A 144,179-nucleotide genomic window follows, 5' to 3' on the forward strand; every position below is an offset into this window, starting at 1 on the left:
AATCCCATTCAATATGATGGGAAGACTTCTCTGCGTCAAGAGAGAGAGAGAGAGAGAGGGATCTCCATCACAAGTGAGTCTGTGGGAGAATATAGAACGTTAAAGAGATGCCTAAGGTTGAGGTGTTTGGTCTAGAGAGATTGTGGAGGGGAGAACCGATTCGATGCAAGTGCTTTAACATCTGCATTAAGGCAGCAAATGGGGCGATAAGAGCTACAGTCATGGTGGTCCTTAGTTTTTCTTTAGACAAAGTGATATTTAAGGTTTATAGTATAGGAATTAAACCCTAATTAACAATCAGCTTAGAGCTTAATAAGGGAGAGAATTTTATAAAACTCTATAGGAAACCCATCCAGACCTAATGATTTACCACTTTGCATCACCCCTTTTACAGAAGCAATTTCATCATTGGTGTGTGGTTTTTTTCAAGCTAGTCTTTGACTGTGGATCAACATTTTCAAAAAAGCATTAATTAGCGTATCATCCTTGGGAGAATCAGAAGTATTAAGAGACAAGTAAAAAATTTAAATTGATTGTTGATCGACAGTAAGCATGCCTGTCAGTACAAATTTTATTGATAGTACAGGAAGCTGCGGACTGATGGAGCTGATGGGCCAAAAGTTCATCGGCTTTGCCACCATGTTCATAGACATGGCAGCATAATTTAGTCAGAACCTGCTCAGCCTGTTTTGTAGAGAGGTGGCTGAATTCTGTCTTCTGTCAGAGCCAATTGCTTTTTGGGGGTGAAACAATATTACTAATCAACCTGCAGAATAAGGTCAAAACCTCTGCAAAACAAATTCAGAGAGCTAGGTAGGAAAATAAAAGAGAAAAACAAAACTGTGGTATTTTCTGGAATACTGCCGGCACCTTGCAAAGGACCATATGGACAGCTGGAAATAATTAATCTAAACGCATGACTGAAGACGTGGTGCGCACGGGAAGGCTTCACCTATCTTGATCACTGGATCACATTCTACACCAAGGACTATCTGTATAAACAGGGTGGACTGCACTTAAATAAAAAGGGAACCAATCTACTTGGAGAAAAGATCCTTGAGCAGGTTCAGAAGCATTTAAACTAGAAAGGAAGGGGGGAGAAATCAACAAAAAAACAGAAGGGAGACCGCATCAAAACAAGGACAACAACTCAGGTAAGACAACCATTAAATGTATTTATCTAAATGCTAGAAGTATCAGAAACAAAAAGACAGGCAGGACAAAAGAGGTGGAGGGGTAGCGCTATACATAAGAAACAGTCTTGAAGCCCAGGTGTTAAACCTGGACAAAGAAAACAAAGCTGAATCAATATGGGTCAGAATAACAGACAAAAATTCAAAAGGCATAATAATAAGAGAAGCCATACTAACTCAACTTCCCCCATATAAAATGGGAAAACACGGTGGGTAGCACGACGGATGAAAATTGAAATGATGGAAATGACAAATGACTGCTTCCTAACACAATTTGTAAAGGCACCGACTAGAGGGGAGGCATGCCTTGATTTAATCTTTTCAAATAACGAAGACAGAATAACTAAAACAGAGGTCAGAGAACCACTAGCAAACTCAGACCACAACATGGTCTCATTTGAGTGCTTTTTAAAACTCCAAAAATAATGACTAAAGCTAAGGTTTACAATTTTAGAAAAGCAAATATGAAGGTATGAAATAGAGACTAACAGAAGTAGATTGGAGTAAAATAGAGAAAGCATCCACAGAAAAAGGATGTCTGTTCTTCAAAAAATGTAGTACTAGAGGCGCAAAACAATTACATCCCTAAAGTAGACAAATCTAAATGTAAAACTAAATTGCCAAAATGGTTTAATAGATCAATTAAAAAAAAATATTCAGTGAAAAAAGGCACTTTACAGAGCGTTAAAAAGGGACCAAAAACAAAGTACACAGAAATAGTACAGAACTGCAAATGCAAGTCAAAAAGGAAGTTAGAAAGGCCAAGTGAGAAATAGAAAAGAACATTGTTAAGGGGACTAAAACCAGTTCCAAAATGTTTTTACAATACTACAACAGCAAGAGAACATTCAAAGAAGAGATTAAATGTCTAAGAGATAAAAATGGCAAAATCATAGATGAAGAAAAAAAAAAAAATAGCAACTATATTAAATGATTACTTTTCACAAGTTTTTACAAAGGAAGATACTGACAACATGCCCCACATGTCATCCAGTTCCTATCCAGTTTTAAATAACTTTAGCATAACTGCGGCAGAAGTGTTAAAGGGACTAGGAGCTCTTAAAATAAACAAATCCCCTGGGCTGGATGAGATCCTCCCAATAATACTAAAAGAAATGAAAGAAGTTATTTACAACCGCTAACCAAGATCATGCAACAGTCTCTTGACACATGGGTTGTACTGACAGATTGGAAAATTGCAAACGTAATACCGATCCACAAAAAGGGAAACAAAACTGAACCAGGTAACTACAGACTAGTAAGCCTGACTTCTATTATATGCAAACTTATGGAAACTATAATAAGATCCAAAATGGAAAATTACCTATATGGTAACAGTATCCTGGGAGACAGTCAACATGGGTTTAGGAAAGGGAGATTGTGTCTAACTAACCTGCTTGATTATTTTGAGGATGCAACATCGATAATGGATAATTGCAAAGCATACGACATGGTTTATTTAGATTTCCAGACAGCTTTTTACAAAATCCCACATAAAAGATTAATTCTCAAACTGAATGCAGTAGGGATTAAAGGAAACACATATACATGTATTAGGGAGTGGTTAACATGTAGAAAACAGAAAGTACTGATTAGAGGAGAAACCTCAGAATGGAGTGTGGTAACCATTGAAGTACCACAGGGATCAGTATTAGGTCCTCTGCTATTCCTAATCTACATTAATGATTTAGATTCTGGTATAGTAAGCAAACTTGTTAAATTTGCAGACGACACAAAAGTAGGAGGAGTGGCAAACACTGTTGCAGCAGCAAAGGTCATTCAAAATGATCTAGACAAGCTTCAGAACTGGGCAGACACATGGCAAATGACATTTAATAGAGAAAAGTGTAAGGTACTGCACGCAGGAAATAAAAATGTACATTATAAATATCATATGGGAGATACTGAAATTGGAGAAGGAATCTATGAAAAAGACCTAGGAGTTTTTGTTGACTCAGAAATGTCTTCATCTAGACAATGTGGGGAAGCTATAAAAAAGGCTAATAAGATGCTCGGATACATTGTGAAAAGTGTTGAATTTAAATCAAGGGAAGTAATGTAAGACCTCATCTTGAATATTGTGTTCAGTTCTGGTCATCTCGCTACAAAAAGGATATTGCTGCTCTTGAGAAAGTGCAAAGAAGAGTGACAATAATTATTCCAGGTTTAAAAAGCATGTCATATGCAGACAGGCTAAAATAATCGAATCTATTCAGTCTTGAACAAAGAGGACTACGCGGCGACCTAATTCAAGCATTCAAAATTCTAAAAGGTATTGACAATGTCAACCCAAAGGACTTTTTCGACCTGAAAAAAGAAACAAGGATCAGGGGTCACAAATGGAGATTAGACAAAGGGGCATTCAGAACAGAAAATAGGAGGCACTTTTTTACACAGAGAATCATGAGGGTCTGGAATCAACTCCCCAGTAATGTTGTTGAAGCTGACACCCTGGGATCTTCAAGAAGCTGCTTGATGAGATTCTGGGATCAATAACTACTAACAACCAAATAAGCAAGATGGGCCGAATGGCTTCCTCTTGGTTGTAAACTTTCTTATCTTCTTATTTTCTTACTTTCTAGGTAATTAGGTGACGAGACAGGTATGTTGCTTTTTAATTTTAGCACTTCAGGGTCTCCCAGTGTGGCAGGTAAAATCCCTGGAGTTGTGTTAATGTAAAGAAATAAAGCGATATGGTTATAAATAAAGCGGTTTTCTTTTTTTCCCTAAAGGAGAAGATGGGTACTACATCAGGCAAAAGCGAGAAAACCTTCTTTAGAAAATCATTATCATCCCAGTTCGGTGCATACACATTCGCCAGGATCAATGGGGTGTTAGAAAGTTTACCACTTACAATAATGTAGCAACCATTTGATGCACGAGAAGGAATAGGTTGTGCTGGGTAGTGCCACTTCTTGGTGCGTTATTAAGCATGAGATGCAGTCGAGAGCCTGCAGCCAACTAAGAAGTTACAATATCCAGCACAGCCCATGCCTTCAAGTGCCTTATTGCTTTTACAAAACTGATTTCTAAACGTTTTTTAAAAATTAAGAAGAAATCTATATAGTTTCTAAAGATTCATTAACATTTTGCAGAATCATCTTCCACAAAAGTCCCTACGAACTAAAAATAATATTCAAGTAAAACATTTTTTTGTTTGTTTCAGTAAAAGCAATACATTTTGTTTAGTAATAACTATAAAAACCTTGCTTAGATGTGTTCTAGTTCATTTGAATGACTTTAAATAACTATCAAAAAAAACTTGCTGTATATCTGTGAGGTGCCTGCCTTCCTGCATAGTCTGTTTGACTTTGTTCTTTGCTGTACAGTAATTCAACAGGGAGGACCCTCTTAACATAAGAAAGAACATAAGAAAGTTTACAAACGAGAGGAGGCCATTCGGCCCATCTTGCTCGTTTGGTTGTTAGTAGCTTATTGATCCCAAAATCTCATCAAGCAGCTTCTTGAAGGATCCCAGGGTGTCAGCTTCAACAACATTACTGGGGAGTTGATTCCAGACCCTCACAATTCTCTGTGTAAAAAAGTGTCTCCTATTTTCTGTTCTGAATGCCCCTTTTTCTAAACTCCATTTGTGACCCCTGGTCCTTGTTTCTTTTTTCAGGCTGAAAAAGTCCCTTGGGTCGACACTGTCAATACCTTTTAGAATTTTGAATGCTTGAATTAGGTCACCACGTAGTCTTGTTTGTTCAAGACTGAACAGATTCAATTCTTTTAGCCTGTCTGCATATGACATGCCTTTTAAGGCCGGAATAATTCTGGTCGCTCTTCTTTGCACTCTTTCTAGAGCAGCAATATCTTTTTTATAGCGAGGTGACCAGAACTGAACACAATATTCAAGATGAGGTCTTACTAGTGCATTGTACAGTTTTAACATTACTTCCCTTGATTTAAATTCAACACTTTTCACAATGTATCCGAATGTATCTCTTCAGACTGAGGCACCTACAAGACCACAGTGGGAGGGAAAGCTAACCGCAGGGGATGTGCTATCTGATTTCACATCCTCAGACAGAAACACCAGCTCCTAGAGACACAGAATACCTTGGAGAAATGCACACAAAACTTGCAGAAAAGTGGTTTGATAAAGACAGTAACTGGGCTGTCAACAAGGCTTGCTTGATACCAGACAGGCAGGCAGCCTGGCTTTGCATGTATCACAGGGATAACACCAGGCATTATGCAAATAGCAAGCAATGTACAGTAAGATGTACAGTTACTGCCTCAGCTTACTAAAGACAGTAACTGGACTGTCAACAAGGACTGCTTGGTACTAGACCTTTGAACTGAGTCTGGACGGTGATTAACCGACCAGTTAAACAGCTGCACAGTGCCTGAGCACTAGTATTGTGCTGTACAATACTTTGCAAGGCATGGTTCAGATGGTTTACATGATGCACTATCGGATTAATTTGAGAAAACAACTGTTCACAGAAAAATGAAGAAACTAAATGAAGAAAGGAGAGCTGCAGCCAGCAGCTTCATTTGACTGAATGATCCAGTCAATGCATTCCAACATTGCAGAATCAACTGAATCAGGCTTTGGAAATGTATTGACCAGATTCTGCAAGAGCTGCCTTCTCTCACCGAATTTTCAAGTTTGTGATTCAAGTCTACAAATTTTTCTGTCCATGTTGAGTTTTCCTGAAATTCAGTCAGTTGCATTTCAAGGTCATCAAGCCCCAGCCACTCAAATTTCTCCAAATTCATGCCATTTCTTTCCACTTCATGAGGTCGGGTCAAGAATTTAAATATGCCATCCATTGTCCAGAATTGCTCAAAACTCACTGCAAAGGTCTCAGTCAGATGCTGCAAGTGCATGCTGAACTTCTCATAATTAGGGTTGAAGTTTGTGTGAGCACCTTGGTCAAAAATTGAATTCAAGCGTGGAAAATATTTTAGTTTTTTCTCACATATATCACTGCCAAAAATTATGTTTTCTCATCCTGACCACGAGTTATTCCATGCATTAGTATTATTGCACATAGCTACTCTCCTAATTGGTCACCAACACAATATCGAGCTACCACTCAGCTTTGCAATGTCGTTAATATCAGTACTTTCGTCAAACTGCAAGTGAAAAATAACTGATCTTTAACATCCTCTGCCATAATATGGTCTTTCACAGTATTGTTAGCAAGTGGCAGTTCCTTTATTCATTGAATGATTTTGTCTTTCTTGGGAAAATCATAAAACATGTTCTCAGCTGCTACCATCGAAGCTCCTTTTAAGTAAGGACCATCAGTAAATAGTTTACCATTTGAACCGCATAAAGTAAAAATGTGTAACTTGATTGTACAAAGCCATTACTAACAATCTTTATTTTTAATATAGTGCCTTTCACAATAAAAATTGCCCCAAAGTGCTTCACATGAATAAAATATTTACAAGAAAAGCAATACAAACAAAAGAAACCCATAGAACAGTAAAACAAGGCAGAGAATAAAAGTAACATCACTTGAGCATAAAAATGCTACATTATAGAAGTGTGTTTTAAAAGCAGTGACTCTTCATGCTTCCCTTACAGAGCTAGGCCGATCATTCCAGAGTTTTAGGGCCCTATAACTGAATGCACTACCATCTGTTTTTTTTTTTTTTTTTTTTTTTTTTAAATTTGTGGGACAGTAAGCAACCTGACATTCTCTGATCTAAACCAAAAAATGTATGATGTTGACATGGTAAACTTGGACACTATTATTGAAGTATCCAGGTAAAAAAATAAAATACATTTTTGCCTTTTAATCAGATGGGAAAACTAAAACACGTACAGTAAGTAGACCAAGATAATGCACCCCAAGGTACGCTACCTTTTCATTATACAGTACATAAGAGCTAAAACATGGGTTCCTATAGACCTGAGGAAGAGGTGCAGCATAGTGTCCTTCCAGAAACTAGAAAAGGATTTGTTTATTTAACTATGGATAAATGCGTTTTGAATTTCTCTTTCTTCAATACATAGTTCAACTGCTTTATGCTATAGACAGATCATACACAATAAGAATATCAAGTGCAAAGAAATATCAATATTACTCAAGTTAAAATAAGGACAGCTTTATTTATTTGAACAAAAAATCCAGTTTTTATTTATTTTACTTTTTTTGTTAATGCAGCAACTGATGCTTGCATCTGAATATTGAGAAATAAAACACAAACTTTTTCATACAATAGTGTGTGTTTGTTTTGTGTTCCGATTTCTTTAATGATGTCCAAGCACACAAAGCAGTTCCCTTGAGAGTACTGCTGAGAAGGGTGGGCTTCATGAATAACTTGATGTCTTGCTTCCTACATCGTCATCCTGGGATCCCATACTCTACAAATAAAACAGAAAAGGACGATTTTTTTTTAAATTGAAAATGCAATACATGGAAAAAGCATGCAGCTAAATTCCTTAATTATCATGATCAGTACTGAAAGCAATAAATGTATTTTTATTATAATAAATCTAGCAAGGAACTTTTCAAACCAGCAATTAGCTGCAACTAAGACATATAAGCTTTATATAATCAAAATGATTTTATTCCTTGCAAAAACTTTTCATTGGCCCTTGTGTTGATGCTAAAAATCAACACAAGTAAATAAAAACACAAAAACAATCTGGACTATTTGAAATACAGACAACACAGGATACAACAAACAAACACTGCAGGGGGTTCTGTAGCACTTTAAACCAAAATTGCTGACACGTTACATCATTTATTTATTTTTTTAAATTTAGATAAAAGGCTCCCATTACGGGTAATTTCTCTGTTCTGTTTTGTAGAAATTGATATAATCAATGCAGTTTCTTCACAAATGAAGCTGGTTGTACCTGGTAGCACCTGTTTTGCATGTGCCTATGGATTAACATGCAGTTTATAGCAACCAACATGTATAATCTTACTTTCTGTACAAACTGTGGGTTTACTGTGATCTCCTGATCCATGGATTTTAGTTTCTCATCCAATTCTATACACTTAAGCATCTGAAAGAAGCAATAGTAGAAATCAGCCTTTACAGCAGCCAAGAGCTGACAAAGAAACATATTGAAGATTACATCACTTAACAGGAAACAAATGAAGGAAAACAATGACATATTTGTAGAACTATATTACAAGAAGAATTCAATTTTTTTTTTTTTTTTAAATTAACTGGCTAGTTAAAGTTTTGGGAATCAGGAGTTACTGACTGTAAAACTGTCACTGCATTACTTACCTCTTGGTCAATGTTGTGGAGCATGGCTGGATTATTGTATTTCTCTGGGTTATCAAGAAAACTGACCATTCCATCTTTCTGGTTAATACTAGCATAAATTTCACAATCTTCAATCTGAAAAAAAACATTATTAGAATATATTATTATTACCATTATCATCAATTATAATTAGGACTTGAAGTTTTCAGGTTTTATTTTTGATCACATGATGGCCTTTAACACTAGAACTTAATATTTTTATTTCTGAACATCATGCACAACATTTTCAGAGCAGAAACACTATTTACATTGAAAATTAATCCTCTTATTTTTTCAAAAAGAGCACTTATAAACATGTAAAACTGTAATAAAATAAACTTTACACAACAAACTTGTGTAAACAGGTGTAGAAAGCTGTATGCACATACAAAATCATAAAACATAAATAAGTAGTTATAAAAATAGCATAAAACAAAAAAATAACTTATGCAATGTGAAAGCTCTTTGAGTGAAACAGAGTTCAAAAGTTCTGTCTGTCTGTTCAGAGTTCTACTACAGCTTTCTAAGTACAATCTATACAGAAAACACGCTTTTCAGCTGTACCAGTGCATTTGCCACAGACTGCCTTTTCACAACGGGCAGAGACATAAAGAGTTCTGTTTTTATTGCATTTGGCAACCTGGCAATGTCTTTTACTCTGTGTGCCAGTGGGTGCAGTGCTGGCTGAAGGTTGAGGGGTATTTGCCAGCCTGCTTTCGTGTCTCTTATCAAAATGTTTCTGTCGTAGCTCCAGGGCTAACTGCAAAATGAAGTCCCTGAGTGATTGTGTTGCCGGTGCACTCCTTGTACAAAAGCACACTTATTAATTTTTTTTTACACATGTGTAGCTATATCACATTGTATTGTGATTCAATGTGTATATTTTGTGACAACTGCCAATAATAATAATAATAATAATAATAATGTGTAGAATGAGTTATCATTAGTGTTTCAGCACTCGACAGGAGTATAGAATACGTTCTTTCACAATGACTAATTTTATTACAAAGCCCAGACTAAATTGTTGGCTTTATTGTATTGATTTAAACATGCTGCATAAACTGCGGGTCTAGCTGTTGAAGAAGCAAGTACTTATAACTTATTCATTTTTACGTTTCTGCAGCTGAAACACCGCATGGGTATTTAATTCAAATATTTAGAAACACATACGCACGAGATATTCACATACGCAGAGATATTTAAATTTGAATCGCAAAAGGCGTTAAAAAAGCAGCTACGGCTGTGCTAGTGTTAAACTTATTTTGAGTCGATTCTGTTTCCTCATTTAACTCAGAAAAAGCTGTTAATTACAAAATGAACTTGCTTTTAACTTTGCAAGATAAATTAAGTGCTCACCACTGATCTTAATTGCATTTCATTATTGCAGTCACCTAGTTTATTGTTGTGCTTTTAGAACATAAGAACATAAGAAAGTTTACAAACGAGAGGAGGCCATTTGGCCCATCTTGCTCGTTTGGTTGTTAGTAGCTTATTGATCCCAAAATCTCATCAAGCAGCTTCTTGAAGGATCCCAGGGTGTCAGCTTCAACAACATTACTGTGGAGTTGATTCCAGACCCTCACAATTCTCTGTGTAAAAAAGTGCCTCCTATTTTCTGTTCTGAATGCCCCTTTGTCTAATCTCCATTTGTGACCCCTGGTCCTTGTTTCTTTTTTCAGGCTGAAAAAGTCCCTTGGGTCGACACTGTCAATACCTTTTAGAATTCTGAATGCTTGAATTAGGTCGTCGTGTAGTCTAAACTGTTCAAGACTGAACGATTCAATTATTTTAGCCTGTCTGCATATGGCATGCCTTTTAAGCCCGGAATAATACTGGTTGCTTTTCTTTGCACTCTTTCTAGAGCAGCAATATCTTTTTTTTATACCGAGGTGACCAGAACTGCACACAATATTCAAGATGAGGTCTTACTAGTACATTGTACAGTTTTAACATTACTTCCCTTGATTTAAATTCAACACTTTTCACAATGTATCCGAGCATCTTGTTAGCCTTTTTTATAGCGTCCCCACATTGTCTAGATGAAGACATTTCTGAGTCAACAAAAACTCCTAGGTCTTTTTCATAGATTCTTTCTCCAATTTCAGTATCTCCCATACGATATTTAAAATGTACATTTTTATTTCCTGCGTGCAGTACCTTACACTTTTCTCTATTAAATGTTATTTGCCATGTGTCTGCCCAGTTCTGAAGCTTGTCTAGATCATTTTGAATGACCTTTGCTGCTGCAACAGTGTTTGCCACTCCTCCTACTTTTGTGTCGTCTGCAAATTTAACAAGTTTGCTTACTATACCAGAATCTAAATCATTAATGTAGATTAGGAATAGCAGAGGACCTAATACTGATCCCTGTGGTACATCACTGGTTACCACACTCCATTCTGAGGTTTTTCCTCTAATCAGTACTTTCTGTTTTCTACATGTTAACCACTCCCTAATCCATGTATATGCGTTTCCTTTAATCCCTACTGCATTCAGATTGAGAATTAATCTTTTATGTGGGATTTTGTAAAAAGCTTTCTGGAAATCTAAATAAACCATGTTGAATGCTTTGCAATTATCCATTATCGATGTTGCATCCTCAAAATAATCAAGCAGGTTAGTGAGACACAATCTCCCTTTCCTAAACCCATGTTGACTGTCTCCCAGGACTCTGTTACCATACAGGTAATTTTCCACTGTGGATCTTATTATAGTTTCCATAAGTTTGCATATAATAGGAGTCAGGCTTACTGGTCTGTAGTTACCTGGTTCATGTTTCCCTTTTTGAGTGCTAAAACATTTCTAAGAACAATAACAAGAACAAGAGCAATAAGCAAACAATATAGAAGGAACTGATGCCTAATTATGCTCAATTAATCCTCAGGTGATGACAAATCTGTCTCACATTCTGGACAACAAAAATAAGGCATGCCTGGGGTGCACTTCTCATATTCCCATTTCTGGCACTGTAGCCAAACTTCCCGTGACTTACTGTTCGCAAAGGGTTCTCCACATACTAGGCAAGGCCACTTCTGCTCTTCAAATCTCTGCTTGTTTTCTTTGCTTTTGCTACTTTCTTTGCCTTGCCTCTTAGGTTGTTTTCACCCTTTTGGGCCCTTTGATTTTTTTTCATGGAAAGCTGTTTTACCTTTGGTTTGTTTGTTTTGGGCACTTGCCAATTGCTTCTTTTTTCCTTTCTTGACAGTTTCTTTCTGTTGTAGTATTTGTTTGTATGGTGAAGACGTCAACAGGGACACAGACTCTGATTTTCTTTTCTTGCCCATGCAGCAGACAGTTTGGGGATTGGGTAAAAAGACCTGATACGTTCCTCAGCTGAACCAGGTTGATTTAGCACTGCTTCCAGATGGCATGGCAATGAGGTTCTTACTAGATGGGTTCTGGCTTGATTGGTCTGCTGCAGGTGAATTAATAGCAGCTGGATCCTGAGCATGAGACTCTCTATCAGGTGACACCTCAGCAGATGGGACTTCAGCAAGGGGTCTGTTTCTGAATGGGCCTTCAGGTTGAGAGTTCACAGCAGATGGCTTTGAGTACACACTTCAACAGGAGTATTCTGGCTAGGTACGTCCATGGTGGGTGGGTTGACAGCAGGTGAGTCTGCAGCAGGTAGAACTTCAGTAGTTTGGTATGGCTCTTCATCGGGTTGATCCTCCTGTGTGACAGATGCTGGTGCAAAATCTTCATCAGTGAAAATGCTTGCATCATATGGCTACAATCCACAGGCCTGAAAACTGTTAACTGCTTTTTCTGCTGCGGCTGAACGTAGGAAAGCCTGGGAAAATATGGCAGCTACATTATGAAGGGTGATACGTCTCCCTGGATTTGACACCATCCAGTTGTCAGCAGCTGCATTGCATGCACTCTTCAAAGACTTGAAGTATGTGAGATACAGTGGTTGCATTTTGTGTGTGCTGTGAGGTGGCAATCTAAGTAGGTGAATGCCATGTTCACAAGCATAGTTTACTGCAGCCAGTGTCTTGCGGCTATGATGACCATCCAAGACAATAATGTGTGGATGCATTTGTGAAATTTACAAAGTGTTGCAACCCCTTCAAAAACAATTCTGCATCAGTCCATCCACTGGGGATTGAATAACCAACAGACTGGGGTGGTGCTCCATGCATTAGTGCTTCTGTCATCCGCTTGCACGGGAAAATAAACATTGATCTCATCGCACAGATCACTGTGATTGTAGTTCCTGTTCACCACTGGTCATTTTTCCTACCTGGCACACCCTTAGACGCGACAATTTTCCTAGGTTTCTGGACTATCGTAATTCCAGTTTCATCTATGTTCCAAACACGGGCAGGTAAGAAGGTAAGTGTTTCTAGTACTTCTTTATATAGGTTAAAAAAACTGTTGCACCTTTGGCCTGTTGAAGGCCACTGCCCGGGATAAGTCTGTTCCCTGTGGTTCTCTAATGTTTAGATCCTGATGATGGGAAAAGCAGCCAGCACACTACAAAAAAAAAAAAAAAAAAATCAATGTTTTCTATGATGGGGCAAAATGCCCACAGTAGGCGTTTTGCTCCTTGTATTATATGGGCATTTTGCCCCATTTGAACTACAGAACAAACATTTCCCATAATGCATGAGGTTGTTATATTATCACTGAAACACTGCCATCACGTTAATCACAAATGATTTAATTGTTAATGACGGTGGAATTCTCTGCTTAGCCTTTGTTCATTAACAATTACAGGAGAAAAAAAGAATGTCGCAGAATTAGTAATTATGGGGTAAAAATAAAAGCAGCTTTATTGAAAACTTACTTTTGCTTCTGTTGCAAATGAATGGGAATGGTGGGGGTCGATATGTAAATTAGCTATGCGTAAAGTACTTGTGCTGTTTTTGAAGATTACTAGTGAAATTTTGTGAAAGAGTGGTTTTCATGTTCACAGAACTGGTACACGAGTGAATCTAAGCTGCTGTAATAAAGCAAAATACACCCTGGGATCCTTCAAGAAGCTGCTTGATGAGATTTTGGGATCAATAAGCTACTAACAACCAAACGAGCAAGATGGGCCGAATGGCCTCCTCTCGTTTGTAAACTTTCTTATGTTCTTATGTTCTTATGCCTGGCTGTTTAATAATGTGTTGTACTGCTCTTGCCCAAATTGTTTTTCAAATTTCATTAGTAGTGAATACTGTTTCAACTAATGGATCTTACGACTCATTAATTAAAAATAAACTCTGCGGTATAAAATATAAAATGAAACTGACCAACACAAATTGCAGATCACCATAGCTGAAAACCGGTGGATCTACTGCGCATACTACCCTGGCTTAGAAGCCCTACCTGTCCAGACTGCTGACAGTTGCTGACAGTTGCTGAGGAAGGGAGGTGGCGGATACTTATGAAAATGGACTGAAGCGCATTAATTCATTCCCAAAATTGCCACGGCCTGCTGTATCATGCACAAACTCTTGTCAACAACAAAATTACAGTGCCTACGGGAAGTATTCACCCCCCCACCTGGACGTTTTCAGTTTGTTGTGTTACAACCTGAAAAGTCTTCATTTTATAAGTGTTCACCCCCTTTGCTATGACACTCCTAAATATGCTCAGAAGCAAACAATTGCCTTCAGAATTCATACAAGTTGGAGTCGATCTGTGTGCAATAAAAGTGGTTCACATGATTTCAGATTAAATACACCTGTCTCTGTAAGGTCCCACAGTTGGGTAGTGCATTCACAGCAAAGATACTACCATGAAGACCAAGGAGCTTTCAAAACAACTCTGGGATAAAGTTGTGGAAAGGCACAGATCAAAGGATGGGCATACAAAGATTTCAAAAGGCACTGAACATCCCTTGGAGCACAGTTGAGTCAATCATTAAGAAGTGGAAGGTATACAGCACCTCCCAGAATCTGTTTAGCGCAGGCCATCCTCCCAAACTGAGCAGCTGGGTAAGAAAGGCATTGGTCAGCGAAGCCACCAAGAGGCCAATGACAACTCTGAAAGACCTACAGCGTTCCATGGCTGAGATGGGAAAAACTGTCCATGTGTCAACAATAGCTGAGGTACTCACAAATCTGGCCTGTATGGAAGAGTAGCAAGATGGAAGCCATTTCTCAAAAAAGCCCATGTAAAACCATGTTTGGAATTTGCAAAAAGGCATGTGGCAGACTCTGAAAAGATGTGGCAAAAGATTTTGTGGTCTGATGAAACAAAAATTTAACTATTTGGCCTAAATGCAAAGCGTTATGTCTGGTGCAAACGCAACACAGCACATCAGCCAGGTAATACCATCCCTACTGTTAAGCATGGTGGTGGCATCATCATGCTATGGGGATGTTTTTCATCGGAAGGGAACGGGAAACTTGTCAGGGTAGAGGGCAAAATGGATGGAGCTAAAAAGTTGAAATCCTTGAGGAAAACCTGCTTCAGTCTGCAAAAGACCTAAGACTAGGCAGAGATTCACCTTTCAGCAGGACAACGTCCCAAAGCACACAGCCATACCAACACTAGAGTGGCTTAAAATCAAGAAAGTGAATGTCCTACAGTGAACCAGTCAAAGCACGGACTTGAATCGATTGAGAATCTGCGGCAAGACTTGAAGATTGCTGTCCACCAACGATCCCCATCCAACTTGACAGAGCTTGAACAAATTTGCTAAGAAGATGGGCGAATATTGTAAGATCCAGATGTGCAAACCTGGTAGAGTCTTACCCCAAAAGACTCACAGCTGTAATTGCTGCCAAAGGTGGTTCTACCAAGTATTGTGAATACTTATCTAATCAAGACATTTATTTTTCATTAACTGTTGTTTCACAATAAAAATTCTCTTGCCTTTCAAAGTGTTGAGTACGTTGCGTAAATCAAAAAAAAAAAAAAAAAAAAAAAAATCAAATTTAAATGCATCAAAATTTCAGGTTGTAACACAACAAACTGTGAAAACGTTCAAGGGGGGGTGAATACTTACTATAGGCACTGTAGGAATCAGAGGCTGCCTGTGAGACAGAAGGGGAAGGTTATAGACTCACGAGGGAAAAAAAAAGCAGTACTGCCTTTCACAACAAGCCCAAAACAAGTACAACCCATGTTAGAGTGGGTGTTTATTCAAATTACAATCCGCGACTCTCAAAAACAAGGCAAATTCTGCTTGTTATAAGCGGACTTGGCAATTGTGAAGGTTACCTCAACCGCCAGTTTCAACTGGACAGCAGCCATCTGAGGAGGCTCGTGCTGTCAGAGATTCTCTCCTTTCTTTTAAGTTGTGTTGGATGTACTGTTGTGTTACATGTTAATGATGCAAACAAATAAAACACAACTACGTTCATTTGCAGTTTTTATTTCATCAGTTCTGAGATAAGGGCAAACAACTTGTTGGATGCTTGCTGCGCTGTTTTGGGCGATCGAGCTGCCTCATGATATCCAGTTCACCAACTATATTTATTAACATGGAGGGCAAACACGCACTGTGTTTGGACATAGCTGGGATGAAAAAAAAAAAAAATTTAATTCGGTTACATTTAAGCAGCTCACTTGCACTTTGTGTTTAACTTTAGCATAGTTTTTACAGCACAGGTATTCTCAAACAGCTGCTTTAATACTATAACAAGGGCATAACGCAGTTCATGCTAAGTGGTTTTATACAGAACTATAAACCCACAGAGATATACAACATGACAGTCCAGACACAGCAAAACACAATAATATGAGAAATGAGATGTACCGTATCCCTCTCTCTGGCCGTTTTTTTCGGCCACAAACCTGATTTACTTGAGTAATTCTCCCTAACGTGCACGCACATCACCATTTCACGTGTAAAACGCACTTTAAATTGGGACTTTAGAAGACTGGAGTGTAGAGTGTACAGAGCTGGATTAACCCATCACTGGGTAATCATACTTGCAGGTCCCCAACCTCTGAACAAACAGTCACACACACATCTATAGTCAAAAGTTTACATATCCCAATGAAAATGCATAATTTCTAGAAATTTCTCAGAAACAAACTCTAGGAAAAATCTTTTGTAGCAAAAGTTTTGCTTTTGTGGATAAGGAACGAAAAGTTATTTAAGCAATTTATTTTCCAAAACTGTAGAAATGCTAATTAAAAATTATTCATACCCTTACAAGGAAAATGAAATTAATAGCTAATTGAGGCACCTTTAGCAATATCCTCTTAAACGATTAGGATATTTGTCAATGAGCTTTTGGCATGATTTTTTAGTGATTTTTGACCATTCTTCAATGCAAAATTGTTCCAGTTCATTCATAAGAACATAAGAACATAAGAAAGTTTACAAACGAGAGGAGGCCATTCGGCCCATCTTGCTCGTTTGGTTGTTAGTAGCTTATTGATCCCAAAATCTCATCAAGCAGCTTCTTGAAGGATCCCAGGGTGTCAGCTTCAACAACATTACTGGGGAGTTGATTCCAGACCCTCACAATTCTCTGTGTAAAAAAGTGTCTCCTATTTTCTGTTCTGAATGCCCCTTTTTCTAAACTCCATTTGTGACCCCTGGTCCTTGTTTCTTTTTTCAGGCTGAAAAAGTCCCTTGGGTCGACACTGTCAATACCTTTTAGAATTTTGAATGCTTGAATTAGGTCGCCACGTAGTCTTCTTTGTTCAAGACTGAACAGATTCAATTCTTTTAGCCTGTCTTCATATGACATGCCTTTTAAGCCCGGAATAATTCTGGTCGCTCTTCTTTGCACTCTTTCTAGAGCAGCAATATCTTTTTTATAGCGAGGTGACCAGAACTGCACATAATATTCAAGATGAGGTCTTACTAGTGCATTGTACAGTTTTAACATTACTTCCCTTGATTTAAATTCAACACTTTTCACAATGTATCCGAGCATCTTGTTAGCCTTTTTTATAGCTTCCCCACATTGTCTAGATGAAGACATTTCTGAGTCAACAAAAACTCCTAGGTCTTTTTCATAGATTCCTTCTCCAATTTCAATATCTCCCATATGATATTTATAATGTACATTTTTATTTCCTGCGTGCAGTACCTTACACTTTTCTCTATTAAATGTCATTTGCCATGTGTCTGCCCAGTTCTGAATCTTGTCTAGATCATTTTGAATGACCTTTGCTGCTGCAACAGTGTTTGCCACTCCTCCTACTTTTGTGTCGTCTGCAAATTTAACAAGTTTGCTTACTATACCAGAATCTAAATCATTAATGTAGATTAGGAATAGCAGAGGACCTAATACTGATCCCTGTGGTACACCGCTGGTTACCACACTCCATTCTGAGGTTTTTCCTCTAATCAGTACTTTCTGTTTTCTACATGTTAACCACTCCCTAATCCATGTACATGTGTTTCCTTGAATCCCAACTGCGTTCAGTTTGAGAATTAATCTTTTGTGCGGGACTTTGTCAAAAGCTTTCTGGAAATCTAAATAAACCATGTCATATGCTTTGCAATTATCCATTATCGATGTTGCATCCTCAAAAAAATCAAGCAAGTTAGTTAGACACGATCTCCCTTTCCTAAAACCATGTTGACTGTCTCCCAGTACCTTGTTACCATATAGGTAATTTTCCATTTTGGATCTTATTATAGTTTCCATAAGTTTGCATATAATAGAAGTCAGGCTTACTGGTCTGTAGTTACCTGGTTCAGTTTTGTTTCCCTTTTTGTGGATCGGTATTACGTTTGCAATTTTCCAGTCTGTCGGTACCACCCCTGTGTCAAGAGACTGCTGCATGATCTTGGTTAGCGGTTTGTAAATAACTTCTTTCATTTCTTTGAGTACTATTGGGAGGATCTCATCCGGCCCAGGGGATTTGTTTATTTTAAGAGCTCCTAGTCCCTTTAACACTTCTGCCTCAGTTATGCTAAAGTTATTTAAAACTGGATAGGAACTGGATGACATGTGGGGCATGTTGTCAGTATCTTCCTTTGTAAAAACTTGTGAAAAGTAATCATTTAACATATTTGCTATTTTTTTTTCTTCCTCTACGATTTTGCCATTTGTATCTCTTAAACATTTAATCTCCTCTTTGAATGTTCTCTTGCTGTTGTAATATTGGAAAAAACATTTTGGAATTGGTTTTAGCTCCCTTAGCAATGTTCATTTCTATTTCTCTCTTGGCCTTTCTAACTTCCTTTTTGACTTGCGTTTGCAGTTCTGTGTACTCTTTCTGCGTACTTTCTTTTTGGTCCTTTTTTAATGCTCTGTAAAGTGCCTTTTTTCGCTGAATATTTTTTTTAATTGATCTATTAAACCATTTTGGCAATTTAGTTTTACATTTAGATTTGTCTACTTTAGGGATGTAATTGTTTTGCGCCTCTAGTACTACATTTTTGAAGAACAACCATCCTTCTTCTGTGGGTGTTTTCTCTATTTTACTCCAATCTACTTCTGTTAGTCTCTGTTTCATACCTTCATAGTTTGCTTTTCTAAAATTGTAAACCTTAGCTTTAGTCTTTACTTTTGGGGATTTAAAAAACACTTCAAATGAGACCATGTTGTGGTCTGAGTTTGCCAGTGGTTCTCTGACCTCTGTTTTAGTTATTCTATCTTCGTTATTTGAAAAGACTAAATCAAGGCATGCCTCCCCTCTAGTGGGTGCCTTCACAAATTGTGTTAGGAAGCAGTCATTTGTCATTTCCACCATTTCTATTTCATCCTTCGCGCTACCCACTGGGTTTTCCCATTTTATTTGGGGGAAGTTGAAATCCCCCATTAGTATGGCTTCTCCTTTGCTACACACATTTCTAATGTCATTGTATAACAGATTATTTTGCTCACCGTCTGAATCTGGCGGTCTATAGCATGCTCCTATTATTATGCCTTTTGAATTTTTGTCTGTTATTCTGACCCATATTGATTCGGTTTTATTTTCTTTGTCCAGGTTTAACACCTGGGCTTCAAGACTGTTTCTTATGTATAGCGCTACCCCTCCTCCTCTTCTGTCCTGCCTGTCTTTCCTATACAGTGTATACCCACAAATATTATATTCGTCCCCATCACTCTCAGATAACCACGTTTCTGTAACACCTATCACATCATAGTTACCTGTTAGTGCAGTAGCTTCAAGTTCTAGAATTTTGTTTCTGATACTTCTAGCATTTAGATAAATACATTTAATGGTTGTCTTACCTGAGTTGTTGTTCTTGTTTTGATGCAGTCTCCCTTCTGTTTTTTTGTTGATTTCTCCCCCCTTCCTTTCTAGTTTAAATGCTTCCGAACCTGCTCGAGGATCTTTTCTCCGAGTAGACTAGTTCCCTTGTTATTTAAATGCAGTCCATCCCGTCTATACAGATAGTCCTCGTTGTAGAATGTGGTCCAATGATAAAGATAGGTGAAGCCTTCCCGTGTGCACCACGTCTTCAGCCATTCGTTTTGATTAATTATTTCCAGCTGTCCATATGGTCCTTTGCAAGGTGCGGGTAGTATACCAGAAAATACCACAGTTTTGGTTTTCTCTTTTAATTTCCTTCCTAGCTCTCTGAATTTGTTTTGCAGGGATTTTGGTCTGTCTCTTCCAATGTTGTTTGTACCGATGTGGACGACTACTACCGGGTCGTCTCCTGTTCGTTCTAGGAGCCTGTCCACGTTTTCAGTGATGTGCTTGACCGAGGCTCCCGGAAAGCAGCACACTGTTGTAGTAAGGGGGTCCAAACTGCGAATTGAACTTTCTGTGTTTCTCAATATGGAGTCCCCAACAATCATGACCTCCCTTCTTTTTGCTGTCTGGTCACCACTGTCAGTAGGGTCCTGGATGTTGTTCCTTTCATTCTCTTGTTGTTGGTTCTGCTCATCAAAATTCTGAAGTGACTCAAATCTGTTGGTTGTTTTGATTTCTTGTGGTTGTGTTTGACAAAGTTTCTTTTTTTCCCTGCTTCTGCCTACCTGAACCCAGCTGTTCTGACCTTCTATCTCCCTGGTGGCTTTCAGTCTGTTAGGGGTGATGCAGACTTCCATGAATTGTGGGTGTGCCAGTTCCTCAAGATCCTGTTGCTGTCTCACTTCTTCCAGCTCCATTTCTAGCATACTTACTAGTTTAGTAGTTAGTAGTAGTAGTTTAATTTTTTGACTAGGAATTCAAATTCCGAGGATTTCACGTGTGATAATCTTTCAACTCATACCAAACATTCTCAAATCGGATTTAGATCGGGACTTTGACTAGCCCATTCCAGAACTTTGATTCTTCTTTAACCATTCTGAAGCAGATTTTGATGTGTGCTTTGTTGTTGTGTTGAAACGTCCAGTTGCGCTTTAAACCAAGTTTTGTAGCAGAGGGTTTCAGATGATTGGCTGATATCTTTTGGTATGCTAGGAATCAATTTTACCATGTATTGGAACTAAATTTCCTGTGCCATTAGAGGAAAAACAGCCCCACAGAAGGCTATTACCATCTCCATACTTGACAGTAGGCATGGTGTTCTTTTCTTTGTACGCCTCGCCAGACTTTTTCCCCCCCAAATGTATCAGCGTGACCAAATGGCTCAATTTTTGTTTCATCATTCCACAACACCTTTGACCAAAACTCATTACCATCATTCAAACGCCGTTTTGCAAACTTTACAAGATTGTCCCTTAGCCTGCGACCATTGAGCCCTTCACCATGCAATACTCGCCCTGTAATCCCCCCTTGAAATGGAAACCCCAGTCACACTTGCAGCCAATTCACTCTGAATATCTTTGGCAGTCAATCTCAGTTTGTTATTATCCTCGCAATTCTTCTACTTGTTCTTGGTGAAAGAACCTTTTTTCTTCCAGACCGAGGGAGGATTGTGACAGTACCAAATTGATAATAGAAACAATAGTTTAAATTTGGATACTCAAATACTTGGAAATCATCTTGTATCCTTCTCCAGCTTTATGACAATAAATAATTTTCCGCATAAGTTCTTCAGGTAGCTCTTTAGTTTTTCCCCAGATTGACTTATTGGTAATCACAGCATCATCCTATGCCTAACCATTTTATAATCTAAGAATGTTCCCCTCATCCAGCATTTTCTAGACTTTTCTAGAAATAGGTTCTGCATCATATTGAAATTTCATTTTTGGAGTTTTGCAAAAAAAAAAAAAAATACTGAAATAATAATTGTAGACCTCTATTTCTTGTAACTTTTTCCTCATCCACAAAAGCAAAACTTTTGCTACAAAAGATTTTCCCTAAAATTTCTTGTTTTAGCAATTTCTCGAAATTATGACTTTCCATTGGGGTATATAAATAAATAAATAGGGCTGTCAAACAATTTAAAAAAATTGAATACAACTTTAATTAAAACTATGTTTCGGAAAAAAAAAAAAAAAAAATCTCCCTTTACAAAAACATTTTGTTTAGAAAGAGTTCATTATGAAGTAAAAACCTCTCAAGAAAGCACCATCCCAGCTCTTCTCCAAGTTTCTCTATTACATTAGAATGTACAGGAAGATTTTTTTTTTTTAACCACTTTAACCACCTATTGGTTTAATAATTGTCTTACTGCACAGCTATGACATCATAGACCAACTTACTTACCTGATCTATTAATAAGAACATAAGAAGATAAGAAAGTTTACAAACGAGGAGGCCATTCGTCCCGTCTTGCTCGTTTGGTTGTCAGTAGCTTATTGATCCTAGAATCTCATCAAGCAGCTTCTTGAGGGATCCCAGGGTGTCAGCTTCAACAACGTTACTGGGGAGTCGATTCCAGACCCTCACGATTTGGTGCTTTTCACTATTTTTTTTTTTTTTTTACTTCCGATTTCTGAACTTTTGAACAATGCAGCGGCAGAAAATGAAGTACGGAAAGTTAAGAGGATCAAAACAGAGGACTGCAATTAACACGCATTAAAAATTTACACATTTTTTTTTTTTTTTTTTTATAGTTAAATCACAGATGTTAACTGCAATTAATTGACAGTGGAAAAAAAGTGAAGCTTGAGTTAAATCCTGCAGCATAGCTCGACAATGACTTTTACTGATTTACTGAATAAAAAGGCAACCGTTCAAACAACCAAGAAACACCATATTAAGTTGAAAAATGTAATATATAGAAGGGTGCTCAAGCTTTTGTTTGCTAACGGCATCTCCACAATAGTCCACAAAAATGGCAGTGCTTGAGAACACAGCAGGGCTCAGAAATATTGTGCTTGCATGTCCAGCAATCTTTGAAAAACTGCATCTGCCCAGGCATGGTATCATGTGGGGATATACAATTGTATGGAGTACAGGAATCTGTGTAACACCTGTCAGAACAATGATTTTGAGTTACATAGCTTAGTTTGAATGGTCAGAGAGTGAAGTTTTTTCCAGTTTAGACGCAAATCTTAGACACATTGTGGACAGTCTTGTTACTAAAACTCAATGTATCGAATCAAAGTTACCAGTCTCTCAATGGTCAAAGAGTCAAGTTTTTGCCAGTTTAGACGCAAATACGCAAATCTGTATTTAAAAAAAAAAAAAAAAAAACCAAAAACCCAGACACCACATACTGTTTTTTTTCATGGTCATCCCGTCTGGTACGGTCAGTGTCAGTTTCTCAGCACGCAGCACAGTAGTCACTCAGTAACGAGGTGCAAACAGGTGATTGATCGATCTGTAGGAACGTTTACCAAGGTGCCTTTGTTTTAAAAATAAATTAAAAAAAAAAAATCTAAATTTATAAGAGTTTATTTTTTAGGAAAATAAAATGTAAGCCTATTTTTAGGCACCCCAAATGTTGTTGTTGATTCCAACGTAGGCACTTCACCTCAGGACTAGCAAGTTTCAAAAAGGTACATAGCCCTTTGGACCAGCACCACAATATTGTTAGTTTCTAACCCTGTAAATTGATGACAATAAAGCTATTCTGTACCATGACAGAACACAGATACACTTACACACCTCAAATCTAAGGAACAGTTTCATATTTCATTCATTATGCATTCTTACCATGTGAAGCATGTACTTCTCAGCCTCCTGAGACCCAGACAACTGAACTCTACTGGCCATGTCTTGTAAGGACAATGTCAAAAAGGTCTGAAAGAAGACAAAAAGGTACTAATAAATCAAGTTTTTTTTTTTACAGCAGTAGTTACATGTATGTGTTCTACAGTTAATACCAACTACTATAACTACAAAGGCCTAAAAAAAGTAAGAATCTGTAATCACACATTCATATTGGCTTACTGCGGTATGCTGGGATACATGTGATGGGCTACTTTTATCATGCATAAGAAGATCAAATGATTTAATGATGGACTATTTAATGACAAATTATTATTATTATTCTTTTCAACAATAAAACACACTTAATCTTTCGGGAAATACACTGAGCTATGTTATGCTATCCCAATACAAATGATTAAACCACTATTACGATACAATATATCATCAAGACTGTACACCCCTAGTACTGGCCCCTGGTACGCTTGAAGACATTTTTCCATATTTAAACATGACTGGATGAAGACTGTATTCCTTACTGCTTCTTGCAGCCTCTCTGGGACTTACGGTGCCGTACATGGAGTCACATATATGCTAGCCCACCTGTACAAGTGGAGGAACTACAATTAAAAAGAGTCAATTAGATAGCGGGCTGCTCGGCCCTAAATTTAAAACCTGATCCGAACCCGACCTGACCATCTCCACAAATATATTCCTAACATACGCTATTGCAACTAAGTACCTTCAATGTAGAGTATTCCTGGTATTCCTCTCAATTAATCTCAGAGGAAGAAAAAAATACTCACTTAATTAAAAACGCCATAATTCCGACAGGCCCGAGCCTGAACAGTAATATACAAACTACACCCGACCCTGACACTTATTTTCGAGTCCTGTTGAGCTAGCAAGTCGGGTAGCAAGGACCTATAATTAGGTCTCAGAGAGAAAGGTTTTCACAAGATCCAGATTATGCAGAAATTGTGCACGTGTTTACATCCAGTACAACTGAAAACAAGCTACAGGAATACCTAAAACAGCAAGACTTTCTCTTACCTTTGTTAGCCTCTGAATGTTCTTTTTGTAGAGAGATGACAAGCACTGTTTGACGAGTCCCATGTTGTTATCTCTTGTAAATGTTTCATTGTGTTTATTTATCAGGTTTCGAAGCTCTGCTGGGTTATTTGTTGAATACACTTGTGCAAGTTCATGGTAGGCATTGCTAAGAGGCTGCAAGACAGGAGTAAATTGCAACTGTAATGTACATTTAAAAATCACATAGTACAGTGTAATCCACAGTAGCAGGATATTAAAAGGATATTACAGCTAGCCAACACAAACTTTGGCACTGTTTAATTACAGGGTAAAGATTATTCAACAAAAACATAGCACACCCCTTTTCTCACAAAATAACTACTGGAAAAACACATGGTCACTATACTGGGTCACCTGAAAATAACATTTGGACATTTTTTCCACTTCTTATGGAATTGAATAAATATTTCATTTAGGCAGTAGTGAGAATGTTAAAGCCATTCTCTCCTATTTATTTTATAGTTATATAGCTAAACAAACGCTGCCTTACCTTAATGAACCTTCCCACTATCTGTGATGTGTACTTGGGAAGCTGCTGAACTTTGCCATGGAGAATCAGGGAGACCAAAATATACTTTTTATACGCCTCCAACATAATGTGACTGACAGCCATAGCTGGAGTGGTTATAGCCTGAATACATATTAAAAAAAAGACATGGAATTATTTTTTTTTTTTAACTGAATGTAGCTAACAAAATACAGGTTCCCTTTCAATTCGAATGACAACCATTACCGTATGGGAAGAGCCTCTCTGACCATCAATCACTGAGCATATATAAAAAAAGCTGCCCTATCAGTGCTCTACTGTGAGGGGGAAGTCCCTCCCACCTCCTGTTGAAGAGGGACGTCCTCACACTAGCACATCACCATTTTCTCTCTCACTTCAATGAGACAGGTCACAGACTGCTTTTGCTTTCTCGTACTGAAATTGGCTGATTTATCATTTTTTTACTGTCAAATTTTATTTTATCCACGGTAGAATCGAGCGTTTTTGAGAGTGCTCCTACCTAATTTTCACGTCAGTTTACTGACTAGCGCTGGTTTCGACCCCTCTTTTGAGATTGGTAAGCGGCCATTACTCTCTTCACTGCATGAGGCTTTGTGTAGTTTTTCAAATACCGTGTGGAGAGCCGGGTATGCGGCATCGTCCTCTACGCTGATTTAACTGGCCACAGCAACCACAAAAAACAAAACACAGCACCGATTGATTCGGCACCGGTGAACCTCTTCTGAGCTGTCTACAGCCCGGCACCGACCGCGCTACTATCGGCACCGAGCGCAGCAGCTTCGCATACGACGCCATGTCAGTACAATCGACTGGGTCCTCCGCTGGGAGCTGCCCAGGCAGGACGAGCATCGGTCCTGCGCCAGATGCTTAGGGCCAGAACATGCGGGCAAAGCACTGGCAGGTGAGATGGACTGCTCTCTGTGTAGGAAGTTCTCTAGAAGAACTAAGCGCTGGAGAGCAGCCTTATCCCCAGCAGAGTCTCTCTCCCAGAGCCATGGGAGAATGAGGTCCATGGTCCAAGGGCCTCTGCAGAGGTCATCTAGGACCCCCCCCTGCTACAGTGACCAGAGAGGTCCCCCGTACACCAGGATCACCCTCCCCTTCCCCACCACCGATAGAGGCATAGACACCTCTCAGGGGAGGCGAGGCGGTACCGCTAGAGGGGATGCTCACCAGGGGACATTCGGTCGCCATGCAGGCACCGCTTCCTTTCCCCATGCAGGCAATCCCCGTTAGAGTCGCCCAAGCTCGGCTGAGTGGCGCTTTGCGGAGCTAGCGGAGACTGTAAGGGCTCAGCAGACCATGCTAGAGACACTACTAAAATCTCAGGGTAGCTTGCCCGATAGCACCGGGCAGCTCCAACCACCCCAGTCCTGATCGCCATCTCCTGCACACAGACCTCCGAGCCTAAGCGAGCTGTCGCTCACAGCCTCAAGGTCGGACATGTCCGAACCCGCCACGTCAGTTACGCAGGCCACAGCGGGAGGCTCTATACCACCCCTTCTGCATGTATCATAGAGGGAGGAGTTCCGGGCCTTGATGCAGTGTGCAGCTGCTGCCATGGACGTTCCCTGGCCAGCAGAGCAGGAGGGAAAGGGGAAACACTTTTTAAAGCAGAAGGGGCATCTACAGCATGCCCTCCCCTTGTGTCAGGAATTTCTGAAGCTGGTGCGCTCATCCTGGAACAACCCAGCGTCCGCCCCCTCAGCCTCTAGGAAAGCAGAGGCCCTGCCACACACAAAACACAGGAGCCCAAGAAGCAGGTCTAGGGACGTTCCCCACCATCAGAGACACAGTCACAGTACCGGTGCAGGGGTCCATCCTTACCAAAGGGGGCAAAGACCCTACCTGCCCTTCCAAGCCATGCAGAACAACAGACACCATGCTGAAAAAAGCATACGTGTCCACGGCACTGTCAGCTACAGCAGCCAATGCAATGGCTATACTGGTCCTTTTCCAGACACAGCTGGCTGAGAAGCTGCTGGAGCGGGCAACTGAGGCAGACACAGGGGAGTTACTGGTGGTAACAACTGCGATCACCGACCTAATGGGGGAGTTAGGTCAGGCATCAGGTAGGTCTCTAGTGGCACTGGTAGCCGCGCACAGACATCTCTGGCTAACACAGGCCAAGGTCACCGTGACTGAGAAGGCAGCACTGCTAGATGCCCCTATTACACCAGGGCAGATGTTCGGAGCGACCACTGATGTGCGCCTTGAAAGGTCCCACAAGGCCACGGAGGTTGCTTCTAAGTTCTCGCGCCTTCCTGCCTTCTGCGCTGTTATTTGGATACGATGGCGTCCTGGAGACATTCTAAGCAGCTGTTTGTCTGCTTTGGGTCCCGCTCTAGAGGTCAGGCCCTATCGAAGCAACATCTAGCGCACTGGATGACACATGCAATACGCTTGGCCTATCAACAGACGGATTCCCCGTTACCGGGGGGCATAACGGCCCACTCTACCAGGGGCCAGGCAACTTCGTGGGCTTTCCTTCATGGCGCCTCCTTAGATGACTTATGCAATGCTGCTACATGGACAGGTAGGCAGACATTTGTGCGTTTTTACCGCCTTGATGTTGCAAACCGAGCAAAACCCTCTCTGGGCTCTAGAGTGTTGCAGGCGGCATGCCCTTAGGGGTCATGTGGGCTCTGATGCTATCGCCGTGGGGCTGTACTGTCAGTAATCTGGAGCCACGACGGCTTTGGTACAGCTTTCATTCGGTAATGGTTGTCATTCGAATTGAAAGGGAACGTTAGGTTATTACCATAACCCTGGTTCCCTGAAAGAGAACGTTGTGTACTTCCATTTGTTACACAAGTCTCAAGTGTCCACTTTTGAAACAAATGCATGTTACAGTAAAAACGTGATATTTGGTATTAAACTGGTTTAAAAAAAATCTGTTTGGAGCCAAGCCTTCAGTTAGTGTTGCACCTGCTTGGCCACCTGACCCACATGATTTCAGCCAGTAACATACTTTGACCTAGAAGACACTGTTGAGGTGAAATGACCCAGAATAAGGCATAGAAATTGAGAGCTTTGTTTACCTACAGTAGTACTAGACAAGTCTGAAACAGAACATCAGAGTTGTAATGACTCGAGTTGAGTCGCAATTTTTGATGACTCGACTCATTTTCATCAAATGACTCAACTTGAGTCCCTGCAAGAAAAGACTCGACTCAATGCTCAAAAGACGTGACTCGACTCGAGTCTCACACAAAAGTCTCCATCTGACTCGAGTCATTGTCTGTGATAAAATACATTTTAAAAATCAAAACGTACGCTGCGGCAGCCCCTCTCTACAAGCAGTCTCTTGTAGCATAAACAGAACAGGCTCGTGCAGTGAATGTCAAGACCGTTGCTAAGGAAACACTTTTCTAGCCTAGCACCATTCTATGATCAAAACGTCATAAGAAGAAAGCCGGAATCAAACGTAATATGAGGTGGGAAGAAGACATCGTGTAAATTAATTGTATATTCGACAATACGGAAAGCAGCACACTTGAAAGTACCTGCGGTGGTGGAGTTCTCTTTCAAAGATTACACTATTGACCGGGAGAAGAACAAGCAGGCTGCACCTCGTCTGCACTGTAAAGCAAAAAGCGAAAAACTTTGAACATCGTCTAACTTCACCCAACATTTGAAGACTAAGCACCCTGACCGTTAAGTAATTTTACTCCAGTTAATATTAACATAACAGTATATATATAAAAAAATGTGTCTGTACAATGACAAGTCTCTCATTTTGACCAGTTTTTTGGACCAGTCAGGGAGAGAATATTTAGGACCAAGGTACAGTAATTATTAATACTAGTATGTCAGAGCGCAATGGACATACAGTACATTACCACACCGCTATATACCCATCATGCTATATACTACAACAAACCCGTATCCCAACTACAGCACGTAAAGTTTTTTTTTAATTTTTATTTTTTTTAAATCAAGTTTCATATAGTAAATTACGTTGGCGCTGAAACCAAAATGCCACAAAATTGGTGTTGATGTTAGCTCGTACAAACCACTGGCGGTTGGTTACCAGTGTTCGCATATTCGCTGAACCCCCAGCATTCTTGTAAATGAATTGCGCTTCTCATAGTCTGGGTGACGTGCGTTTCATTTCCCCCACTCACGTGACACTGGCACATCAATCCTATCTGTTTAATAGTCTGAAGACAGGCTGTGCTTGCTCAGAAATGCGAGCGCCTAAAAACGCTTTGCACATGCGCAGTAGCAACCAGCCGTCAGCCAGGACTGGTTATGATTGGTTTAAAAAGGTCTGGATGGAGCGCAGCCTGGTAGCGAACACGGCGATCAGTGCGCATGTGTCAAGATAACCAAGGCTAAATACAAGCCGCACAAAACTTTATCTCTCAGTCTTGCACTGTTGCTTTGCAAAACGAAAGAACACGTTTAACCTGTTTCCATATTGATATTCGATATCCATATTAACTATTCTAAAAAATAGTCGAATTATTCTTGTCTCTCTTCGTCTATCTATTTTCACATTTGATTTCACATTCCGCATATTGTTGTTTTCATAGTTTTAATATGTCTTTATTTTGCGCTATTTATCCTGTTTTCTCTCGATGCTGCTGCTTTAAGCAGTGCTTGTTGCTGCATTCGGCAGTTTTGTTGTTAATTTTTCGAGTACTGACCACTACCTGTTTAGGATAATCAGTTATTAAATATAGCGTACAGTATATGTGTATTTATAATATTTTATATATTTTTTAAATCCTGTTTTTCCGTGTCAGGTCTTTTTTCTTTATTTTTCTAGATTAGATCATCAGTCTTCTCTGCCACTTCTGCCTGTTTGAGTAAATCGGTTAATAAAGAAATATTAAATCCTGTCTGTTTGAGTCAGGTCATTTGTCTTTATTTTTAACTATTAGATCAGTCTTCTGCCACTACTGGCTGCTTAAGAAAATCGGTTAATAAATAAATATAAAATCCTGTTGATCCATGTCAGGTTTCTTTCTTCTTCTTAATTGTATACCGTTTCCTGAAAATACATTTTTTAAATCCACTTGTTGATTACATTTTTTGTTTCATTCATTGGCCTTAATTAGGACTTCCATTTAAGATTTTATTGTTTCCTGTTCTTGAGTTGGATTGTATTAAATTTAAGTCATTAAGTATTTAAATAATACAATTATTATTATTATTATTATTTATTTATTATTATTATTATTATTATATATTCATAAGTTTTCCTGAATTTGGATTTAGAGACACCTTAAACGAGTACATTTCATGTTTTTTTTTTTTTAAATATATACATATTGCAAGGTTTTAATATTCTAAAGACATGAATACAGCAGAATTTCTGTTAGCAAATAATTTTGCTACACTGGAGGAAGTGCAGAAACTCCAAATCAAAAGGTTGGGACTCTGCAGACCTCCCATAAAATTAGTGCATGTAAACAGTGTGACAGAGGACAAGCATATACTCGAACATTTAACAAGTCAAGGCCATGGGGTTGTGCAAGTGAAAGCCACAATGCACTGTTTTGGTTTCCTTGTCTCCTTTTTGCTAAGGCTCGGGGTGACACGGATGCAGAATGGCCAAGAACTGGAGTTACAGACCTACAACATCTGTCCTTCAAATCAAAGCATGTGGTTTCTAAAGTTCATAAAACATGTGAAATGCATCTCGGTATGACAGGTAGAGTGAATATTGCTGTCCAACTTAACAGTGCTTACCGAAACACCATAAAGAAGCACAATGAAGAAGTGTCTAAAAACCAACACATACTTGCACGCATCACTGAGTGCATAAAGTTCAGCATTTGAATTGGCCCTATGAGGTCATGATGAAACATCACCATCTAATCCTGGTGTGTTTCTTGGATTTTGTTTCAAAGATTGACCAGGTCATGGAAACACACTTGAAGATGGCAACAGTCTTTAAAGGCACCTCAAAGACTGTTCAAAATGAACTTCTAGGCTGCATGTTACAGGTTTGCAGGGAAAATATTGTTAAAGAACTGAAAAGGACAGATTATGTTGCTATTTAAGTGGATGAAACCAGTGACATTACAAATGTTTCCCAAAGTGTACTAGTTTTTAGGTGCATTGTTCCCAGAAGTGGATGTGTTGAGCGTTTTTTTGGGTTCACCGAGTTGAAACATGGAAATGTGAAGCTATTTCCACTGCCGTTATGCAACAGCTAGATGCCATATTCACAGAAGAACGTGAAAAGGCTAAAATAATTGTAGAGCTATGACGGAGCTAGTGTAATGCGTGGCGAGACTGGTGGGGTCCAGAAGCTTGTAAGGTACAAATATCCAAATGCACATTATGTCCATTGCATGCCCATCAACTAAATCTAATAATGGGTCAAGCACCAAGTCAAGTTTCAGAGGCTCGAATTTTTTTCAGACCCTCTCTAGTTTTTCAACATATGGAACCAAGGCTTAAATTAACATCAAAACAAAACTGAAACTTGGCTGATGTGCTTTTAAATGTTTAATTACCGATCATGGTCTGGTATGGGGGTGGGGGCTACTGTAATAGCCTAATAATAAAAAAAGAATAGAAACAGGTCTGATTAATTTATCCAAGTCGACTTCAGAAAAATCTTGGACCCCAACAGGTTCTTATATCGAGGCTGTACTATACTATCTTTTTACTGTATGCCTTAAAATTGGATTGAATCAAGCTGTCTTGAACTGTTGGAACTAATGACTCGAAGTGACTCAAGCTAGATAGGTGACTCGACTCTCTTTACACCTAAATGACTCGACTCCCAATTTTAGTGACTTGGTTACAACTCTGCAGAACATATATGTGTGCTATGACACGAGTTTCTTTCATCACTGAAACACTTTTGAGACATATTTAGCTAATGGAGAAAAGGTATGATTCATGAACTACTACTTTAAAATACATTAACAGTTAGTTTTCCAGACAATTATTTTTTAAATAAAAAATTACCTGTTCATAGAAATAGAGAGCCCTTTCAAAGTTTTTTAGTCCTGTGTAGATCATGCCACCGTAATAGTAATAACATAAAAAGTGCTTTGCATCGAACGCGCCATTTTCTTTACAAATATCCATCATATCCAGCTCAAGGTACTGAAGGACAGGCTTGAAGAACTTTGATAACAAGCACAACTGTGGATACAAATGTAAAAAGAAGAGTGTCAATTTAACAAACAAGATAAAACATCAACATCATCACAACATATGAACACTATTTTAATGATATGAGCTTGTGTAACATTTATTTGTCAATAATACAAGACCAAAAGCACCTAAACAACACTGTAGTTCACCAAGTGGTTTTCAAATAAACGTGTTTCTATAGTTGGTATGAATACATGTTCTCCCTAAGATTTAATTAATGTCCTTTTACAAAATGGTCCATCTTTAAAATTAACATTTTATCTTATTATGCCTCATACAAATATCCCATCAGAACCACCACATGTATCGTGATACATATTGTATCTCAACATGAATATCTTGATACATATCATATTGTGACATTAGTATAGTTTCACCCCTTCTTATATATATATTACCAACCTGTAACTAAAAGATCTGCTTTTACGTAACTTTTCTGCGTTTTCTAGGGGTGTACTCTTATCGCGTATCGATGTGATACTTTCTTTACATGATATATTGTATCGTAACAGAGGTATCTAACTTGTATCATAATATAAGACCAAAAGCACAACATAGCTCATTATAATACACCAAGTGGTTCTTGAACGAAGAATCAACACGATAGGATATGAATACATACTTCCTAACTTATTTATTTGTCTTTTAACAAAACAGTCCATCATTAAAGGTGGGGTGCAATGACATAAAGTAATTGTTGAGTGCAGCTAAACTTTCTATACATGTTCTGAAAGTTTCATTCACATTTGATACTTATAGTGGGACTAAAAAGCAAATTTGTGGTTAGACCATTTTCAAAATCCTTCGAGACCTCGACCCGGAACAGCGTGCATGCGTGACGTCACACCAGGACATTCACTGATGTAAACTAATGCAGTAGATGGAGGACAGAAGTGAAAGCGATGTTACCAGTTCAGGTGTTTTTCGTGTGGAAGTTTTGAGGTGGATGATGATTTACCCCCACAGTCCTCAACATTAGATACAGGAGAGAAGGAGAATATAAGAACATAAGAAAGTTTACAAACGAGAGGAGGCCATTCGGCCCATCTTGCTCGTTTGGTTGTTAGTAGCTTATTGATCCCAAAATCTCATCAAGCAGCTTCTTGAAGGATCCCAGGGTGTCAGCTTCAACAACATTACTGGGGAGTTGATTCCAGACCCTCACAATTCTCTGTGTAAAAAAGTGCCTCCTAGTTTCTGTGACCCCTGGTCCTTGTTTCTTTTTTCAAGACTGAACAGATTCAATTCTTTTAGCCTGTCTGCATATGACATGCCTTTTAAGCCCGGAATAATTCTGGTCGCTCTTCTTTGCACTCTTTCTAGAGCAGCAATATCTTTTTTATAGCGAGGTGACCAGAACTGCACACAATATTCAAGATGAGGTCTTACTAGTGCATTGTACAGTTTTAACATTACTTCACTTGATTTAAATTCAACACTTTTCACAATGTATCAGTGCATCTTGTTAGCCTTTTTTATAGCTTCCCCACATTGTCTAGATGAAGACATTTCTGAGTCAACAAAAACTCCTAGGTCTTTTTCATAGATTCCTTCTCCAATTTCAGTATCTCCCATATGATATTTATAATGTACATTTTTATTTCCTGCGTGCAGTACCTTCTCTCTATTTAATGTCATTTGCCATGTGTCTGCCCAGTTCTGAATCTTGTCTAGATCATTTTGAATGACCTTTGCTGCTGCAACAGTGTTTTCCACTCCTCCTACTTTTGTGTCATCTGCAAATTTAACAAGTTTGCTTACTATACCAGAATCTAAATCATTAATGTAGATTAGGAATAGCACAGGACCTAATGCTGATCCCTGTGGTACACCACTGGTTACCACACTCCATTCTGAGGTTTTTCCTCTAATCAGTACTTTCTGTTTTCTACATGTTAACCACTCCCTAATCCATGTATATGCGTTTCCTTGAATCCCAATTGCGTTCAGTTTGAGAATTAATCTTTTGTGCGGGACTTTGTCAAAAGCTTTCTGGAAATCTAAATAAACCATGTCATATGCTTTGCAATTATCCATTGTCGATGTTGCATCCTCAAAAAAATCAAGCAAGTTCGTTAGACACGATCTCCCCCTCCTAATACCATGTTGACTGTCTCTCAGGACCCTGTTACCATATAGGTAATTTTCCATTTTGGATCTTATTATAGTTTCCATAAGTTTGCATATAATAGAAGTCAGGCTTAGTGGCTTTTTGTGGATCGGTATTACGTTTGCAATTTACCAGTCTGTCGGTACCACCCCTGTGTCAACAGACTGCTGCATGATCTTGGTTAGCGGTTTGTAAATAACTTCTTTCATTTCTTTGAGTACAACTGGGAGGATCTCATCCAGCCCAGGGGATTTGTTTATTTTAAGAGCTCCTAGTCCCTTTAACACTTCTGCCTCAGTTATGCTAAAGTTATTTAAAACTGGATAGGAACTGGATGACATGTGGGGCATGTTGTCAGTATCTTTGTTGCAGCAGCAAAGGTCATTCAAAATGATCTAGACAAGATTCAGAACTGGGCAGATACATGGCAAATGACATTTAATAGAGAAAAGTGTAAGGTACTGCACGCAGGAAATAAAAATGTACATTATAAATATCATATGGGAGATATTGAAATTGGAGAAGGAATCTATGAAAAAGACCTAGGAGTTTTTGTTGACTCAGAAATGTCTTCATCTAGGCAATGTGGGGAAGCTATAAAAAAGGCTAACAAGATACTCGGATACATTGTGAAAAGTGTTGAATTTAAATCAAGGGAAGTAATGTTAAAACTGTACAATGCACTTGTAAGACCTCATCTTGAATATTGTGTGCAGTTCTGGTCACCTCGCTATAAAAAAGATATTGCTGCTCTAGAAAGAGTGCAAAGAAGAGCGACCAGAATTATTCCGGGCTTAAAAGGCATGTCATATGCAGACAGGCTAAAAGAATTGAATCTGTTCAGTCTTGAACAAAGAAGACTACGTGGCGACCTAATTCAAGCATTCAAAATTCTAAAAGGTATTGACAGTGTCGACGCAAGGGACTTTTTCAGCCTGAAAAAAGAAACAAGGACCAGGGGTCACAAATGGAGTTTAGACAAAAGGGGCATTCAGAACAGAAAATCGGAGACACTTTTTTACACAGAGAATTGTGAGGGTCTGGAATCAACTCCCCAGTAATGTTGTTGAAGCTGACACCCTGGGATCCTTCAAGAAGCTGCTTGATGAGATTTTGGGATCAATAAGCTACTAACAACCAAACGAGCAAGATGGGCCGAATGGCCTCCTCTCGTTTGTAAACTTTCTTATGTTCTTATGTTCTTATGTTCTTAAGAAGCTGCTTGATGAGATTTTGGGATCAATAAGCTACTAACAACCAAACGAGCAGAGATAAGAAAGTTTACAAACGAAGGGCCATTCGGCCCATCTTGCTCGTTTGTTGTTAGTAGCTTATTGATCCCAAAATCTCATCAAGCAGCTTCTTGAAGGATCCCAGGGTGTCAGCTTCAACAACATTACTGGGGAGTTGATTCCAGACCCTCACAATTCTCTGTGTAAAAAAGTGCTCCTATTTTCTGTTCTGAATGCCCCTTTTTCTAAACTCCATTTGCTAACACCTCTACACAGGTATACATATGCTGTCAGATTCCTGTGCTGAAGCTACTTTGAGCCACGAGTCTTCTTTGTAGAGACCGAACCGACTTGGCAGTGATCGAAATAGACAGAGGTCCTCACATGACCCGGCCAGAGATGGATGTGGAGGTGGAAGACGTGCGTGCCCCACGCAAAGAAATTAATGCTTCTAAGTTTAATTTGCATGTATGTTTATGCATTCAATATATTGAATATGCTATTAATTTGTTAAATTAGCTCAATACCATTGCTATTTTATCCTACACAGTACAGACTAGCCTGCATATAGGCAAACATGTTATAAGAAATGGAAACTTTATTTAGAAATGTATTTATTGTGTGTGTGCATGTATGTGGATTACTTGTAAAATTAAAGCTGCTTCGAATAACTTAACTTAGTCAAGAGAAATTAGTCTTCTATAGCTTTGGGGGGTCAAAAAAGGGAGGCAGGCTCGAATTTTCCTCACGAAACTTTACCCATTGTCAGCATTGTACCGGCTCTTTAGGAAACTCGTGGAGAGATACCAATGGCCCTGCTGTGTTGGAGCAACCATATATTACACACCTTTTTACTATGGTATCTCTCCCCTGGGTGTGTTGTGTTTTGGCGGGTGAGCAGCAGGCGGGATGGCGAGCTTGTCCAGGTGTGACATCACGCATAAATTAGCTGCAGCTTCGAGTGAGCTGGACTACAGGGTTGTTTTTTAAACACTTAGCGTTAAAAGCTATACATTAAAAACTACACAGATACTTTTATTGACCAAACTGCCATTATTGCACTTTAATTTTTTTTTTATTTTTTTTTTTAAACTAGAATAAAGAAGCTAAATAGTGTTATTGCATCACTCATACAAATGCATTACACAATCACACAATGTAAAATGAATAAGAGACTGCATTTAATATTTTCCTGGCACCCCCATTATTGCAGCGGTCGATTGTAAGTGGCAAATCATGTCTGAGCAGCTCATGGTTTTTAAAATTGCAATTATTTAATAAACATGTTGGCTTAAAGTGAATAAGGTGTTTGGCAGAATTTTAAATTGTTTCTGATGAGGAAACACTTCCAATTTAAAATTGCACTGACATTTATATAATCAAAAAACTGCAAAAAAGAAACAAAGTTCTCATTTAGCATCAGGGTTCTCCCCAGAAATTCTGAATAGCCGGCAGAACATTATAGCCGGGAGCACTTTTAACGGAAAAATAAACTTGCTTTACCTTAAATATATAATACGACAAAGATTCTGAATAATGTGTTGTCTTTCACTGACTGTATGTAGTTGCGATTTTCTTTTCATTACTGTTTTTTATTGTTGTAAATTACTGTGCTTACTTTGGCACTACGATTTGACTGGGGAAAGATAATGCAGGGCTATTCGAGTTCACAAAAAAGGGTAACCTTTTCACTTCCTTTTTAGCTAATTATTGAGTTTATTGCTTCATTAAACTCTTCTTTATGTTAAGTTTTCAGGACATTTCGTGAAATCACGTCTACTTTGTTTTTCGCTATTCTGCATATATTTAATGCAACTGTTCATTAACATTTTTTTTTTTAACACAACAGTACTCACACATGTTTGGTCACCATCATAACTTGCATGAAACCGCAGTGTAATAATTCAGCACCTCTGCACTTAAGCATTTGTATGTCAGCTGACAACAGCTGATATCCCATCACGCCTTTCTTCTTAAGGGCATACAGACTCTATAAATGAACCCCCAATCTCTTGCTTATGTATAGCTATTATGTACTATACATCACCTTACAGTGAAATAATACGACAAAAGATGGACTGAATGATAATACCCGAAAATAATTAAGATTTTTTTTTAATAAAGTAGCCAGTGCAAATATAGTATTAGGCAGTGGATTGCGATGATCGCCTGCATTCATTGTTACTATTTTTACTTTGAAAATAATTTGTTATTTTTTTAGCAGTCATTTTTAACATTTTACCCTCTAAATTGCTTAACACAGAAAACCTGCCCCTTCAACTGATTGGTTGGTTGGTTAACTGTTGTGTCAAGACGTAACACAGCGGTCATGTGGTTCCAAGATTTTATTCACCCAGCAACCCGCAACTGATCTAGTCTGCTAGAAGCACAACCAGTCCTTATTGTTAAAAGCACATATTGTAGCATCTGCAAAACAGGTGGATTGGGTTTTTTCAGATGGGTGGCGACAGCCACTCTGCCGACTTGAAAAGGCCTGGGGAGAACCCTCTATGCTGGTTTATTGTAGCCTGTTACTATAATACATGACTAATTTAAAGCAGCTTCCAGATTGCTCTATAGTATCCGTTTTGTTTGTTTTGCAGGTTCACTCAGTTTACTTTTTTTTTTTTTTTTTTTTTTTTTTTTTTTTTTTTAACTCAAACTTCTGGCTTTAGCTTTACACTTGTTCGGAGGCTTTTTTTTTTTTAAATAAAAGGTTTAGTTTAGGGCACACCAGCTGAGTGTTTGCGTATTCCTGCTAGTACTAGCACCAGCACCTTTCATCAACAAACCTAAAACGAAAACAGCATAATACCCACACTAAATGAGATGAGATCCTCCCAGTAGTACTCAAAGAAATGAAAGAAGTAATTTACAAACCGCTAACCAAGATCATGCAGCAGTCTCTTGACACAGGGGTGGTACCGACAGACTGGAAAATTGCAAACGTAATACCGATCCACAAAAAGGGAAACAAAACTGAACCAGGTAACTACAGACCAGTAAGCCTGACTTCTATTATATGCAAACTTATGGAAACTATAATAAGATCCAAAATGGAAAATTACCTATATGGTAACAGGGTCCTGGGAGACAGTCAACATGGTTTTAGGAAAGGGAGATCGTGCCTAACTAACTTGCTTGATTTTTTTGAGGATGCAACATCGATAATGGATAATTGCAAAGCATATGATATGGTTTATTTAGATTTCCAGAAAGCTTTTGACAAAGTCCCGCACAAAAGATTAATTCTCAAACTGAACGCAGTTGGGATTCAAGGAAACACATGTACATGGATTAGGGAGTGGTTAACATGTAGAAAACAGAAAGTACTGATTAGAGGAAAAACCTCAGAATGGAGTGTGGTAACCAGCGGTGTACCACAGGGATCAGTATTAGGTCCTCTGCTATTCCTAATCTACATTAATGATTTAGATTCTGGTATAGTAAGCAAACTTGTTAAATTTGCAGACGACACAAAAGTAGGAGGAGTGGCAAACACTGTTGCAGCAGCAAAGGTCATTCAAAATGATCTAGACAAGATTCAGAACTGGGCAGATACATGGCAAATGACATTTAATAGAGAAAAGTGTAAGGTACTGCACGCAGGAAATAAAAATGTACATTATAAATATCATATGGGAGATATTGAAATTGGAGAAGGAATCTATGAAAAAGACCTAGGAGTTTTTGTTGACTCAGAAATGTCTTCATCTAGGCAATGTGGGGAAGCTATAAAAAAGGCTAACAAGATACTCGGATACATTGTGAAAAGTGTTGAATTTAAATCAAGGGAAGTAATGTTAAAACTGTACAATGCACTTGTAAGACCTCATCTTGAATATTGTGTGCAGTTCTGGTCACCTCGCTATAAAAAAGATATTGCTGCTCTAGAAAGAGTGCAAAGAAGAGCGACCAGAATTATTCCGGGCTTAAAAGGCATGTCATATGCAGACAGGCTAAAAGAATTGAATCTGTTCAGTCTTGAACAAAGAAGACTACGTGGCGACCTAATTCAAGCATTCAAAATTCTAAAAGGTATTGACAGTGTCGACACAAGGGACTTTTTCAGCCTGAAAAAAGAAACAAGGACCAGGGGTCACAAATGGAGTTTAGAAAAAGGGGCATTCAGAACAGAAAATAGGAGACACTTTTTTACACAGAGAATTGTGAGGGTCTGGAATCAACTCCCCAGTAATGTTGTTGAAGCTGACACCCTGGGATCCTTCAAGAAGCTGCTTGATGAGATTTTGGGATCAATAAGCTACTAACAACCAAACGAGCAAGATGGGCCGAATGGCCTCCTCTCGTTTGTAAACTTTCTTATGTTCTTATGTTCTTAAATATGAAGACACGGTTATCCCTACTGAGGGCAATCAGGTAAGTCTCATCATAAACCAAAAATTATCTTACAATATTGAAATGAATAAGGTATGTTAATATGAAGGGTCTACATGAGGTATGACCCAGGCCCAGTTTGATTGGTCCATGTCTGTCACATGAATATGTTGTCACACAAGTGGAAAAGCTTGCAGGCATTTTTAACATTGCGATCAGAGATCGATCTGATTTCCACAACCTTTCAATTAAAATATAACGTGGTATTTTGCTGTACTAATCATTTGCGCAATATTTGATTTTAATATCAAATATATACACTATTGCAGTTTTGTTACAGGATACATTCGTTTATCTGTAATGTAATCACAGTTTTAAATATAGACTGCCCGTTTTCATTTATGTTCCAAATTTGGTTTGGATAACGTCCCAAATTCAGGGCCGATTTGGTTTGCCAATAACATCCCAAATTCTGGGGCGCTATAATTATCAGGTAACGTTCCAAATCCCGGGCCACTCTATAACGTCGCAAATTCCAGACTGCTCTGCTTTTTAGATAACGTCCCAAATTCTGCGTTTTTGAATTGAGCCCAGTTTTGGGGATATTATGCTTCGCTGACAGTCGAGTTTCTAAGTCATGGATGCACAGTTTACCATAAACTGGATCGTGAATTCATTTGAGAGTAACCCTTAGTACAGTGGCCCTCAAAGAAATTTTGGCACAGGCATAAATTGATCTTGCTTGGCTGTTTGCGGGCACGCTGACTATTGCATACGATCTTATCTTACACACTGCCTTCTCGCGACATACATACACTTAAGCACAGCATAAGCAAACTGCACTGTCAACAGTCTACTTTGGCGCTTTTGTTGGAAAACGTGTTTAAAGCTTTCTTTATTTTCCCACGCTACGACCCGCCAGAAATGTATTCACGACCCATAATTTAAGAACAGCTGCTGCGGGCACGATGGCCTGGCTTCGACTTTGAGGACCACTGCCTTAGTACATGAATCAAAATGAATGTACGTTTTACTCTTCCAAGAAAACTTTTTTTCTGTGAAAAAACAAATAAAATGTGAATGTTACAAAAAAACATTCCTTTTACAATGAAGAAACCTGAAATAAATATATGAAAATTAATTAAAGCAGTCGTTTTCCTTTGTTAAGCTAATATAAAAACAGTTCTGAGAAGGAACATGGTATCCCCCCCCCAAAAAAAGGACATTTCATTTGCTTATGCCCTTCAACAACTTCAAATAAATCTTACTGTACTGTGTTAGTCAACAGTTGCCTTATCTATTCCTGATAGTTTATACTGTAGGCCAGGGGTGTTCAATTTTATTTATTTATTTAATAAATAACTTATGTCTCACAACAGTTTGGGTGACAAACTGCTGGTTTAGTACAGAATAACAAACAGTAGCCTTAATTCTTAAAACTTTTAATTACAAGTATTTTGATGTACAGAATTAAAGAGCTAAGTATTTGGTAATCTCTTTGGAAACAGTTGTATTTGCTTTCTATACGGCAAAGTTAGTATAAATAATACAAAATAGTGTGCACTGTAAATTATTATTATTATTTTTTTTAAGTTAACATTTACTTCCGATCTCCACATAATTGTGTGACATTTATAATGTTTACCTCAAGATAAAACCTCAAGATTGCGATCACAAAACACTTCGAATGGACTTAAATCATCTTTTGCATAAATACACTACAAAATGTGCAAGTTTCAGGTCTTACATATAACATGTAAGACATTTTTTGTTCGGGGGGAGCCTCCTGTCGTATCCCATATGTCCACAAATCCTGGGCCAATGAACTCAGTAGCACTCTCTTTAGATGTATAACAGTCTTAGCTAAAGAAATTGACCCACGACCGCCATTTGCCAAGCCTTATCCCGATGGTGTTTTTATAATGGGATTTGCCATAGGGAGGGGGTTGTCTCTTATCGTACCTCGTATCTCCATGACCCCTGGGGCAAGGAACTAGGGAGCACTCTCTTCATGTGCACATGACTGTCAGCTAAAGAAAATCACCAGTCACGGGTTTGTACGCCACTCCGCCGCCAACCTGGAGCTCAAAAGCTATGGAAATCCAACCTGACATGCCACCATGCTGAAAATGTGAAAATCAATTGAAAATGTAGCATTTGAAAATGAACGGCTCCCTGTGAAAGAGGGGCCCCAGACATGACCCTAGGAAGTTCAACCTGTATTCTAGGCCCTGGGGTCATTGAGATATGACCCCGAGAAGGGTCGTTTTTGGCCATTTTTGACTGGGCATATCACAGGATTTTTTTTGCTGTGGGCCTCATGGGGCCCCTGTACAAGGAGTCACCATTTTGACGGTTCTAGGTGGCTTGGCAAAGTTTTTAAGTGAACCACTGCGCCGTTTTAGGAGGTGGTTTGGGGCACTCTCCTGAGTCTATATCACTTTCAGTGGTGGTTCTACGTGCTCGAGTTCGAGAGATATGCATGAAAATGCGTTTTCAACCCAGCCATCGACATGAATGAGGCTGAACACCCTAAAAATATTTTTTGCAAAGAATTGCTAGAAATTCATGGCATGTTACATTCAGGCTGGTCCCCTGAGTCAAGAACCCTTCGAACGGTGGTTGTAGGTGCTCTGGGTTGAGAGATATGACTGAAAATGTGTTTAACACTGCCATAGAGATGAATGGGCTGAAAACCCTGAATTTTTTTTTGCAAAGAATTTCTACAAAACTGTTACATTCAGGCTGGTCCCCAGAGTCTAGAAACATTTGAATGGTGGTTCTAGGTGCTTCTGTTCCAGAAATATGCACTAAAAGTGATGGCTTTAAGGATAAGGCAATAGTGTGATTTCAGCCATCTAGGGACAGGTGCTTCTGGATTCATTATCTGCATGTACTACAGGTGCTCTGTAGCAATTTTCAGCCTAGCGCATGCGTTTGTTACATAAGTATTTTAGGGTACAGTTAGAACAAAAACCAGGAGGGACACCTAGAAGATTCATTGCTCCATATCACCAGATTTATATTGCGCCCTTTTTAATTAAAACACCTAATGAATCTCCCTATTGGTTCTTGCTAATTCTGCATTTGTTATGTGCTTCTCCAGGCAGAATGTATGTATTTTATGAAACAAGTGGTGTGTAGTGACTACATCTTCTTTACAGTGAGTGTAAGCGATCAGTTTTGTTCAAGGAATGTATAGCTAAGTGTGTGCGTGCAGGGTTTGCTTAGTGGTGTGTAGTGTGCAAGGGCTGCATGGTGGTGTATTTGTGCAAGGGTTGCATGGTGGTGTGCGTGTGCAGGGCTTGCATGGTGGGTGTATATGTGCAGGGGTTGTGATTTGCGTGCAGAGGTTGCATGGCGGTGTGTGCGTGCACAGGTTGCATGGCGGTGTGTGCGTGCAGAGGCTGCATGGCGGTGTGTGCGTGCAGAGGCTGCATGGCGGTGTGTGCGTGCAGAGGCTGCATGGCGGTGTGTGCGTGCAGAGGCTGCATGGCGGTGTGTGCGTGCAGAGGTTGCATGGTGGGTGTGTGCGTGCAGAGGTTGCATGGTGGGTGTGTGCGTGCAGAGGTTGCATGGTGGGTGTGTGCGTGCAGAGGTTGCATGGTGGGTGTGTGCGTGCAGAGGTTGCATGGTGGGTGTGTGCGTGCAGAGGTTGCATGAACATAAGAACATAAAAAAGTTTACAAATGAGAGGAAGCCATTCGGCCCATCTTGCTCGTTTGGTTGTTAGTAGCTTATTGATCCCAGAATCTTATCAAGCAGCTTCTTGAAGGATTCCAGGGTGTCAGCTTCAACAACATTACTGGGGAGTTGATTCCAGACCCTCACGATTCTCTGTGTAAAAATGTGCCTCCTATTTTCTGTACTGAATGCCCCTTTGTCTAATCACCATTTGTGACCCCTGGTCCTTGTTTCTTTTTTTCAGGTCGAAAAAGTCCCTTTGGTCGACATTGTCAATACCTTTTAGACTTTTGAATGCTTGAATTAGGTCGCCGCGTAGTCTTTTTGTTCAAGACTGAACAGATTCAATTCTTTTAGCCTGTCTGCATATGACATGCCTTTTAAGCCCGGAATAATTCTGGTCGCTCTTCTTTGCACTCTTTCTAGAGCAGCAATATCTTTTTTATAGCGAGGTGACCAGAACTGAACATAATATTCAAGATAAGGTCTTACTAATGCATTGTACAGTTTTAACATTACTTCCCTTGATTTAAATTCAACACCTTTCACAATGTATCAGAGCATCTTGTTAGCCTTTTTTATAGCTTCCCCACATAGTCTAGATGAAGACATTTCTGAGTCAACAAAAACTCCTAGGTCTTTTTCATAGATTTCTTCTCCAATTTCAGTATCTCCCATATGATATTTATAATGTACATTTTTATTTCCTGCGTGCAGTACCTTCTCTCTATTAAATGTCATTTGCCATGTGTCTGCCCAGTTCTGAATCTTGTCCAGATCATTTTGAATGACCTTTGCTGCTGCAACAGTGTTTGCCACTCCTCCTATTTTTGTGTCGTCTGCAAATTTAACAAGTTTGCTTACTATACCAGAATCTAAATCATTAATGTAGATCAGGAATAGCACAGGACCTAATACTGATCCCTGTGGTACACCACTAGTTAACCACACTCCATTCTGAGGTTTTTCCTCTAATCAGTACTTTCTGTTTTCTACATGTTAACCACTCCCTAATCCACATAAATGTGTTTCCTTGAATCCCTACTGCGTTCAGTTTGAGAATTAATCTTTTGTGCGGGACTTTGTCAAAAGCTTTCTGGAAATCTAAATAAACCATTTCATATGCTTTGCAATTATCCATTATCGATGCTGCATCCTCAAGAAATCAAGCAGGTTAGTTAGACACAATCTCCCTTTCCTAAAACCATGTTGACTGTCTCCCAGGACCCTGTTACCATATAGGTAATTTTCCATTTTGTTTGCATATATAGAAGTCAGGCTTACTGGTCTGTAGTTACCTGGTTCAGTTTTGTTTCCCTTTTTGTGGATCGGTATTATGTTTGCAATTTTCCAGTCTGTCGGTACCACCCTTGTGTCAAGAGACAGCTGCATGATCTTGGTTAGCGGTTTGTAAATAACTTTTCATTTCTTTGAGTACTATTGGGAGGATCTCATCCGGCCCAGGGGATTTGTTTATTTTAAGAGCTCCTAGTCCCTTTAACACTTCTGCCTCGGTTATGCTAAAGTTATTTAAAACTGGATAGGAACTGGATAACATGTGGGGCATGTTGTCCGTATCTTCCTTTGTAAAAACTTGTGAAAAGCATGGTGGTGTGTGCGTGCAAGGGTTACATGGTGGTGTGTGCATGCAAGGGTTACATGGTGGTGTATGCGTGCAGGGGTTACACTGTGGGTGTATGCGTGCAGGGTTTCCATGGTGGTGTGAGTGTGCAGGGGTTGCATGGTGGGTGTGAGCACGCAGGGGTTGCATGGTGGGTGTGTGTGGGGGGTGCAGGTTTGGCGCAAAAGAGGGGGTGGGGGCATATAAGGGGGTGCAGGGAAAAGACTGGAAAGGCTAGGGTAAAAGAAAAACTACTACAATCATTTATTTTCACTTTTGACTCCCAGTCCCCTTTGCTCACTTTATGATTTTATTTTGTGATTATTTAATTAATCATTCTCAAAAATGTGTTTTAATAAAGGAAAACGACTGTATTAATTAATTTTCATGTATCTATTTCAGTGCAATGTAGTTTCTTCATTGTAATAAGAAACACGTTTTTAACATTTACATTTTGTTTCAGTTTTTTCATAAAAAAATGTTCTCTGGGGAGAGTAAAAAATACATTAACTGATTCATGTACTAAGGGTTACTTTTAAATTAATTCACAATCCAGTTTATGGTAAACTGTGCATGCATGACTTAGAAACTCGGCTGTCAGCTGAGTCCCAAAAACTTGGCTGAATTCGAAAATGATCTAAAAACCAAAGCAGCCGAGAATTTGGGACGTTATCTGAAAAGCAAAGCGGCTCAGAATTTGGGACGTTACCTGCAAACCAAAATCGGACCAGAATTTGAGACGTAAATGAAAACAGGGGCAGTCTATATGTAAAACTGTGACAACATTAGAGATAAACTAAGGTTGTGGAAACCAGATCTCTCACTCTCTCTGATTGCAATGTTAAAAATGCCTGCAAGCTTTTCCACTTGTGTGACGACATATTCATGTAACAGACATGGACCAATCAAAATGCTTGACTGTTATGTGGTTCCATTCCGAACACTGGGCCTGGGTCATACCTTGTCTACATGCAACAATGTGTGCAGTTGGTGCAGTTTTATCTTTTGTCGGTATCATTTGGTTTGGAATTTTATGCTAATGTCAGTTTCAGTTTGTGGAAAATCATATCTGTTGCATCCTGCATATCACAGTGCATACAATGTCGTGACAGTAGTGTGTCGTTACACCTTAGCTTTTATACAGTTAGAGCAAGAGCTCAAGAACAAAATGTTTGAGAAGGATTGTTCATTCAGTTCATTAAAAAATAAAATGTGAACAGAGTGAAAAACCACCACCTCTCCCTCACTCCCGGTAGTAAGACAACAATGTTTTAAAGGCAAATGTATGCAGATCATTCTTTTGTATGAAACGCTATACAAAGCCATCATGTTTATGATGTACACAACCGACAACACACAAAATAGTGTACTCACTTGACAGAGGTCTGCATGAATTGAGGTAAGCTGGTTTGTATTCATCTGCATTTTATCAATGGCTTGCTGTAGAATGCCGACACCCCTTAGTGGCTGTTCAAAGACATGCAAAAATATAAATAACTGTTATAAATAGTATGAAGTTACACAGCCGTAATGTTTGCAATGTCCTTAAATGATACTGGCAAGACATGTTTGTCACATATACATAAAATGGTAAGGTTACAGCAATTCATTTTTCTGTAATTAGACAAGATTTTATACTTTTGAACAGCTGAACTCTATTTAAATATCTGTAACACCTTAAACCATCATATTTATTTTTTAAACCCACTCCTGTTTAGACCAATTAACACTGAGGTTACATCAGTTTCCTCACAACCGGCTTGGTTACACATACAGTAATATACAAAGTGAATGTGCCCTTATGTTGCATATTCTGCAAGTTTTAATGATTGTACCCTGAAAAGTAGTGAACCAACTCACTGCAATACTAGACGTGGTACCAGACTTTAACTATTCATATCTAAATTGGTACAGAAAAACAAATAAGCCTATTTTACCTGTTTCCGTTCTACAAGTGAATTTGTCAACTGATGGCAAAGGCCAGCAACTACAAAAAAAAAAAAAAAATAAGGAAAAACTGCATCAACAACATCACCTCAAATAGGTTTTATTTTTTTTTATTTTTTACTGAACCAACTTTTTACTGAACTTCACATTGTGCAGCGCTGAAAACTCACACGTGTCTGTTGTATATCTGATGTGTTCTCCATTACAAGTGCTTATGAAGAGCTGAACCTGGGAGAATAATGTTTCAAAGTTGGGGATGCTTGGCATGGAAAACTTTACAAACCTGCAATGAGTAAGATAAATATTTACAAACCTGCAATGAACACTTTCACATATTTAGTCTAAGAAACAGCCATAGAAAGATCAGGTATCACACATGGTCCTCTACATTCACATTAATGTACATCAATATAAAACACACTTCATTACTTGATTAAGGTCAGCAGTACACTTTCTAATTACACTTACAAGTACTGCTATGTGTTCTGGTTTCACCTTCTGGTCAGTTTGAAAAATAAATGTTGTTTTCTTTGCACAGTTGACCCTGTTTTAGAACCTGTTTTTCTTTATGGTAACGTCTTTGGCTGAATATTGAGACATTGTCAGCTCATCATCTAACGAGGGAATCTGCTGCACAATTAAATCATCCTTAACTTCTCAAGATGCAACAGACAAAACAGATTTGTTCGTGGGACTCACAACTTTATTTAGGCACTCTACGATTTGACTGGCGAAAGAGAACGTTGGTTTATTGGAGTTCAGCTTGCTGCGGTAACCTTTTCACTTCTTTTTTTGTTTAATTACTGAGCTTTTTTGCTGCACTACAGACCTTCGTTAAAATTATTTACTTTATGTTAAGTTTTCAGGGCATTTTGTTAATGGCATGTGTGCAACACAAACCTTAAGGGTTGACTGCACCAACATGGATTTAAAAAAAATTCTGTTTAGTGCTAAACTAGGGCTAGTTGATCTGGGGTTATGTTTTAATTACAGTTACATTGCATCACAAAAATTAAAACCAGGATTAGTAAATATTGGATTGAATCCTAGATTTCTAATTAGCAGTCATTACTTGTATATACCGTATTTAGCAAATGTAAACAAAAACGAGTTCAAGCATAAAAACATTACATTATATAAATTGTATTCATTATTTTCTATTTCTCTGCTCAGATGAGGTTTTAAATTAAATTAATTATGAAAAAGCGACAAAATAAGCCTCACATGGAGCCTGTGGCTTTCCTAGAACCCTTAACCCGACCTCTAGTTATGCCAACCGGGTCTTCCTGTGTTTTGAATATCAATTAACTACAAGAATAGCTTTGTTTTACTTTGCGTAAACCTTAAAATATTTATTTTAGAGTGAAAGTTTTTATAGGCTACCTAAAGTGGCAAATTCTAATATTTTATTGTCCTTGACTATGAGGTTCCAGGCAAAAATGCCACTATGTTATGGAAAGTATTAATTTATTGAAGATGATACATTTGGAGTGAGCATTCATTTAAGGCCACTAAAGTGTGTTAGTTATTGACACCCGTACATGCAAGGGTTAATCTGCAAACAAAAAGGTACTGACTTTAAGGAAGAGGGCTGGCATTTCTTCTACCATATTCCACTGCCAAATTTATAGTAGCTTCCATATATGCTTCAAGTTCAAATGCTTGTGGGTTTCATGCCTTATCGCTGGTATTGGTAGCTGCCTGCTTACCTTTGCCTAGCCCTGTTTTAATATAACCTTCAGGTTTGAACAATACCAGTGGTGGGCCGACTAATCTGATTAACAGGAGCGACAAGCACTAGTTTTTTGGTGTTTCGCATTTGGGTTGTGAAAAAAACAAAAACAAAAAAAAAAATAACAGAATGTTAACTACAGTTGAGTGGATGTTTACAGCCTAAATCTTGTATCAATATAGAACAGTAAGTCATTCAGCTTATCCTGGAAAAAAAACTTGTTTTTGGCTACTTCTGTACGGCGTATGTTAGACATGCCGCATACAATTTTATATTGTTTTTAAAAAATGTTACGTTAACTGTACAACACATATACGGTACATGTTACAACATGTGGTTGTGTGTGTGTATATATATATATATATATATATATATATATATCTATATATATATATATATTATATATACAACACACACACATATACAGTACTGTGCAAAAGTTTTAGGCAGGTGTAAAAAAATGCTGTAAAGTAAGAATGCTTTCAAAAATATACATGTTAATAGATTATACTTATCAATTAACTAAATGCAAAGTGAGTGAACAGAATTAAAATCTACATCAAATCCATATTTGGTGTGACCACCCTTTGCCTTCAAAACAGCATCAATTCTTCTAGGTACACTTGCACACAGTTTTTGAAGGAACTTGGCAGGTAGGTTGGCCCAAACATCTTGCAGAACTAACCACAGTTCTTCTGTGGATTTAGGCTGTCTCAGTTGCTTCTCCCTCTTCATGTAATCCCAGACAGACTCGATGATGTTGAGATCAGGGCTCTGAGGGGTCCCTACCATCACTTCCAGGACTCCTTGTTCTTCTTTACGCTGAAGATAGTTCTTAATGACTTTCGCTGTATGTGTGGGGTCGTTGTCATGCTGCAGAATAAATTTGGGGCCAATCAGATGCCTCCCTGATGGTATTGCATGATGGATAAGTATCTGCCTGTACGTCTCAGCATTGAGGAGACCATTAATTCTGACCAAATCCCCAACTCCATTTGCAGAAATGCAGCCCCAAACTTGCAAGGAACCTCCACCATGCTTCACTGTTGCCTGCAGACACTCAGTTCCTGTGTTTCCGTGCATAGTTGAGTCGCCTGGCCTTGTTTCCACGTCGGAGGTATGGCTTTTTGGCAGCAAGTCTTCCATGAAGGCCACTTCTGACCAGACTTCTCCAGACAGTAGATGGGTGTACCAGGGTCCCACTGTTTTCTGCCAATTCTGAGCTGATGGCATTGCTGAACATCTTCCGATTGCGAAGGGAAGTAAGCACGATGTGTCTTTCATCTGCTGCAGTAAGTTTCCTTGGCCGACCACTGCGTCTACAGTCCTCAACGTTGCCTGTTTCTTTGTGCTTCTTCAAAAGAGCTTGGACAGCACATCTGGAAACCCCTGTCTGCCTGGGAGAGACCTTGCTGATGCAGTGTAACTACCTTGTTTCTTGTTGCTGTGCTCAGTCTTGCAAAGGTGTATGACTTTTGACAGTAAACTGTCTTCAGGAACTTCACCTTGTTAGGTGAGTTTGGCTGTTCCTTGCCAAGTTTTATTCCTCCTACACAGCTGTTTCTGTTTCAGTTAATGATTGTGTTTCAACCTTCATATTGTTTGGTATAGTTGTTTAATTATACACCTGACTAAATACCTACAAAATCCCTGACTGTGCAAGTGTACCTAGAAGAACTGAAGGCAAAGGGTGGTCACACCAAATATGGATTTGATTTAGATTTTTCTTCTGTTCACTCACTTTGCATTTAGTTAATTGATATATATATATATATATATATATATATATATATATATATATATATATATATATATATATATATATCTATTAACATGTCTATTTTTGAAAGCATTCTTACTTTACAGCATTTTTTCACACCTGCCTAAAACTTTTGCACAGTTCTGTATATATATATATATACACACACACACACATATATACATATAGTGCCTATAGAAAGTCTACACCCCCTTTCAAAATTTTCACCTTTTGTTTGTTTGTGAAATTTTCCATTTCCAGGTTCATAAAAAAAAGACATAAAACACAGTTCTCTAGTTGTTTTTTCTCCGGAAAAAGCCAAGAAAACCTTTCAATGGCCGAATGAAGCCGAAAAAAAAGGGCCTATCTGATAACCCCATGCACCACAAAGACAACACGGACATAAACAAAGGAGAGAGCTGCTTCTGCATCCAGCGCTCAAAGAATATCACAGACATTTCAGAGCTTTTTGAGATGTTATAGTAATAACATAATGACATGGATCGCATTATTGAGGAGTTTGGTGATGAAACGAGTGATCAGGAGAGGCTTTATTAGTATGTATGTCTATAAAGAGGAATGTGAAAAATACAGCGAACAAGGGGTGGGGCTTGGCTGGAGATGCAGTACTAAGTGTACTTTTGCGATTCAGTGCCTTTTAAACCAGATTTACTCTGAAAAAAAAAAAATTCAAAACAGTGCGTGTAAAATAAACAGCGCATGTGAAAATAAATTTGACGTGACGTGTCTGACAAGCGCTGAATAAACGGACCGCTAAGGGTAAAATGAAACTGATATCCCATCATGCCTTTTTTCTTTTAAAGTGTACAGCCTCTATATATGAGCTCCCAATATCTCTGACAAGCACCTAGGTACATATTTTTACGATATCACAACAAAAGGAATAGGTTTATTTTTTTTGGTGCATATGTACAGCTATTATGTACCATATATCACCTTACAGTACGATATGACAAAACTGACAATGATGACACCCAAAAATAATCTTAATATTTTTAAATAAAAGTAGCAAATATAGTATTAGGCGGTGGATCCCACTGGTCGCCGGCTTAATTTGAAAACCCTGTTTTTCTGAAATCTTTTGGAAGGAACATATCCTGCAATATTCCTGATGTGAAGTAAAACCACAATATCAAAACAAAGCTGAGTAGTAACAATTTGTTAATCAGTTGCCAGAAAAAAATTCCCTCTGGTTTCGTGGTATTAAGGTATGGTTTCTAAGAATCATACAACAGGCATGGCAGACAGCACATAAAATTCACTTACAGGACTGCAAGAACACCGAGCGAGTGCTCCTGCATGTCCAAAGCCCCCAGCACTGTGTCTAGATGGGACAGATTCTTTGCCAGCAGCTCCCCACTTTTGTTAATCAGCTCACAGAGTTGTGTCATCTGACCTAAAAAAAAAAAAAAAAAAAACACAGTACATATGTAAGCCATAAGACCCGAACACCGAGGGCATTATAGACCATTTGGTAATAACCGATATTGTTTTAAACTTCAATATTACCACAATTCATTATCATTTATTTACCTTGACTGTAGTTCAAATTGTTTCTCAGGTATGTATCCTCCTACATAAGCACTCTAAAATGAACGTTCTGCAAAATACATTTATCCATTATAACACCCTCAAACATTCCATCTCCCTGGAAACTGCTCCCGCCCCCTTAATCCTAATCAGCCAACTGGATCATCCCATCTAGCACTCAATCACACACGCACGCAGTCCCTTCCCTCCTCATCCAATCTACCTAATTGGGCGTGACCAACACCACAACAAACAGGCAACACAGTGGCACAAACAACACTAACGTGACAAACAAGATAACATAGAAGTCTGGAAACAGGCCATGCTGCCCGTGTTGCTACAATATATTTTGTACTTTTATTTGCCATAAAATTACACTGAACAGTGAATTTACAGTAAACTTTTTTTTTAGATTAAATGACATTTGTGAATTGAAAGCAGGCTGATTTCCCACATCTGAGGGACGACTCATGGAACAGCCAAACACTGCACTGCACCGCACTGGCACTCGAGGGAGGGGCGTTGAGTGTTTTTTTGTTTGTTTTTTGTAAGAAATGAGCCTATTCAGGCTTTGTGATCTTCAAAAGAGGCTGACCTATAATTTCTGAGGCTGTTTTCACACCGATGCCCTTAAACGGCATAACAGTCCTACATTGTAAACCAGCATTCGATGTATGCGGACTAATCGTCTTCTGTGTCAGTTTGCGCAGTGCTGCAGTCCTTCCCGTCTGCGGCGAGCACAAGAGAATTCTATGCCGAATCCGAACCTTGTTTATAAGCCCAACGGTTATGTCAGCAGAGAGCAGGAGAGATTTTAATTTTGTTTTAAATATGGTTGTGAAATCGGAGGGTATTGGTGAAATGTACCTGTTGTGTTGAGTTTAAATATTGCATACTCACTAGTCAGTTTTAAGATTTAGTTTAATAAGTGATGCCACTGCTGTATATACAGTACTGTTGGAAAACATGGATTGAGAATTGACTAGCAGTTTGCTATGCATGTGGACTGGCAGAACTATACTGGTGTTCTTTTCTGAAAAGAGACTAATATTGCAGATAGCAGACTGTTTGGTTCAAATTGCATGTACTGCTAACAATTGATAGAGACATTACGTCTACAAGTTTCTTGCCCAGCATTGACTGCAAGCTAAAAAGATAACAATGCTGTGGACCAGAAGGGGCCAGGCTGTAAGACTTTAGAATGCAAAGCACAAAGGGGCTAAAAGGCTCCCAGGGACTGGCGTTGGACCCAGAGGTTCTCAGAGAGATCGAAAGAGATAATGCCACTGGGATCAAAGGGGCAGATTTATGGACCTTTTTTCTCCAGGAGTGTGAAGAATGCACTGAGTTCAGAGGTTGTCACACTAGACTACACACACACACACCAAATTAACAGAATAATGTGTTGTACCTTGACCATTGCTTAAGTGTCAGAGAAAGGGGATGTGGACCATCTATACAGAAGGGTATTTAAAGTCATGCAAACATTGTAATGTTGAGTGTTGTTTGTCCTGTACCTGGGACCAGACTCCCTGCATATTTCAATAAACCTGGCAACTGACTGAAGAAAAGGACTCTGTGCATTTTCTTGAATCTACTTACTCACCATCTATTTTGTTAAGTTACTTCAAGTACATTACACGCTAAGTGAGACTTGCGTGGCGATTTCTCAGATGGCTTTTGAATAATGTTAGTGCTACTGATTGCCTCCGAGTTTTCTTTGTTCTGTTCTCTGACTAAATACCACAGTATATTTGCCATTTTTTAAACAGATTGTTGAGTGATTTAAATGCTGTTTCAGTTGTATGCTGACATTTTTACCTCCAGAAACACTGTTTAGATAATTGTTACTATTAAGGAGTAGTAAGGCGGTCAATACGCCTCACGTGTCAACCTGCTCCTATCCAGTATTAATTAACTTTAGCATAACCGAGGCAGAAGTGTTAAAGAGACTAGGAGCTCTTAAAATAAACAAATCTCCTGGGCCGGATGAGATCCTCCCAATAGTACTCAAAGAAATGAAAGAAGTTATTTACAAACCGCTAACCAAGATCATGCAATTGGAGAAGGAATCTATGAAAAAGACCTAGGAGTTTTTGTTGACTCAGAAATGTCTTCATCTAGGCAATGTGGGGAAGCTATAAAAAAGGCTAACAAGATGCTCGGATACATTGTGAAAAGTGTTGAATTTAAATCAAGGGAAGTAATGTAAGACCTCATCTTGAATATTGTGTTCAGTTCTGGTCATCTCGCTACAAAAAGGATATTGCTGCTCTTGAGAAAGTGCAAAGAAGAGCGACCAGAATTATTCCGGGCTTAAAAGGCATGTCATATGCAGACAGGCTAAAAGAATTGAATCTGTTCAGTCTTGATCAAAGAAGACTACGTGGCACCCTAATTCAAGCATTCAAAATTCTAAAAGGTATTGACAGTGTCGACCCAAGGGACTTTTTCAGCCTGAAAAAAGAAACAAGGACCAGGGGTCACAAATGGAGTTTAGAAAAAGGGGCATTCAGAACAGAAAATAGGAGACACTTTTTTACACAGAGAATTGTGAGGGTCTGGAATCAACTCCCCAGTAATGTTGTTGAAGCTGACACCCTGGGATCCTTCAAGAAGCTGCTTGATGAGATTTTGGGATCAACAAGCTACTAACAACCAAACGAGCAAGATGGGCCGAATGGCCTCCTCTCGTTTGTAAACTTTCTTATGTTCTTCTTATGTTCTTAACAGTCTCGACACAGGGGTTGTACCGACAGACTGGAAAATCACAAAAGTAACACCGATCCACAAAAAGGGAAACAAAACTGAACCAGGTAACTACAGACCAGTAAGCCTGACTTCTATTATATGCAAACTTATGGAAACTATAATAAGATCCAAAATGGAATATTACCTATATGGTAACAGCATCCTGGGAGACACTCAACATGGTTTTAGGAAAGGGAGTTCTTGTCTAACTAACCTGCTCGATTTTTTTGAGGATGCAACATGGATAATGGATAATTGCAAAGCATATGACATGGTTTATTTAGATTTCCAGAAAGCTTTTGACAGAGTCCCGCATAAAAGATTAATTCTCAAACTGAACGCAGTTGGGATGCAAGGAAACACATGTACATGGATTAGGGAGTGGTTAACATGTAGAAAACAGAAAGTACTGATTAGAGGAGAAACCTCAGATTGGAGTGAGGTAACCAGTGGTGTACCAGGTATTAGGTCCTCTGCTATTTCTAATCTACATTAATGATTTAGATTCTGGTATAGTAAGCAAACTTGTTAGATTTACAGACGACACAAATGTAGGAGGCAAAAATAGGAGTGGCAAACACTGTTGCAGCAGCAAAGGTCATTCAAAATGATCTAGACAAGATTCAGATCTGGGCACACACATGGCAAATGGCATTTAATAGAGAAAAGTGTAAGGTACTGCATGCAGGCAATAACAATGTGCATTATAAATATCATATGGAAGATACTGAAATTTAAGGAATCTATGAAAAAGGAGTTTTTGCTGACTCAGAAATGTCTTCATCTGGGGAAGCTATAAAAAAGGCCACCAAGATGCTCGGATATATTGTGAAAAGTGTTGAATTTAAATCAAGGGAAGCAATGTTAAAACAGTACAATACATTAGTAAGACCTCATCTTGAATATTGTGTTCAGTTCTGGTCACCTCGCTACATAAAGGATATTGCTGCTCTAGAAAGAGTGCAAAAAAGAGCAACCAGAAATATTCCGGGTTTAAAGGCATGTCATATGCAGACAGGCTAAAAGAACTGAATCTTCAGTCTTGAACAAAGAGGACTAGGCGGCGACCTAGCATTCAAAATTCTAAAAGGTATTGACAATGTCGACCCAAGGGGCTTTTTCGACCTGAAAAAGAAACAAGGACCAGGGGTCACAAATGGATATTAGACAAAGGGGCATTTAGAACAGAAAATAGGCGGCACTTTTTTTACACAGAGAATCGCGAGGGTCTGCAACCAACTCCCCAGTAATGTTTTTAACAACCAAACGAGCAAGACGGGACGAATGGCCCCCTCTCGTTTGTAAACTTTCTTATCTTATGTTCTTATTAATAGATCCGGTAAGTAAGTTGGTCTATGATGTCACAGCTGTGCGGTAAGACAATTATTACCGCAGGGTCGGCCAATTATAGCGCTTAATTTATCCTAGCCATTTTATAAGTTCCATTACCTTGTTGCTTCCCGAGTCACAACAAAGCGTATATGTATAACCTCCCACTGCTGTAACAGCAGAAGAACACCTTATTTTTGCAGATGCGTGGCAATCAAAGCTTAAACGAGCTATTATAAAATTACGCATGACTGTTTTAGAAGAAAACGTTCTACTTATATAATATATTGTTGTAAAAACACAAGGGCACTACGATAATACTACCTTGTTCTTCCTACATATTTCATAATACATGACATATCAGAGATGCTCCAAATTCGGGTTAGTTATGAGTTATTGTTACACGAAATTGTACTCCTGTTATATGTTACGATAACCAACTGCTTAGGACAAGCCCTATGACAATGCACAATGACTATGTATGATAATACTGGCTAAAATGCAAGTCGGGTTAGCTATGTTTAATTATCAGCAAAACACTGCTATACCCCCACTTGAAAATGAACACAAATTGAATTGCAGTATGAACTGGTGGTACCAACAGTATAACAGGCCTTGGAACGCATTGAAATCGGAACTTCAGTCCTCAATAAAATCGACGAATTCTCTAGCCAATCAAACACCCCCTTGATCTAGTTAAACCAATCCAGAACGTGCTAGGGTGGAACTTCCTGTCCGCATACGCAAATAATCAAAATATTCCCAGTTTAAATAACATTTTACTGCTTTAAAATGTTTATTATTTAACGCAACATGTACTGTTTTCATGCTTAAGGCGACACATTGGAGAATGCGACGTAATGAAAATGGTTACAAAATGAACCGATCAAACGTGTAACATGATAAAGCTGAACAGCAGGCTTAATTAAAAAAAAAAAAAAAAAAGTTTTTTTTTTATTTCAAAGCAACTTTTTAAAATATAGCCTACCGTACCTTGAGCGGAGAGCTGCCGAACATTGTTCACAAACTGCTCCAAGGCAGAAGCCATCCTTTTGTATGTTCAGGGTTGTAAATGTTCAGTTTATTTTCATTCAAATGACATTGACAGCTCGCAGTGAAAAAGGACCACAGAACCGCCAATGTGGGGGAAGTATCGTGAGACTTGAGCTGTGCTCAGAGTTGACGTTTCTTTTTCTTTTGCACCGTAATATGCAGAAGACTCGTGCTTAAATGCACAGAATGCCATTTTGTAAACTTGCAGCAATAATAAAAGCTTTTATTTGCATGTAATTTGATGTCATGAAACACAAAATAAAAACTTACCCTATTAAGAAATTGCATGCAATGTGCATAAACGCATTATGCGGTAATATATATATATATATATAATATATATATATATATATATATATATATATATATATATCTAATATATATATATATATATATATAGTTTATATATATAGTATATATAGTTTTCTGTAAAAATACAGTCATTATTCCCTATTGTTCTGTGAAAATGTAGCTACTGCTGTTGCTTTGGTTCTGTCCTCTCCTAAGCTATAGAAATCTGTGCGCCTATTTTCTGGATTACACGGTAAAACTTGAAAAACAGCAGCGAGTCTAGCAGTAGTGCTACCGGGTTATTGAAAGCAGCTATTGCCTAAAAATAATATGCAGAAGCAAATTCCATTCTGTATTTGTGCTACAAACAGAATTGCTGCAGGCCTAACCCGAGGAGGTATAGCTGCAGACTACAGCGGCAAATGTTTGTAAATAACGCGAATTCTCAAAAATAGTTAGTTTTTGCAGTGACACTGTTGTTTTTGAGCTATTTAAGTTGCAAAGATCAATAATATACTATGACAATTTGGGGCCGACCGGGCAAGTAAGAGTTGTTGTTGTTGTTTTTAAACAGCCTTTCTCGTATTTACCACCGGTACGTACCGTTATTTTTAGGTAGCTGAGTGTTAACGTCACTTGCCAAACAGTTGTGTGCAATACGGTACAGCCCTGGTGCAAGTTGCTTACAAGAGTAAGGTGAAAACACAGCATTCCTGATCTTACAGCCGTCGGAAAATATCATTTAAATGCACCCCATACCTTTAATTTGACACAGGGACATTTGCTATTATTCCAGTCGTGCGTGTGTAGTTTAAGCTGAACACATTATAAAACATGATTTTAATTAACGGATTTTCACATGCACAAAAGGTAGAAAATGCGTTTATATCTGTAATGGTCAGATGGTTTTCTGCAGTAACGAACGATGCGTCAGGAACGAGGCAACGCTGTAGGCTGCGTGTTTTGGTCGACATGGATGGAGTCCTGGCGGATTTTGAGGGAGGGTTTCTAAAGAAATTTCGAGCAAAGTTTCCCAATGATCCTTACATTAGCTTGGAAGATCGCAGGGGATTTTGGGTCTCCACCCAGTATGGACAGTTAAGAAGTGATCTCTGTGTAAGTGTAATGCAGTGTGTATTATCCATTGAAATAATTTGGGTTATTTTAGCTAATGTAATTGGAGAATAACAATGTACTATTAATATGTCGCTATTCCGGGTGGCCACACCTCTGTATCAGGATATGTTTGACAATGCTAAATAAATATGTTAAATCGTTGTATTAATAATAATAATAATAATAATAATAATAATAATAATAATAATAATAATAATGATGATAATAATAATAATAATAATAATAATAATAATAATAATAATAAATAATCCCGCCTAATGAGAAAAAAATACTAATTTATTGTACAGTACAATTACTGTACAATAAATAACCACGTTGGCACAAATATCAAACACAAATGTAATCAAAGACTGCAGTATAAAAATAGTATAATCAGATCCCCAATCTGAGGCAGTTTAAGGGGTGTCCTGTAGTGAACCCCACTCTGACACAGCTTACAGGGGTACCCTAGGATGCTGCAGTGGTCATGGCATGTCCCTCTGTGCTGTAGTTTAATAGCATGGCCCTCACACCACTATAGGACATAATGAAGTAATGAAACATACAGCCCATTTCATGGGTGCAAGCCTCACATTATCATGCGTTGTTTGCAGTATGTTTCTACAGAATGGATGAAGTGGTAATAACCAGCAGTGAAGGCTTCTGTGTAAATAGGTTTACAGCTATTGCATGGAATGCTTACAGTTACAAGCACATTTCTGTCTGAACATAAGACAGCTTACAGCTGTTATATATTAAATGTATTACACAATATACAAGTTAATTTGATATACTGTGTGTTGCCATGCTTTATGTTAATTATAGAGGAACACATTTGCAATATAATTCCTTGTTGTTTTATCACCTCCTGTGATTTGACTGCAGTGATTATTATCTCAATGATTTTCTCCAAAATTCAGTTTTTGTTTCATTAAGATAGATTTCAGCTAAAACGATGCTCTGTGCCCATTCCATAAACTCCTGAGCCGTGACCCTACTGTATACAGTTCAGATACATACAACATTAAAAAATACAATTTGTTAACCAACCGCAATTTGTTTCAGTACACAGATCGCCTCACTCAATTTTCTTTTTTAAATGAGTACTGTAAAAACTGTTAGAAACTAAACAACTGAACAGGTACTTAGGTCTGTAAATACATTGTGTTGCACACACAGTAGCTTGGACAGTGAGCAAGCTAACATGCATAACTTCTGGCTTTTAGGAGAAGGCAATTAGTATTTGGGAGTCGCAGAACTTCTTTATGGAACTCGATCCTCTTCCTGGGGCGGTGGAGGCTGTGCAGCAGATGTCAAGATTTAAAAAGTGAGTTTCACTGTTTCTGTTATTTCTTATGGGTTTAAAGTTAGGACAGTGAGTTTCACTGTGTTATTCCTTACATGTTTTAAAGTTACAGTTGTGAAACCACTGCATGTTTTCCAGTTTGTATGAGTCATGCCTTGATTTTGGTAATTTATTTGATAAAACTAGAAAACAATAATTTTATTTAATAAGTTTATCATGAGGGGAATGCGATGTGTCGTGGGTGTACAGGGGGGACCTTGGAAATCAACCTGCGTACAGTTCAATATAAAATAATGCTTGTTTCATCCAAAAGTACTTTTAATCTATAATTAATAAAGGAGTTGATTGCACAGTAAACATGGGACCAATGTTGGGGAGTGTCAGGATGTGAGTTGTGTGCAAAAGATTGAATGTCCAAAACAGAGGGTATATTTACAAAACCGTCCATGTTTAATAAAGCAAACACCCTCTATACCAGGACTGGTATGAGGGCCTCACTGTGGGTTTACAGTCCCAAACAAAAAGTTTTCACAAATAATAAACAACACTGTATTCCACAAGTGCACAAGTTGAAGGGGTGTGCACGGGGAGGTGCTCCATGATAAGTTACAGGTTGCGGTGGTGGGGCAGTGCAGGTGCAACGGGTCAGTGCTGGCTTGATAGCCTCAGCTCCCAAGAAGGTCTCCGTCTGCCAACAATAAAAACACAGTGCTCCAGCTTATTAATGTTTCAGTGGAAGGGGCCCTACTCACGTAGCTGTTTCCCCTTTGTACTGCCAAACTCCTCCCTGTCCAGTCTCTGCACACACAGCACAGCTCATCCGTAGAATTATAGCTTCGCCCTTTTCCCAAGATGGCCGACTTCAGGTTTTGTCCTACTATTGAGTCGGCCCATCCCTTTCAAGCATACCCCCAACCTTACTTAGCACCCTTACTGATCAGGAGGTAGATTTGCAGCTCAGATTCCTTCTCTCTCATTCACAGTGAGTGACACATGTAACTGTACTGTATTCTGATTACGTCTTTCTGTAACTTGTAACTGTAATGGTTTCTTTTTCAGACGCAAAATGTGGTAACAGATTACATTCTATGTGAAATAATTATGTAATTTTCGACAGCTAATGCATAACATGGTAATCAGAAAAATACTTCAACAGTGCAGGTCAAACCTCACACGTCTTACATGAATGTGCTTTTCATATCATCTTGATAGAAAATGATGTCAGAGGAGGGAACAAGTGAACAAGCTGCAGCCTGATCAAACTGGGGAAAAAAAAAATCTCTGTAAAATGTAAACTGTGCTTGAGAAGTACTGTAACGAGTTGCAATGTTCTTTAAGTAACTTGTAACTGTAACAGATTACTTTTTGATTGTAACTTCCTCAAAAGGAGTCCCACTTAATTGTTAACTTTGTTTTTGATGCGTCACTTATCAGATGAAAGTTTAAAAGTACTTTTGTATGAAGTGAACATTGGTATGTGGCAATTTGGGCCTTGGTTGTACCTGTGCATTCTTGATCCCAAAGTATCCGGGATCTACTGATCAGCTGTAGCAAAAAAATCTTGTTTAATGTAGATTGTATTAGCATGGGACAAGTACTTATGCTATTCTGGCTGTAATCAGGCTTTATGTTGACTGCTCCCCTGTCATACAGGTTAACTTTTTTATATGGGAAAGAACAGATCCTAAGCTAGATGTACTAAAGCTTTGCAGCTTTCGCAAGTCGCAAACTAGTTCAAACGAGTTGAAAGTCTAGTAAGTAGCAGATACTCAGTGCACACTATGAATTAACAAAATATATAAGTCAGCAGTATTAGCAGCTCAATGAAATGTTGGGTGCTGTGGCCTGCTTTGTAATCATCAACATATCACTTCTTATGGCCAATAAAAACAACCGTCGTTAGTAATTTTTTGGAAATACACAACTAAGATACAAGAGTCATACCTGGTACGAGTTCAGAAAATTGCGCCTTCACAAAGACCAAGAAAAGAATGACGAGTACCGGTGCTACAAAGCCCGTTTTTGTTAAGTAGCTTTTCCAAGCTGATTAAAAAATATTACCAATCAAACATATAATATTTTTAAAAACACATACGAGTCAACGCGTATTTGTGTTGCTGTTGGTATTCCTGACTCAGGGAAAGCACACAATATGGTACCGTACTGTACTACTCATGTGTACAAAACTTCACTTTGCAAGCAATGGTAGCGCAATGGACAGAACCCGGCCACGGCAGGTATTGCATCATTCCACCATCATATGTGTGCAAAGCTTAGCAATGGGTATGCTCATTGTATTGGTGATTAAAATGGTCAAATTCTGCGATCGAAGTCAGGCTTACAACACATGTAGTTAAAATGTTTATTGTCTTAAGTATCTGCAGATCACATTATGTGTGCGGACAGTCGTTCTCCGAGGCGAACAGTATTAACATACTTATTTACAGTATAATCGTAAATCTCGAAAAACGACTCACTTCTAAATCTTTTGTAGTCATTTTTGTATTACTTTAGTATAAATACATGTTAATTTGGATTCATATGTTGTTTTTTTCTGACTTTATGTGAACGAAAAGACACACATTTGCCCCTTTTCTATTGGCAATAGTGATATTTTGAAATATCACTGTCCTGGTCACAAAAGCAAAGTTTGTGGGGAATAATAGCCATTTTCTATACTTTTGAGGCATAAGCAATTAGGAAATAACACTTACTACCCAGGAACAAAAATTGTGTTACATAGTGTTATGAGCGAGACCTTTCGCTCAGCTCCACCAAACTCCACCTCTCTCTCTGTTTATTTCCTTGTTCCTGTTTCTGGTCTGACTTCCCCAACTCCGGCCGTCTTTGCGACGCGTGGTGTCAGAACCGGGACTACCAGCGCCTCCTAGACGCAGACCAGAGCAGGACAGGGGGGGGGGGGGGGGGGAGGTTTTTTTTTTTGGGGGGGGGGGGGGGGGGAAGTGGTTTTTGGATTACAAAAAAAAAAATAAAAATAAATATAATAATAAAGAAATGGGAAGAAGCAGGAGAGGAAAGCGGCAGCACCGACTGCAGGAGGAGGAGGAACTAGAGCCCAGGAGGGAGGAAACAGAGCCTTTCCCATCCTCTGAGGAGATGCTAGACCTGGTGTCGGACCCGGAGATGGAGCGGGGAGGACCTCCCACTGGTTGTTGACCTGCTGTGAGCCAGAGATGGAGAACGCTAGGAACAACATTCTAACCAGTGCCCTTCATGAACCCGGCAGCCGTGGTGATTAACTACTTGGCTACCGATATGGGACTGCCCCAGCAGGTTGTGTTCCAAGTGGGAGCAACGCTTCCCTGCATCCTCATTGGGCTGAAGGGAGACTTGCAGTTCCCATCTCCACCAGCAGAGGAAGAATGCCTGCTGGTTTTGCCTCCAGAACCAGAGGGAGAGTAGCCGTTGCTGCCATCTCCAGCGCCAGAGGGAAAGGTCCCACCTCTGTCTCCAGAGCAGGAGGGAGAGCCGCACCAGTCCCCTGCAAGTGAGGGACAGCCGCACCAGTCCCCTGCAAGGCAGGGAGAGCCACACAAGTCCCCTGTAATAAGGGTAGACTACATGGCACTCCCACCTCTGCCACCAGGAGGCTACACGCCTCCGCAACCTCCATCAGCAGGAGCGGAGCAGCAGGAGCTGCCTCGGCCTCCGACACCTTCACTGGCAGGAGACTACATGCCTCCGCCACCTCCACCAGCAGGAGCAGAGCAGCAGGAGCTGCCTCTGCCACCTCCATCGGCAGGAGAAGAGCAGCAGGAGCTGCCTCTGCCACCTCCACCGGCAGGAGCAGAGCAGCAGGAGCTGCCTCTGCCTCCCCCACCTCCACCGGCAGGAGCAGAGCAGCAGGAGCTGCCTCTGCCTCCGCCACCTCCACCGGCAGGAGCAGAGCAGCAGGAGCTGCCTCTGCCTCCGCCACCTCCACCGGCAGGAGCAGAGCAGCAGGAGCTGCCTCTGCCTCCGCCACCTCCACCGGCAGGAGCAGAGCAGCAGGAGCTGCCTCTGCCTCCGCCACCTCCACCGGCAGAGGGTGAATTCCTGCTGGTATCACTTCCCCCACCAGCAGAGGATAAATGCCTGCTGGTATCACTTCCCCCACCATCACGAGGAGAGGAGCTGGAGCTGCCTCTGCCTCCATCACCATCAGGGGGAGAGGCGCAGGAGCTGCCTCTCCCTACAACAGAAGGACCAGGAATAGATGCTGGCGGTCCTCAGCAGCCCTTGCATAGGCTGCTGAGGGAAGCACGGGGAAGAACCGCCCAGCCGCAGGGGCCGAGAAGAGGGCCAACACTCGTACCGCAGCTTGTCCTGACTCTCTGCCTTGCTTCGCCCAAGGATGCCTGTCTCGCTTCGCCCAAGGATGCCTGCCTCGCTTCGCCCAAGGATGCCTGCCTGGCATCGCCTGGGGTTGCCTGTCGCTCCGCATCGCCTGGGGTCGCCTGCTGCTCCGCATTGCCTGGGGTCGGTGGAGCTGCTTCCCCAGGGGTTACAGTCAGCTCTGCTTGGCCGCAGGGGTCAGTGTGGCCGGAGCCCCACCAGAGGGAGCTGCTGGCTATGAAAAAGGGGGGAGAGGTCAGGAGACCACCTTTCCCCGTAGCAATTTTGCTGCAGGAGTTCTGGGGGCTGGAGTCCCCCCAGAGGGATCTGTCAGCTATGAAAAAGGGGGGAGAGGTCAGGAGACCACCTTCCCCTGCAGCAGTTTTGCTGCCGGAGATCTTGGGGGAGGTCTGGAGACCACCAACCCCAGCAGCTTTTCCGCTGCTGGACTTGCCCCGGCTGAAGGAGTCAGTCTGGGAGCTGTCAGCACGTCTGCTGACAGCCGCACCATTGGCAGCATTTCCGCTGCCAGTGGAACAGCGGGAGGAGAGATTCGCCCCACTGTCAGCACGTCTACTGGCAACATTGATGCCCATCAACCCCTAAAGTCACTGTTCTTGGCCCAGGACTTTCAGCAAGACTTTTGGGATTTTAAGGGGGGAGGTGGCCATTGAGGCCATGTGTGTTTTGCACAAGAGGGTATATGTGGCAAAGTGCCCTCCCCTGGCACAAGCCAGTAAACGTCTGATTCAGAAGGGGATCAAGTCTTTCCTGATTTTTACAGCTCTGGTTAAGGTGTTTCATGGGGGGGAAACGCTGGCTATTTAAAACACCTATGGAAGTTGAAGATTTCGCGGTCTCTTTGGAGTCTGCCAGTCCTATTTCGGCAATGGACGCAACTCAGCAAGGGATCTGAACTGTGAAGCGATGTCTGAAGTTAACCGGGACTTAAAGTATGACAGCACTGACGTTACAGATTGCTCATCGCTTATTGACAAATTACTTGTTAATGTGGTTGCATTTGTGCTATACTGTAAAGCGCTTTTTTTTTTTTTTTTCGGGGCTAGGTGTATAAGGTTAAAAAATAATAAGTCTATATACATATTTTTTTTCTTGTGGTTGATTTAGAGATCAGAGCATTACCTTGCTGTGTTGAGGGGTCACGAATCAACAATTAACAATTATTTTTTTAGCAGATGAGAGTAATTTCTACCTCTGCTGACTGCCTTGGGTTTATTGTTAGTATATTGTTAGTAATCTGTTCTTTACAAATCTGTTCTTTACTGTTGGTCTGTTTGTCAGTGCTTGCCTACAATTATATTGTACTGTTTTGCATACCATATCTGTCTGATATCTATTTTAACTGGCATATTATCTTTTCACACAACGTGGTCTTTGCTGCAACTAGTAGAATACACCCTATGTCTCTTAATTTTGTTTGTTTTCCTGAGCTTTTCATTTGTTGATCCACCATGATGATATTAATATGCTATCTTGGAACGTCCGTGGCTTAAATACGCCTGTTAAACGCACAAAGTGTTTAGATTTTTTGAACCGTAAAAGGATATCGATCGCATTAATACAGGAATCTTATCTTAAATCTGAGGACATTCACTGCTTTCAAAATAAACACTTTTGTGTTGCAGCATACTCTTCTGCAACTAATAAAACTAAGAGGGTTCTTATAGGTAAATAGTAAACTAAAATTTTCTGTTGAAGGATCTGGGGGTGACGACTCAGGGCGTTTTGCTTATTTGCCAGGTTCCTTGAACAATGTTAAATTTGCTTTTGTTTCTGTTTATGCCCCTAATGACTATGGTCTTAACTTTCTTTCTTGTATAGCGAGTGCTTGTCTAGATTTTTCCAAGCACCAGTTAATAATAGGTGGAGATTTTAATGCAGTAAGTAATTCGGTTTTAGATCAATCTAATCCCAATTCAGCTGATAATTGTTTGAATTCGTCAGTGGTTTTTAATAATTTTATTAGAGATACTAATTTGCGGGATATTTGGCGTTTGAAGAATGATAATGCAAGACCACACCTTCTTTTCTGCTCAACACAAAACCTATTCTTGGATTGACTATATTCTTACCTCATCTACACTTATTGAATATGTGACAAAAATTGACAGTGCCAATATTAATTTTGGATCATTCCCCTGTACTGTGTAATATATTACCTACAATACGCCCTCCATGTGCACAGAGATGATGTTTTAATACTTCTCTTTTACAAAATTCAGAGTTTATTACACAGCTTAATAATAAACTACAAGAATTTATTAAGTTTAATCTCAGTTCTGCTAAGAATCCTCAGGTTCTTTGGGAAGTCACTAAGTGTTTTCTGAGAGGTAATTGCACTGCATTTTCTTCCCATATACACACCTCTAGAAACAAACAAATTATTAACCTTGAAACCCAAATTCAAATTTTAGAGAAAGGATAGAGCAAGACAATTAAATATTCTCAAAACCGAATTTAAAGCCCTGACGTTGTAGCGAGCAGAATCCCCCAATCATCGCACCAAGTAAAATTATTATTACCACGGGGAAAGATCTAGTAGATTACTGGCTCTGAGACTAAAGCATAATGAATGTTTGGCAGCAATTAGCGTGATTAAAACTGTAAATAATGTATTTGTGTGGCAAAGTGCCCCACCCCTGTGTGTATTTTGTGTTGTATGTTGTGTGTTAATGTTGGTGTACAGTCATTGGTACACGGGATATAAACGGGTCTGTGTAACACGAGTGTTTAAAATGTATGTTTGTATTTGTATTGCACAGCACTTCACGTGCAAGTAAAGCGTAATAATATGTGAGCGCGGGGAATTGCATTTTATTAATTCACGTTCAGTTGTACCGCGACTCCAATTGAATGATTGATTAGCAATCGAGTCTCGGTACAGCTGCATAAAAGCAGCATGTTTTCACTCACTCGAGGTTGTGTGTTTGATGAGTGGAGAACGGGTGTGGAGAGGAGAGAATTAAATGAGAAAAAATAAAAATAAAATAAAAGATATAACCGTTGTTTTGACTCACCATGTTTGTCTGTTAGTCCACTGTTTGTTTAAGTGTTAGTCCGTTTTGTTTCTCTGTTTATTTTGGCCTCACGTGCTGTGTGCTGTTTTTGTTACAACCTTTTTATTTACTGTCTGTTCATTTATTAAGTGCTGAACGCAAGGAAGTACTCAGCTTCCCCAAAACTCCACCTCTTTGTTTATTTCCTGGTTCCTATTTCTGGTCTGATGTCTGCCACTCCAGCCGTCTTTGTGATAATTGCTTACAAAACCTAAAGAAATTAATAAAACATTTCAAGAATACTATTCCAAATTATATACATCAGAGACCAGTACAGATCACACAGGTTGTAAAACATTTCTAAGCAAACTAAATCTACCTAAACTGGATCCTGATCAAAGTAAACTTCTTGATGCACCTATTACCTTAGAAGAATTAAAACGGGGAATTAAATGTATGCAAAAGCATAAGTCTCCGGGCTTAGGTGGCCTTCCCCTGAGTTCTTGCTAGCAATATGGGATATAGCTGGTCCTCTTATATTGAACTCTATAAACTATGCTGTTGAAACAGGCTGTTTTCATAGGGACCAAAATCCAGCCTTAATCTCACTATTATTGAAAAAAAATAAAGATCCAAATGAATGTTCCAGTTATCATCCAATTTCCCTTATGTGCACGGATGCAAAGCTTTACGCTAAGGTCATGGCTTCTAGATTAGAACAATATATGGGTATTTTGATCCACTTTGATCAAACAGGCTTCATGAGAGGGCGTCTAGCTTCTGACAATATTCGTAGATTACTACATGTCATTTGTGATGCTGCCTCCCACTCTGAGTCTTGTGCAGTTTTTTCCCTGGATGCGGAAAAGGCATTTGATTGAATTGAGTGGCACTACCTCTGGTTGGTCTTGGAATGTTTTGTATTTGGTCCAGCTTTTATTCATATGGTGCAAGTACTATATAACAATTCTTTGGCATCTGTGATGACTGGTAGCTGTCAATCCTCCCCTTTTAAACTTCAACGGGTAACACGTCAAGGATGTCCTCTCTCCCCATTGCTATTTGCTCTATCGTTGGAACCGCTAGCTCAAGCTGTTAGACAAAGTACAGATATCTCTCCAATAACAACCGCAGGCTCAAAACATTACATTTCTCTTTACGCAGATGACATTCTTTTATATCTTTCAGATATTTCAGAATCAACTCCTGTCTAGCACTATTTACTAAATTTGGCAGTATATCTGGTTATAAAATTAATTGGGCTAAATCAATTTTAATGCCTCTAAATCTAGCTGCAAAGAATGCAGTACTCTTTATTACAGTCCCAACTAATAATACATTTACATATTTGGGAATTCAGATTCACCCCTCTGTGCAACTTTTAAAGCTAATTACACTACATTATTTGACATAATTAAACAAGACCTGCAGAAACGGTCTCCTTGCATTTATCTTTACAAGGCAGGATAGCCACGATTAAATTTAACATATTACCAAGAGTTAATTTTTTATTTTCTATGTTACCCCTATCCCCATATCCTGCTTTTTTTAAAGAAGCCAATTCTATTATATCTAAATTTATTTGGAATGAAAAACGTCCCTGCATTCGTCTAACAGTTCTGCAACGCACAAAGGTCAATGGTGGATTGTCTCTTCCTGATCTTAAACTATACTATTGGGCTTTTCAAATTAGAGCCTTAAAAACATGGACCAACATAGAATTTGAAAGCAGTTGTACTTCTCCCACATAGACTAGAGGACTTATTTATGGCCCCACTCCCCACAGATGCAGCAACCATACTGTACGCCCATGCTGTGGAGGAGGGCTTCCCAGCCGTCCTCCTCCTGTGGCTGTGGTGGGACCAGCAGACACTCCTCCTCCACTGGGGCAGGTTTGGGCTGTGGCTGTTCGGGATCCTCCCTCTTGGGCATTGGCAGAGTCTGGTCTCTCACCCAGAACCACTCTGCCGCATCCTCAACCAGGCCCTGGTTCCAGGCCTCCTCATATTGGGGGTCGCCATAAGGGCAGTCCTCCCGAACGTGCCCAAACTCACCACCGGCTCCGCACATGGGGGCCCCTTCAGCCCTCCATTCTTCCTGCTCTGCTGCCCAGTCCAGAGGTCCGAACCGAGTTTGAGCCCGGGTCCACCACCTCTTCTGCTGCTGCGGTTGCTGCAGCTGCTGCTGTTGCCTCTGCTGCTGCTTCTTGCAGCTTCTGCTCTTTCCTCCCATCCTTCCTTCCTCTTCCTCACTCCAAAAAAAAAAAAACGATTAAATTATAACGATTAATTAAAAAAAAAAAAAAAAAAAAACAAAAAACACAAAAAAAACAAAACTGTAGTACCCCTCTGCAGTACCTCTTCTGGCCAGAGTCCAGGAGGCGTTGGTGATCTCACGCTGGACACCACGTGTGGCAGGAAATGGCGTTGCGGTGACCCAGACCAGAAGGAAGCACAACAAAAACAAAAGGTACCGTGCAGTGGCGCGTGCGCCGTTTATTAAAGAAAAAATAAAATATTTAAACAAAAATAAACACTTGCTCACAGAGCAAAATAAAAGGTTGAAATAAAACAAGTCTCGAACACAAATAATGAATTAAGGTCCGGCTGGGCAGTAGCCTTCGTGGATCCTTATATTCTTTTAAATTTAGTTTCTCTTCTCTCAGTCCTCGCTCGCTCTCGTTCCTCCTCTGAACACCCACCCCGAGTGCAGAGAGCTGCAGGTATTTATACAGGTGACCATCTCCCGATTAGCAACAAATGAATCACTTAACTAATTCGGGAGATGGCCACCTTCTGAACGAGTTTTATAATGTGGATGGGGCTTCCCATCCACGCTGCAAAACAATAACAAAACTAAAAGCACAGCTACGTTGTCATACAAAATAATAAACAAACAAAACACACAGCGGTTCGCCGTCATCTATAAACACAAATATAAAACAATAAACAAATACAAAATAACAACACGGGCGGAGGGGGAGACCCCGTTCTAAAAATAAACAAACAATACAAATAAACAGCAGGGCTATCCTACCGCCCTGCTACAGTTTCCTATTTAGAATAATAATCATTTACTAAAAGGTAAGCCTTTTATTTACCCTGTCTGGTCAAATAGCGGTGTGCATAGTTTTAAAGAAATTTTTAACAGTAAAGGCCTTTGAACGTTCCAGGAACTCAAGGAAGACTTCTCTTTCTATATTTAAGACTATTTTCTATATTTGGAACTCAGATGTATGTCCTCATCCTTTGATAGACTGGCTGGTGACAGACAGCTGTTCCCGAGGGACAGTCTCAACTATTTATGTACACTTGCTAAAACAAGCATGTAATACTCTGCCAATTACAAAAAATCTGGGAGCGTGAAATGGAAATGGGCTTTTCTCCTAATTGGGACAATGTATGGAACAATACGTTTTTAGCTTCCAAGAACCCAGCTCACCAATTAATACACTTTAAACTTATCCATAAAGCATATGCTACTCCATACATACTGTTTAAAATGAAAAGGTCCCCTAGTCCACTCTGTGCAGTTTGTCAGACTGGTGCAGTGGGCTCATACCTACACATGTTTTGGGAATGTACGATTGTGACTGCGTTCTGGGACAGTGTAGCTCAAACTATTGCTGATCTGACTGAGGTTCAGATCATAAAAAATCTGGTAGTATTTCTATTGAATGATGACTCCTCCCTGGGCCTTTCTCTACACCAGAGCAGGATACTTCTGGCAGGGTTAACTGCAGCCAAGAAATCCATTTTACGGCTTTGGATAGACCCTACGCCTCCTATGATTCAGCCACAGCCAGGATTAATAAGGCAAGTCTGACAACTATACAGGCATGGAGTGCAACTGATGACGATTTGGCTATGCTGATGTTTAAATGACACGGGCTTCTATTTTTGGTGTGTGATTTTATTTTTAGATAACAATATTGTAGTAACTTTTTCTTAGTAATTTTATTATTTTTTTAATGGGCAAGCATTGGCAATGAAATAGTTTATTTTATTTATTTTTTTATGGTTTGTTTATGTTATAAAAAAAAAAAAACAATTGGTCACAAAAAAAAACTTTTGTCAGCCATTAGGTGGCGCCATTCCATTATCCAGAGTCTTCTTTTTTTTTTTGTTTTAGTTTTTTTGGCTGTTGTACATTTTGTACATTTTTCAGATGGATTGCCCATTAAATCATGGTAAGAGCACAATAGCTCTATACGGGATTTTATATGATAGTCATCTATATACTTTTATATTTTACATTGTTTTTCACAAACAGCATTCAATTGCTATGGTTTACAGTGCATCAAGGTACTATAAATTATGAAACCTTTTGAAAAAAATGTAAATCAATGCATGACCCCTAAAAGCAAGACATTTTTGGTTCCAGTTTAGTAAAACACATTTATGATTTTTCTTTTTTTTCCTATTTAAATGGTTAAACCTTCTAATAAAATACTTAATAAACACAAAATGACAGAAAACAAATAATGCTTTAGCTCAAAGAAAGATTTGAATTTAGGAAATCAGCTTTGGTGATACAGTACCTGAGAGAATGTGCGGCGATGTCTCTCTGCGGTACCTGAGAGAATGTGCGGCGATGTCTCTCTGCGGTACCTGAGAGAATGTGCGGCGATGTCTCTCTGCGGTACCTGAGAGAATGTGCGGCGATGTCTCTCTGCGGTACCTGAGAGAATGTGCGGCGATGTCTCTCTGCGGTACCTGGGAGAATGTGCGGCGATGTCTCTCTGCGGTACCTTGGCGAATGTGCGGCGATGTCTCTCTGCGGTAGCTGGGAGAATGTGCGGCGATGTCTCTCTGCGTTACCTGGGAGAATGTGCGGCGATGTCTCTCTGCGGTACCTGGGAGAATGTGCGGCGATGTCTCTCTGCGGTACCTGGGAGAATGTGCGGCGATGTCTCTCTGTGGTACCTGGGAGAATGTGCGGCGATGTCTCTGCAGTATCTGAGAGAATGTGCGACGATGTCTCTCTGCGGTAGCTGGGAGAATGTGCGGCGATGTCACTGCACATAGTATCTGAAACAGAAAAAAGCAGGTCTAAGTATAGCGTTTGTATAGCAGAAACTGATTTTAGAACACAGTATACAGTAATGGCAGTTTCATCAACAGGCAAGATAACTGATCCGGCAGGTAAGATTCTCTCTCTTGGTAGGACTCTTAAACTATGGTGTGTTTGTCAAAAATTAATTTACTGTCTCATTTTTTCCATAGCACAGATGTATTTATTTGCACAAGTCCTATAAAGATGTACAACCACTGCCCTTATGAGAAGGTAAGTTTTATATACAGAGTTTTATAACAGAACAGAACAGAACAGATGTAACAGAACTCTTGAGTCAATAACAGACCTCCTGAGTCCATTATTACCTTGTAACATGCCACAGCAATGTCATTATCACTATTATACCACAACTTTTTAAAGTTATTTCTTTTTTTTATCTCTGTCTGAAATGATCATTGTAGTCCACGGAAACAGTATTGTATAAGAGACATCATTTCACTCAGGTTGAGCAGCTCAGCTTTGCTTCGCAGTTCCCTTGCCCAAACTGCACAAGATGACATCTCTTATAGAATAAGAAACATGATCTGTTAACTTATAATATAGCGCCACTGTCCTGTCACAGCTTTCAAAAAGCATCATTACATGCAGCGGTCCAGACAAGTTGCCTACCTGCCGTTTTTAAGCATTAAAAAATCCAGAATACTCACAAAATTTTAATTTAATGCGTAAAAATACATAAAACAATTTTTCTGCACAGCTTGTCTGCCTCCCCTCCCGCCGCCCCTAAAACTTCCACTAACAACTACATCTCCCAGAATACAATGTCTTCAGTTACTAGGAAACTGTACACAAGAAAAACTAACCCAACAAACATCCAATCTATGGCTAGCCTCTGCAGCCAATTACAGTAAGAATAAAAAAATTTGAAGCTACACAGGTTGAAGAGTAAACACCCAAGTCCAGCTACAAATCCAGCTGGAACCATTGTCAGAGGCAACCTCTAAAAGAAAGGTGCCTATAATATTGAACAAACTGTTTTATAACTTATTAATGCATTTCCTTATTTTATTTATCTGCATGGTTTATATTGAAGTTTTAAAATGTTCATTGAGTTTAATAATGCAATGTTTAAATATAGTAACGTAATTAATTTGCAGAGTCAATGTGACATCTCGAAAAAATGTGCTGAGCCGATAAAGAGCCTTGTAGAACACACACAATTAATTTGATTTAAATGTACTGCTTTGTGTTTATTTTAAACACTGTTTTATTGTTGTTATTTAAATGTGTTTTTGTTAAAAACAACTTATTATTTATTGATGTTTTGTTAAAAACCTTCCCTTCCAGAAATGCTTGTGTAGAATGTGGCTGTATTCACACTGGCTAATTGATTGCCAGTTTGAGGACAGCCACATCAATATAAAACCCTGAGCTTTAGCTGAATGGAGTTGAGTGTGTTAGAGGCAGTACTGGGCGTGTATCTCTCTTTCTGGTCTGACGTTACCACAAGCCATCCTACCACACCACCTTTACCGTATTTATCGAGATTACTCATGACTTCAAGGTAATGTTGCATTTTACCCCCTGAAAATACATTTTTCTCTCTCAGTGTTAAAACTACAGGGTAAGTTACTCCCAGACCCAAACCCTTATCTGGAGCGCTGATTACATGTGTTCAGTTTCTTTCAGTATTTCTTAATGCTAGCACTACCTGGTGCCAAAAACCATCAAACCACCATTATCACACTTTTTTTTTCTTCAATTTTAAAGCCTCTACAAAGATAGAGAAGCGCTAATTAAAATGGGATTTTAGTCAAACGAGTTTAGATATTGTGTGTATCTGTTTTTCCTGTGTTCGGTTATAGCTGTGCAGAGCTCACACCCTCAATTTTTATATTAAAATGAGCTGTTCATATTTCAAAAAGGTGCTTCAGGTATTTACCTTCATGGATTTTATAATACTAAATAAACTTAATAAATTAAATGACAAACGTTTCAAAATTGTGAAGACTTTTAGCCAAAATGTTTGTCGTTTAATATATTAAAGGAATAATCTAGAACCTTTGCATTTGTTTCGTAATACGAGAGGATACTTGTAGCCTTCCACAAACTGGGCAAACAAGAAAGGAGTGTAAATGATTAGTGAACACTAAGGGCTGTATCTGGGACAGGATTTAAAATAAAGCAGGGGGTCGACATAACTGGAGAGCAAGGAAAGACGATAACAAACACTGTTCTGGGCAAAGTTAATTTAGGGGCTGGGATTTACAAGACCAGTCCTCAGTGATTACTGCCTCTGATTTTGTTGGAACTTGGCAATGGAAAACTGCAGCAAAGATTCCAGAATGGCCCATAGTTTTCACTTTTGCAGATGTGTCTGTAAACACACTCTCCGATTGTCAGCGAGCTGTTGCCATTGGTAATCTCCTGGAACACTCTCAGGTGGTGCTGGTAATCTCCTGGAGCACTCTCAGGGGCCTTGGTAACCTCTTTGGTATACCCTATATATTATATATCTCTATTGTGGATATATATATATATCTATATATATATATATATATTATATATATATTAAATTTCGTTCTGTTCGATATTTTATTTTAAAACATTTAAACTCAAAATCAATTAGTGTAAGGTGACATTGGTTTTATGTTGTGAAATATTTTTAAGAAAAATAAAAAAGTGAAATATCTTGCTTGCATAAGTATTCAACCCCCACACATTAATATTTGGTAGAGCCACTTTTCGCTGCAATAACAGCTTTAAGTCTTTTGGGTAAGTATGTACCAGCTTTGCACACAGTGTTGGAGTGATTTTGACCCATTCTTCTTGGCAGGTTTGCTCCAAGTTGTTCAGGTTGGTTGGACGACGCTTGTGGACCGCAATTTTCAAATAGTGCCACAGATTCTCAGTGGGAGTGTGATCAGGACTTTGACTGGGCCACTGTAGGACACTCACCTTTTTGTTCTTGAGCCACTCCAATGTTGCTTTGGCCTTGTGCTTGGGATCATTGTCCTGCTGAAAGGTGAATTTCCTCCCAAGTTTCAGTTTTGTAGTGGACTGATGCAGAATCTCTTGCAGTATTTTCCTGTATTTTGCTCCATCCATTCGTCCAATTGTAACAAGATGCCCAGTCCCTGCTGATAAGAAGCATCCCCACAGCATGTCTTGAGGCATGGGCAGTGTTAGGTTTGCGCCACACATAGCGCTTTGAGTTTTGGCCAAAAAGCTCTATCTTGGTCTCATCTGACCACAAAACCTTTTCCCACATTGCAGCTGGGTCACTCTCATGCTTTCTGGCAAAATCCAGACATGCTTTCAGGTGGTACTTTTTGAGTAACGGCTTCTTTCTTGCCACCCTCCCATACAGGCCAGTGTTATGCAGAGCTCTTGATATGGTTGACTGGTGCACCATTACTCCACTCCCAGCCACTGAACTCTGTAGCTCCTTCAGAGTGATTGTTGACCTCTCTGTGGCTTCTCTCAAAAGTCTCTTTCTTGTTTGAGCATGTTTTGAGGGACAGCCTTTTCTTGGCAGTGCCTTTGTGGTGTGATACTGCTTCCTCTTCCTGATTGTTGATCCAACTGTGCACACTAGGATATCCAAACACTTGGATATTATTTTGTACCCTTTCCCTAATTTATGCATTTGTATTACTTTATCTCTGACTTCTGTAGAATGCTCTTTGGTCTTCATTTTCCTTCAGATTCACAGCCTTACCAATGATCCTTCAACAATGGGGTTTTTATCCAGAAAATGTGACAGCAACTTTAATGGTTCACAGGTGGAGGTCAATGGTAAGGTAATTGTGTCCTCGTTTGGGCAATTTCTTTCATCGGTGCAAACTGGGAGCTTCCATAGCACAGGGGTTGAATACTTATGCAAGCAAGATATTTCAGTTTTTTATTTTTCTTAAAAATATTTCCCAACATAAAACCAATGTCACCTTACAATAATTGATTCTGAGTTTCAGTGTTTACAAATAAAATATCAAACAGAACAAAATTTCAATGTACCATTTGTAATTCAGTAATATGAGAGAATTGGTCAGGGGTCTGAATACTTTTGCAAGCCACTGTATATATGTGTATGTATATGTATATATATATATATATATATATATATATATATATATATATATATATATATATATATATATATATATATATATATAGGGGGGATCCCCTAGCACTGACCTGATTAAAATAAGAACGTCTTTGGACTTGGGGATGTAATATATTACATAACCAGATTTAATATCCATTGTTTGCTACCTCTGTGTTTAATATTGAGTCAGATCACTCTGCTGTGGGTGGAAGTGCCTCAGACAGGAGGAGAGTCAGGTCACTCTGCTGTGGGTGGAAGTGTCTCGCACAGGAGGAGAGTCAGATCACTCTGCTGGGGTGGAAGTGTCTCGCACAGGAGGAGAGTCAGATCACTCTGCTGGGGTGGAAGTGTCTCGCACAGGAGGAGAGTCAGGTCAATCCACTGGGGTGGAAGTGTCTCACACATGAGAGTCAGGTCACTCCACTAAGGGTGGAAGTTCATCACACAGGAGGAGAGTCAGGTCACTGTGCTGGAGGTGGAAGTGTCCCACACAGGAGGAGAGTCAGGTCACTCAGATGGGGGTGGAAGTGTCTCACACAGGAGAGTCAGTTCACTCCGGTTGGGGTGGAAGCGTCTCACACAGGAGGAGAGTCAGGTCACTGCTGCGGATGGAAGTGTCTCACAGGAGAATCATGTCACTACACTTGGGGTGGAAGTGTCTCAACAAGAGAGTGAGTCACTCTGCTATAGGTGGAAGTGTCTCACACATTAGAATCAGGTCATTCTGTTTGGGGTGGAATGAGCTATATGATTGCGACCTTTTTTATTTATTTGTTTGTGTTTATTTTTTATTTAAAAGGTAATGTAATGAAATAGCACCCCGCTTTTTGCAGTGAATCAACCACTATGTAATGAAATACCTTGTATTTGCATTTGCTTTTACATCCGTTAACATTAAAAACAAAAACAATGGAATACCTGTTGATGTAAATGCATGGTTCCTGCGCTTATTAGTCTCCGTTGCTATTTTGAACCTCTGGTTGCAAGTTTCTCCTCTAATTATAAGAACTTAACCTTTCACAGAGACTGTAATAATACCAGCCCTCATGAAAATATATTACAATGTTATAAATAACCAGTATCAGTTTAGAACAGTAAATAACCTGTTCTTGTCGTACAAACATGAACTATCAACATTTGTCATGTCGAACCATTGCCATACCATGCTTGGTATATGGTACTACACCCAAAACACATTTAACTGCACCATCCTTCTTTCTTTGCTAGTCTAAGTTATGAGTATGGTCGTGGGTTAAGTTGAGCACCACCCCCTCCAGTTACTGGCTGAAAGCATGTCAGTCAATAGGGGAAAATAAGCCAGTGAAGGCATGGAGGCAGTTTCATCCTCCAGATGACCCAGAATATGCTGGGTAGTCATAAAGCATGGCCTGTAAACAGAGATTACTTTAACCTATTGTAGTTCCGAATGTCCTGTTTTTTAATAAAAATACTGACTAGGGCCACTAGGTGGAGCACGAGTACTTGAGAAATTCTAATTCAGAAACATTTTTAACTGCAAGGCTTAAGAAAAAACATCTACAACAACTTGAGTCGCATCAAGTTGAACTAATCAACACAAAAATATGAATACATCAATGTGAACAGGTAGATTGCAGTGTGCAGGTGTAGATGGTGCAGTGCTCAGGAATAACACGCACAAGACAGTGAAAGTTCAATGAAACAGCTCCTTTATTTGGTTGGGTGGCAGGCTCGGAACTCTTAAATAATAAGTACCTGCCTCTGCATAATGGTGTGTATCACACAGGTAGTATCAAGGGGTACAGTCCCGAAATAATACACAAATAACACACAAAACACAAACATGGTCACAAGTCCAGAGTGAGTGATTATTAGTGTGAAGGTGAAGTACAGTGAATGATGAACAGTGGTGAAGTACAGTGAATGATGAACAGTGGTGAAGTACAGTGAATGGTGAACAGTGGTGACAGCTCCCAATGATTAGCCGTCTAACAATAACAAACAAGTAACCATTATTAGACAAACAGAATACAGCACGTAAACAGTTCGCTATTCCTCCTTCCTGGACCTTTTCGTAAAACCATAACAAAGGAACAGATTGCTTCGCCACATCCCCTGAAATACCATCAGTCACTCCCCCTTCGGTAGCGAGTGCAATCACATATCCTTCAATCCATGACCGACACATCGGCTATGTATTAAGGCGGTGACTTCTGGTATTATGACTCCACCCTCTTCCTGAATGGCCAAACTGCCAAACCATCCAGTCCGGGGCACACTGTTCCTGTAATACAGTGCCCTCACAGATTGGGAGGGAGATTATGGACTAGATTAATTCGCTCTGTCACAATCATGTATTTCATAATATGTGGTGCTCTATTTGTGAACGTACTGTGTTGTTACACTGTTGTTTGTGCACTATATTTTAAAGCTGCTTGGGTTTTTTTTCATTATTTATTAATGTTGTAAAATGTTGTTTCTGTGTAATGGATTGCAACCGCAACTCCATGAAACCGCATGCTTCACAATCACGTGATGTACGATTAGTCCACTTCCAGTTTCTGAGGCCGACTGTCACTTTTCTATTGTTGTTTGTTAAAATGATAAAAATGGACAAAGCTTAGAAAATTAAAGAATGTGGTGTGTTTGAATACGATGCTGATTTGTTTATTTGTTTTGTATTGCACTGTTTTCAGGGTTCAAATCGTTTTGAAAATTGATGATAAACTGTTTTGTAGTGCCAAATTTGCATCCCTGGTTTTGTTTTGTGCACCATGAAAACACTATACTCTCTCACAGTACGCCTGGGTAGAAAAGCATCTTGGCAGTGATTTTCTGGAACAAGTCATCCTGACGAGAGACAAAACCGTGGTGTCTGCTGATCTGCTTATAGACGACAGACCAGATATCACAGGTAAGCATGACAAGGAGCACCCACCACAGCAACGTGTGAGAAAGCATGGTAAAGCATAGGCAAGCATTCTAAAACACTGAGAGGACAGGTATAGTAAAGCATAGGTAAGCATTGTAAAGCACAGATAGGTATGGTAAAGTAAAGGCAAACGTTGTAAAGCACAGAGAGATATGGTAAAGCACAGGGAAGCATTGTAAAGCACAGTGAGGTAGATAAAGCATATAACACCTGCTAAACTATGGTAAATGTGTGTTATACCCATGTGAAAACTGCAAAAATATAAAGGATGCCAAGGGGCGAAGTTAGCGTCGCCCTCTCCGCAAGGCTTTTAAGTTTCTGTTTCATTCAGATAGCTCTGTTTTGCCACAAAGCACATTATGAACCATTAATGTTATAAAAAATTGTTTTAAACTTGCAAACAGAGGCAATTTTGCTTTAAATTTAGAATGCATACTTGTTCAGTAAAACCGCTTCTGGTTTACAGAGGTCAAGCTTGAGATGCACATTGTCAGTGTCACATTCAACAAGCTGTTTAAAGATGCCAAAAACAATAAAAATCACCCCTAAATATCTGGTCAATGAGTTTGGCAATAGTCACCCAGGTGACAAAGACTAACTCGAGATAAACTAATATGAATACTATTTTTTGTTTTTTATTATTACTACACAGATGTATTTGTAATGTTTACAGTAAAATGGCACGTTTGTTTATATTATTGATTGATGGCACTGGTGAACTTGTAACTTCCTTCGAATTTGAAAGTGTGCCAATAAATGCTTCCTGTGGTAACTGTTATTCAGTAGTACTGTTTGTGGACGACAACCAACTATCACGCAATTTTGACTTGGCTCAGTTGGACACACTGGGTCAATTGCAGTGTACCAAATGTAGTCCACCTGATGCACCCAACAGGGCCATTAAGTGATTTTGATCCACTTGCCTGGACTAACATTAGTAACATTGTTAATCCCAATTGCAGCATAAGAATATTTGATTAGATCACTATGCTAGTCTTCTTGTCTGATTTGTCCCCTTTTTCTCAATGTTTGCTTGCAGACCTGTTTAATATACATGAAAGCATTGTTCTTACGCTCCTCGTGTCTGTATCACATCGCCCAGTAATAAAGTATATTTTGTATAAATATATACGCGTTTTAAACTTCTCATACAATCTTGTAGCCCTTATAAAAATTACTGTGGTCATTTTACACTTTCAAATGCTTTTCCAATATTAGTACTGTACATTTATTACAGTGTGTTTAATATTATCTTTCTACATACTCTGCTTACCATATCTCCTCGTACATTGTGCTTTGCAATGCTTTCACAGATTACACTGTGCTATGTTATATGTTATTTGTGTTAAAACTAGAACTTTAATTTTTCATCCTTGTGTTTCTCTTGCTAGACAGTGAATGGAGTTTATTTTAAGGACTGTGAATATGGTTTTAGCTTTGTACCACTATAACAACAAGCCCTGTTGAGTATAAATATTAAGAACAGAACTAATGGTGAATTTTCACAAAAATGTATATTTTTTTTTTTTACTATATTCTTGAAATTTCCCATGCAAATTATGCACATTAATCATTAGAGTTTGGATGAGATTTGTTGCTTATTAGAAAACCACACAAATGTATTACAAATATTACATGTAGGATCACCAAACAGCCTTTATCACATGATTCCATGTGCGCAGAGCACAATGGGCTGTGCAGATTGGCCTGTGAATGCACAATGCACATATTAATACCTTCATTTAAAATTCAATGGTAAGGTAATAGCTGCTGTGTGTGGTTATTATAGAGACATAATTCCGCACAGATGCACCAGAAGACTTATCTTCATTCTTAACTTAAAAATTAGACCCCATGGATAAGAAACGTTGACCTCTGTCATAAAGGGCTGCTACCTGCAGTGATTATGGTTTAGATGGCATTACAAACAGAAACCCTCTGCACATCCCTTAAAGTGGGCAGCTTGTATTGATGCCTCCAGCAATAGGACAGGCAACTTGTATTGATGCCTCCAGCAACGGGACAGGCAACTTGTATTGATGCCTCCAGCAACGGGACAGGCAACTTGTATTGATGCCTCCAGCAACGGGACAGGCAACTTGTATTGATGCCTCCAGCAACGGGACAGGCAACTTGTATTGATGCCTCCAGCAACGGGACAGGCAACTTGTATTGATGCCTCCAGCAACGGGACAGGCAACTTGTATTGATGCCTCCAGCAACGGGACAGGCAACTTGTATTGATGCCTCCAGCAACGGGACAGGCAGCTTGTATTGATGCCTCCAGCAACGGGACCGAGGCTGTTGTAGGTACAATAATTGAGAATGGTCTCCCCAGTTCCTATTTGTTATTTTTTTCTCTTTCGCTTTAGGGGCGGAGTCTCACCCCACCTGGGAGCACATCCTGTTTAGTGCCTGTCACAACAAGCATCAGCAACTGAACCACCCAATCAGGAGACTCCACTCATGGAGCGACAACTGGAGGGCCTTACTGGACAGTAAACAGCAATAATGTCTTTATTTCATGTCTTAAATGGATAGCACCGATATTACTTTTATTGATAAACGTTTGACTACTAAATGGTTCCAAATGTAGTGTACGAATGGAAAGTTTTTATTAGGAACCAGTAGGTAACCCATTTTTTTAATATACAAAGATGATATGTTATATCGAAATGTGGTCTTTGTATAACCTACAGCAGGTAGGGGGTACAGTGCATATGGTTCTTCCCAGATGCTTGTTTTCTAATTCATGTGTAGTCCTGGGTCTGTTATTAATTTAAAATCATTGTATTTCTCTTGTACTGTATGTCTAATATTTAGGTATTTTTGACAGGGCTAAGTTGGAAAAGAAATATTATACAACCCTCTCTACCTTCATTCTTTTTAAGCTGTCTAAATGCAAGTTTTAACAATTGAGTCTAGTACATGTTTTTTTGTGTTGGCTGTAAACTTGGGGTTATTTATTTGGGTCTTTTCACAATATGATGTCTGTCTGCAGGAATAGGACTTGCTGACAGACAAAAAGTTTGAAATTACCCATAATCTTCTGAGGAATGCACAGACACACGCACAAAAGTAATGTCCATTTATGGCCAAAGTGTTTAACTACTAAAGTAACAAAAAGAGTCTTGTACACTAATAATGTAATGATTACACCGTGTCACAAATTATTATAATTTTTTTGTTCCTGGGTAGTAAGTGTTATTTCCTAATTGCTTATGCCTCAAAAGTATAGAAAATGGCTATTATTCCCCACAAACTTTGCTTTTGTGACCAGGACAGTGATATTTAAAAATATCACTATTTCCAATGGGAAAACGGGCAAATGTGTGTCTTTTTGTTCACAAGTCAGAAAAAAACAACATATGAATCCAAATGAACATGTATTTATACTAAAGTAATACAAAAATGACTACAAAAGATTTAGAAGTGAGTCGTTTTTCGAGATTTACGATTATACTGTATTTACAATCTCGAAAAACGACTCACTTCTAAATCTTTTGTAGTCATTTTTGTATTACTTTAGTATAAATACATGTTCATTTGGATTCATGTTTTTTTCTGACTTTATGTGAACGAAAAGACACACATTTGCCCGTTTTCCCATTGGAAATAGTGATATTTTTAAATATCACTGTCCTGGTCACAAAAGCAAAGTTTGTGGGGAATAATAGCCATTTTCTATACTTTTGAGGCATAAGCAATTAGGAAATAACACTTACTACCCAGGAACAAAAATTGTGTTACATAGTGTTATTCTTCATAAGCCACTGGCAGAGTTCTTGGTGATTGTATCCAGTGATTTTAGTTGCTTAAAGTGTATTCAGTCAGAAAAATAAAACAATGGTGAATGACCCACTGTTTTCTCTGCTTCTTTGGCGCTATTCAACAAAATATCCAGAATAGGATGGACTGCATTAGCAAATGGGTCTTGAATCCCCTTGAATTGTTTAACAAGCTAACACATATATACCATGCTGAATGAATCCCCTTGAATTGTTTAACAAGCTAACACATATATACCATGCTGAATGAATCCCCTTGAATTGTTTAACAAGCTAACACATATATACCATGCTGAATGAATCCCCTTGAATTGTTTAACAAGCTAACACATATATACCATGCTGAATGAATCCCCTTGAATTGTTTAACAAGCTAACACATATATACCATGCTGAATGAATCCCCTTGAATTGTTTAACAAGCTAACACATATATACCATGCTGAATGAATCCCCTTGAATTGTTTAACAAGCTAACACATATATACCATGCTGAATGAATCCCCTTGAATTGTTTAACAAGCTAACACATGCTGATTGAATCCCCCTTAATTGCTGAATTTGAAACAGTTACTGTAGTTTCGGAACATTTAGGAGTGTGCTGCTGCAACAAGCATATTTCCATTGAGTTTTATGTCCAAAGTGGCTGATAGTTATATTGATTCATCTACATTGTAATAGATTCATTTCCACCTCACTTGTACATTTCTTAATTTAGTGTCTGCACCAAAACCTGTAATTATCAAGCGAGTGTGATGCATTGATTTTGCCTTCTTAAAATCAAGTAACTGTGTACATCCAAATATTGTTATATATTTCTCTAGCTGGTAACCACTTTAATAATTACAATATAATTTAAAAAAAAGTTTTTTGCAGTTTTGTATTGATGAGCAAATTATAGTTTGGACTTCCCAGGCTTGTATGAGTCAAAGAGAAACTCCTCTCTGCAAAAGAGCTCTGAAACACTTTGTGACTCAAGCCTTGGGAGAAATACTTTACTGTCATCTCCTGAGCCCATTCATATTACATGATGGTATGTTCCTGCTGTTGCATCACAGTCTTCCAGTGCTCTGTAGAACTGAATTGCCTCAGGGAAAAAATATGTATTATGCAAGCACTGTTTTGAATTAACACATCTTCAAAGACGTGTTTATTTTATTAAATAAAGAATGACCTACATTCCCTTGGTTTACTTCACCAATGAACTTCCCCCAAACACTTTTTCCCTTGTCTCAAATTAGGTCAAGTCATTGTAAAGTATTTGTAGCTTAGAAAAAAGTAATACTTTTCTGTGTCATTCATTATATATGTCTCAAATGTGAAGCTTTGAAAGAAACATGAGATCAGGTACTACACTAAAGCAAAGCAATCTCTGTTTGAAAGCCCTGCATTTAGACCTGGAGGGTGAAATTCCCCCCACCTTTCACAAGCTTCTTTCCTGTCAATAACCTATTAGCTGCTTCTCCTATTGACTGACATGCTTTCGGCCAGTAGCGTGGCTCAGAAGTCCCTGCTGAGGTGAAATGACCAATGACGTAGTAGCAGACTTTCTGGAAGACATGGCTTGCAAACAGAAGTTTATTTAACCTAGAGTTGTACCAGATATCATGTTTTAAAATGAAAATACATTTTTGCTGTAACCCACACTTCTTAAAAATTTCACACGTGAGACCTATGTAGCAAACAGAAATGCTAAATAGGTTTCTGGAATTATTTTGTTAGCTACAATTATTTGAATCTTACAGCATAACATTAAAAGCAGAGCTAACTAAAGTTGAAAGTTCAAAGATAGTTCAAATCACTCTGCTTGTTTATTTAACTTCAGTACTCATTATCTAGGTCAGGTTCACTGCAACTGGTCTTCTTGAAACCAGACTGTGTGACCTACAGCTCAGGATGTGACAAGGTACCAGGAAACAGTTGTTTAAAGGTTATGAACTTGTTTTTGAATAGCACATACCCTAAAAAAGCAAGTTAGAAATATGTTCATTCCAGGTGCTAATGTGACTGATGTTAATAAGAGATAAGAAAAGCCTTCATTCTTTCAGCTTGCTTTATAAACAAGCCTGTCAGTACATCCATCACCTGCCATGGCTGAGCATTCAAAACCACAGCTAGCAGTGTGATAACTATGACATATAGCAACACATGTACATAATACTATAGAAAAAGAATAACCAAGTTTTATGACAATTTGATAAGTGATTATTCGGATTTGTAATATTAGTGTGACATAGGGACGGACAGACACCCCCTATATCCCCAGATCTGACACTCCCAATATGAAAAATAGTGTTAATACCAAGTTTCAGTTTTGTAACAATAGGATGAGCGCATCTCCAGATATAAGTATGTGTTCTGATAACGATCAAAGCCATTCTGCAGAACAGAATACTTTTTGTCTGTGTTTTTCAAGTTGTACCTTACAAATGTGTACTTTAGCTCTACAGTGTATTAAAAAAAGATACCATGCTTTTACCCTAACCCTAGCATATACATCTTTGTGTTCCTGGTACAGTTATGTGGGAAAAAATGAATTCTCATGTTTTTTTATATTTTCATTTGAAAAGTGTATGAATTCAAGCAGGAAAAAGAAGATGTCATATGTTTCTCCCACTGCTGCTTCTGGGCTTAATGAGCTACTGGGTGCGACTAAACTTGAGATACCTTGTGGTAATATAAAACTAAACCCATTATTAGATTGACTGTTAAATGATCACATGCATTAGCTGGGGAGCAATACAACCCTGCATAAAGTGCAATCAATAAAAACCTCAAGTCCAAAACAATATTGCACAGTCTTGGTTGCAGGAGAGCGAGGCAGTGTTTACTATAGCCACCACTGTGCTTTATTATACTGTGCTAGGCTTTTATTACAGTAACACTTTTATAAGTGCATCCACTACTCTACTGTGTGCAATTTCAAGTGTACAAACACTGTTACTTAAAAGTGGTAAGTAATGTTTTTTTCTTAAATGTACAGCCTAGTGAGAGGTTACTAAAGAATGACACCTGTCCACTAAGGTGACTCAGAGCCATTCCTACCAAATAGGGTATTGGGAATATCTAGGCCTTTGTTTGTTTAGCTTTTTACTCTAGTGAAACTTTGGACATTTTGAATTGAGCCATCCAAGTTGTTTTTCACTAGTTTTGTTACAAAGACTTTTTCTTTTAGAACGTAATGAATTTCAGTTCTTTATAGTGATGTGAATAAAATGCATCACCAAATACAAACATAACACTATGTAACACAATTTTTGTTCCTGGGTAGTAAGTGTTATTTCCTAATTGCTTATGCCTCAAAAGTATAGAAAATGGCTATTATTCCCCACAAACTTTGCTTTTGTGACCAGGACAGTGATATTTAAAGATATCACTATTTCCAATGGGAAAACGGGCAAATGTGTGTCTTTTCGTTCACATAAAGTCAGAAAAAAACAACATATGAATCCAAATTAACATGTATTTATACTAAAGTAATACAAAAATGACTACAAAAGATTTAGAAGTGAGTAGTTTTTCGAGATTTACGATTATATTGTAAAGCACTTTCACGAATCAGCCCCCAAATGTAGTCTCCCATCATGTTCTCATTATACTGTCCTTGGTAGCGACGTTCAAAGTCCAGTATATCCTGGTGGAAGCGCTCGCCTTGCTCCTCCGAGTATGCTCCCATGTTCTCCTTGAATTTATCAAGATGAGCATCAAGGATATAGACTTTGAGGGACATGCTACAGCCCATTGTGTCGTAGTTCTTCACCAGAGTCTCAACCAGCTCCACATAGTTTTCGGCCTTGTGATTGCCCAGGAAGCCCTGAACCACTGCGACAAAGCTGTTCCAAGCCGCTTTCTCCTTACTAGTGAGCTTCTTGGGGAATTCATTGCACTCCAGGATCTTCTTTATCTGTGGTCCGACGAAGACACCGGCCTTGACCTTTGCCTCAGACAGCTTAGGGAAGAAGTCTTGAAGGTACTTGAAGGCTGCCGACTCCTTATCTAGAGCTCTGACAAATTGTTTCATAAGGCCCAATTTGATGTGCAGTGGGGGCATCAGCACCTTCCGGGGGTCCACCAGTGGCTCCCACTTGACGTTGTTCCTCCCCACAGAGAACTCGGTCCGCTGTGGCCAGTCCCGCCTGTGGTAGTGCGCCTTGGTGTCCCTGCTGTCCCAAAGGCAAAGATAGCAGGGAAACTTGGTAAAACCGCCTTGGAGACCCATCAGGAATGCTACCATTTTTAAGTCTCCTATGACCTCCCAGCCATACTCATCATACTTTAAGGCGTCCAGCAAGGTCTTGATGCTGTTGTAATCCTCTTTGAGGTGCACTGAGTGAGCCAGGGGAAGAGACGGGTACTTGTTACCATTATGTAGAGCAAGGCTTTGAGGCTCCTGGATGAGCTGTCAATGAAGAGGCTCTACTCATTCTGGTTACAGGCGATTCCGATTGCCTCGAACAGACTGGTCACATTGTGGGAGAAGCAGAGCCCATCTTGACGGGTGAAGAAGCTGGAAAAAGGTTGGTGACGCTTCCTCTGATCTGCGACTTGCACAGTTTCATCCAACAAGTTCCATTGCTTGAGCCTAGATGTCAAAAGCTCGGCATTGGACTTGGTGAGACCAAGATCTCTAATCAAGTCGTTGAGGTCTTTTTGGTTGGGGTAGTATGGGTTTCTCTCCTCAGCTCCACCTCTGAAATTGTCATCTGGATCCACAACGTCTTCCTCGCTTTCTGACTTGCTGCTCTTCTAAAGACGGCTGCTCTCTCTCCGGAGGAGTGGGTACAGGGAGCTCATGGCAGTGTGGCACCGGGGCGATGGATGAAGGAAGGTCCGGATATGTGATAAGAGATGCATTCTTGCCAGTCTGACTTTTGGAAGGGTCCACCATGCAGAAGTGGCAGTTGCTTGAGTGGTCAGTGGGTTCCTGCCAAATTCTTGAGATAGCGAACTTAATGGCTTTCTTTTCCCCTCTGTACAATCCTACAAAAATACATTTATTTCACCCATGAGTAATGTGTAAGAGATTCTCGCAACATTTTTCATATACGATATATTTTTTCAATAACATTAAAAACTTTTACAATTTTAAAAATTTTAACAAATTTTATAACATGAAATTCCGAGCAACAATTGTCCATCTTACCTTCCAGAGTTTTTTTGTAGTGCTCGCAGGTGAAATGAGGTGCCCAGGGTTTGTCTCGATCCCCGACAGGCATGCCGAAATATGCCTTGTAGGGCTCGCACATCTTAGCAGATGCTTCCACGGAGTACTTTTTCGCTCTTGTCTTGATAAATTGGCCGCAGACATAGCAAAATGCGTCTGCCGGATGCTTGCAGCCTCTTGATGCCATCTCAGAAAAATGCAGATATATCCACTTAGGCAGCTGGAACTAAACTGAACTGGTGGGCTTAAGGCCCCTGTATTTATACTACTATTTATATTACTGGAAAGTTCTAAAAGTTACTCCAAGTTTACTCAGCACTGAATCTATCTGGAATGTTCTGGAAAATAGGTAAATTTCAAAATATCACTGTCCTGGTCACAAAAGCAAAGTTTGTGGGGAATAATAGCCATTTTCTATACTTTTGAGGCATAAGCAATTAGGAAATAACACTTACTACCCAGGAACAAAAACAAACAAAAAAATTGTTACACGGTGTAATTAATCTTGTTTAGACCCAGGTAGATTTGGTCACTAAATATATGATTTAAAATATTCTGGGTAATTCTTTACAGAAGCCAATTATACAGAGTAATATTTTTGTGACAATTATGTTTATTGTAACAGTAAAACATGGGTTTTGAATCAAGTTCTTCTTGAATGCATGCAACACCAAGCGCCAACATCATGTATATCCTACCCATAAAGCTAACGGGTATGCATGCTAATATTCTCAGAGAGGTTCTGCAGTTAGTTAGGAATAGGTCAAGTGTTTGATGTTGCTTGCTGTACAATGGCACAGGCTGAATTCACAAAGCACGTTCATGAATATCCTTGAGTCTGGCACACATGCTTGTTTGGTGGTTTTCAAATATATCTGTAATCTGTTGTCAAATTCAGTGCAATTGAAATATCTGTAAATAGATTGCAATAAAGGATGCCACGAGCACTGCTTGTGAAATGAAATAATTATAGGGTCATCTTTTTTTTTTAATTAGTTACAGTTTAGTGTTGCAGGAACTCAAAGTTAAATAAGTATCACTCCATAACTGAACTGAAGGAAGCATCTTAATTTCCACCTGCTGTGTCTTCCTAAATGTGCACCCTGTCTTGAATAGTGCTAAAGTTTTTCTAAAGTTCGTGGAGCTGCTTTTTGTGGTGCAGTCTGTATCAGGAGATAGGCACAGAAAAATAGTTGCAAGGGCCTTGTCTAGTTTCATTACTCAAAATCACAGTGAGAGAAACAAGACCGATGCTTTAAGACTGTATTGAGTTGTTGTCTGCAGGTGGTGCTGTTGACACATTTTAGGCCTCAAAGTTCCAGCCTACATGCTGCTGCAGAAGGTGGTGGTTTGTAAAGAGGTACACAGCGGATAAACGCTGCATCTTCAGTTACATTAATAATGCTCTGTAAAATATAATAGTTGCAAGCCAGTTCAGTCACAATGGCAAACCAGCAGATAAGGCTTATGTAACAAACTCTGTTGTTTTGTATTACAATAGCATGCACGCATTGTTTGTTAAGTGACACCAGTCTACGTGAAAAGTAGATGAAAATGCAAGTTTTATTTTCAGAGGCTTATCAATAATATTTTATAATCCAAAATGAGGAATCAGAAAGATACACTTTCATTTGCGTTAGGCTTCAATTTACAGGCTAACCATTCTCCTTAACCAGGGTATCGATTGCGAGAGGCACAGCAAAGAGTGCCAGTAACTCCATTCCAAGTCACTAATATAAACTTTGAATTCCTGAAGCCAATTATGAACACAACAGCCACCAGGTTGTAAAGATCTGGATTCTCAGGCAGTTCTCTCTAAGTAAAGATACAGCTCTTTAAACGGGATCTGGCAATCTTTTATGCCTCTCCAGCACTGGCCTCTCCCGCACTCGTTACTCGTTATTTTTTTTATGCAAAATAACTCCCTGTGGCAAAGTAGTTTATAGTGCTCTGGTGTATAGGTGATTTGAGGTGCTCCAACAAAGGACAAACACAAAGTTTACCGGCCAGGTTTCTTTTAATGCCCTTTAAACCGGGTTTCAAATAATAAAGCTGGCTCTACCCAGCAATGGGTATTGCCAGCGAAAACTGGACTCAAATAATAAAGCTGGTTCTACCCAGCAATGGGAATTACCAGCTACAAAACAAAGGGGTTGCAGTCCCGAAATAATAAACACAAAAACACGTCTCCAAACTGGGTGCTCTGGTGCAGGTGCGGTGCTCTGAGTGCTGGTACTTGTGCGCGTTCAGGTCCGGGCTTCTTGCTGCAGCTCCAGCTTCGTATCAGCCGTCTGGCAAAACAAACACAACACTTCTCAATGAACCCACACTTCATTCAAGGTTCCGTCCTTGTCTCCTCCCATTAACCACAACAAAGGAGCCGATTACGGCGTCACGTCCCCCTAAAGTACCCTAAGCCCCGCCCCCTCCGATAGCTAGTTCAATCACATTTTCTCCAATTCATGACTGAAACTTCGCTCACCGTACTAGGGCAATGACTCCAGGTACCGTAACGCCGCCCTCTTCCTAAATGGCCGGCTCCCGACTGTCCTGGGATGAACTGCCCAACCATTCAGTAGGAAGCCCGCAGATCCTGTTGTACAGTGCCCTCACCGGTCGAGAGGGAGATTGTTGATTCAGATTCATTCGCTCTCCATCACATATCCCACTGCTCAGAGTGGAGCCGAAGGAACACTCGGCTGAATCTACCTTACCCATTACACCCCCCCTCCCGGGAAAAGCAATCTGCATTTTGATGATCTTTCCCTGCACAGTGTGTCATGAAATACATGAAGGGCTGCAGCGCCAGATACCACCGAGTTATCCAGGCGTTGCTATCCTTCATCATGCTTAACCATCTGAGTGGGGCGTGGTCAGTGATGAGATTGAATGAATGACCCAAGAGGTAATAGCGTAAGGTCTGAGTGGCCCATTTAATGGCCAGACATTCCTTTTCTATGACGGAGTAGTTGCGCTCCCGAGGGAGCATTTTCTTGCTTATGTAGAGGATAGGGTGTTCTACTCCGTCGACCTGCTGGGACAAGACCGCCCCCAGACCAATGTCCGAAGCGTCGGTGTGGAGGAGGAATTCCTTATCAAAATCTGGTGTGATCAGGGCAGGGGCTCGGCAGAGTCGTTGCTTAATGGTATCAAAGGCCCCCTGACAATCTCCTGTCCATTTGATGAATCGACAGTAATAACCGGCCAACCCCAAGACAGACCTCACCTGGGACTTGGTTTTCGGGATTGCCGCGTCCATCAAAACCTGGACTTTGGTGGCGACGGGTTTCACCTGCCTATGTCCAAAACATGGTCTCATTTGAAGTGTTTTTTAAAACCCCAAAAGTAAAGACTAAAGCTAAGGTTTACAATTTTAGAAAAGCAAACTATGAAGGTATGAAACATAGACTAACAGAAGTAGATTGGAGTAAAATAGAGAAAACACCCACAGAAGAAGGATGGTTGTTCTTCAAAAATGTAGTACTAGAGACGCAAAACAATTACATCCCTAAAGTAGACAAATCTAAATGTAAAACTAAATTGCCAAAATGGTTTAATAGATAAATTAAAAAAAAAAAAATATTCAGCGAAAAAAGGTACTTTACAGAGCATTAAAAAAGGACCAAAAAGAAAGTACGCAGAAAGAGTACACAGAATTGCAAACGCAAGTCAAAAAGGAAGTTAGAAAGGCCAAGAGAGAAATAGAAATTAACACTGCTAAGGGGACAAAAACCAATTCCAAAATGTTTAACCAATATTACAACAGCAAGCGAACATTCAAAGAGGAAATTAAATGTTTAAGAGATACAAATGGCAAAATCGTAGAGGAAGAAAAAAAAAATAGCAAATATATTAAATGATTACTTTTCACAAGTTTTTACAAAGGAAGATACTGACAACATGCCTCACATGTCATACACTTCCTGTCCAGTTTTAAATAACTTTAGCATAACTGAGGCAGAAGTGTTAAAGGGACTAGGAGCTCTTAAAATAAACAAATCCCCTGGGCCGGATGAGATCCTCCCAGTAGTACTCAAAGAAATGAAAGAAGTAATTTACAAACCGCTAACCAAGATCATGCAGCAGTCTCTTGACACAGGGGTGGTACCGACAGACTGGAAAATTGCTAACGTAATACCGATCCACAAAAAGGGAAACAAAACTGAACCAGGTAACTACAGACCAGTAAGCCTGACTTCTATTATATGCAAACTTATGGAAACTATAATAAGATCCAAAATGGAAAATTACCTATATGGTAACAGGGTCCTGGGAGACAGTCAACATGGTTTTAGGAAAGGGAGATCGTGTCTAACTAACTTGCTTGATTTTTTTGAGGATGCAACATCGATAATGGATAATTGCAAAGCATATGACATGATTTGTTTAGATTTCCAGAAAGCTTTTGACAAAGTCCCGCACAAAAGATTAATTCTCAAACTGAACGCAGTTGGGATTCAAGGAAACACCTATACATGGATTAGGGAGTGGTTAACATGTAGAAAACAGAAAGTACTGCTTAGAGGAAAAACCTCAGAATGGAGTGTAGTAACCAGTGGTGTACCACAGGGATCAGTATTAGGTCCTCTGGTATTCCTAATCTACATTAATGATTTAGATTCTGGTATAGTAAGCAAACTTGTTAAATTTGCAGATGACACAAAAGTAGGAGGAGTGGCAAACACTGTTGCAGCAGCAAAGGTCATTCAAAATGATCTAGACAAGATTCAGAACTGGGCAGACACATGGCAAATGACATTTAATAGAGAAAAGTGTAAGGTACTGCATGCAGGAAATAAAAATGTACATTATAAATATCATATGGGAGATACTGAAATTGGAGAAGGAATCTTTGAAAAAGACCAAGGAGTTTTTGTTGACTCAGAAATGTCTTCATCTAGACAATGTGGGGAAGCTATAAAAAAAGGCTAACAAGATGCCCGGATACATTGTGAAAAGTGTTGAATTTAAATCAAGGGAAGTAATGTTAAAACTGTACAATGCACTAGTAAGACCTCATCTTGAATATTGTGTTCAGTTCTGGTCACCTCGCTATAAAAAAGATATTGCTGCTCTAGAAAGAGTGCAAAGAAGAGCGACCAGAATTATCAGGGTTTAAAAGGCATGTCATATGCAGACAGGCTAAAAGAATTGAATCGTTCAGTCTTGAACAAAGAAGACTACACGACGACCTAATTTAAGCATTCAAAATTCTAAAAGGTATTGACAGTGTCGACCCAAGGGACTTTTTCAGCCTGAAAAAAGAAACAAGGACCAGGGGTCACAAATGGAGATTAGACAAAGGGGCATTCAGAACAGAAAATAGGAGGCACTTTTTTACACAGAGAATTGTGAGGGTCTGGAATCAACTCCCCAGTAATGTTGTTGAAGCTGACACCCTGGGATCCTTCAAGAAGCTGCTTGATGAGATTCTGGGATCAATAAGCTACTAACAGCCAAACGACCAAGATGGGCTGAATGGTCTCCTCTCGTTTGTAAATTTTATGTTCTTATGTCTTACAACCGTTTATTTTCTGTCTGTCTGTGCACTATTAAATGCTCAGCGAGACCATTCGCTTAGCTCCACCAAACTCCACCTCTCTGTCGTTTATTTCCTGGTTCCTGTTTCTGGTCTGACGTACCCCCACTCCAGCCATCTTTGTGACACGTGGTGTCATCGTGGGATTACCAGCGCCTCCTAGACGCAGGAGGACGACCATGAGAATCCAGCACCCAAATGGGGGGACCGCGGGGATCCAAAGCCAGAGAGGGAGCTGTTGCCCCTTCCACCAGAAGAGGGTAAGTGCTCACTTCCCCTACCGTCACCACCTGGAGGAGAGGAGCAGGTGCTTCCTCTGCCTCCATCACCTTCCCCTGCAAGTGAGGGAGAGCCGCACCAGTCTCCTGCAAGTGAGGGAGAGCCACACCAGTCCTCTGCAAGTGAGGGAGAGCCTTACCAGTCCCCTGTAATAAGGGTAGACTACACTCGGCTCCCACCTCCGCTTCCAGGAGACTACACACCGCTCCCAAGATGACGAGCAAGATGGGTCAAATGGCCTCCTCTTGTTTGTAAGCTTTCTTATGTTCTTATGTTTTTATGTCTGCCTGGCATCGCCTGGAGTTGCCTGTTGCTCTGCATCGCCTGGGGTCCCTGGAACTGCTTTGCCAGGGGTTGCAGTCGGCTCTGCTTGGCTGCAGGGGTCATTGTGGCCAGATCCCCACCAGAAGGAGCTGCCTGCTATGAAAAAGGGGGGAGAGGTCAGGAGACCACCTTTCTCCACAGCAATTTCGTTACAGGAGTTCTGGGGGCTGGAGTCCCCCCAGAGAGAGCTGCTGGCTATAAAGAGGGGAGAGGTCAGGAGACCACCTTCCCCCACAGCAGTTTCGCTGCCGGAGGTCTGGAGACCACCAACCCCAGCAGCTTTTCTGCTGCTGGACTTGCCCCGGCTGAAGAAGTCAGTCTGGGAGCTGTCAGCACGTCTGCTGACAGCATGGCCAGTAGCAGTCTGGCTACTGGCAACATTGCCACCCATCAACCCCATAAAGTTCCTGTTCTTGGCCCAGGACTTTGAACGAGACTTTTGGGATTTTAAGGGGGGAGTTGGCCATTGAGGCCACGTGTGCTTTGCACAAGGGGGGTATATGTGGCAAAGTTCCCGCCCCTGTGTGTATTTTGTGTTGCATGTTGTGTGTTCAGTGAGTGGAGAACGGGATTGGAGACGGAAGTAATAATAATAATAACAATAATAATAGTAAGTAAAATATCAGCTCACCGTGTTTGTTTAGTGTTAGTCCGTTTTGTTTCTCTGTTTATTTTGGCTACCAGTGCTGTGTCCTGTGTTTTTGTTTGTCTTAAAACCATTTATTTTCTGTCTGTCTGTGCACTATTAAATGTTGAGCGAGACTATTCGCTCAGCTCCACCAAACTCCATCTCTCTGTCATTTATTTCCTGGTTCCTGTTTCTGGTCTGACGTCCCCCACTCCGGCCCTCTTTGTGACAGTCCTCTGTGCGTTACCATCACTGGTAACGTCACATGACCACTTCACTTCTGTTTATTTACTTTCTGCTTGTATTAATAGCCTGTCTGTAGTTTTTGAACTGCACCCTCGGGGCAGCCTTCTGGACCGCCTCTTAGTTCTTAATGTTGAGTGCCAATTGGACCTTAATGCTGACGCCCAATTGGTCCACGATTCTGCATGTGCCATCGGTCTGTCTGCCCTAACTGTTTTGAAAGCTGTTTTCACGGTGTGACAGAGATCGAATGACGCTTGGTGTTAGATCTCCTTCTCGACCGGTGAGGGCACTAGAAAGAAGGCACAGAGTAACCCTTAAACAAATGGCAAGACAATTTATTCCGAAGGGTAGGTGGAAGTCGGCTATTTAGGAAAGGGGCGGAGCTACGGCACCCAAGCTCACTGACCCGGACGGTAAACGGCGTGGCGTCTGAGGATTGGAAGAGCGGATGCGCTCGTTAACCTAGGGGTCATGGGCGAGGGTATAAATTGGGGGCGGGCGGGCGGCGGCGGCTTTGTGATCTGTTCCTTTGCATATGGTTGAGCTACATAACCAAGAAGGAGCCCGTCTTGTGTATACGAAAAACCGTGAGTGTCCTGCTTGTTTGTGTATTAACACTGTTTGTCTTGTGTCGTTTATCACCAAGAATACTGAGCATGATCCGGAGCTGCAGCCGCAGGCTAGCGTAAAACCCAGATATCACCACTCACCGTTTCCACTACAGGAACTGTCTTTTGCACCACGAACACTAAAATCACGCACTGTCGGAATTGTGTCTGTGTTTTGTGTGGGTGAAAGAACTGGACTTTGGGTTACGGGTCAAACCTGTGGGATTATAATCGGAAGTGATACACGCCGCTGTACCACTTCCAACATTATTATTATTTGCAGGTTTACTATAAGGCTGTGGACATTGAATTCATTTAATAAACACCCTTACACCTGTATATCATCGTCTGTGTCATTTATCCACTCTGCACTGCACTCACCTGCACGTATTCACCACTTTGCCACACCCGGTCATTTTCATGCTGTGCAACGTTGCGAGCTGTCGTCTTGTAGGACTGTTGGTTTTTGCTGTTTTCTGTATCAAATATCTTCATTTTTATATACATACACACAATGGGGAAAACTCAGTTTGAGGCTAAATGTTTTTAACGCTTAAGAAATGTTATTAATTATAGGCTTCATTTGTATTTATTGTGGTGTATTGAAAAGTCTTCATTTTAAAAGGTAACTAATAGAAATAACAATATTGCAGATATGTTTTACACAGTCTTAAAAGGTATATTATGGTAATGTAAACAAATAAGCAAAATGGCAATAGTCTATGCTACCTCCAGGGCAGCACCTGTTGTTGTTGGGCTTGTGTTACCTAGGGCAGCAGCTAGTGTCATTGGGCTTGTGCTACCTCTAGGACTATCACTAACCTCCTATTTAAACCACAATCTCACACTCCTTTTCTGTCCAGCGTTTTGCTTTCTCCTCCCCTCCTCTCTTTCTCGTGTCTTTGCATTGGTCTCCTCAGTGGGGGGTAAGTGCGGCACCACTCCCCCGTCCTCAGGTCAGCCATGCTACCTCGTCCTCACATTGGGGGGTTCTCACGGATTGAATCGGGGGGGACCCCCAGCCAGACTATCCTTTCGCAGCTCATGTGCTTATCTAACTCGCCATATGAGGTGCTGTCCTTCCTTAGCTCCGGACGTGGCCTGCTTTAGGCTCTCTGTGCCCAAGTCCCAGACTAACCCATCTCTCTGTTGCAGTTTGCCTGCGGAACCCCTTCCCACACCCAGCTTCGGAGGCATGCCTCACCTTATTTGAGGGCAGCACCAGCCCAGGGAACCCTTTACTATCTCTTTTCACCTAAACTGCTGGGCTATTTCTTTTTGGATTATACAATGTTAGTGTTACAGGCATTTGGAAGATCTTCAGATAGCAGGCCGGATCAAGTGTAACAAGTCACAGGATGTCACCAAAGCTGCCCAAAGGATGAATTTAGAAGGACTCGGTCAAAATGGGGTTCACAATTCAGAAGGACAGTTTAGTGTTCCTTCTGAAAAAGAAACTGTTCGAGTTTATAATGTTGATTTGGGATATGACCTGTCACTAATTTTGCTTCAAGAGGCAATTTGTGCAAACATAGAGCTTGCAAAACTGAAGTCTGCTTAATGTGATTCGTCAGGAAAAAGCTGATTTATTGCATGCTGTGCAAGGGTAACACTACAGTATAATTGTAAATCTCAAAAAACTACTCACTTCTAAATCTTTTCTAGTCATTTTTGTATTACTTTTGTTTAAATACATGTTAAATTTGGATTCATATTTTGTTTTTTTCTGACTTTGTGAACGAAAAGACACACGCTTGCCCGTTTTCCCATTGGAAATAGTGATATTTTGAAACATCACTGTCCTGGTCACAAAAGCAAAGTTTGTGGGGAATAATAGCCATTTTCTATACTTTTGAGGCATAAGTAATTAGGAAATAACACTTACTACCCAGGAACAAAAAAAAAAAAAAATTGTTACATGGTATAATCAGGGATGTAGGAACATCAAAAAAATCACTCAGAGATTGCACTACCCAAGATTAGAGTTAGTTTATCTTAATATCACCCTAGTCCTACATGCCTGACTGTCAAAGGTCAGTGCATGGGCAGAGATTCAGAGGTCATTGGCGGTGAAGTGATGGTTAGGTGCAGGGGTTTGGAGACACACCCCAATAGCAAAGGAAGAAAAACACGTATGGGTTAGTTTGTAAAAAATGTCATACGTTTTAAAAAACTTAGTGCATACTTGGGTTACAGTTCAACATTAACATTGTTAGTCAAGTCAAAGAGATAAAGACAAACCACAATACCAGTCATATATACAGTAATAATATAACATACCGTTGTTTCTGTCTGAAATTTCAAGATTTTAAGAGGGATGCCACCAAATAACTGCTAACTTCCAGCTGGTGACTAACAGATGTTGTTAGTTAAAAAATAAGAAAGGAACATAGAGATAGAGTGTTAGATAGAGATAGATTTCACGGGGCGTGAGCTGGGGGTGTAAGGATAGGGCAGAAGCAGAAGGGAATGGTAAGTAGGACAGAGTGCTGGCTAGAAAGGACTGGATCTAGGATAGAAGAGCGAGTGAGGCCCACTCTAGTAGCAGACCAGCAAAGCTGGACATGGAAGCTAGGATAAAAGGTGGTCACTGACGGAGGGCGGCGATGCCAACACATCCCAGGGGCAGAGGACCCAGCAACCAAAACTGCATAGAAAGATGGTCACTGACTGAGGGGGGCAATGCCGACACAACCCAGGGGCAAAGGACCCAGCAACCGAAAACACATACGAGGGTTATGTCTCGGGGAGCCGCCCCTCGGAAGGAAGACAGTCCCGGAAGACTGGGACATGAAAGGAGAGAGAGAGAGAGGTACCTAGTGTCTGAGACTTCTTTAAAGGGGCACTCGTTATACCTCCAATTGGCCAAGACTTCATGCTGCCTGGGACCTGAAATAAGGACAAGGCATAAAGATTAGTATGGGACTCGAGCACGGAGTAGCCACATCCTGAATTGAGGCAGAGTATAGAACAGAGCCTCGAGTGAGGCAAAATAACACAGGAGCAGGAGGAGATTGTAAGAACACCAAATATTTTTTGTTTGCTTTACTCATTGTAAAGACAATTGTAGTTTATCTTTGTGTAGTACACAGTACTGCGGTATTTGTAAGCCTACTCCCTTTTTTGTTTGGCTGTAGTAAACAGTTCTTTGTTTGGTTATTTTGTGTTTCTCATGTTATTTTTTTTTTTAAACTATTGCACAAACATCTAAAACACATGTATTTTAGTGCCATATTTGTACAACTACAGTATATACTGTTCCACATAAATACACTTGAAAACGTGCTTTTCGCTTATTGGCAACTTTTGGTTAATAACTTTTTTGCTGGGAACCGAGACGTAATAAGGGGCATCTACTTTATATATACTTGTGTGTGTGTGTATGTATGTATGTGGGCACTTCTGTGCTATTAGTGGACAGGAAAGTTCAGCATCTGCACAGCAGGAAAGCCTGTGCTGCAAGCCATTCAAACCCTAATGTAAACAATGTAGAGTTATGCCTATCAGATATGTAAATGTGTTGTAAGGCATTTTATTGACATAGTGGACTTACGTTCATGGCCACCATCACCCTTGTGAGTACTATGCGGATCAGCAGTATTGCTTCCCTGTGGTTCATCTGTGAAAGGGTGACAGTTGGGTTAGTGACTGAGATGGTACTGATATGCCAAGGTGCAGATTAATCACATGCAAGACAGTCTGGCCCATTAACATTAGTAATATACGTGGTGTATGCCAGCATGTCATTGTATTGGTAGTGTGGGAGATACAGGGCTAGAAACTCCTTACTGATGCTGCACAAGCCTTCTTAACCATCATTACATTTCAGCCTTCTTAATGGAGTGTCACTGCACATTCGTTCAACAGATGAAAGTTTAGTTAATGAAAGAAACATTGGGGAAATTGAATAGATTTATGTCATTCTGGCAGCACCATAACAATGGGATATACAAATTGATAAATCAGGCAGTAGTTTTGAACCAGTACAAAACTAGAATAAAACTTTGATAATAAGTTCACTCCAAAATGTTATGTTAAATTTGAGAACATTGCCATTGCGAACACCCTGTGAAGTTGCAGTGAGGCTAGTACATACTTGGTATGCAAGAAAATAAAGGCGGAAGCTCAAAATATGGACTATCAAAAATGTTAAATGGCAAGTTTGATGAACTGCATGTCATGCAACTGATTTGTAGAACTGTAGCTATCCAGTGTGTTGGCACTCTAGTACTCTTAACAGACAGAATCAGCACTGCACTGACACTGCATCAGCACGTCTGATAATCATCAACAACGTGGAGTTATGAGTATCATATATATCATATCGTATCATATATTAAAAAAAAAAAATAAAAAAAATCCGTTGTAAGCTAAATTAAATTCTCTCTTGCTGTGTTGCCACACCAGGTTGAAGACAGCTAGGACACTTGATAATCAATCTATTAGTTCAACAGCTTTTAAGACTGCTTCCCTGTTCCTCAAGACTGAACTGTCTTTGAATATTTTGAAATCTTTCTGAAGTGGTTTGAAATGAGAATATGTGAGTTCCACTTTTCCTCCTATGTAACATTGATACATCTGGCAACCTGGCCAATGCACTCCAAGATCTCAGGTAAACAAATAATAATTGTATAGCTGATACTCTTTATAGGTAGTTGAACTTGTTTAATCATATTAATAAATGTATGCTTCCTGTATGCAAGTATAGTTTAATGAAATAAAATACTCATGTGTGTTTAAATACTATATCAATATCTGGGCTTGTTTTAGACCATAGAATAATACCTTATACTATACCCCAGAAGCTGCACCTAGTTTACCAACCATGAATTTGAGTGTAGACTCTGTACACACATATATACCAGTGTTCAAAGAGAGTAAATGAATTAGTTATTTTGAACAGTGACATGATACAATAAAACAATATTACAAACATTGTACTAATCCAGCAGCGCCTGCAGAGGCATGAATGACATCAATGACACACGATTATTCTGAATCACTTTCTGCAAGGGGTTTTACAGCCATGGAGGACTCATCCTATAGGAATGTAGTGACAACAATAAATGCAATGCAATGATGGGCCAAAACGTGAATACAAGGTTATTGCTTTCACAAGGCTATGGTGTCCATCCTGTGAGGGGAACAAAACTTTTAGGTCAAGTCAAGACAGAGACAAAGACAAACACTGGCACTACAGGTATACAAAGATACACTTGGAAAAGTTTAAACTAGAGCTCACACATTTTTAAGTAACAGTAATATATTCAATAAGAAAGAAATATATGGGCAAATAACATTCTCAGTTTTGTCATGGTAAAAGTATCCATGCATTACTCCAAGACATCAAGAACAAAATTTATGTAACATAAGAACATAAGAAAGTTTACAAACGAGAGGAAGCCATTCGGCCCATCTTGCTTATTTGGTTGTTAGTAGCTTATTGATCCCAGAATCACATCAAGCAGCTTCTTGAAGGATCCCAGGGTGTCAGCTTCAACAACATTACTGGGGAGTTGATTCCAGACCCTCATGATTCTCTGTGTAAAAAAGTGCCTCCTATTTTCTGTTCTGATGCCCTTTTGTCTAATCTCCATTTGTGACCCCTGGTCCTTGTTTCTTTTTTCAGGTCAAAAAAGTCCCTTGGGTCGACATTGTCAATACCTTTTAGAATTTTGAATGCTTGAATTAGGTCGCCGCATAGTCTTCTTTGTTCAAGACTGAACAGATTCAATTATTTTAGCCTGTCTGCATATGACCTGCCTTTTAAGCCTGGAATAATTCTGGTCGCTCTCCTTTGCATTCTAGAGCAGCAATATCTTTTTTATAGCGAGGTGACCAGAACTGAACACAATATTCAAGATGAGGTCTTACTAGTGCATTGTACAGTTTTAACATTACTTCCCTTGATTTAAATTCAACACTTTTCACAATGTATCAGAGCATCTTGTTAGCCTTTTTTATAGCTTCCCCACATTGTCTAGATGAAGACATTTCTGAGTCAACAAAAACTCCTAAGTCTTTTTCATAGATTCCTTCTCCAATTTCAGTATCTCCCATATGATATTTATAATGTACATTTTTATTTCCTGCGTGCAGTACCTTACACTTTTCTCTATTAAATATGATTTGCCATGTGTCTGCCAAGTTTCGAATTTTGTCTAGATCATTTTGAATGACCTTTGCTGCTGCAACAGTGTTTGCCACTCCTCCTATTTTTGTGTCGTCTGCAAATTTAACAAGTTTGCTTACTATACCAGAATCTAAATCATTAATGTAGATTAGGAATAGCAGAGGACCTAATACTGATCCCTGTGGTACACCACTGGTTACCACACTCCATTCTGAGGTTTTTCCTCTAATCAGTACTTTCTGTTTTCTACATGTTAACCACTCCCTAATACATGTACATGCGTTTCCTTGAATCCCAACTGCGTTCAGTTTGAGAATTAATCTTTTGTGCGGGACTTTGTCAAAAGCTTTCTGGAAATCTAAATAAACCATGTCATATGCATTGCAATTATCCATTATCGATGTTGCATCCTCAAAAAAATCAAGCAAGTTAGTTAGACAATCTCACTTTTCTAAAACCATGCTGACTGTCTCCCAGGACCCTCTTACCATATAGGTAATTTTCCATTTTGGATCTTATTATAGTTTCCATAAGTTTGCATATAATAGAAGTCAGGCTTACTGGTCTGTACTTACCTGGCTCAATTTTGTTTCCCTTTTTGTGGATCGGTATTGCGTTTGCAATTTTCCAGTCTGTCGGTACCACCCCTGTGTCAAGAGACTGCTGCATGATCTTGGTTAGCGGTTTGTAAATAACTTCTTTCATTTCTTTGAGTACTATTGGGAGGATCTCATCCGGCCCAAGGGGATTTGTTTATTTTAAGAGCTCCTAGTCCCTTAACACTTCTGCTTCAGTTATGCTAAATTTATTTAAAACTGGATAGGAACTGGATGACATGTGGGGCATGTTGTCAGTATCTTCCTTTGTAAAAACTTGTGAAAAGTAATCATTTAATATATTTGCTATATTTTTTCTTCATCTACGATTTTGCCATTTGTATGTCTAAACATTTAATCTCCTCTTTGAATGTTTGCTTGCTGTTGTAATATTGGAAAAACATTTTGGAACTGGTTTTAGCTCCCTTAGCAGTGTTAATTTCTATTTCTCTCTTGGCCTTTCTAACTTCCTTTTTGATTTGCGTTTGCAGTTCCGTGTACTCTTTCTGTGTACTTTCTTTTTGGTCCTTTTTTAATGCTCTGTAAAGTGCCTTTTTTCGCTGAATATTTTTTTTAATTGATCTATTAAACCATTTTGTCAATTTAGTTTTACATTTAGATTTGTCTACTTTAGGGATGTAATTGTTTTGCGCCTCTAGTACTACATTAATGAAGAACAACCATCCTTTTTCTGTGGGTGTTTTCTCTATTTTACTCCAATCTACTTCTGTTAGTCTATGTTTCATACCTTCATAGTTTGCTTTTCTAAAATTGTAAACCTTAGCTTTGTCTTTACTTTTGGGGTTTTAAAAAACACTTCAAATGAGACCATGTTGTGATCTTAGTTTGTCAGTGGTTCTCTGATCTCTGTTTTAGTTATTCTGTCTTCGTTATTTGAAAAGACTAAATCAAGGCATTGGTATGCACTTACAACATTTGTATGCACTTGTAAGACGCAGTGTCACGTGTGCATTTGTAAACGCAAGTTCACGTAAGTACGCTGGTGACTGCATTAAAGTAGATTGCATGTTGCACAACCACAGGACTCAAACATCACACAGTTATGATCCGGTGACTCGTGGGTGACAAAATGGTCAAACATTGAAATTTTTTAAATTTTTAAATAAAAAATTATTTGGTTATATGAAGGTGTGGAAGGGGTGTGGGTAATTCACTGACAAGGAGACAGACAGGTGTATTTGGAAAACACCACACAGGTGCCCAGTTTTATTTTAGGCCGGCTCTTTTTCTTTCCTTGTAATTTTTCTCTCCGGTAGAGGGCACTGTTGACCGTGGGCTGCCTATCAACGATGATAGACAGCACCACGGAAATACCACAGCTGGTACACGACCTTCAAATGCACTCGCAGGTGCGCAAAGAAATAATAATGAAAACAGAAGGCGAAAAGAACAAGGGAAAATAAAACAGTAATAAAACTACAAATAAAAGGTGCTGCGTTCTCCCGGTCGCCGCTACCCGCACGACCCGGATCACCGTCCCTCCGCCCCCCCCCCCAAAAAAAAAAAAAAAGAAAAAAACCCCCCCCCCCCCCCCCCCCCCCCCCCCCCCCCCCCCCCCCCTCTCAAACTCGGCAGCGTTATCCCGGTCGCCGCTACCCGCACGACCCGGATCACCGTCCTACTCTCTCGGCTATCTCGCCTGCTCTTTCACAATACGCCGGGGTCTGCCCAAGGGTTCCCCGCTCTCTCTCTCTCTGTCTCGCTGATTCCCGGTCCTGAATCAAAGGGTCCGCACCCTTAGCGCGTCTAAGTGGGCAGACCTGAGGAAACAACAGAGCGTTACTTTATAGGACCGACAATCACCCAAGACCCGCCTCTCGGCCATTCAGAGAGGGGGAAAGTCCACACTCACACTTTCCCACCTCCCCGTGTCACTGCCATGACTCACAGGCGGTTGTTGGGCGACTGCCGCCCTCTTCCTGCAGCCCGTGAACACGCCAGCAGAGTCAGCACAGATCTCTCCCTGTTACATATCCTTCCCCTCAGAATGACACCACCGGTTCATTCGAAAATCTTACACCCCCATGCCTTCCCGAGAGAAAAAGTCTGCGTTTTGATGCAGCTTTCCTGCTCGGTGGACTACCCTGAAGGCATAGGGCTGCAAGGCCAAGTACCACCGTGTGATTCTGGCATTGCTATCTTTCATCCGGTGAAGCCATGCTAAGGGGGCATGATCTGTAACCAGGGTGAAGTGTCGCCCCAGGAGGTAGTACCGGAGTGACTCGACTGCCCATTTTACTGCGAGACACTCCTTCTCGATGGTGCTATAATTTTTCTCGCGGGGAAGGAGCTTCCTGCTGATATACAGGACTGGGTGCTCGCTTCCCCGAACCTCCTGCGACAACACTGCCCCGAGACCTGTCTCTGACGCATCCGTCTGCAGGGTGAACCTCTTACCAAAATCCGGGCTGCATAGTACTGGCTTACTACACAGCCTCCGCTTCAAGGCGAGAAAGGCCCTCTGGCACGACTCCGTCCACTGAACCGTATTTGGGGCAGCCTTCCGGGTGAGGTCTGTCAAGGGAGCAGCGAGCGTAGCGAAACTCGGGATGAACTTTCTATAATAGCCCGCTAGTCCCAAGAAAGAGCGCACCTGGGTTTTGGTTGTAGGAACCGGCCAGTCAGCCAAGGCTTTCACCTTAGCAACTAGCGGTCTGATCTGGCCGCCCCCTACTCGATACCCCAAATACTCCGACTCACTCTTCCCAATGGCACACTTCTTTGGGTTAGCAGTGAGCCCCGCCTCCCGCAAGGATTGCAGCACCGCCGCTACCTTACACAGATGACTCGGCCAATCCTCACTGTGGATAACCACGTCATCTATGTAAGCAGCGGCGTACTGCTGATGGGGCCGCAAGATGCGATCCATCATCCGCTGGAAAGTGGCGGGGGCTCCGTGCAACCCAAAGGGCATGGTCCTGAATTGGTACAACCCGAAGGGAGTCGAAAACGCCGTCCTCTCTCTAGATTCCGGAGTCAGGGGTATCTGCCAGTACCCCTTCGTTAAATCCAGTGTCGTCATAAAATGAGCCGTGCCTAGACGCTCCAGCAACTCATCTACTCGGGGCATCGGATAAGCGTCAAATTTCGATTTCTCATTGATTCGTCTGAAATCAATGCAAAATCGAGTTGACCCGTCTGGCTTATCGACTAAAACGATCGGACTGTTCCAGTCACTTTGGGACTCTTCTATTACCCCCAGTCTCAGCATTTCGTCAATTTCCGCTTTTATTACCTGTCTTTTACGCTCAGGTATACGGTACGGCCTCTGGCGAACTAGCACCCCCGGCTCAATATCAATGTGATGATGGGCTACTCGAGTCTGCCCCGGGACTGAAGAGAACACGTCAGGAAACTCTGCCACCAGACCGTGAGCCTGACATTTCTGCGTTGGTGTCAGATTCTCAGCAATCTGTACCGATCCTTTTCTTGCCAACACAGAAAGATCAGGTCCCAGGTCCGTGACGTCATCTGCATGCGCCACTAACAACGCCTCTGGCTGTAACCAAGGCTTTAAGAGATTGATATGGTAAATGTGTTTCTCTGTCCGTCGCTCCGGCTGGCAGATCTCATAGTCCACCTTCCCAACCTGGCGTGTAACCTCAAAGGGTCCTTGCCACTTAGCCAAGAGTTTCGACTCAGAACTGGGTAGTAAAAGAAGTACCTTATCCCCCGGCTGAAATGTGCGCAACCGGGCTCCTCGGTTATATTGTGTCTCCTGTCTGTGCTGCGCCTGCTGCAAATTGTCATGCGCCCATTTCCCAACAGACTCAAGACGTTTGCGCAGGTCCAACACATACCGGACTGTATTGGTCGAATTGTCCTGCTGCTCCTCCCACATCTCTCTGACCAGATCGAGCACGCCCCGGGGTCTCCGCCCATACAACAGCTCGAATGGTGAAAACCCCGTAGAAGCCTGGGGAACCTCTCTGATCGCAAAGAGAAGGGGAGGAATCAGCTGGTCCCAGTAACGCACATCACTACGAATAAATCTGCGCAACATGTTCTTAAGGGTCTTATTAAAGCGTTCCACCAAACCGTCTGTCTGAGGATGAAACACAGAGGTCCTAATGGTCTTAATTCCCAAAAGCTTACATGTTCCGCGGATTAGCCGGGACATAAAATTGGTGCCTTGATCGGTTAGTATCTCCTTGGGAATCCCCACCCGGGAGAAAACCTTCACAAGCTCGTTGGCAACAGACTTAGCGGACATAGATCGGAGGGGAATTGCCTCTGGATAACGCGTAGCGTAATCCAGAATGACAAGTAGGTGGGTGTATCCTGCCGCACTCCTTTCTAGTGGCCCAACTATGTCCATCCCAATACGCTCAAACGGAGCTTCCACTAGGGGCAAAGGCACCAGAGGGGCTCGTGGAACGGCTCTAGGGCTGGCCTTCTGACATTCCCCACAACGCTCACAAAACCGCTTAACATCGCCATCCAGCCCCAGCCAGAAGAACCGTGACACAAGCCTTGCTTTAGTTTTATCCCTTCCCAAATGACCAGACAGGGGAATAGCGTGAGCCAGCTGCAACAAATCCTCCTTAAAGGGCTGAGGAATGAGCAACTGATGACGCACTTCACCGGTCTGGGGTAATTTATCAACACGGTACAGTAGGTCTCGATCAATTTCAAAGTGGGGGTACGTGGCGGCGCGTCTGGGCTCGACCACCCGACCATTAACCACCGCTGCTTGGTCAAAGAGCCTGCCCAGCACGTCGTCACGCCCTTGCTCGAGTCGGAAGTCACGGGAGCGAGCTAAGAAATCAGCTCCCATGGCTTCCAACTCGGGGTCAGGTCGGTCCCGAGCAGAGGCAGCCGAGCCAGACGCCTGCGCTGGCTCCGCGACCTCCCCCCCGGACTCTTCACCAACCGCCCCCACCTGGAACTTCTCCGACTCCCTCCATTGCCAGCCCTCATTCTTAGCGATCCGACGCTCCCGTTTAGTTTTACGGGGTTTAAATCTATGGCAAAACCATTCTGGATCGCGAAAGGGAAAAATCTCTCCAATTACTTCCTCTTTCTTAGCCAATAAAGAAGACGGGGCTGTCAGAGCAGCCAACCAATCTTTAAACTGCTCACAGTCCCGCCCCAGAACTACTGGTACCGGCAATCGAGGACATAATCCTACCTGCACCTGCGTCACCTGCTGGCCAATAGTCATACACACATTTATCTTGGGATAGGAGCGGACATCCCCATGAATACATTTAATATGCACCCGTCCCAATATACGTTTATGCCCCGGTGAGATTAGGCTCTCCTGTACCAGAGACTGACTACACCCTGAGTCCAGGAGAGCCTGGGTTTTTGTACCATCCACTGTCACAGGAATAACAAAACCCGTGTGCTGAAGCGACTGAGGTAATTGAACGTGCTTACCTGGTCGGCTGAGGTCACACTCCATCACGGGGCAGTCCCGGGAGAGGTGGCCCACCTCCCTGCACGTCCAACACCTCGGTGGGCTGGTTTCTCTCCCCGAAGTTTTGAAAAGAGGGGGAAACACAGGAGCCATAAAAGGGGCTCGCCGATAAGGCGTCCGCGCGAGACCCCGGTCCGACACTGCAGCAGCCCGTGGGTATCCCCACCCTGCCCCAGTACCCGGGCCGGGAGCTCCCGCCGACACCCCCCGACCAAATCCTGGACTACCCCTTCCCCCCAGTCCCTTCGCCCTTTCCGGGGCCAGTTGAGGGGACGATCCAGTAGCCGCACTCCTCCCGGGCAGTTTCGCAGGCGTTGGTTCCGCTGCCTGGTACCGCTCGGCAAGTTCGACCGCCCGGTCCAGCGTGTCTGGTGCCTGCCGCTGGACCCACAGCCGAGGTCCCGGGGCTAGACATTCCAGGAAGCGCTCCACCACGATCATCTCCACCACCCTGGCTTTGGTGTTCAGCTCCGGGTTCAACCAACCCAGTGCGTAATCCTTCAGACGGTGGGCGATGGCTCGTGGGTGCTCCCCTACCGCAAACTGCTCCTCTCGGAATTTCTTCCGATACCCCTCCGGTGTGGCCCCCACGCGATTAAGGATGACGGTTTTCAGCGTGGGGTAATCCATCATCCGTTCTGGGGACAGCGTTCTCGCTGCTGCTTGCGCCTCCCCCGTGAGCTGAGGAAGCAGGTAACTAGCCCACCGGGCTGGATCCCACCCGGCCGAGGTCGCCATAGCTTCAAACACCTCCAAATAGGCGTCAGGTCGATCCTCGGCCGTCATTTTTGTGGGGCGTTGCAACTGGGGGTCTGGAGCTGCGGGTCTTGCCGCCCCCTGCACTGCTGCGGTGAGCGTCTGGCGCAGGAGGTCCATCATCGCCGCAAACTGTGTAGCATCCATGGCTCGTCTGCTCCTTCTATAGCTGCACTGCTTGGGGCAGTGCCAGTGAATCCCACTTCTGACACCACGTGTGGAAGGGGTGTGGGTAATTCACTGACAAGGAGACAGACAGGTGTATTTGGAAAACACCACACAGGTGCCCAGTTTTATTTTAGGCCGGCTCTTTTTCTTTCCTTGTAATTTTTCTCTCCGGTAGAGGGCACTGTTGACCGTGGGCTGCCTATCAACGATGATAGACAGCACCACGGAAATACCACAGCTGGTACACGACCTTCAAATGCACTCGCAGGTGCTCAAAGAAATAATAATGAAAACAGAAGGCGAAAAGAACAAGGGAAAAATAAAACAGTAATAAAACTACAAATAAAAGGTGCTGCACTCGGCAGCGTTATCCCGGTCGCCGCTACCCGCACGACCCGGATCACCGTCCTACTCTCTCGGCTATCTCGCCTGCTCTTTCACAATACGCCGGGGTCTGCCCAAGGGTTCCCCGCTCTCTCTCTCTGTCTCGCTGATTCCCGGTCCTGAATCAAAGGGTCCGCACCCTTAGCGCGTCTAAGTGGGCAGACCTGAGGAAACAACAGAGCGTTACTTTATAGGACCGACAATCACCCAAGACCCGCCTCTCGGCCATTCAGAGAGGGGGAAAGTCCACACTCACACTTTCCCACCTCCCCGTGTCACTGCCATGACTCACAGGCGGTTGTTGGGCGACTGCCGCCCTCTTCCTGCAGCCCGTGAACACGCCAGCAGAGTCAGCACAGATCTCTCCCTGTTACAGAAGGATACCTGTAGAGAATTTTTGGCTTTCTTTGCATGGACTGTATTGCATTTCTCTTACGTGGCATCTGTAAATCATAAAATAAGTGCATGTATGAGTAATAAGTTTGCAAGAAGACAGAACGCTTCTATATATTTGATATCTACAATTAGTTAGAAGGACCCATCCAGAGGTTTAGAGATATTGTCTACCAGGTAGCACAAGCCCAACTACAATAGCTGCTGCCCTGGAGGTAGCACAAGCCCAACAGCAATAGCTACTGCCCTACTGGAGGTAGCATAGACTATTGCTATTTTGTTTATTTGTTTACATTACCATAATATAGCTTTTAAGACTGTGTAAAACATATCTGCAATAATGTTATTTCTATTATATACCTTTTAAAATTAAACTTATTCAATGTCATAAATACACTTCAATAAATACAAATGAAGCCGGTAATTAATAACATTTCTTATAAGCGTTAAAAACATTTAGCCTCAAAACTGCGTTTTCTCCACTGTGTGTGTTTCTATATATATATATATATATATATATATATATATATATATATATATATATATATATAACCTTTAAAATATATAATTTTACAGTATATAAAACAGTTAGGGCAGACAGACCAATGGCAAGTACAGAATTGTGGACAATTTGGCCGTCATCATTAAGGGCCAATTGGCATTTGGCATTAAAAGCTAGGAGGCGGGTCTAAAAGGCTGCTTCAGAGGCAGCGCTGCCCCGAGGGTGCAGTGCAGAGCAAAAACTATAGACGGGCGTATTAATAAATCCTGCATGCCTGAGGGGCGTGTCAGCATCAACCTCTGTCTTGATCTTCTGCCTGTCAATCAGCAGCAAATGCACGCACCCACAAGCAAGTACAACAAACTGAAACCTGTTATAGAAACAGGACTGGAACCAGGACAGGGTGGTACCTGACAATTCCACCATATTTTAAGGGCGATCAATTAAAACAGAGTGATCAATGGTGTCAAAAGCTGCACTAAAATCCAGTAAAACAAGAACTGAAGGTGAGCCGAATAGTGTTGACAAAAACATTTTAACATTAAGTCTTTTTCAATGTGTTCAATGTTGGAATGGTATTTTAGTGTATGTTGTCTCAAAAATATATATATAGTACCAGTCAAAAGTTTGAGTACACCTGCTTGATGAAACCAGTTTTTTCATGATTATCTATGCTTTTAACTGTATAAACTTATCTATAAACACTTAATATTTCATTATATGATAGGTGTACTTATATAAGCTGATATTCATAAGTGAATTGCATTCAAAAATGTAATTTTTAAATGAAAATGTAAATCTTGTCAATTTCAATGAAATGGTCACCCAAAGCAAAGGGATTTCAGTCTGAAGCCCAAGTCAGTTAAAAGTCTGAAATGTGTATAACACGGTGTTAGAACACTGGCTTAAGTATAAAAGTGTCTTTGTTAGATGTTCTCTGAGTTAACTAGCATGTTACCTAATTAACCTTTTGTCACCAATTATTGTTAACAGGTGAGGGTCCATGATTACTATAAATATAGGTAGCATACGCACAAGTTTGTTATTCCGAATGTAAGGGAGCAGAAAATGACAAAATACGCTCAGTTGAGCAAAGAAAAAAGACAGTCTGTAATTACTTTAAGAAATGAAGGTCAATCTTTAAGACAAATAGCAAGAACTTTGCAAGTGTCTGTAACTGCTGTGGCCAAGATCATCAAACGATTTGAAGAAACTGGCACTCATGAGGACCGAACAAGGTCAGGCAGGACAAGGGTGACCTCAGAATCAGAGAACAAGTTCATTCGAGTCACAAGTCTGCGAAACCAGCAATTGACTGCCTCTGAAATGCAAGCTCGAGAAGTACAAGCTGTAGAAGTACAGATGTTTCAGCATCAACTGTTCAGAGGAGATTGCTTGAAGCTGGCCTAACTGGAAGAATTGCTGCAAAGTGACCATTGTTAAGAGTGCAGAATAAGAGGAAGAGACTTGCCTGGGCCAAAAAACACAGAAACTGGACATTTGAGGAGAGAAAGTCAGTCTTATGGATCGATGAGTCAAAATTTGAAATATTTGGGTCCAACCGCTGAGTATTTGTAAGACACAGAGAGGGTGAGCGCATGAATTCTGCATGTGTGGTTCCCAATGTCAAGCATGGAGGAGATAGTATCATGGTCTGGGGTTGCTTTGCTGGTGACAGAGTTGGTGATCTTTACCAAGCCCATGGCAAGCTCAACCAGCATGGCTATCATAGCATAATTCAGAGGCATGCCATTCCATCAGGATTACGACTAGTTGGGCAGTCCTTCATTCTTCAGCAAGATAATGACCCGAAACACACCTCAAAGTTGTGCAAGAACTATCTGGCGAAGAAGGAAAGTGAAGGACAACTCATTCTAATGACCTGGCCTGCCCAGTCTCCAGACCTCAATCCCATAGAACTTGTATGGGACAAACTGGACAGAAGAGTCAAAGCAAAGCTAACCACAGGTGCCCTACATCTCTGGGAATTGCTGCAGAAGAGCTGGGAATACATGTCGGATGATTTCCTGCTGAAACTTGTTAACCGAATGCCTTGTGTTTGTGAGGCTGTTATTAAGAGAAAGGGTGGCTATTTTGAGGAATCCAAGATTTAGAGACAATGTTCAATTTTCTTGAACACTGCTTTGATACTCCTTATGTTTTGTTTTGTATATTGTAATGTGTGTTTTCATTTTCAAGTATTTACAGAAACGTATACGATGTAAAACATTGTCAATTATGAAAAAATCCTAGTTTCCAGCAAGTGTACTCAAACTTTTGACTGGTACTGATATATATATATATATATATATATATATATATATATACATACAGTGCCTTGCAAAAGTATTCAGACTCCTGACCAATTCTCTCATATTACTGAATTACAAATGGTACACTGAAATTTCGTTATGTTCGATATTTTTTTTTAAAACACTTAAACTGTAAATCAATTATTGTAAGGTGACATTGGTTTTATGTTGGGAAATGTTGTTTAAGAAAAAAAAAACTGAAATATCTTGCTTGCATAAGTATTCAATCCCCACACATTAATATTTGGTAGACCCACCTTTCGCTGCAATAATAGCTTTAAGTCTTTTGGGGTAAGTATGTACCAGTTTTGCACACAGTGTCGAGTGATTTTGGCTCATTCTTCTTGGCAGATTTGCTCCAGGTTGTTCAGGTTGGTTGGACGACGCTTGTGGACCGCAATTTTCAAATAGTGCCACAGATTCTCAGTGGGATTGAGATCAGGACTTTGACTGGGCCACTGTAGGACATTCACCTTTTTGTTCTTGAGCCACTCCAATGTTGCTTGGGACTTTTGTCCTGCTGAAAGGTGAATTTCCTCCCAAGCTTCAGTTTTTTAGCGGACTGAAGCAGATTCTCTTGCAGTATTTTCCTGTATTTTGCTCCATCCATTCTTCCTTCAATTGTAACAAGATGCCCAGTCCCTGCTGATGCTGCCACCAACATACTTCACTGTAGGGATGGTGTGTTTTGAGGCATGGGCAGTGTTAGGTTTGCGCCACACATAGCGCTTTGAGTTTTGGCCAAAAAGCTCTATCTTTTTGAGTAACGGCTTGTGATGAGTCAAAGGGGTTTCGGTCTGCAATTCAGCCTCCCAACAGTAGAAGGCATCAAACCAACTCGGGACTTCCCTTACCAAGGTCTTGTGACCATGACAAAAGTCATCTTTTTGAGGGGCGGCACCTTGGTGAGGGGCGGAAGTACGAGTATGTAAATTCCAGCCACTGGAGTCAAGTGAAATTAAGGATACCTGTCAGTTTGGGATTGGTGATCCACTGACTACCGGGGCGGGGTTTGCATACTAAAGGGAACGTGCTACTGTGTTCGGGGTTGGTCCTGGCAGCGTATAGAGCCTTGATGGCCTCGGAGGCCGCGGATTATATAAAAGTAAAAGAAGCCATTCTCTCACGCCTCGGGATCACGGAAGAAACATACCGGCGCCGTGTCCGGGAATACCAGCTGTCCAAGGGGGTGCGGCCCCGGGTTGCGGGACAGTATCTCCTGGATCAGTGCACCCGGTGGCTGCAACCGGAAGAACACACACCCCAAGAACTGATGCAGAAGATCGTTATAGAGCAGTTCGCCTCCATACTACCACCAGGAAATCGGGAGTGGGTTAAAAGGAATCAACCTACCACTCTCGAGAAGGCCATCATCCTGGCGGAGGCTTATGAGGATGCGAATGAAGGCGCCGCCTCTGACCCCACTCCTGCGCCTAAACTAACCAGGACCAACCCATCAGTGAAGCCCAGAGGAGGTAACCAGACCTTCAGACCATTGAGGTCGAGGTTAGCCCCATCTTGGGCGAGAGAAAAACCCCCTAACCTGTCAGTCACCGAGTCACAGGACAAGCAAACCCCGTTGGTGCCTTCTACACCAGTTTGTTACCGATGCAATGAGCCCGGACATATAGCCAGGGATTGTCCGATGATGGAGGTAGACCTGGCAAGAAGATCCTGGTCGGCAGTAACAGGTAAGAACACTGGGGAATGTTGGGAGGGCCCTTATCAATTAAGAGTACAGGTCGGGGATAAGAGTACTAATGCATTTGCGGACTCTGGGTGTGCACAAACATTGATTCGACAAGCTCTTTTGGAGGGGGTAACCTGGGAGCCACAGGGTAAAGTGGCTATCTCATGTATCCATGGAGAAACTCGGGTTTATCCCACCACTAAAGTTAGACTTATTGTAGGTGATTATTCAGCTTACGTTAAAGTGGCTGTAGCGCAATGTTTACCATACCCTGTTCTCCTGGGAAGAGACTGGCTGTTTTTTGATCGTATTTTAGAACGGGAAATGGTCTTAGTTTCTACCAGGGGACAATCTAAGCAACGGGAGAAAACAATTGGCGAGATTTTCCCGTTACAATCCGACCTGTTTAACCCTAAAATCCGCCCGAGAAAAACAAAGAGAGAGCGCAGGGTGGAAAAATATGAGGGAACTCTGAGACGACAAGGGGAGGGGTCTGACTCAAAGGTAAACCAATCTTGTAAACGGCAGGGTAAAGGAGTAGGTGTTCAGTGTGACCGGGGCTACGAGGTTACTGATGTGGAAGGTCACATAATAAAAGACACTCCTCTCAGCGTACCTAATCATTGGGACAGAGATATTGACCTGGGCTATGAACAACAAAATGATCCCACATTACAGTATGCTTGGAAACAGGTTAGATATGTTGAGGGGAAGGATATGCAGGAAGGACAACCAGTGGTATTTCCGCATTTTTCTGTATCTGGGCACTTATTATATAGAATAACCCGGGCTCCCGGGACGGGACAGCTCGTAAAACAGTTATTGGTTCCTAGGCCTTTTCAGTCAGAAGTCATGAGATTGGCGCATGACATTCCATTTGCAGGTCATTTAGGAACTGAAAAGACTCAGGAACGAATTCTGGCCCGGTTTTTTTGGCCAGGGGTTTATGGTCTTGTGCGGAAGTATGTATCTGAGTGTCCGGAATGTCAATTAGCTGCCCCTAAGTTAGTTCGCCCCGCACCTCTGGTCTCACTGCCAATTATTGGAGTACCGTTTGAGAGGATTGGTGTAGATTTAGTAGGCCCTCTGGAGGGAGCAGAGTCAGGATATCGGTATATTTTGGTAGTAGTGGACTACGCAACACGATATCCAGAAGCTGTTCCCTTATGCTCTATGAGTGCAGAAGTAGTAGCAAATGAATTGGTTAAAATATTTTCTAGGATGGGAATCCTGAAAGAAATTCTCACTGATCAGGGCACTAATTTTATGTCTGGCTGTATTCAGCAATTATACAAATTATTGAAAATCCATTCAATTTGAACCTCAGTTTTTCATCCTCAAACGGATGGGCTTGTTGAACGATTTAATCAGATAAAAAGTATGTTGCGCCGCTTTTTAGATCAGGAGAAACTTAATTGGGCTAAACTGCTTCCCTACTTGCTCTTTGCAGTTCGTGAGGTACCACAATCCTCAACGGGGTTCTCTCCGTTTGAGCTCTTGTACGGTCGGCAGCCGCGGGGTATCTTGGATCTCATAAGAGAAGGCTGGGAAGAACAGTCAAAAGGCACATGACAATCTCAAAGTGGCACAGCAGAAGCAGCAGCAAAGCTACAATAAAAATGCAAGAATTAGGAACTTTCAACCTGGAGACAAAGTGTTGTTGTTGCTTCCCTCATCAGAATCTAAGTTGTTTGCTAAATGGCAGGGTCCCTTTGAGGTCATTCGAGCAATTGGAAAAGTTCATTATGAGATCCGACAGCCTGGGCGTCGGAAGGAAAATCAAATTTATCATGTTAATCTCCTCAAACCGTGGAAAGAACGGGAGGTCCATTTTATATCTCCCAAACAGGAGGGAGAGGACTATGGACCCTCAATTGAGCCAGTATCAGCAGCTGGGGTTCCGATGGGGGAACAATTAACTCCTGATCAACGCAAAGAGGTTAGCAATTTAATCAAAATGTTTGGTGATGTGTTTTCTAACGTGCCCGGAAGAACACATTTGATTGAACATGCTATTATCACTCCGCCAGGTCTGAGAGTTAGATAGAGACCGTATCGCATTCCAGAAAGTCGGAGAGATTCTGTCCGGAGGGAGGTGGAGTGTATGTTGAAACTTAGGATAATTGAACCTTCCCGAAGTGAGTGGTGTAGCCCAATTGTACCAATAGACAAACCAGATGGGTCACTACGGTTATGTATAGACTTTAGGAGGGTGAATGCTATCTCTAAGTTTGATGCATATCCCATGCCTCGGGTAGATGAACTCTTAGACAGGCTGGAGCGAGCTCGGTTTATTTCAACTTTGGATCTGACGAAAGGATACTGGCAAATTCCATTAGCAAAAGCCTCTCGTGAGAAAACGGCATTCTCAACCCCAGATGGTCTTTTTCAATTTTGTACTATGCCGTTCGGACTTCATGGAGCTCCCGCAACTTTCCAGAGACTGATGGACAGGGTATTACAACCTCATCGAGAGTATGCAGCTGCATATATCGATGATGTAGTCATATACAGTTCTTCCTGGAAAGAACATTTGAGTAGATTAAAAGCCGTCCTACAGTCTCTGAGGAAGGCGGGACTCACAGCGAACATGGCAAAGTGCACTATTGGAAAAGAAGAAACAAAATATTTAGGTTTCATAATGAGTAAGGGTAGAGTGAAACCGTTGGTTTCAAAAGTCCAGGCTTTGTTGGATTCACCGGTACCTACCACAAAAACCCAGGTGAGATCATTGTTGGGATTGGCTGGTTATTACCGCCGCTTTATTCCACACTTTTCCACTATAGCCGCCCCTCTCACTGATCTCACTAAAAAGAACGCTCCAAATAAAATTAAGTGGAGTGCAGAGTGTCAGACAGCCTTTGAATCTATTAAAACTAATTTGAGTCAGGCCCCAGCATTAGTAAGCCCGGATTTCAGCCGAGAGTTCATCCTTCAGACCGATGCATCACAGACTGGTCTGGGGGCGGTTCTGTCCCGGGAAAAAAATGGTATAGAACACCCGATATTATATATTAGTCGGAAGTTACTGCCGAGAGAACAAAGGTACTCTGTGGTAGAGAAAGAATGCCTGGCAGTAAAATGGGCGGTGGAGTCCTTAAAATACTATCTTCTGGGACGACCCTTTGTACTCATCACAGATCATGCCCCTTTAAAGTGGTTAGACACAATGAAGGATTCAAACGCTAGGATTACGCGGTGGTACCTGGCGCTCCAACCCTTCGCCTTTCAAATAAGGCATCGTGCAGGTAAGCCATTGAACTCTGTAGCTCCTTCAAAGTGATTTTTGGCCTCTCTGTGGCTTCTCTCACAAGTCTCCTTCTTATCTGAGTGCTGAGTTTTGAGGGACGACCTTTTCTTGGCAGTGCCTGTGTGGTGTGATGCAGCTTCCACTTCCTGATTATTGATCCAACTGTGCACACTAGGATATCCAAACACTTGGATATTATTTAGTACCCTTTCCCTAATCTATGCATTTGTATTACTTTATCTCTAACTTCTGTAGAATGCTCTCTGGTCTTCATTTTCCTTCAGATTCACAGCCTTACCAATGATCCTTCAACAGTGGTGTTTTTATCCAGAAAATGTAACATCAACTTTAATGGTTCACAGGTGGAGGCCAATGGTAAAGTAATTGTGTTCTCGTTAGGGCAATTTCATCAGTGCAAACTGGGAGCTTCCACAGCACAGGGGTTGAATACTTATGCAAGCAAGATATTTCAGTTTTTTATTTTTCTTAAAAATATTTCCCAACATAAAACCAATGCCACCTTAGAATAATTGATTCTGAGTTTCAGTGTTTATAAAAAAAAATATCGAACAGAACGCAATTTCAATGTACCATTTGTAATTCAGTAATATGAGAGAATTGGTCAGGGGTCTGAATACTTTTGCAAGGCACTATATATATATATATATATATAATATATATATATATATATATATATATATATATATACAGTACTGTGTAAAAGTTTTAGGCAGGTGTGAAAAAATGCTGTAAAGTAAGAATGCTTTCAAAAATAGACCTGTTAATAGTTTATATTTATCAATTAACTAAATGCAAAGTGAGTGAACAGAAGAAAAATCTACATCAAATCAATATTTGGTGTGACCACCCTTTGCCTTCAAAACAGCATCAATTCTGCTTGGTACACTTGCACACAGTTTTTGAAGGAACTCTGCAGGTATTACGTTTGCAATTTTCCAGTCTGTCGGTACCACCCCTGTGTCAAGAGACTGCTGCATGATCTTGGTTAGCAGTTTGTAAATTACTTCTATCATTTCTTTGAGTACTACTGGGAGGATCTCGTCCGGCCCAGGGGATTTGTTTATTTTAAGAGCTCCTAGTCCCTTTAACACTTCTGCCTCAGTTATGCTAAAGTTATTTAAAACTGGATAGGAACTGGATGACATGTGGGGCATGTTGTCAGTATCTTCCTTTGTAAAAACTTGTGAAAAGTAATCATTTAACATATTTGCTATTTTTTTTTCTTCCTCTATGATTTTGCCATTTGTATCTCTTAAACATTTAATCTCCTCTTTGAATGTTCTCTTGCTGTTGTAATATTGGAAAAACATTTTGGAATTGGTTTTAGCTCCCTTAGCAATGTTCATTTCTATTTCTCTCTTGGCCTTTCTAACTTCCTTTTTGACTTGCGTTTGCAGTTCCGTGTACTCTTTCTGCGTACTTTCTTTTCGGTCCTTTTTTAATGCTCTGTAAAGTGCCTTTTTTCGCTGAATATTTTTTTTAATTGATCTATTAAACCATTTTGGCAATTTAGTTTTACATTTAGATTTGTCTACTTTAGGGATGTAATTGTTTTGCGCCTCTAGTACTACATTTTTGAAGAACAACCATCCTTCTTCTGTGGGTGTTTTCTCTATTTTACTCCAATCTACTTCTGTTAGTCTCTGTTTCATGCCTTCATAGTTTGCTTTTCTAAAATTGTAAACCTTAACTTTAGTCTTTACTTTTGGGGATTTAAAAAACACTTCAAATGAGACCATGTTATGGTCTGAGTTTGCCAGTGGTTCTCTGACCTCTGTTTTAGTTATTCTATCTTCGTTATTTGAAAAGACTAAATCAAGGCATGCCTCCCCTCTAGTGGGTGCCTTCACAAATTGTGTTAGGAAGCAGTCATTTGTCATTTCCACCATTTCTATTTCATCCTTCGCGCTACCCACCGGGTTTTCCCATTTTATTTGGGGGAAGTTGAAATCCCCCATTAGTATGGCTTCTCCTTTGCTACACACATTTCTAATGTCATTGTATAACAGATTATTGTGCTCACCGTCTGAATCTGGCGGTCTATAGCATGCTCCTATTATTATGCCTTTTGAATTTTTGTCTGTTATTCTGACCCATATTGATTCGGTTTTATTTTCTTTGTCCAGGTTTAACACCTGGGCTTCAAGACTGTTTCTTATGTATAGCGCTACCCCTCCTCCTCTTCTGTCCTGCCTGTCTTTCCTATACAGTGTATACCCACAAATATTATATTCGTCCCCATCACTCTCAGATAACCACGTTTCTGTAACACCTATCACATCATAGTTACCTGTTAGTGCAGTAGCTTCAAGTTCTAGAATTTTGTTTCTGATACTTCTAGCATTTAGATAAATACATTTAATGGTTGTCTTACCTGAGTTGTTGTTCTTGTTTTGATGCGGTCTCCCTTCTGTTTTTTTGTTGATTTCTCCCCCCTTCCTTTCTAGTTTAAATGCTTCCGAACCTGCTCGAGGATCTTTTCTCCGAGTAGACTAGTTCCCTTGTTATTTAAATGCAGTCCATCCCGTCTATACAGATAGTCCTCGTTGTAGAATGTGGTCCAATGATCAAGATAGGTGAAGCCTTCCCGTGTGCACCACGTCTTCAGCCATGCGTTTTGATTAATTATTTCCAGCTGTCCATATGGTCCTTTGCAAGGTGCGGGTAGTATACCAGAAAATACCACAGTTTTGGTTTTCTCTTTTAATTTCCTTCCTAGCTCTCTGAATTTATTTTGCAGGGATTTTGGTCTGTCTCTTCCAATGTTGTTTGTCTTAATGACTTTCGCTGTATGTGTGGGGTCGTTGTCATGCTGCAGAATAAATTTGGGGCCAATCAGATGCCTCCCTGATGGTATTGCATGATGGATATCTGGCTGTACTTCTCAGCATTGAGGAGACCATTAATTCTGACCATATCCCCAACTCCATTTGCAGAAATGCAGCCCCAAACTTGCAAGGAACCTCCACCATGCTTCACTGTTGCCTGCAGACATTCATTCGTGTACCCCTCTCCAGCCCAAAGACGAACAAATTTCCTTCTGCTACAGCCAAATATTTCAAATTTTGACTTATCAGTCCAGAGCACCTGCTGCCATTTTTCTGCACCTCAGTTCCTGTGTTTTCATGCATAGTTGAGTCGCTCGGCCTTGTTTTCATATCGGAGGTATGGCTTTTTGGCTTCCATGAAGGCCACTTCTGACCAGACTTCTCCGGACAGTAGATGGGTGTACCAGGGTCCCACTGTTTTCTGCCAATTCTGAGCTGATGGCATTGCTGGACATCTTCCGATTGCGAAGGGAAGTAATCATGCTGTGTCTTTCATCTGCTGCAGTAAATTTCCTTGGCCGACCACTGCGTCTATGGTCCTCAACGTTGCCTGTTTCTTTGTGCTTCTTCAAAAGAGCTTGGACAGCACATATGGACACCCCATGTCTGCCTTGACATTTCTGCCTGGGAGAGACCTTGTTGAAGCAGTATAACTACCTTTTATCTTGTTGCTGTGCTCAGTCTTGCCATGGTGTATGACTTTTGACAGTAAACTGTCTTCAGCAACCACACCTTGTTAGCTGAGTTTGGCTGTTCCTCACCCAGTTTTGTTCCTCCTGCACAGCTGTTTCTGTTTCAGTTAATGATTGTGTTTCAACCTACATATTGAATTGATGATCATTAGCACCTGTTGTGAATGATTAAACAATTATACAACTGACTGTATGCCTACAAAATCCCTGACTTCGTGCAAGTGTACCTAGAAGAATTGATGCTGTTTTGAAGGCAAAGGGTGATGTAGATTTTTCTTCTGTTCACTCACTTTGCATTTAGTTAATTAATAAATATAATCTATTAACATGTCTATTTTTGAAAGCATTCTTACTTTACAGCATTTTTTCACATCTGCCTAAAACTTTTGCACAGTACTATATATATATATATATATATATATATATATATATATATATATATATATATATATATATATATATATACACACACACACACAGTGGCTTGCAAAAGTATTCAGACCCCTGACCAATTCTCTCATATTACTGAATTACAAAAGGTACATTGAAATTTCATTCTGTTTGATATATTATTTTTAAACACTGAAACTCAGATTCAATTATTAAAAAGTGACACTAATTTTATGTTGGGAAATATTTTTAAGAAAAATAAAAAACTGAAATATCTTGCTTGCATAAGTATTCAACCCCTGTGCTGTGGAAGCTCCCACTTTGCACCGATGAAAGAAATTGCCCTAACGAGGACACAATTACCTTACCATTGGCCTCCACCTGTGAACCATTAAAGTTGCTGTCACATTTTCTGGATAAAAACCCCACTATTGAAGGATCATTGGTAAGGCTGTGAATCTGAAAGAAAATGAAGACCAAAGAGCATTCTACAGAAGTTAGAGATAAAGTAATACAAATGCGTAGATTAGGGAAGGGGTACAAAATAATATCCAAGTGTTTGGATATCCCAGTGAGCACAGTTGGATCAATAATCAGGAAGTGGGAGCTGCATCACACCACCCAGGCACTGCAAAAAAAGGCCGTCCCTCAAAACTCAGCGCTCAAACAAGAAGGAGACTTGTGAGAGAAGCCACAGAGGCCAACAATCACTTTGAAGGAGCTACAGAGTTCAATGGCTGGGAGTGGAGTAATGGTGCACCAGTCAACCATATCAAGAGCTCTGCATAGCACTGGCCTGAATGGGAGGGTGGCAAGAAAGAAGCCGTTACTCAAAAAGTACTATCTGAAAGCACATCTGGATTTTGCCAGAAAGCATGAGAGTGACCCAGCTGCAATGTGGGAAAAGGGCAAGAGAATCTGCTTCAGTCCACTAAAAAACTGAAGCTTGGGAGGAAATTCACCTTTCAGCAGGACAATGATCCCAAGCACAAGGCCAAAGCAACATTGCAGTGGCTCAAGAACAAAAATGTCCTACAGTGGCCCAGTCAAAGTCCTGATCTCGATCCCACTGAGAATCTGTGGCATTATTTGAAATTTGCGGTCCACAAGCATCGCCAACCAACCTGAACAACCTGGAGCAAATCTTCCAAGAAGAATGGGCCAAAATCACTCTGACACTGTGTTGAAAGCTGGTACATACTTACCCCAAAAGACTTAAAGCTGTTATGGCTGCAAAAGGTGGCTCTACCAAATAGTAATGTGTGGGGGTTGAATACTTATGTAAGCAAGATATTTCAGTTTTTTTTTATTTTTCTTAAAAATATTTCCCAACATAAAACCAATATCACCTTACAATAATTGATTCTGAGTTTCAGTGTTTTAAAATAAAATATCAAACAGAATGAAATTTCAATGTACCATTTGTAATTCAGTAATATGAGAGAATTGGTCAGGGGTCTGAATACTTTTGCAAGCCACTGTATGTATGTATGTATGTGTATATATATATAATATATATTATTATTAATTAATGTATTTTCATGGAACATTGATAATTATACTACAATACAATGCAATAAATTTCCCATTACCCTTTTTTTTTAAAGAAACTACGATTTTGTGCATGCATTTCAACAGTTGATTACCCTATATTACCATGCAGATTAAAATTACATTATAAGTCATTCTAGAATTACATATGTGCTTAATAATAATAGGTATGACTTGTATATTTTTTAAGTCGTGCTTTTAAAAAAAATTAAAATAAAAAAGCCTTAAATTAACCTCTTCGGACATCAGATGCATTTTACTATATCCGTTACAAATTAATGCACAACCAATGTTGTGAAAAAATACTCTGAAAAGAGTATTTAATTATTTAAAACAGATGTTTACAGTTACTTGTTTAATTATTGAAAATGACAAGTACTGTACCTTAATGTTCAACTCAAACAGAACCACTCATTGAAAAAGTCTTTTTAATGGTTTAATGGTTAATTGTTAAAAAAAAAAAAAAAATCTCGGTTTATCTCCAAGTGTGTTTGCTGTTTTCACATTTCACATTCTCGTCCAGTTTTCATGTTCCCAGTCTCACACACTGACACAAAAACGGGCACCTGTTAATTTCTTTTCACAACCTTGTACACAAGGCTGCGTCGTTGGTGATGTTTTTGGGGGGGAAAGGTCTACTATAAAAGAACAGCCTGCTCCTGCCACCAGATGATAACAGCACCGGTGCTGAACTAAGAGCAGCTAGCCACAGACAGTACACCTCGTTGCAGGAAGCTCAGTTTGGGAGCTGTACAACAATGATAAAGAGAATATCACTCCGAGAATGATTTTGAATCACAGCCCAGAACTGCTACAGGATGGTAATTGGTCATTTGGGTTCCACAAAGGTCAGAAAAACTGCCAGATTTTTGAATGGAATGTTTGATTACCAGTGCACCCCAACTATTGAGGATTTTCACAGAAAGTTTTACAGCATCAGGGGAGAAGTGTATTAGCTGGATATTTTGGACACCTCAGGAAACCACCCATTCCCTGCTATGAGACGGCTATCCATACTTACAGGTAAATTTAGTTTTTAACAAGTTTTGCCATTCAAATAAATGAGCATGTTTTAAAAAAGAAAATTGATTCATTGCTTAAATTTGTATGGGGTGTTGCATTAATATATTAGGCATATTAAGGTTCAATGTTTGCATGCTTATCCGTAGGTAATTTGGGTTCCAGAGAAACTAAAAGTGCTGTGTTGTTGCTTATGTTTTGTTTCAACAGTTTTACTCAATTTTGCTCTGCTGTTTTCGCAGGTGATATCTTCATTCTGGTATTCAGTCTTGACTGCAAGGACTCCTTCGAGGAGGTCCAGTGGCTAAAGCAACAGATATTCGAAACCAAGTCCCGCCTGAAAAACAAAACCAAGGAGAACAAGGACGTGCCCTTAGTGGTCTGTGGAAACAAGGGGGACGTGGATTTCTGCCACGAGATGCAGCCCAGGAAAATTGAGCAGCTCATTGTGGGGGACAGCTCCTGCGCCTACTTTGAAATTTCAGCCAAGAGAAACATCAATGTGGACAAGATGTTTCAGACCCTGTTCAGCATGTACAAGCTGCCAAACGAAATGAGCCTGGACATGCACAGAAAGGTATGGCTGCAGTACTATGACATTCTGCACAGAAAGTCCATCAAGAACAAGAAGCTCAAGGATGACGATGCATATGAAATTGTAGCGCCTTTTGCATAGCACCAGAGTGTCCACAGTGACTTAATGTATATCAAGGAAAAGGCAATTGGTGGAGGCCAGGGTAAAGATTAAGAGAGATGCGTCAATAGCTAAGTACTGATGGTCCATTAATATATTGGAAGGAATATGCTCCAAACATGTACTGGTTGAAGTGTTTCAGTATCTCCTTGAATGCATGTGCACACCAGCTTTTCGGGCAGTTCAGGTTTGGCTCGAGCTTCTGTCTGCAGCGTGCGGAGCAACTTTGTTGAGTCTTACTGAAAGAGGTCTGAGAGACGTGAGGAGAATGAGTACAAGACTAAAGAAAAACAAAACAAATGTTTGGGAAGAGAATTGAATGTAGCGTGCTTGCGATACACAAAAAAACATACACAAATACTTTTTTTATTTTTATTTGAAAAAATACAGCAATACTTCAGGGTAGTGCAAATGTAATTAAAAACTAATTGTTTACATTTTCTTATTACAAAAAAACAATTGTTTTTTTCAACATGCATAAATTTTGAATTTTTCTACTTGGAAGTGAGGTGTTGAGATAAAAAATGTTTGGTAAAATATTTTGTCTGAAATATCATTCCAATATTATATGTTTAGTTTTATCTTTTTCAACCTTTAATTTCATACACCCTCCCCACACCCCAGACACACCCTTATTACTGGATACAGAAGTATAATGTCTATTTTTATTAAAAACAAAGTTGCTTTTCTATATGAGAAAAACACCTCATAAGCAGATTCAATTAAATCCCTAAACCCATAAACACTTGGCAACTTTTGAGTGTTGATAAATGGTCATTTCAAGCCACAATATCTTAATTTCAGCAAATTCCTGAAAATTGCCTGTCCGGGTCCACCAATCCTGGGCATGTGTCCTTCCCCAAGACATTAGATGGGGCTGAGGTTAGCTATTGCATGGCAGGGGGCGTGAAAAGGACTCAACTGTACCTGAGCTAAGCCTTTTTTCTGGGAGGGGCAGTCCTGAGCCCATTTCTTTTTTTTTTTTCTGAGCCAAATTTAATGACTAGTGTTACACTACTACCCAGCTCACCATACCCACTCACTCCACCACCCCCACCTGCACATGATCACTACCACCTAGATCAACACCCCCACCCTCCCACATGGTCATTACCAACCAGCTCACCATCCCCATTCACGCCACCAACCCAACCCCCACATGGTCACTACCATTCAGATCACCATCCCCACTCATTCCACACACCCCCTACCCCACATAGTCATTACCACCTAGATCACTATCCCCATTCACTCCACCACCAACCCCCCTGTGGCACACTACTACTCTACTCACTTCACTACTCACTGCTACTCACTACTACTAACTACACTCACACTCCCAGCCAGGCTAAAGGCTAAAGAAACCCAACGCGCCCCTGAAATAAAACTGGGCACCTGTGTGGTTTTAAAATTACACCTGTCTGTCTCCTGGTCAGTGAATTACCCACACCCCTTCCACAGAAGGAAATACAGAAGCATCAAAATGTTTGATAATATATATGTATACAGTACCGTGAAAAAGTATTTGCCCCCTGTCTGGTTTTCTGCATATTTTTGACACTGAATGTTATCAGATCTTCAACCAAAATCTAATATTAGATAAAAGGGACCCTGAGTGAACAAATAACACAAAATTTTGATACTTATTTAATTTATTTATTAAAGAAAGTTATGCAACACCCAATGCCCCTGTGTGAAAAAATAATTGCCCCCTTAGACTCAATAACTGGTTATGTCACCTTTAGCAGAAATAACTGCAACCAAATTCTTCCTGTAGTTATTGATCAGTCTCTCACAGCGCCGTGGAGGAATTTTGGCCCACTCCTTCATGCAGAACTGCTTCAACTCACTGACATTTGTGGGTTTTTGAGCATAAACTGGTAGTTTCAGGTCCTGCCACAACATCTCAATGGAGTTTAGGTCTGGACATTGACTAGGCCATTCCAAAACTTTAAATTTCTTGTTCTTAACCATTCTGATGTAGACTTGCTTGTATGTTTTGGATCATTGTCTTGCTGACATTCTCCTGTAGAATTATATGATACAGAGGAGAATTCATGGTTCTTTCAATGATGACTAGATTAGCTACTACACTAACAAGTAGCTATGATGTGATAGGTGTTACTGAAACTTGGTTGTCTGAGAGTGATGGGGACGAATATAATATTTGTGGGTATACACTGTATAGGAAAGACAGGCAGGACAGAAGAGGAGGAGGGGTAGCACTATACATAAGAAACAGTCTTGAAGCCCAGGGGTTAAACCCGGACAAAGAAAATAAAGCCGAATCAATATGGGTCAGAATAACGGACAAAAATTCAAAGGGCATAATAATAGGAGCATGCTATAGACCGCCAGATTCAGACGGTGAGCAAAATAATCTGTTATACAATGACATTAGAAATGCGTGTAGCAAAGGAGAAGCCATACTAATGGGGGATTTCAACTTCCCCCATATAAAATGGGAAAACCCGGAGGGTAGCATGAAGGATGAAATTGAAATGGTGGAAATGACAAATGACTGCTTCCTAACACAATTTGTCAAGGCACCAACTAGAGGGGAGGCATGTCTTGATTTAGTCTTTTCAAATAACGAAGACAGAATAACTAAAACAGAGGTCAGAGAACCACTGGCAAACTCAGACCACAACATGGTCTCATTTGAAGTGTTTTTTAAAACCCCAAAAGTAAAGACTAAAGCTAAGGTTTACAATTTTAGAAAAGCAAACCATGACGGTATGAAACAGAAACTAACAGAAGTAGACTGGAGTAAAATAGAGAAAACACCCACAGAAAAAGGATGGTTGTTCTTCATTAATGTAGTACTAGAGGCGCAAAACAATTACATCCCTAAAGTAGACAAATCTAAATGTAAAACTAAATGGCCAAAATGGTTTAATAGATCAATTAAAAAAAATATTCAGTGAAAAAAGACACTTTACAGAGCATTAAAAAAGGACCAAAAAGAAAGTACACAGAAAGAGTACATGGAACTGCAAACACAAGTCAAAAAGGAAGTTAGAAAGGCTAAGAGAGAAATAGAAATGAACATTGCTAAGGGGGCTAAAACCAATTCAAAAATGTTTTTCCAATATTACAACAGCAAGAGAACATTAAAAGAGGAGGTTAAATGTCTAAGAGATACAGATGGCAAAATCATAGATGAAGAAAAAAAATCTATTAAATGATTACTTTTCACAAGTTTTTACGAAGGAGGATACAGGCAACATGCCCCACATGTTAATCTGCTCCTATCCAGTTTTAAATAACTTTATCATAACCGAGGCAGAAGTGTTAAAGGGACTAGGAGCTCTTAAAATAAACAAATCCCCTGCGCCAGATGAGATCCTCCCAATAGTACTGAAAGAATTGAAAGAAGTTATTTACAAACCTCTAACCAAGATCATGCAACAATCTCATGACATAGGGGTTGTACAGACAGACTGGAAAATTGAAAAAGTAATACCGATCCACAAAAAGGGAAACAAAACTGAACCAGGTAACTGCAGACCAATAAGCCTGACTTCTATTATATGCAAACTTATGGAAACTATAATAAGATCTAAAATTGGATATTACCTATATGGTAACAGTATCCTGGGAGACAGTCAACATGTTTTTAGGAAAGAGAAATTGTGTCTAACTAACCTGCTAGATTTTTGTGAGGATGCAACATCGATAATGGATAGTTGCAAAGCATATGACATGGTTTATTTAGATTTCCAGAAAGCTTTTGACAAAGTCCCGCATAAAAGATTAATTCTCAAACTGAACGCAGTAAGGATTCAAGGAAATGCATGTATATGGATTAGGGAGTGGTTAACATGTAGAACACAGAAAGTACTGATTAGAGGAGAGACCTCAAAAAAGGATATTGCTGCTCCAGAAAGAGTGCAAAGAAAAACAACCAGAATTATTCCGGGTTTAAAAGGCATGTCACATGCAAACAGGCTAAAAGAATTGAATCTATTCAGTCTTGAACAAAGAGGACTATGCGGCGACTTAATTCAAGCATTCAGAATTCTAAAAGGTATTGATAATGTCGACCTGAAAAAAGAAACAAGGACCAGGGGTCACAAATTAGATAAAGGGGCATTCAGAACAGAAAATAGGAGGCACTTTTTTACACAGAGAATCCTGAGGGTCTGGAACCAACTCCCCAGTAATGTTGTTGAAGCTGAGGATCTTTCTAGAAACTGCTTGTGGAGATTCTGGGATCAATAAGCTACTAACAACCAAACGAGCAAGATGGGCCGAATGGCCTCCTCTTGTTTGTAAACTTGCTTATGTTCTTATGTTTTTATGTTCTAACCTGTGTGCTGACAACTTCACTCTGATGGTAAGGGCCAAAGTTAGTCAGATTTATATTGGGCAGGGCTGGCCCAAATCAGGCCTGATTTTTAACCGAAGTATTCAAACAGCTGACCCTAATTATCCCTTTAATTGGGTTGTGTTAACTAGGGGAGGGCAATAACTTTTTCAACCTGAAGATTGCATGTTTGATTACCTTGCACACCAAACAAATGAAAGAAGCACCAAACTTTGGTGTCATTTTTTTCTCTCAGACTCCCTCTATATACTACTACAACCCACAAAAAGATCTGACCAAATTCAATGTGAAAAATGCGCAAAAATGCAGAAAATCAGACAGGGTACAAATACTTTTTCACGACACTGTATGATAGGTCATTTTAATGTAGCCTAATTTTGAATGTATTTTCTGTATTCGTTAAGTTACAGTTTTATGTAACCGGTTTTGGCAGATATTTTATGACAAAATGAATAATAAACTAAATAAATATATAGACGTGCACAAAATATCCTCCATACCCAGTTGCACTTTATGAAAATGAATAACACGAGTGTATAATAGGATATCATACAAACAACCGTGGCAAAGAATGACAGGGCTGTGAGTGGTGCTTGACTCTAAATCTTCTTTAACTTCATCACATAAATACAATACCGTAGCCTTCTTCATTACACAGCACCTGCTCTGCTGTAAGGTCCAAACAGGTGGTTTATTTCAGACAGGGCCTGTTTGAAATAGGTCCCAGTCTCCATTAGGACTCTCTGAAACAGGTTCCCATCTCCATTAGGACTCTTAAAACAGGTTCCCCTCTCCATTAGGACTCTTTGAAAGAGATGGAACCACTTTCGACAGAAAATACTCATTCCGATCACATCAACCCTTTAGATTTTTGCACGGGGGTATGTTATTTAGGTAACCACTAAATTTGCATAGCATTCCTCATACTGTCAGAATTCTGGTTTTGCAACTGTTCTCAGCCTTCTTGGCCATTTCAGACTGTTGCTTGGAACATGAAAAACAGTTGCAAAGTTAGAACCCCGCCACAAAAGCCCTCCGCGGCAATCAGAAAAGATTTGATATTCAGGGTCCGTGTCTGCCTCCTCTGAACATACAGCAGTGACTGAGTGGAGAATCTGGATTAATTGGCTGCCTCAGCATAAAATAAATATGTTACATAGTAAATATAAATAAATACATAAGCATGTATTTATTTAAAAATGATAGAGTATGCAGTGCCTCCTCTAATGAGCTGCCACTGTGACCAACAATTACTAAACTGAACCCATGACCTGTGTCCTAAGCACAAATCACTTCATTATAGCCATTAACTGCAATGCAATGTCACTCCAGAGTTCTTAAAACCTTTTTGTTTTAAACTGGAAATAGAGATAAAGTTTCTTTATGAAAAAAAAAAAGTAGTGTTTTGGTCCAACTAATATTTTAGAAAATTAAACATAAAATTATTAGATATTTTAGACATACCTGCATGATCACCCTCTACCATTAACCATAGTACAGTAATAGTATTGCTGATAAAGACAGCTGCTATGTAAGTCCAAACCAGTCAAATGTATTGTGTAAATATAGCTGCAACGCGTTTTTAGTTCAGTCAGAAACTTTGAATATCACCAAATTGTTTTAAAAGGGAAAGTCCATTGAGAACTTGAGTAAGTCCAGCTTCGAAATGCTATTGAGACATGATACAAATAATATACATTTAAAGCTACAATGTTACATTTAAAAAGTCCCTTGGTTTTATTTTCAGCATTCTTCCATAGTTCATACCCTTAAAGCAGAACATGCTTGTGTAATCAAGATTGCTTTTAGCTGACAGTGACCTGTCTGTTGTGGAAACTAATCATCTACTTGCTTTTTGCTTACTTTAAGTATAAATCACGTTTCCCAAACTTAATTTTAACTCTGAATTTCATCTGTGGCCTTCACGCTTCATTATCCCAGCAGTGGAGTATGTCGCAGCGTGGGTATTTCCAATAGCATAAATAATACTTGTAGTTGCTTTTCAGTTCAGGTACCTCGTACACAAACTGTTTCGTGAACTGTTTGTAAGACATGTAAAAGAATAAAATTACCGGTACTTCTTTATTTATTAGGATTTGAGCACAGGTTTGTGTATTTGTGTAAGTTTCAGTATTTAGTTACCGCTAGATCTTAAAATGTATAAAAAATAAATATCTGGTAGCCTACATGTGTTAGTGCTGATCCTGCTGTTTTTTCAAAGCTGTTCATGCAGTTTATTCAAAGCCTCTTGACTTAGAGAAGTGCGCACCAGGCCTGTGTTATTATGACATGCTGAAATATTAAAGTTGCTTCAGGTAAACAGTCTGCACGCAGTTGTCATTCCACCACAGACTATTTGCTACTGCTGTTGTGGTTACTGTATTGCCCTTCACAGCAAACACTATTCGATTTTTTTTTTTTTTAACTTTACTTACTGTACTAAATTGTAATAGATAGTAATACTGTACTGCAGGTATTTTCTGGTGGATTGATTTGGAACATCTATTTTCTAACATTTGTTACACACGCATTGTTTTCCAGTGCACATCAGGCAGCATTTGAATACATTTTCTTTCAAATACAATAGTGTGCATTACACAAGAATACATTCTGGAGTACTTAATTGACAGCTCACATTAATTCAGGATAAATATAAAACAATACTAAACACTACAGAACGCTACTGCATCATCTGTTGCAACTTTATTTTAGTGTAAATATTTTCACGATTGTGTGACTACTTATTCTTTTCAAATAAAACCAGGGAGCCTTATTTGTATGTTGAGGTCTCTATAGACCCTGGATGTACTCAAGCCCTCAATGGGCCTTACCTTTGAAAACAATTTGGTAATATTCAAAGTTTCTGTCTGTGAACCCAAAACATGTTGCAACTATATTTATACAATGACTTCTTACATAGCAGCTATCTTTATCTGCAACACTATTGTTAACGGTAGAGGTTGATCATGCAGAGATATCTATATCTATAAAAGAGCAAACTGTTTTGTGTTTAAACACATTCATTTTCAAACCCATATTGATTACCAGGAAATTATTTTTAAGCCCCAGAGAAAAACTACCACTTACTATAGTAAAAGTGCCATGAGGAGAGGAAAGAACATAATGTTTTGAAACAAGAGAAACACTTTGCAGTTATAAGGAATTCCATTCAGTGCTAAAACGACCTACACTTAGAGTAGCTAACCAAAATATATTTTTTAAAAAGCTCTGACTAACAGAAAATGTAATAAGTTTTCTTATAGGAACTATGGAAATTTCAACATGAATAAAAAGATTTGTAGATATACATAGCAACAGAATCAATTGCCAAAATCAGTTTTTACATTTTCCCAATTACAAAATAGTAAACACGTACAAACGATAAACCAGTATTGGTGTGGATATCAATAATAAAACATTATATTAATTATTCAATGCTGGGCTAAAAACAGGTTAATATTTATTTAGATAACGAAGCTGAGTTTATGAAGCTGTATAGGAACACAAGACAGTGTGCACTGGGTAACTGTTTAACTTTTAATACAGTAAGAGGTGAATCAGCCAAACTGGCAGGAAATGTACAAACTTTTAAAGGACACAATTCTACATCTCCAGTGCTGAAACCAATTCACAGCTCAGGTCTGCCAGGTCCACTGATCTTTACCAGACTGTCGCAGAAGTCTGGACATTTTTAATCCAGTGCTATAATGATTTCCAGATTGCTGACAATGCATGTATTTAAGTTTTAAAAAGAATTATGGCTTTGGCTTTCTTTTTTTCACAATACATGTCCTGTTTGTTAGAAGAAAGCCAGCTCTCTCATGCTCAGTCCCTACTACAGATCCCAGCCTATGGTTTAGGGATATCGATCATGCAGAGGCTCCTGTATTTCTGAAGCAGCTTGTTTTTAGTGTGGACCTGCTCTCTCACATTCTGCAGCTGCTGTTGCTGTTGCTCGGGGCTCATGCTGATGCCTGGCATTGTGCTGATCTGCTCTCTCGCCTCCTGGATCTTGGTCTTCAGTTTGTTCAGCTCCTGGTGGACATCCTGGCTGTCCTTGTCCATGCTGGTAGAAGAAACAAATAGATTGTTATATCTGCAATTTTGGGGATACCAGTAATCTTAGTTCTATAAACATGTGCTTCTTAAAAAATGGGGAACTCTCAAGAATGGTTTAACCTGAACAGATGTGAAGCCTTTTACAATTCACTGATGTTGCAAAGTTGTATTAAAATGGATACTGGGAAATATATATTCAGGGAAGGCCCACTGATACTACTGGGATCAGTACTTCTATTCATCCTTGTATCTGTATGTATACAAGAGTCCTACAGCATTTAGAGACTGTCACGCAAATTCTGGCAAGGTGGTAAATCGATGCAAGGCAAAACACGTTGTGATATGCATTTCTCATTTCTGACAGACACTAAGTCAAAGTACATTTCAGTTCAGTTGTAACCGTAAACTGCTCTGTATTGTATTTTACAAATGCAACCTCGGTGACTGTTGGTAATCAGTGCTGGCTCAGTCAGCAGCAGCAAGCAGTACAACACATGGCACGCCTTCAATATCAGCTGTCCTTACAAATGTAACACGAAATTCTCCTGTCACGACACTGCACGCTTATTGGTGATCATATTATTGTTAACAAAACAATGAATAATCCTCTCTCTACACCGAAACCCTAACCTCAAGGTCAGTATCATATACTGCAGTCATTACACATCTAAAGTAGTTAATGTTTGGCAGTGAATAAGCGTTTTTTTTTTTTTTTTTTTTTACTTTAAATAAAGTGACCGGAGGTGCCGATTTCCTCAGTTGTCCTGACAGGAAGATTTCATGGTACCTTTGTAAGCACTGCTCAATATCATGGCAGTCCTTAAGTTAAAAATGTAGCTGCTATTTACCCTGACAATGTTAGATGTCATACAAGCTTTATCGGCACCGAGGTCTTAGTTTCATTTGTATGTGGCTAATTGCGTGCATGTGCACAATCAGCAAGTCTTGAAGTTAGCATATATTTGGTAGCATTTTGCTCTTAATTTGCTACTAATATTATATATTATATTATTATATATATTATATATATATATATATCACTAATATATATATATATATATATATATATATACATACATACATACATATAAGTTTTAGGCAGGTGTGAAAAAATGCTGTAAAGTAAGAATGCTTTCAAAAATAGACATGTTAATAGATTGTATTTATTAATTAACTAAATGCAAAGTGAGTGAACAGAAGAAAAATCTACATCACCCTTTGCCTTCAAAACAGCATCAATTCTTCTAGGTACACTTGCACGAAGTCAGGGATTTTGTAGGCATACAGTCAGTTGTATGATTAAACAATTATACCAAACAGGTGCTAATGATCATCAATTCAATATGTAGGTTGAAACACAATCATTAACTGAAACAGAAACAGCTGTGTAGGAGGAATGAAACTGGGTGAGGAACAGCCAAACTCAGCTAACAAGGTGAGGTTGCTAAAGACAGTTTACTGTCAAAAGTCATACACCATGGCAAGACTGAGCACAGCAACAAGAAACAAGGTAGTCAGACTGCATCAGCAAGGTCTCTCCCAGGCAGAAATATCAAGGCAGACAGAGGTTTCCATATGTGCTGTCAAAGCTCTTTTGAAGAAGCACAAAGAAACGGGCAACATTGAGGACCGTAGACGCAGTGGTCGGCCAAGGAAACTTACTGCAGCAGAAAGACACATCGTGCTTACTTCCCTTCGCAATCGGAAGATGTTCAGCAGTGCCATCAGCTCAGAATTGGTAGAAAACAGTGAGACCCTGGTACACCCATCTACTGTCTGAAGAAGTCTGGTCAGAAGTGGCCTTCATGGAAGACTTGCGGCCAAAAAGCCATACCTCCGATGCGGAAACAAGGCCAGGCAACTCAACTATGCACAAAAACACAGGAACTGGGGTGCAGAAAAATGGCAGCAGGTGCTCTGGACTGATAAGTCAAAATTTGAAATATCTGGCTGTAGCAGAAGGCAGTTTGTTCGCCAAAGGGCTGGAGAAGGGTACACGAATGAGTGTCTGCAGGCAACAGTGAAGCATGGTGGAGGTTCCTTGCAAGTTTGGGGCTGCATTTCTGCAAATGGAGTTGGGGATTTGGTCTGAATCAATGGTCTCCTCAATGCTGAGAAGTATAGGCAGATACTTATCCATCATGCAATACCATCAGGGAGGCATCTGATTGGCCCCAAATTTATTCTGCAGCATGACAATGACCCCAAACATACAGCGAAAGTCATTAAGAACTATCTTCAGCGTAAAGAAGAACAAGGAGTCCTGCAAGTGATGGTATGGCCCCCACAGAGCCCCGATCTCAACATTGAGTCTGTCTGGGATTACATGAAGAGAGAGAAGCAACTGGGGCTGCCTAAATCCACAGAATAACTGTGGTTAGTTCTCCAAGATGTTTGGGCCAACCTACCTGCAGAGTTCCTTCAAAAACTGTGTGCAAGTGTACCAAGCAGAATTGATGCTGTTTTGAAGGCAAAGGGTGGTCACACCAAATATTGATTTGATGTAGATTTTTCTTCTGTTTTCAACATGTCTATTTTTGAAAGCATCTTACTTTACAGCATTTTTTCACACCTGCCTAAAACTTTTGCACAGTACTGTATATATTTATTTATGCAGTAGCATTTTTCTGATACCTTACGCTGCAGTATATGACCTGATAGGATCTTTCATAAAGCGGGAAACCATTGCCAAGAGTGTCCCAATTTGTAGATGACTGAGGTTTGTGTGCTTTAACACAAAATGTTAATACGCAATCACTTTAATTTAGTGGTAACACCACTGCACTATTATAATTTATATTATATATATTATTGCACCATCAAACTAACTTACAACTTACACACATGGCTAACTAATGTCACTGTTTAATAAAACGAACCCAGCATATTTTTTTAAATCTTGGTTGATATCCCTTATTCTATTATTACATCTTTGTTAATTTCTTAAAATTTTTAAAAATTCAATTTAAAGGCAGGGTGCGAGCGGACATATTTACGAACAATCCGGTTAGTATAACAAGTTGCATGAATCTTTTAAATGTAGCGGTACCGTGCTGAAACAAGTTCTTCACCTTTATTTATTTTTTTTTTGTTTTTATCAAATTCACACTTGTGTACCTACATTACCGATTTCATTCATATATATATATATATATATATATATATATATATATATATATATATATATATATATATATATATATACACACACACACACACACACACACACACACGACATTCCATTGATTTGTATAGAATGTCCATGCCGATAACTTTTGAAAACAAGGCAAGCATTGTACTTTATCTCTTTAGAAGAAATATTTACAGAATGCTTCAAAACTGGTGCTACAACCATGATTAATGTATTAACAGCATTTTAATTAAATTATACCAAATCACATTTCTATTTACAATGAAGGGAACATACACAGTGTCGCCCAAAAGCTTATAATGAAAACATAACATGTATTTTTATTCCCTTCATTGTGTGTTGTGTGTATATATAATATATATATATATATATATATATATATATAAAATTTTAAGTTTGCAAATGCTATACTAGTCCATTTAAATAACACATTAGCTACAGTGGGGTTACCACTAAATTTAAGTGATTTCTAAGGCTCTGACCTATGGTTGATGCTTGTCTCACAGGTTCCAGGTCTATCCATCTTTACACTTTACCCAGTGCCAAGTCCCTATACCGTCACGAATAGGAGGGGAATGGCAGATATAAGGTGACTTTTAATAGGATAATTTATTCCACCTGTTATTTTCTGTACTTCTTTGGCTCATTTCATTTTCAGCGACCTGATTGGCCAACAGTACGCATAGTAATTAGTTAAACAAGAACGTGTACTAAATATTTGTGAACAATTTTTTTTTTTTTTTTTTTTTTTTTTACCAGGATGGCCTTCCATATTCCATAGTTATGTACCCAAAAAGCAGCTTTCATTCTACACTGTGCCGTTGAAAAGGTGCAAACTCATAAGAACATAAGAAAGTTTACAAACGAGAGGAGGCCATTCGGCCCATCTTGCTCGTTTGGTTGTTAGTAGTTTATTGATCCCAGAATCTCATCAAGCAGCATCCCAGAGTGTCCGCTTCAACAACATTACTGGGGAGTTGATTCCAGACCCTCTGTGTACAAAAGTGCCTCCTATTTTCTGTCCTGAATGTCCCTTTGTCTAATCTCCGTTTGTGATCCCTGGTCCTTGTTTCTTTTTTCAGGTCGAAAAAGTCCATTGGGTCGACACTGTCAATACCTTTTAGAATTCTGAATGCTTGAATCAGGGCGCCGCGTAGTCTTCTTTGTTCAAGACTGAATAGATTCAATTCCTTTAGCCTGTCTGCATATGACATGCCTTTTTAACCCGGAATAATTCTGGTTGCTTTTCTTTGCACTCTTTCTAGAGCAGCAATATCCATTTTGTAGCGAGGTGACCAGAACTGAACACAGTATTCAAGATGAGGTCTTACTAATGCATTGTACAGTTTTAACATTACTTCCCTTGATTTAAATTCAACACTTTTCACCACGTATCCGAGCATGTTGTTGACTTTTTTATATACTCAAACCACTTTCGTAGATAACTTGTTTTTGGTTTTTTGGTTTTTTAAGTGTAATTCACTGTAGTTATTCTTATTTTTAAGACATACACATTGTAAACAGCACAAACAATTAAGTTTTCCATGGCCTGCCTTGCACGCACCACACACAGCTCGGGTACAGCGCGGGCTCGCTAACTGCTGTGACCGGCAAAACTGCAAAATTATCGAGCGATGTATAAATAGTTTATGGAGTTTATAAATACATTCCAAGAACTTGATTCAAGGAAGCGCCGCACTACATTATCAATCCATCAACACACTTTTCAGATTAGCTAGTTTACAATCATGATTGTAAAAAACGCACACTATTCATCATAGCCTTCCATGATAAAACGCAGCTAAAGCGAGCCACTATATACAAATTATTTACCATTTTATGATATCATGGACCAGTGGAAGCAAGGAGCAATCCTCCTGCTGCTTATGCTCTGGCGCTGCCATTCCTTCTTTGTTGTTTGCAAAATGTGTGTGGGCGCTCTAAAACAGCGTCATCATCTCTGACGAATGTGTTGTGGTTAGTATTCAGCGGCTGCACAATTACGTCATATTTGTTTCCAGGTTAAAATGATTAGGAACTCATCATTTAGTAGTCTACAATAATATGCCACACACACACACGCACACATACACACACACACACATATATATATATATATATATATATATATATATATATATATATATATATATATATATATATATATATATATGTATTTGGCAACAATTATTTCTATTGTCATGCCAATAAAGCCAATTTGAATTTGAGAGAGAGAGAGAGAGAGCGAAAGAGAATGATTAAGACATGACGTCATTTTCATGTGAGTTTATAGATGGCATCTTATGTAGGGACGGTATCAGTGTTTCAAAGTCACTTCACAGCTATAGGCACGTACATGGGTCACCTTGTTCTCCCTATTTTTTGCACATATTATTAGTCTTCTAACGAGCAGTGTGTGATGCCTCAGAAAATACAAACCATAGTTACGTCGTTTTACTATGTGCAAGTAAAGTACATTCGATTTTACAGAATTAATCGAGCTGTGAAAGTAGGAAATAATTCCCTTTGAGGCGACAGCTCATTTTACGCGCAAATCTATATGAAAATTACCCAAATAAGTTTAATTATATATATATATATATATATATATATATATATATATATATATATATATATATATATATATATATAGTAGCGTTTTGTGCTATGGGGGTGAGACAGACTCGGGGGAGACCAGATGAGGTTCCACGTACTTTTATTTCATTTTTTTAATAACACAACGAAAACCTGTTTGGGCCATGGTTCACGCCAAAATAATAAACGACTGTATGTCTCCCTTTTACACTACTTCATTGATAAGCGCTCAGACAGTTCTCCGTCTTCGCAAACTCTCTCCCCTCAGACATTAAACCGCGTTCTCCCGCTCGCGGCTCACCCCCTCCTACTTATAACCTCCGGGGGAACCTCCCACTGCGCGCGCGCGCACGCACACACACACACACACACACACACACGGCGTGCCCCGTACCCTCAGAATACACGGAACCTTAACAGGACGTAACAAACAAAACAAACACAACGTCCAGGATGCTGCCATCGCCAGGGTCGTTACAATATATATATATATATATATATATATATATATATATATATATATATATATATATATATATATATTAGTTTTTTAGATTAAAACTAGTAAATTTGTTTGTTGGATTTAGGGGGGTACAATCGAAACATGATGTAACATTTGGCTTAAACTTATCAAAAAACTAACACACACATTCTAAATAGTTTTTGAAATGTGTTGTTTTTCAGACAATATATATAAATATTGAAAAGCTTAAGTCACAACTTCAACATTTAAAATCAATTTGATAATTAAATCTGGGAAAAAAACCTGTGTTTTGTCAAAATAAATATTTATTTTGCGAGCTAAAAATCAGATTTATTTGCCCAGATTATTTTTTTCGGATTTAATTGCTAATGGCCACGTGTAAAAATCATATTTAAAATCAATGTATATTTTCACTTGATTTATTTGTTATTCCCAGATTTAACATGTCAGCATGGTTTTAGGAAAGGGAGATTGTGTCTAACTAAGCTTTTTTGAGGATGCAACATCGACAGTGATACTTGCAAAGCATATAACATCGTTTATTTAGATTTCCAGAAAGCTTTTGACAAAGACCCGCATAAAAGATTAATTCTCAAACTGAACGCAGTAGGGATTTGCAAGTGTCAGAAACATACAACCAAAAGCGCCTGTCAGATAGCCCCGCCTCACAGGCAGATAACAAGATCGTCTAAGCCCGTCCTCCCACTCCTACATCTCAATTTCTTCTCTGTAATTTGAAAGCCCGCTGGATAGTTTGAAGTAGGATAGTTAGGAACGTTAAGTAAGGGCGCTCTTAAATTTACAAAAGGTGTGTTAAGCCCAGATGTGCGTACATACATACAATATGTATTTATAAACGAGTATATTTGAAGTTACATTTTTATTTTTTTGGTATTTAAATAAACGAGCAATTTAAAGTTGGATTTGTATTTGTTTTTCTATAATAAACTAGCACTGTTCTTATATTAAATTAAACCAGTATCATTGAAATGCATTGTATTTAGACCAAAACGTTAAAAAAGGACGATTTTCGTGAAATGCACGTTCGCTGTTTTTGTAGTTATAGGGTTAAGACTAAGCATATTGCATATAAGATTAAGTTAATTGCATAATAGTCGGTTCTGCTGTTGATTTTCATACCGCTATAAAATACTGGGCATAACCCTTCATAAAGAAGTTTGAACCTTAACATCAGCAAGTAGATCATTGCATTATATACCGGTAGCTTACATGTAGGTTACAGTCAGTGCAGTCTATAGCTGCATTCCTGGCAGGTGTCAGTCAGTGCAGTCCATAGCTGCCTGGAGGCAGGTTTAAGTGTTATCTGTCTACAATGGGGACAGGTGCCTGCCAGGCTGGTTTCTAATAATGGGCACATGTCTCTCTTAAATGTAATATTATTAAGGTATGCAACAAAGAAGTGAAATGAAATTAAAACCTTGGAGATTTTTCTAAACTGTAGTATTGTATTGGTGTTGTGTTTGTTGACCAGATGTTTTTGTGATTGATTTAAATAATTAACAGTACTGTTGTCGTAATGTCATACTGTTTATTTTTTTTCTCAGAGAAAATGCAAGTGTATTGGTAAGTATGAATTATTGTTTTTGAATAATTTAGTTTTATCAAATTACTGAATAGTTAGTTTATTTAAAGCAAGTAGTGCTATTTACAAGTAAGGTCTTATATTTTTTTTTCCTTCAGTGAAAAATATTGCCGAAAAAGTTACATCAGCAACCCTTGATGCCTCATAGAAGAGACCGTTTCCCCGCTACCACAGGCATGCCCTCCTCCCTCCAGCATAGTGCCTGTGATGCCCAATGACATGGATACTTGTGCTGAAGTTGAGAGCCTTCCTCCCGCTTTCATTTAATAAGAAAAAGAAAGGGTAATACAAAATAAACAGGAATGTGATATTACACACATTTTTAAAGTATTCTCAAGTTCATTCCAAAGGCTTAATGCAGTAAGTTCTGAATTCAGTATATTCCATTTATGGTTTAATTAAATGTCAGTTGTGTACCACTGATTTTGTAATGTTGGTCTGTCACAGAGATGGCCGAAATGGGCGGCGTCAGACCAGGAAATAAAATACACCAAACACAGGACGGATGAAACGAAATGATGATGGCGCTTGCTTGCGCCAGTTTATTGTAAAAACAGTTGAACAAACAGAAACAGGACATGACACTTCACGCCAAAATAAAGAGACAAACAAAAACGGACTAACGCTTAACAAAACGGTGAGCAGATCGACAGACTAACAAAACATGGTGAATTTAAACAAACAAGTATCGTGCTGGTCCCACCAGCACGTAATAGCAATTGATTCTAAACTCTATTTCGTTCTCCTCCTCTCGCCCCTGTTCTCCACTCACCGAACACCCAATCCCGAGTGCATAAAACGTGCATCTATATATGCTGTTGTGCTGGGATTCAATTACTAATTAATTATTCACTTGAATCCCAGCACGTGAATTAATTATGTGCAACCTCGTGCTCACATATTAACTACTTTAAATGCACGTGAAGTGAATCCCGTACCTAAATACAATTATACATTTCTAAACACACGTGAAACACAGATCCGTTTATATCCCGTGTACCAATGACTATACACAAACATTTAACACACCACACGCAACATATAACAGATAATATACACAGGGGAGGGCACTTTGTCACATGGTCATATTTTGTATTTTATTATTGTTATACCTTTACCTACCCCCCCCTTCCAAAGATACAAAGTCACAGCAGAGGAGATCAGGAGAAGGATAGGGCCACCTGGGTATATGTCGACCAATTCATTGATTGCATATCTCAGGATAGATAAAAATAAAAAGGGCAAGCTAAAGAAGAAGATTGAGGAAACAGTCCACGTTAGTCCTGCCCAACAATAAGAGGAACTTCTCTGTGTTCCAAACTGATGAGCGTAAACTAGTAAACACCAGTTTTGGAGGCTCAATTGCTAACAAAGATATTGCAATTGGAAAATTGCAGGACTTTAAGTATGTTTCCTTACAATTTTAAACGCAGGTGTAGCATGTAGCCAAAACATTAAATTACATTGAATCTGTAATTTTTTTAAGATATATATTCACAGTTTTGACAACTTCTTAGATTTGTTCGCAATTGTATTTTAAATCAGCAGAATACATTTGAATGCAATGGTGTTTTAATGGAACAACATGGTTTCTGGAAATAAATTTTAGAACTTGGCAGGCCAAACAACAGCTGTAGCTATAAAGTGCAAAGATGAGCTGATTATTTGTTTTAGTTCTTACCTTTCAGTCAGTGAAAAGCTGTGAATAACATTGTATCAAGTTCAGTATTAGCATTCAAAACAAACACTTATTTATTATTTTTTTTTATACAAAAATGTCTTATTTTCCTTGTGACTTTTTGATTATCTTACACCTGTATTAAGGACCATTCAAGGAGCAGTCAAATAGTGGCCTTTTAACACAGATGTTCCCTTAAAACAGGGACCCATACATTTTCTATTTGTCTCTAATATGCCTTCCTGTAATACACAGTAGAATACACTCAGATATGAACAAAAGGAAGTACATTCATTTAGGAAAATTACATTCATTTAGACACTTTTCTGGCACTTCAGTAACTAATTCTCTCATCCTTTGTTTTAACAGAATGTTTATTGATTACAGATAAAAGCCAACTAACATGCTTGCTTAATACAAGTTTGAGTCTACTACCGGGTAAGAGAATTGTGGTCACTGGTCGCGTTAGACAAGTAGGGCCCGATCTTTGAAAGGTTTGCGCACCGCGCAGAGGGGTATGCATGTCACAAATGGCCATTTTGCCGAAATTGTGCCAAGTTGCCATATTTGAAATGTCCTTTTGAACGTCACAATCCATTCTGCGCTGTGCAGAAATAAAATGTATGCATCGCGTAATATGGGGGGAGTGACTGACAATATGCGTAATCCTGGTATATTCGAAGGTATGCGTCAAGCACAAAACCAGGTTTGTAACGCGCAGAATAAGGATTGTAAAAGGACTGCATTAACTCCGAGCACACTACCATTCCAACACTGACTACAATCAGGCTGCAGCGTGTCCGTCGACATTTGGATGTGAATGATGCAAGGCACACCCAGCAACAGCAACCCCGACATGTGAAGATATGTTGAAAGGGTTCCGGCCTTGGCACACATGAGGAGCTCAGCAATGAGCAAGTCGTGTCCAGGTATCGTCTCGACCGAGACATGCTGACTCATCTATGTCACATACTGCATGTTGACCTGGCCAGAACAAACTTGCGTTACCTTATTACAATACCTTGTCTGAGCAATTGGTAGTGTCTGTCTGTATGTGTGTCCTTGCTACCGGGACCTTCCAGAAGGTAGCAGGTGATACAGTGGGGATCACCCATTCAGCCGTATCCTGCCACCTCGACAGGTTCATAATCACGTTGCTGCGACGTGCTGAGGAACACATTAAATTCCCCAGTAACAGAGCAAACAGGACGAGATAATGCAGGGTTTTTATGAGGTCGCACACCTGCCACGCGTGGTAGGTGCAATTGACTGCACCCATATTGCTATCCGGGCACCTGTTCCAGTTGTCCTGTTCTATCAGGATTCCAGGTGTATTCGGAATAGTCAGAAATTTCAGTAGCTATTCCATGCCATGTAAACGCGGTATTCCAAATGAATCCATCCGTATTGTGGATACCAGTATTCTGAAAACGTCATACTGAATACCCACATAGTATTAGGATAATATCGGAATACTAACCCTTCTAAAACGAAATAGTTATCTCGTAAAAACGGAAACAGAAATCAGTGTCAGTCTTGAGAACGTCCCCAACAGCAAACATCTCAACTGTACAGCCCCCCAATCTGTGCAAGTAAGTCACACAGTCTGTTTTTAAGTAGACCTATTTATTTCTATACTACTTTATTAACACCATGATGTAGTTAATATATACGGAAA

General features: G+C 40.0%; 3 protein-coding genes and 1 pseudogene across 9 annotated transcripts; 2 read left to right on the forward strand and 2 right to left on the reverse strand.

Moving 5' to 3' along the window:
• Positions 1–6,500: 6,500 nt before the first annotated feature.
• LOC121330996 (COP9 signalosome complex subunit 3-like) lies at positions 6,501–57,189 on the reverse strand. 5 transcript variants are annotated; one of them, XM_041278072.1, is made up of 13 exons: positions 57,043–57,189; positions 51,706–51,835; positions 47,098–47,210; positions 46,918–46,967; positions 46,355–46,447; positions 31,804–31,983; positions 24,853–24,993; positions 24,324–24,497; positions 23,277–23,363; positions 12,807–12,899; positions 8,403–8,516; positions 8,092–8,172; positions 6,501–7,521 (listed from the first exon to the last, which is right to left on the reverse strand). In XM_041278072.1, exons 1-13 carry the CDS (start codon positions 57,095–57,097, stop codon positions 7,468–7,470), a joined length of 1,365 nt encoding a protein of 454 aa, XP_041134006.1. In that variant the 5' UTR covers positions 57,098–57,189; the 3' UTR covers positions 6,501–7,467. The 5 variants fall into 5 exon arrangements, with proteins under 5 accessions (XP_041134006.1, XP_041134008.1, XP_041134007.1 ...); XM_041278074.1 differs by lacking the exon at positions 31,804–31,983; XM_041278073.1 differs by lacking the exon at positions 12,807–12,899.
• Positions 57,190–57,681: 492 nt separating this feature from the next.
• On the forward strand, positions 57,682–82,427 carry LOC121330991 (5'(3')-deoxyribonucleotidase, mitochondrial-like). Of its 3 annotated transcripts, none has more exons than XM_041278064.1 (6): positions 57,682–57,817; positions 58,310–58,509; positions 59,736–59,836; positions 72,393–72,453; positions 79,070–79,184; positions 81,575–82,427. In XM_041278064.1, exons 1-6 carry the CDS (start codon positions 57,724–57,726, stop codon positions 81,712–81,714), a joined length of 711 nt encoding a protein of 236 aa, XP_041133998.1. In that variant the 5' UTR covers positions 57,682–57,723; the 3' UTR covers positions 81,715–82,427. The 3 variants fall into 3 exon arrangements, with proteins under 3 accessions (XP_041133998.1, XP_041134000.1, XP_041133999.1); XM_041278066.1 differs by having other exon boundaries at positions 57,699–57,790; XM_041278065.1 differs by having other exon boundaries at positions 57,726–58,509.
• A 41,133-nt stretch (positions 82,428–123,560) lies between these two features.
• On the forward strand, positions 123,561–124,676 carry LOC121330515 (annotated as a pseudogene).
• Positions 124,677–132,445: 7,769 nt separating this feature from the next.
• med9 (mediator complex subunit 9) lies at positions 132,446–138,086 on the reverse strand. The gene is made up of 2 exons (XM_041277046.1): positions 137,975–138,086; positions 132,446–132,997 (listed from the first exon to the last, which is right to left on the reverse strand). Exons 1-2 carry the CDS (start codon positions 138,043–138,045, stop codon positions 132,781–132,783), a joined length of 288 nt encoding a protein of 95 aa, XP_041132980.1. The 5' UTR covers positions 138,046–138,086; the 3' UTR covers positions 132,446–132,780.
• Between the last annotated feature and the right edge of the window lie 6,093 nt (positions 138,087–144,179).

Source organism: Polyodon spathula, chromosome 18 (genome assembly GCF_017654505.1).
Source record: "Polyodon spathula isolate WHYD16114869_AA chromosome 18, ASM1765450v1, whole genome shotgun sequence".
Taxonomy (NCBI): domain Eukaryota; kingdom Metazoa; phylum Chordata; class Actinopteri; order Acipenseriformes; family Polyodontidae; genus Polyodon; species Polyodon spathula.

Excerpts from the sequence above, each read along its gene's own strand:
- LOC121330996 (XM_041278072.1), bottom strand. The coding sequence starts at position 57,097 with ATGGCTTCTGCCTTGGAGCAGTTTGTGAACAATGTTCGGCAGCTCTCC. Across the intron at positions 31,984-46,354 it reads TTCATGCAGACCTCTGTCAA|TTGTGCTTGTTATCAAAGTT; the intron begins GTGAGTACACTA and ends TTGTATCCACAG. Across the intron at positions 8,517-12,806 it reads TGGCCTTCAACAGGCCAAAG|ATTGAAGATTGTGAAATTTA; the intron begins GTGCAACAGTTT and ends GTTTTTTTTCAG.
- LOC121330991 (XM_041278064.1), top strand. The coding sequence starts at position 57,724 with ATGCAGAAGCAAATTCCATTCTGTATTTGTGCTACAAACAGAATTGCT. Across the intron at positions 57,818-58,309 it reads TGCAGACTACAGCGGCAAAT|TAACGAACGATGCGTCAGGA; the intron begins GTTTGTAAATAA and ends GGTTTTCTGCAG. Across the intron at positions 59,837-72,392 it reads CAGATGTCAAGATTTAAAAA|CACAGATGTATTTATTTGCA; the intron begins GTGAGTTTCACT and ends TTTTTTCCATAG.
- med9 (XM_041277046.1), bottom strand. The coding sequence starts at position 138,045 with ATGGCAGCGCCAGAGCATAAGCAGCAGGAGGATTGCTCCTTGCTTCCA. Across the intron at positions 132,998-137,974 it reads GTCCATGATATCATAAAATG|CATGGACAAGGACAGCCAGG; the intron begins GTAAATAATTTG and ends TTCTTCTACCAG.